The 122581-nt window shown below is 49.4% G+C and overlaps 1 protein-coding gene across 1 annotated transcript; it reads right to left on the bottom strand.

Annotated features, from left to right (window-relative positions):
• Positions 1 to 3892: 3892 nt before the first annotated feature.
• On the bottom strand, positions 3893 to 74326 carry ric8b (RIC8 guanine nucleotide exchange factor B). The gene is made up of 10 exons (XM_070900171.1): positions 74137 to 74326; positions 68328 to 68375; positions 52529 to 53140; positions 36194 to 36288; positions 22386 to 22536; positions 21179 to 21274; positions 15598 to 15742; positions 13736 to 13880; positions 13066 to 13185; positions 3893 to 5024 (listed from the first exon to the last, which is right to left on the bottom strand). The coding sequence occupies exons 1-10, from the start codon at positions 74224 to 74226 to the stop codon at positions 4904 to 4906; spliced, it is 1623 nt and encodes a 540-aa protein (XP_070756272.1). The 5' UTR covers positions 74227 to 74326; the 3' UTR covers positions 3893 to 4903.
• Between the last annotated feature and the right edge of the window lie 48255 nt (positions 74327 to 122581).

The following is a 122581-nucleotide window of genomic DNA, read 5'->3' as shown; positions in this document are numbered from 1 at the left end:
CCCCTGAAGAGCATTAGTTTTTATGACAACCTAGCTTGTTTCATGGTCACCATTACGGATAGATGCTGTTTTCTTCAAGATTTTTATTTAATTAACTTAGTTTAAATTCCCCAGCTGCTGTGGTGGGATTTGAACTCTCATTAGTCCAGGCCTCTGGATTACTAGCCCAGCAACATAACCACTTTGTTACCGTTCCTGACCTCAGGAGGGATATACTGGCCTTGGAGAGGTTGCAGCACAGATTCACCAGAATGATACCAGGGCTAAAAAAAAAAGGTTAAATTATGAGGACAGGTTGTATTGATGAGGCTTGTATTCCCCAGGGTATAGAAGATTAAGGGGTGATCTAATTGAGGTAATTAAAGGATTTGATGGGGAGGGGGGGAAATCTGGGACTCTTTTCCCCCCCCCCCCCCCTAGAAAGCTGTTGAGGGTGGGGGAGTGAATTGAAAATGTTAAAATTGGGATTGATAAAAGAGTTTTGTTAGCCAAGGGTATCAAGGGATATGGAACCAAGGCGGGTAAATGGGAGTTAACATTCAGATCAGCCAAGATCTATTTGAATGGCAGCGCAGGCTCGAGGGGCTGAATGGCCTCCTGCTGTTGCCATGTTAAAGAATTCTTCATGTGAGAAGAACCGAGGTGGATCCATTTAATCTTCCAACACGTGTAGCGAGCATAAGGGAAGCAAATCAGAATGTGATTGGTCGCTGAAGCACTTTTATTCCACAAGATTATTACATTTGACAAACTTAGCAGAAGGAATTTGAATTTATTATGCTTCATCCGACTGAATTACAGTATCACTTTCTCCCTCTGAGCTATCTTTCAGATGTGTTGGTATAAACCTCTGTAAATGCACTGCTAAACACCAGTTAGTTGAAAAGAAACAATTCTGGTCTTTTTTGCAACTCCAGCAGTTAATTTTGCTTCTTTAGTCTCTTTCTCCCCTCTTCCCCACCCCCCCCCCCCCCAAAAATACTCCTATTACACCTTTCTTCTTCCTCCCCTCCCCTGAGCAGTGCTCTCCTGCTTATCCTTTCCCAGAAATGTTACCTTTCCATTACCCACACATTTGTGGTGCCCTTAAGGTAAGGAAACTTAATTAACTGTCATTTTGTCCAATTGTAGTGTTTCCTACATCACAAGTGACCACAGTTCAAAAGTACTTTCATGGTCATAATGTGCTTTGAGACATCCTGAGATCGTGGAAGGCGCTACTGAAACGCAAGTTCTTTCTTTCTGTTACTCCTGAAAGATTCTGGCTTGCCATGATCATTTTCTACATGGCACTGGTGACCTTGCTGAAGTTGCGGCCCTCATTATGTATTTCTGGAATGGTGGGTTTTGGTGAATCTTCTGACAGTGCCGTGGGCCTTTTCAAAGGTTTGGCAGCATACACTCCTAAACAAGCTCCCTCCCACCCATGCTCTGTTCATCGTCTGGGAAGAAACTGCACAGTTCAAGTTTTGCTGTAATTGATGGCTTTTCCCTGAGTTTTTCCATTAACTCGGGTTTCCCCAGGGATCTCCTGCTGGGTTAGTCCATTTAATGCTGTCCACTCATGTTGCTAATTCAACTACCTTCAGATCTGAAGCTCCAGCTCCCCCTCGACTAAATCAGTGCAATTATTGAAGGACATGTCAGGGGGGCGGAGGTTCAATTGAAAATGTCAAAACAGAGATGGATATTTTTGTTAGGCAAGGCTAAGGCATTAAGGAAATGGCAGAACAGGCTCAAGGGGCAGAATGGCCTCCTGTTCCTATAACTCTAAGCAACCAATACCAGCTATTTTAGCTGATAGATGCATGCTCTGAAGAATAGAATGGGTTGTAACTTTACACCCGCCCACCAAGCGCACATCACAAATCCAGTCGACAACTTGCATTGGGACCAGTCTCCACTCCTGACAAGACACGGGGTGCAGGAAAAGGGTCCTTTTGTCTTTAACCGCATGCAGGATTGCTACATGCTATTGAAAGCAGGCTCGCTTTTAAAGGGCTCAACTATGAAAATTAAAATAGCTACTGGGATGTTTTTTTTAATTACATAGGATATATGGCGCAGAAACAGGCCATTCGGCCCAACTAGTCCATGCCGGCGTTTATGCTCCACTGGAGCCTCCTCCTATCTTTTCCCCATCTAAATCTTTTAGCATAACCCTCTCTTCCCTTCTCCCTCATATGCTTGTCTAGCCTCCCTTTATATGCATCGATACTATTCGCTTCAACCACTCCCTGTGGTAGCGAGTTCCACATTCTCACCACTCTCTGGGTAAAGAAGTTTCTTCTGAATTCCCCATTTGATTGCTTGGTGACTATCTTACGTTGATGGCCTCTAGTTTTGTTCTTCCCCACAAGTGGAAACATTCTCCCAGTGTCTCCTCTAAGAAACACAGCAGGGAATTCTTTGAATAAACCTGGATAGATCCGACTAGAAATTATTTTAAAGTAAGGCCTGTGTGGATGCAACAGTAGCAAATGAAACGAACATCCTTCCTCTTCCCCAATTAAACTCACTCTTCCCAAAGGGAGCAAAAGGCACAATGGGCAGAATGGCCTCTTTCTGTGCTATATCATTCTAGGATTTTATGAAAAGGCTACAGTAGCCACATCCAGTGCATTTTGGTCCTCTTTACTGTTTAGCTTAGCAATTCAGTTGTAAGTAGAACAATTTCAATTAATTATATTTTTAAAATATACATTCTTGAGAAATTTGAGAATCTCTATATTTAAAACAACAGCACATTTTGCTTCGAGATTCGATGCAGATATGTTCACTGCCCAAAGCTGCAGATATAAATCATTATAGAAATTACAGCCTGTGCCACTCTTCAGTTGAAGCTAGCGACTGCATTGGACTAATCTATATTTTAATAATAACGTTATTATTTTAGATAATACAACAGGCTGTAAATATGTAAAGTACTGAAGGCTGCCAGATTCCCAAATCTCATTTCCAATCAGATGATGAAAAGTATGGAAAGTTTCACAGATGCAAGTTTTCTATCTGTGCCAGGGCAGTTTCCACTACAATCAAAGCTTGCCTTTCGATACTGAAGATTACAACAGCCAGTGATTAAAGTGGAGCGTGTGGTGCTTATTTGGCAGTAAATTTCTGGTAATAGAAAAGCCTCCCTGAAAGAGAATCACCCAAAGCTAATGAGATCCAATCAGAAATGGCTAGTTGCTATTGTAGAATCATCATTGGGACACTCCAAAGGGAACCCGTTAAATCCACGAGGTGACCAACATTTAGAGGTAATATTTTTCATTGTACAACTGCACTATAACAACGCTGTCTTTCAATTTCAGCTTGTTCTCCTTTTTGCAGAATACAAGTTCAAGAAATCTAATTATTAAAACGTTAAGAACTAGTTTTTTTTTTAAAGCCTTAATTTCAGGAGTTATAAATGCCCTAACTCAAACAATGGGACAAAAGCTTCCCATTTCCAATTCAAGCTCTTCTGAAGTTGATGAGCTTTGTTTAAACGATTGCCAAATGTAATGTTTTGCACTAATCATGAACAACTGCAGTAAATGCTGCTCGATGCATGCACACAATGATGCACACTTCTCATACTATTTAATTCACTCGTATATTGAATTTAAGCCAATATCCTTTTTGTTGGCCACTATACACATTTGATATATTCTCAAACCCCTGAATTCTGAAACATACACTATTTTATCTGTTATTTTTAATTACATTTAAATTCTTTCCTAACTGAAAGGGGGCATCGAGCCCAGATTTCGGCTTTCCCCACAATGGTACAATCCGTTTCACAAGCTCGGAGATCAGCAGGTATGGAATCACTGTTCAGATGCTGCTGAATTGTTGTGTTACTCCTACACATGTTTAGAATTATTAAGTCAGATCATTCCTCCTGCCATCAGTTTTAAACTCATGGTCCCATTTATTTTTAAGAAAGCAGCTATCTATCTGTGTTTCGAAGAGCAGACCATTCTCCCGATGTCCTGACCAACATTAGTTCCTTAGTAACAGCACCTAAAACAGATTAACTGGTCATTCATCTCATTTGTGGGATTTTGCTGTGTGCAAAATGGCTGTTCTGTTTCCCTACATAACAGCAGTGACTGCACTTCGGAAGCAGTGAATTAGTTGTCACCAATTTTCCCTCTTTTGTTTTCGGTGTGTGGCCCCTTTAACTGGCTCCACGGACCAGTCAAAAGTTTTAGCGCATGCGTAAAATTTCACATTGGAAAGCTGGTCCCCAGCTGTGCGGGCATGCAGCTTCGAGGGAATGTTGGTTGTGACATGCTTGGAGATGTCCCAAAAGGCACTATATAAATGCAAGCTCATTCTTAAAATTTAGATGGGATAGAGTTTGGGGAATAATTTCAGTGTGTTGGATAACTTAAATGTATAAAGTGAAACATGTTTTATAGGTCTCATGTACAGCAGTAATTCTGGAACAGTCGCCTCGCTTGCACTCACTCTCTCACCCCATCCGATCTAACACACTGACATGTCACTCTATCCTGCTCACTCTGGCTCCCTGTGCAGATCGATCCAGAATGCATTCCTTACATTCCAACTCCAATACAGGTGTGGGGAATGCATTTCCTGGGCAGTGTGCACTGTTGATGCTGTCAGTTATGGAATGAGACGATATTGAAAACTTAACGTGCTCTGGTTTTACAAACAACAGAATAAACTTGGTGCAAAGGAAACGAAGACAAAGGTCCCCTGCAGATAAGGTCTGCCTTTGCTGGATTGTTCTCAGTAAGGCTGTAAGACAGCAGTAAAGAGATGATCCAAGGACTATCTGCGCTCCATGCTGGAAACCTTTTTTTTTCTGGCACAAACATCCTGTGAAAATAATTATTTGTGCACCATTTAAAGAAAGGCAGAGTTTCGTAAAGGGATTTCAGTTACACGGCTAGACGTTCTGATCAGAATCTGAAGTGGAATCATGATCACTGGTGGACTCATTAGCTACTTCCTCCAATGGGCCCATCGTGCCGTCTGGCTTAACCCTCATTGGCTTAATTATCTGCTCCCTGAAAAAGAAAAGAGTTACGTTCCATTAGTGGGTGGGCAGCTTATACTTTAATGCTCGGCAAAACCTTCATACAGAAATAAAAGGCAAAATATCCCCAAAACAAACCTCCATTCCAAGAGTCTCATTAGACCCACTAAACCAATTAAAAGACTAAAAGCGAAGTCAAATCGTAATGAACCCAGAACAGGATGCAGAGCCATTGTCTCAGATAATGCACCCCTTATGCTGTTGGCTTTACACAATCTGCTGCCACAGCAGCCCCCCGCACTCCCCCAGTGTCTGCAGGCAACCTCATTAAATGCCTTCTAGCAAGAAAATATATTTAATTTCAGTAAATAGAGCGATCATCCTCCAAAATGCACCGTGTGTCAACTCTAGTGGTTTTCAAGTAGCGGCTAGTTGATTCTGACTGGCAAGCTTACCCCTCTCTCTCATTGTTTGGGAGAGTTTAATTATAAAATTGTCAGTCAGTTTAATCGCTTCAAAGGAACTTTTTGTGCCCCTTCACAGCTAATCCAATTACATCTATCCTGTGTTCTGCTGCCTGATCTAAAGATGATTTTCCAATCAAAAGCATTAGCTGCACCGCACACATAAAAAACATCCAGTCAAACTCGTATTGCACAATATAATTTTATGGATTAAAATATTAAAAGTTGAGATTTCACAGCCATCCAGTAATTTTCTGACAAATCTGAAGTGTACATGATGCACAGTCTACTGCTTTTATTTATATATATATATATCTCTTCTTCTTAGGCGGTCCCTTGAATCGAGGATGACTTGCTTCCACGCCAAAAAGGGATGTGTTCAATGAGTTCACAGATGTTTCAATGAAGGAACTAATATTCCAAATCCCGAAATACATGCCTGTGCATGGTTTTTTTTAACATGGGGTGGCCGTTGCACACCAGCCACCACACGGGCTTGACAGAGCTAGGTCTTGGTCCAGTGGCAAGGGTTAATCAAGACGACTGGAGACCAGCTCTGCTGCATGGACCCAGTGCGCACACATATCGCAGTGTGGGCTGGCCCTTGCTACCCCTGGGCCCTTGCCTCTCCTGGGACCCGATCACACCGCTCTACAATCTCTCACTGCTCCACAATCTCTCACTGCTCCTGCGGAACCTGCCCACGCTACAATCACCGATCTGGGTTATGGTGACGTCCAATCCAGTTGCCCTTTTCACTGCCATCGCTCTCCTGCACCAGCTCGCGCTGTATGTTTGCCTTTTATGGCCCCGACCTGCCGCTGATGGTCTCACCCAGGTCGGGGCCGCCATGCTGTCCAGGGGCTGCTCGCCTTTTATATATACACACACACACACACACACACACACACACAACACACTCCATGCACTCACTCTGCACTGACTAGCAAAGATGCACCTCACCCATCCCTCCTTCCGTCCTCACAACACAACGATCACCAAACTGAAAGACAGGCGATGGGGATCATTCTGCTCCTCCCTCCTGTATCACAGCACCGAACAGCAACTACATATTTAGGATTTACGTGCAATCATTGTAGGGTAACTCTACAGCAGGCACTCACTTCCTAAACCAGTCTAAAAACTACAACCCAATCATACGGTAATAATGACGGTGAGCACAAAAAGAGAGCGAGCGAGACACCGAGAGCGAGCGAGACACCGAGAGAGCGAGCGAGACACAGAGAGCGAGCGAGACACCCAGAGCGAGCGAGACACCCAGAGCGAGCGAGACACCCAGAGCGAGCGAGACACACAGAGCGAGCGAGACACACAGAGCGAGCGAGACACACAGAGCGAGCGAGACACACAGAGCGAGCGAGACACACAGAGCGAGCGAGACACACAGAGCGAGCGAGACACACAGAGCGAGCGAGACACACAGAGCGAGCGAGACACACAGAGCGAGCGAGACACACAGAGCGAGCGAGACACACAGAGCGAGCGAGACACACAGAGCGAGCGAGACACACAGAGCGAGCGAGACACACAGAGCGAGCGAGACACACAGAGCGAGCGAGACACACAGAGCGAGCGAGACACACAGAGCGAGCGAGACACACAGAGCGAGCGAGACACACAGAGCGAGCGAGACACACAGAGCGAGCGAGACACACAGAGCGAGCGAGACACACAGAGCGAGCGAGACACACAGAGCGAGCGAGACACACAGAGCGAGCGAGACACACAGAGCGAGCGAGACACACAGAGCGAGCGAGACACACAGAGCGAGCGAGACACACAGAGCGAGCGAGACACACAGAGCGAGCGAGACACACAGAGCGAGCGAGACACACAGAGCGAGCGAGACACACAGAGCGAGCGAGACACACAGAGCGAGCGAGACACACAGAGCGAGCGAGACACACAGAGCGAGCGAGACACACAGAGCGAGCGAGACACACAGAGCGAGCGAGACACACAGAGCGAGCGAGACACACAGAGCGAGCGAGACACACAGAGCGAGCGAGACACACAGAGCGAGCGAGACACACAGAGCGAGCGAGACACACAGAGCGAGCGAGACACACAGAGCGAGCGAGACACACAGAGCGAGCGAGACACACAGAGCGAGCGAGACACACAGAGCGAGCGAGACACACAGAGCGAGCGAGACACACAGAGCGAGCGAGACACACAGAGCGAGCGAGACACACAGAGCGAGCGAGACACACAGAGCGAGCGAGACACACAGAGCGAGCGAGACACACAGAGCGAGCGAGACACACAGAGCGAGCGAGACACACAGAGCGAGCGAGACACACAGAGCGAGCGAGACACACAGAGCGAGCGAGACACACAGAGCGAGCGAGACACACAGAGCGAGCGAGACACACAGAGCGAGCGAGACACACAGAGCGAGCGAGACACACAGAGCGAGCGAGACACACAGAGCGAGCGAGACACACAGAGCGAGCGAGACACACAGAGCGAGCGAGACACACAGAGCGAGCGAGACACACAGAGCGAGCGAGACACACAGAGCGAGCGAGACACACAGAGCGAGCGAGACACACAGAGCGAGCGAGACACACAGAGCGAGCGAGACACACAGAGCGAGCGAGACACACAGAGCGAGCGAGACACACAGAGCGAGCGAGACACACAGAGCGAGCGAGACACACAGAGCGAGCGAGACACACAGAGCGAGCGAGACACACAGAGCGAGCGAGACACACAGAGCGAGCGAGACACACAGAGCGAGCGAGACACACAGAGCGAGCGAGACACACAGAGCGAGCGAGACACACAGAGCGAGCGAGACACACAGAGCGAGCGAGACACACAGAGCGAGCGAGACACACAGAGCGAGCGAGACACACAGAGCGAGCGAGACACACAGAGCGAGCGAGACACACAGAGCGAGCGAGACACACAGAGCGAGCGAGACACACAGAGCGAGCGAGACACACAGAGCGAGCGAGACACACAGAGCGAGCGAGACACACAGAGCGAGCGAGACACCGAGAGAATGGCTGTTGAGGCAGAGATTGGAACATCAGTTAAAGTGAGAAGTAGATTGAAAGTGAAGATTATAAAAGGACACTGGGAAATGGGATTACGGACAGTTGCTTCAGCTGACGAGCCAGCACCAGTGCAGCTACGATGGGACGAATGGCCTCCTGTGCTGTAATTTCTAGATTACATCTACAATGAAAAATGTAACGTTGAGAAATACAGGCAAGTCCCAAGACAGTGACAGATGAGGAAGGCCATTCAGTCCATCGTACTGTATCCCTGAGAGAGATCCCCCCCTCTCTGGGCAATCCAAGTGTTTCTACAATGCTTCCTGGGATGGTTGGACCTGTTTAGTGTAGAATCTACAGAAACTCCCAGGGTTCTTTCAGATTCATCCTCAGGGACCCCCAACACCATTCAAGAAACTTGCACGTCGGAACATTTCCTTCCTACATTTAACACTTTGCACATTCCTGCATTGAATTCCATCTGCCATTGTTCTGTCCACTTATTTCATCCAATGCATTTTATATTTTCTGAGCTACCTTCTCTGATTTCACTGACTCTATAGTTTGGCACCATCTGCAAATTTGACTATTTTGCATCAAGTCATTTGTGCAAATTAGAAACAAATCCAAGCACTGAGCCCCGAGGTACTGTACCCGCCCCCGGGGTACTGTACCTCACTGCGCACCCCACCCCCCCACCCCCCGGGGTACTGGTAGCCCCGGTATTATTGTGGTGAATCTGCACTGCTCCCCCTCCGAGGCCAATATATCCCTCCTGAGGGGCGGGGCCCAGAAATGGACACAGTTACTCCAGACGGGGTCTGACCGAGGCTCTGTACAACTGAAGCATCACTTCGTCCCCCCATTGTAGTCCAGCCCTGAGATAAAAGACAACATTCCACTGGCCTTTACGATTAGTTTTTGTACCTGTGCACCTCTCAGTCGGCTACCTTTGCCCATCACGGGGGTGGAAATGGCGCAGCCTGCAAACTTGTTGATAGTGGCGCAGCCCGCAGACTTGTTGCTGGTCATGGAAACGTTTGAAAATGATAAATCACCTGTCACGGCCCGCCAGATTAGGACTTGGACCAGCCAAGATCCTCTGCTGTCCCTAGTAACTGATGTGTGTACCTGGACTCCCAACTGAGGCTCCTGCACCACGCCAGCTCCGATTGCTCTCTCGGGCTCCCGAGCCAGGGGGCGTTAAGGGGATTACTGGAGGCCGCAGAAGAAACCTGCAGCTCAGTAGTTTTTTAAAACTTTGCCCTCCTCCTGATTGCCTCGCCCCACCCCCAGGCCTCGGCCGTCCAATATTGGGCAGGCCCCGAGCAGCCAGCTGAGTCAGGTCTGGGAGCCCGATAGTTGTCTGCAGCTCACCGCCCGAGGGCCAATTTAGGGCTGTCCTTCCTTTCTGTTCTGGCCACCTCACTGGTCGAACCTGGCTTCGGGAGTTCGTGACTGTAAGCCTCATAGTCTCGGCTCTGAATCACAGCTGCTACTTCTGAACTGTTTGCAAGGCCACTGCCTGGTGAGACTTTGAACATGTATAATTTTAAAATTAAATATGAAACGGGATATTTAATAACAAATATGTAAGGAGATGGCTTGCCTTGGGGATATGTGTAACCTGGGCCAGTACGAGGACATTCGGCCTTCAGGAAGTGATGTGCAATTCTGAGTCTTAATGCATCCGTTTCAAGAATAAACTGCAACTGTAGGAAGGGTGGGTTACTCGGAAGGGCACTAATATCCTGAGACATAGGAGCGTGCACCCTACAACCTGCCTCCGACATAGCCGCTCGCATCACTTTCCAACTCACTCTGCTTGCAGTTATTCACTATAAACAAAACATCATCTTTTGAGTGCCTTTGTGGAAAGGAGGTCTCAATTAAGGAGCTGGTTGCTTGCATTCCTGTCTGCGGTTACAGGTCTCCCGAGAGCCCCTTTCACCGATGCAGGTTACATCCTCGCTTTGCCATTTAGCCTGATTATGACTGTGAGTCAGACCTTTTGTACGACAATCTTTCTGGGCTGTTGCATGTCTGTCAGAACCGATACCTGGAATTAATTACAACATTCATACCGTAGCCAATTTAACAAAGCAGCATCCCGCTCTCTCTGGATAAAATGCTTTGGTTAGTGTTGGGAGGGACTCGTTCATCTTTCTCTAATTGAGTGCCACATAATAGTTCTGAGCTTTTCATGAGGCATCAACTGTGAGATGGGTTTTGAAGAAAGAGAAACTCAAAGCTGTACCGCCCGGCCTCAATGATCTGTTAATTAAACCAAGGCTTTTAATGAGAGTGATCGCAGGCAGTCGCACAGGTTCTGCCGCATCCGCTCAGCGCTAACCTTTGTGCGACTTTCTGCCTGTGCCTGGCTCATTTAATGGGTCCGCACCAATTTACAGATTCCAGCCTTCTGGAATAGGTTGGCAAGGAATCATTTGTTACATCGATGCACCAAGAGATAATATTCAACACATGGAAAAGAAATGAAAAATTGCTGCAACATACTGCTCTGTCTTCTGACAAAGGGAACTCACCCGAAATGTTAACCTGTCTCTTTGCAGATGCAGACTGATGTTCTGTATATTTGCGGGTAACGTCCGATTGTTTTAAACACTAAGCGGGCTATTTTGTGAAAAAGGCTCTCATTAAAAATAGCACAACAAACAAAAAGCATCCTTCTCCAAATATTTAATGTGCAGAAAAGCACTCCGGTTATATTCAGTACGCTTTCACTTATTTAACAGGATTATTTTTTTACATTTAAAACAGGTTCTCCCCAGCGCCTCTACCTAACCTGGGCTGCACTAGCAGGACCACAGCCAGGGAGTCGGATCAAGGCTTGATCGTGGAACTCTTCATAAACAGAGGGGGGAAATGAAAGGGGCCAGATTATAAATGTACTTGGAAATCAAGTTTGGTCAAATTAAATTTTAGTTTGTCCAGTTTTATATGCACTGTTTTTGTAAGTTTGAAAATTGTGGGATTGGAAGGTACTCCCAGTAGTGAAAATTTAACTACTGAATAAAAAGTTACATGAATGAACTGTAGACATTTACAGCCCAGGAGGAGGCCATTTAGCCCACTGTATCTGTGCTGGCACTAAACTAGACCCACTGCCCTGCGCACTCCCCATAGTCTAACTCTACTTCAAACATTTATCCAGCAGTATGGATTTCTGCTACAATTATTTGCAGCATGTCCAAATAATGTTATCCTGTTAAACTAGCGATTTGATATAATTTATCAATTTAGATGCTTAAGTTGAGCTCTGGTAACCATTTAATAGAATTGATGCACAAAAGTAGATCTGAGTACAGTTCAGGGGATACAAAACCCGTTGTACACCAAGCGATTAAAACTGCTGCAGCACACATGCGGGACTGTCTGTAAGGACTTGGGCCCTTTGCAGTTCCCCATAGCCAGGTTGTGGTGTCAGGCACTGAGCTGGCAAACGTATTCCAGGGAGTTCTGGGGCATGGAGCCCTTTGCCAGATTCAAAAAACTGAATGTAAATGATGCAATTTGGACCTTTCCTCTTCTTTATATATTCATTTGATTATTCGCGTTTCAAATACATGAGTACAAGATTCACTTAAATTAGTCATGGATCTTACTGAGGTCCAGACTGTAATCTACCTCAATGCTGCCTTTGTAAAATGAGGTTCGTAGAAGCAACTGCCTCTGTCACTCTCTCCATCCATCTGTTGGTCTTGCTCCTCTCTCATGTCTGTCGTTCTCTTCTTCCCTGTCACACTCTCCTTCCCTCCACTCTCATGTCTGCTGTTCTCTCCCTCTCTCGGTCACTCTCTCCTTCCCTCTCTCGGTCACTCTCATTCCCTCCCTACCTCTCCATGTATCTGTTATTATTTTCCTCTACCCATAAAGATAGTATCTGCTTTTCAGAAAGTAATACTGGATATGAAGCACGTGCCAGGGGAAGTGAGAAGTGCTATATAAATGTAATTCCTTGCTGCATCTCTGTTGCTGCCCCCTGTTTCGGTTAGTCTGACTGCTCCTTCAGCTTCCTCTATTACGCCAGCAATCTCAGAGTCTCCCGCCTTCTTTCCTTTCCGCCACTGATTGCAGGGGTCCCTGCGACTGCAGGATTCACAGGCACCTTCTACTGTCCCTGCACACAGAGAAAGGCAACTTTACGACCATCACACCTTCACGCGTGCGCTCAGAAAGCCACATATGAAGCCAAATAGAAGGCAGAACTTTCCGTGCAGTAGGGCTCAATCTCCCCTCCCCACTCCCAGTCAAACTGCACCAACTTTCAGTGAAGCAAAATGCTAAAAGCCTTTGCACGGATTTAAAGAAGAAGCTTTCCTGCTGCCTTTACTAATAGAATGTAGACCGTCCTTTGCTGTGGGCAAAGGGAAAACGCCAAATACAATATAGCATACACGAGAAGTGAAAAGTAGACGGGAGGACAAGAACATAAAACAGAACAAAGGTGCTTTCAGGACTGGACAGTGAGGCACAATTTGCTGACCATAGCACTTCTCTATCAATGAAATCTGTCGCTGTTTCCAACACAAGGCTGTAATGACAGCAATGACCACATTACCTGGACAGTTTGTCAAACATATTGACGAGTTTCATGGCTTCATACTCTTTCTGCTCCTCCGTCATTCCATCCATTGGATTCGGCATCGGATCTTCGACATGACCAGTGATGGGGTTAATACTGCAAATCACATGATGTGCAAAATCAGGGTCAGCAAAATGACATTACACACACTTGGTTCCAAGTAGGAATAAAGTAAATTTTTTTTAAATGACAGCCAGAATAATCCCAGTTACCTTTCCCTCCCCCCTCATAGGTTGGGTGGAGATTTAATTTTAAAAGTCTCTCTTTATGTAGAAGATCTCTCGAGCACTCACCGTTAAGGAAAGTTTCAAGCCTCCCTCTGGTTTTGCAACTAGCAGAGACTCGGTTTGAAGAGTGCAGATCGAGTTTTCAAATAATTCACCCCTCAATCCCTGCCATAAAAATTTCAATATTTTCACAAATAGCATTGGAGACTTTTGAAAGCTAATTCACCAAAGTATTGGGAATATAGAAGACAAGATCGCGGGACATACAGGGCCGAACATGGCTTGTCCCAATGTGTAGGGGCTGTCACATCCCACGGTACCATCAGATCTTTCTCCAGGTACTCTTTATAGACGAAGGTTTCAAATACCCTTTGCAGTTACATTCTCAAGCCACTAAAATAGTTAGAAAAGGTACTTACAAAGATTTTACACTTTTGTACTCTTCAGTATCTGTGTCTTCATCCTCAGAGTACTGACCATCTCCCCTCCCTCCGGCCAGCAGACCATGGGCAGCCAGCAGGCCTGCCGCATTACCGTAGCCAGTGTATTTTAACAAGCAATCGACTGGAAGAAAGAAGCATCCATAAGCAAGTTATATACCTCCCCTGGAGAAGTACTTTAGATAGAAGCTGAAAACCAGTTACCATGAGACTCGCTGTTTAGAATTAAGAGGGAAAAAGTAACTTATGTTTCAGTGCTGCCACTAACTTACACTCATCGACTTCAGCAAATGAAAGGGAGAGTTAATGTGTTTTGGATACCGTTAGCAACAAATAATTTATTTGCAATCTCTCACTCGGTGTCAGCTTGGCTCAGTTGGCAGCACTTTCACCCGAGTCAGAGAGCTGTGGGTTCATGCCCCACGATGGACTCGAGCTCACAATCGAGGCTGGGGGAGATCGGCACCGTCAGAGGTGCGATCTCTTCAGTGATTCATTAAACCAAGGCTCCACCTTCCCATCCTTGGGTGGATGTAAAAGATCCCATGGCACAACTTGAAGTGCAGCAGAGGAGCTGCGAGACACCAAGAACAGATGATCTGGTCATGGTCACATTGCTGCGTGTGGGATCTTGCTGTGCACAAATTGGCTGTCACATTTCTTACATTCCAACAGTGACTACAAAAGTACTTCATTGGCTGTAAAGTGCTTTGGGACGTACGGAGGTCGCAAAAGATGCTATATAAATGCAAGTTCTTTACACTTTAATTTCAAGAACTCGCCTAGCCATTTTTTAATAATACACTGTAGTCTATTCAAACTGTTTAACTTTCTGCTCAATGTTTCTTGCAATACTGCCATCAATCTAGTGCAGCTGGTGGATTTTGCTTTGGTAACTCTACAGCACAAATCACCAGATTTATTGAATTAAAAGCTAACGAGGCTCTGGTTGCTAGTCCAGTACTATAACCAATACACTACTGTACCCATGACTATCTCACCAACATAATCATTAACAAGTTTCACCTGCTTCCAGCTTTTCAAAAAATCAGGCCCCTTCTATTGTGGTGAGCCCCCTGCTTCACACAGTCCCAATACAGGGGCTCAAATCTCGCTCCCAGTTCTGAAAAAGGGTGCTACACCCTCAACGTTAACCTACTTTTATTCGCTTTCCAGATGCCGACATACCTGCTTGCGACGTCAGCTCAAGGGTATTTAAGACAACGTATAGTCTTCAGGTGAATTGGGGTTAAAGGGTAGTGGATAAGCAGTCCAGGGCACACAGATGAGATTGAGTACGCATCTTAAAAAGTCCTGTATTTATTATAATAGTTATCTTTGTATTATCATTTATAGTTAAATAGAAGAAAAGAACAGCAATTTGGGAAGCTGATAGGCAGAAACAGATAGGTTAGAGAATTGGAGTTTCTCTGTAGGAAAGGTTGAGGAGCTGGGAGATGCAGGGCTATGGGAAAAGAGAATAATTGGATAGCTCTTTTAAAGAGACGGCACAGGCACGATGGACCGAATGGGCTCCTTCTGCACTGTATCAATCTATGATTCGATGTAAAACCAAGGCACTACAGCACCACCATTAGTAGGAGGATGTAATTACAGCGTGACAAGTTTACATAGGAGATTTTCATCGGAAGCAGTTGACAGGAAGTACACACAGATTGTTAAAACATTAAAAGACAGTGACTAGATATTGCTCTCCCATCGCACAATTTAATACAATTAGCAACCAATATGTCCCTCAAAGTGTGGGCCTCCTCCATTGCCCAGGTTAACACCAGGATTAAGGAGTGGAAATATGTGGGTGGGGTTCCACTGATGCTCACCGCTCTCTTTGCACAGCACAAACAGGAACTCTGCAGCAGTGTGTTTCACTCCAGTGTCGATGTGGGTCATGAGGCGCACCAACTTATTCCGGAGAGTGGTGCCCACTTCAGGTCGGTTCTTTACATCTTTTAAAGGAGGCAGGACCTGGCAATGCAAACATGGCATCAGTTCAGAAAAAAGATTTGGTACATCACAACACTAGACTAATTACCATACGTACGGCCTTAACTCACTGGGTAATATTATTTAACTGCAGGTCAGTTGGTAGCGCTCTCTCGCCTCTGAGTCAGGGGGTTTTGAGTTCAAGTCTCACTCCAGAAACTCGAGCACAAAAATCTAGGCTGACATTCCCAGTGCAGTACTGAGGGAGCGCTGCACTGTCGGAGGGGCAGTACTGAGCGACGCTACACTGTCAGAGGGGCAGTACTAAGGGAGCGCTGCAATGTCGAAGCGCCGCACTGTCGGAGGGACAGTACTGAGGGACCGCTACACTGTCGGAGGGGCAGTACGAAGGGAGCGCCGTACTGTTGGAGGGGCAGTACGGAGGGAGCGCCGCACTGTCGGAGGGGCAGTACGGAGGGAACGCTGCTCTGTCGGAGGGGCAGTACGGAGGGAGTGCCGCACTGTCGGAGGGGCAGTACGGAGGCAACAGTGCTCTGTCGGAGGGGCAGTACGGAGGGAGTGCCGCACTGTCGGAGGTGACGTCTTTCGGATGAAATGTTAAATTGAGGCCACGTCTGCTCTTTCAGGTGTCTGTAAAAGATCCAGTTGCACTATTTCGAAGAAGAAGAGGGGAAATATCCCCGGGGCTGGATTTTCGAGGGGCTTGCAACCGGGTTTTCGCCATGTTTTGACCCTCTGCGGCGAAAACCCGGTTGCAAAGCCCGGGCGGCATCCTCGGCTCCTTGTTTGTGGCGGCAATGGGAAGTACCGCCAGGGAGAGCTGCGCCGACGCGTAACGAAGCTGAGTGCATTATCGTCCAAGTTTCAGCACTCTCCCGACCCGTATGCCGGGCCCGGAACAGCGACAGGTAAAACCAGTCGGTGCAGTCCTGCCAGCAGCGGTAGGTTAGAAAACCTGCAAAAAAGGTAAGTTTAAGTTTTTATTTTTAATTTTTTTTGCAGTGTTTGGTTAGTTAAGGGTCTTGGGAATGTTTTTTAATGATTTTTTTTCCCCCTCCAAGGCCCCTCTCGCAGTGCAAATGACCCTGCACTAAAGTTGCCGAAACTCGTGTTTTACACTGCGAATAATTGTGCAATGCCTCCCTTTGCGATATGTCCGACGCTAACCCCAAAGGCCGAAAGTTCGGCCTAAAATCGGCAGCGTGGCAAAAACGGTAATTATCACGTATCGTTACCGTTTTCGCCCAAAAACCCCAAAATCCAGCCCCTAATGTCCTGGTCAATATTTATCCCTAAACCAACATCACTAAAATAGATTATCTGGTCATTATCACATTACTGTTTGTGGGAGCTTGCTGTGTGCTAATTGGCTGCCGTGTTTCCTACATTACAACAGCGACTACACTTCAAAAGTACTTCATTGGCTGTAAAGCGCTTTGGGACTTCCGGTGATCATGAAAGGCGCATATAAATGCAAGTCTTTCTTTCAGGTCTCTGGGCAATATCTATTTAAATGCAGGTCAAACAGTTTAAATTAAATCAGATGTTAAATACAATCGAGATATAAATTTTAAAAATGGTCTTGCATTTATACTGACACCTCATTACATCGCAAATTGCTTCCCATACAAGTGGTGGGATTCCCGATTGTGCTTCGAATACTGCAAGCTTCAAAACACTAGCAAACGCCTGCATTTCATTTTTCTCTTTTCTGCTAGGTTCCAATTTATTCGCGTCTCTGCATCGTTATTGTCGTCTGCCGTTGCGTGGCTGGCCATCAGGAGATGCTCAGCAGCTGGTAGATAGGGATCCCTATTCTCTGCCTGGCCACCAGTCTCCGCTCTTACATGATTAATGGGCTCTTTCGTTTCATAGTTGGCAGATTTGTTAACCATTTAACTGCCACATTTTGTTATTTATAATCTGGCTTTACATTCATGAGGGCTGCATTTCAAAGTTAGATCAGGAACACCATATGCAGTTTGGTTACCTTTACAGCTATACTCCAGACCTGGCTTAGCGGCTGTCTGCTTAACTATAAAGCCAGATTCTGAAAATTCTATTGCACGATCAGAATGCAATCACAATCTAATTTGTACCCTGCTGATAATATGAAAAAAGCTATTTGAATACAAAAACAATCCAAAACATGCTTTCAGTATCAGCTGTCACCTGTGCTGTGGCTCAGTGGGTAGCACTCACTCGTCTCTGAGTCACAAGGTTGTGGGTTCAAGTCCCACTCCAGAAACTTGAGTGCAAAATCCAGTGTAGTACTGAGGGAGTGCTGCACTGTCAGAGGGGCAGTACTGAGGGAGTGCTGCACTGTCAGAGGGGCAGTACTGAGGGAGCGCTGCACTGTCAGAGGGGCAGTACTGAGGGAGCGCTGCACTGTCGGAGGAGCAGTACTGAGGGAGTGCTGCACTGTTGGAGGAGCAGTACTGAGGGAGCGCTGCACTGTCAGAGGGGCAGTACTGAGGGAGTGCGGCACTGTCGGAGGTGCCTTTTGCATGAGACGTTAAACCGAGGCCCCATCTGTCCTCTTAGGTGGACGAAAAAGATGCTATGGCAGTATTTCGAAGAATAGCAGGAGTTATCCCTGGTGTCCTGGCCAATATTTATCCTGAGTTCACCATCACTAAAAAACAGATTTGCTTTGTGTGGGCGCTTGCTGTGTGCATATTGGCTGCCGTTTTTCCCACATTACAACAGTGAATACACTTCAAAAAATATCTTATTGGCTGTGAAGCGCTTTGGAACATCTGGTGGTCGTGAATGGCGCCATATAAATGCAAGTCTTTCTTTTAACAGGTCGGCCAAATCTCAACGTACTAATACATTTACCCATGCTGACATTTCTCATCTATTTCAACTGAGACGACATTATGGACAGCGGCTACATGCAGATGATTGTCAGACCCCATACATTTACAAATAACACTGCGCATTGAAAAGGGTTAGGGAGATTCTGGTCAGACACTTTTCTGTTAAAAGCAGAGTCAAAACCAGACAAGGTGACACTGATGTTGTGGAAATGTTTTAGAGTCGTAACTTACAACCTGAACAACTCTTAGCCCTGCAAACCCATTCCAAGAGCGGCAAATGAGATTAGGAACTGTTAGAGCCAAAAACAACCACAAATTATTGAAACACAATCATGTAGCATCAACTTGGTTGACAGAAGGTAAATGTTATCATAGAATCTTACAGCACAGGAGGAGACCATTTCGCCCGTCGTGCCTGTGCCGTCCTGTTGAAAGAGCAATCCAATTAGTCCCACTTCCCCTGCTCTTTCCCCAGAGCCTTGAAAATCTTACTTTTTCAAATATTTATCCAATTCCCTTTTGAAAGTTACTATTGAATCTGCTTCCACCACTCTTTTAGGTAGTGCATTCCAGATCCTAACTACTCGCTACATAACATTTTTTTTTCCTCATGTCGCCTTTGGTTCTTTTTCCAATTACAGGTTGAACATCCCTTATCCAGAACTCCCTTATCCGGCACCACCCCTCGTCCAGAACCATTCCCGGCCACTGGGTGGCGCATGTGTAGTGTTCCGACATGAACAAATTGAAGTCCTTCCTCGCTGCCGACTCCTGCAATCGCTGGCCTGACCCCGCAATCCACCGACCCCCTCCCCCATGATCTCTCTGCCGCACTCCCAGCCCCTATATCCCCTTGCTCAGTATCTTTACCATCCAATTTAACGTGACCACCCCTCGTCCAGAAAAATCCCTTATCCAGAACAGGCCAGGTCCTGAGGGTTCCAGATAAGGGAGGTTCAAACTGTACCTTCAATCTGTGTTCTCTGGTCACTGACCCTCCTGTCACTGGAAACAGTCTCTCCTTGTTTACTCTATCAAAACCACTCAGAATTTTGAACACCTCCATTAAATCTCCCCTTAACCTTCTCGGCTCTAAGGAGAACCCCAGCTTCGCCAGTCTCTCCACGTAACTGAAGTCCTTCACCCCCTGGTACCATTCTAGTAAATCTCCTCTGCATCCTCTCCAAGGCCTTGACATCCTTATCTTATCCGCTATCTTGGCTTATATGGGAATCTAGTATGAACCTGGCATGAACTCCCCTGCTCTTTGGAAAAAGTGCCGTGGGATCTTTCACATCCATTTGGGGGGGGGGGGGGTGGTTAAAACGGTTTAACGTCTCATACAAAAAACAACACATCTGACAGTGCAGCACTCCCTCAGTACTGCACTCCCTCAGTACTGCATTGAAGTATCAGTCTAGATTACGTGTTCAAGTTCTAGAGTGGGGCTTGGGTGCTCAACCTTCTGACTCGGAGGTGAGAGTTCTACAGATTTAGCCAAGTTGACACTGCAATTGCAGGACTAGGTGAGGCGAGGCCCCAGAGTGATCTGCAAACGTGAATGAGGATTTTGAAGTTAATGTGCTAGGACACAAGGGGGTCAAGGGTGACAGGTATGTGGGATTTGGTACGGGACAGGGTGCAGGTGTTGGAGTTCTGGATGAGCTGGAGATTGTGCAGGGTGGAACTCAGGAAGCCAGTGAGGAGAGTGTTGGAGAACTCAAGTCTGGACGTTACCAAGATATGGACAACGGTTTCAGTGCAGTGGGAGTGAGGTAGAGATGGAATTTTTGTTGGTTACATAATGCTAAAGCGTGACAGGAGATTTTTATACATTTAAAATTATCACATTTATATTTGCAAGAGATATTCTAAAAACATTAGATTTTAAAAAAAAACGGTGTCAAGTAATTTTGCTTGCAGTTAATCGGAACTCATCCAGTTAATGCTTCATAGCCTTGGCACACACAGAATAAACTCATTGACCTAATCAGACTAAACATAAAATTAATTATGTTATTCTTCCAGTGACTGCCTATGAAAGACAGAGTTGGAGAGAAAACTGTAGTTGAGGGGTCAAGGACGAGGGGCCATAGATACAAGAGTAAATGCAAGATATTCAGAACTGAGGTGCTAAACTATTGCAAGGGGTAGGCTGGAGGAGTGCCCGCATATACAACAGCTTTTAATAAGCAACATTCGGCATGGATTGAAGACGAGGAAGGTCCTATTTGATCCACATCCTTGACTTCTTTTAGGGTGTCACAAATAAAATAGAGGGTGAAAGTTTCTAAGATGTAGTTTATTTAGACTTCCAGAAATCCTTTGACAAAGCCCCACAATGAAAATCACTAATTAAGCTGAAATCCGTGGAGATCGAGAGTAGGATACGATACTGCACAAGAATTAGATAAAAGAAACAGAAAAGAGAGAACTTGGGAGTGTTTTTAATATGAATTTTCACTTCCTAGTTTTCCAAAACAATCACCAGAAACTAGTTACATTTAGCCAGCGTGCAATGAGATGGTTTTACTTAATTCAAATTCTGGCATTTTATACTACAGAAATATTAATCAACGCTTTATCGAAAGAATCAAATCATTTATTTTCCTTATGAACTCTTGGCAGTCCTCACCTGTGACCGGATATATTTCCTCATATCTCTGTGAATTCGGGAACATTCTGTCAGAACGCTTAAAACTGGAGTCAATCCTTCCTTTAAATTGGACCCCTATCAAATATAAAGATGTAAATAATCAAATTAAAAATCACAATGCTGTGCGAAAATAAAGCTATTGGACGAGAAGACCATTTCACTTGTCCTATTGTTCAGGGCAATGTTCAGGACCTGCTCAGAATGTTCCCTATCTCCCTCGGCCTTTGCGCCAGACTTACCTTTCGGTATGTCACTGGAACATAAACAACCTATATCAAAGTTGAAGCCGAAGGAACAGAATAAAACGGCATCAATCATTTTAGCGTCTCGGTGCTGGGGGTGAAATTAGTCGCGGCCAGTAGCACGAAACAGGCACCAGTGAATTGGTGGCAAAATGTTGGGGTTTCTTCTTCTGTTATACCCAGAGCATGTTATAAAGGTGGACAGTCTGGGACACAGTTCTTCACAACTGCAAATCGGCATTAATGGAAAAGAAAATCTGGTGGGAGGAGCTAAAATGGGGGGGGGGGGGGGGAAAAGGGAGGTGTACAATGGGAGAGGTGTACAACGGGGTAGGGAGGGGGGAAATGGGGGTGAGGGGGATTGGATTAAAACAGGGAGGGTAGGGGTAAAATGGAGGGGTGGTAAAACGGGGGGGGGGGGAAACGGGGGTTAAATGGAGGGTAGTAAAACAGAGGGTAAAACGGGGGGGGAGGGTAAAACAGGGGGGGGGTAAAATAGGGGGCAAAACGGGGTGGTGGTAAACTGGGGGTGGGGGGGGTAAAATGGAGGGGGAGGGAGTTGGGGGTGATTACAGCATGGAAAGGTTATATGTAATCTACTATAAATCCGGATTGCAGGCATTTATAATGGAAAACATTGATAGGAAGTGTGCACAGACACAAGATTTATATATATATATATATATATGTACCTATAAGCAGACTGCCAACTAAATTCCTACTGAACCCAAATAAATGACTGCTGCAATTTGTGATACCACCAAAGGAAAACATTTGCAAGCTGAAAGCAACCAGGAATGCCCCCCAGTGATGTGAAGACTGTTGATGCATTGTGACTTAGCCCAACCTGTGGGATCCCGTTCCCAGCACCAGAGTAACAACTTGCTCAACCTCACTGAACGTAACTTGCTTTTAAAAAAGAATAAAACCAGTCAGTGTCTCACCCTGTCTATTCTCTTCTCCATGAAACCCAGCAAAACCTCAACTGCATCCATCTTCTTCCCATTGTAATCGACCGTTCCACATTTGATGCTGGGGCTGAAGAGGAGATCCAGGTTGGCCACTGGAATGTTGTTCAACAGATTGATTGTGTGGCTAAGGAAGAAAATTAAAAGTGAGAGTGTCCCTTTGGCTTCACTTCATGAAACAAAAATCAAAAACACAGCAAGAGGAAACGAGCTCAATGCAGTTCACTTATCCACAGATCTAGGATACAATGTGAGAACTGTTCCACAATTTACCACACTCCCAATTTAATCAGAACTGGGAATTATGAGAGCAGTTCTTTTCTGCAGTACGACTCGCTACCCATGGTAGCAGGGCCCTCCCAGAACACTGAGCTGCACCAGTATCAAACCCGTATATTCACTGGGTGTACAGTGCTCGAGATCTTTGAGAGATGTGGTAAGTTGCGATATAAACACAAGTCTTTCTTGTACCTTGCCCATTAAATGAGGCTCTTGGAGATAAAGGCAAGGCTGACAAGCGCGGACGTGGAACAGCTCGACCAAAATCTCACCACTATAAAGCACAGGCAGGTAAAGCTGCACGAATCAGCACTTGAACTGGATATAACCCTTTAAGCTGCTGATAATGTGCCGATACAAAGAATTCCGCTGTCTTTCACCGCTAACTGACTGAAACCGTAATCCCCGTACACAGCCGGATGGAGCCTTCTGCATTTAGGGAGAAGCTACTCTGACTGAATTCCAGCCACCCAAAGTCTTTCCCTTCCTTCCACCACCACTTGCCTTTCCTTCCAGCGAGTTTCTACTACAGGAACGGCATGCACTGCAATAGTCAGCATCCTTGCTATTACTCCCTAGTCACACTGGAAGAGATTGTCTTGGTCTGTTCCTGCATGTTGTGTGTTGTGAACAGATTGATTTGTAAGTTCCGATTGTTCTTCCCTCATCCAACAGCTTCAGGTAAGATTTCCCCCTCACCAATACCGTTGCTATTTTTTCCAGTGGCTCCCAAACTCACATTTCTTAGAACGGGTTACAACCCCTCTCATTGATCGGATCGCCCCTCCCCCCCGGTTCCTGTTAATCAGACACTGGTTCTATTTGCTCACATCCCTACTTCTCTTACTTCCCATTAATCACATTCCCACTCTCCTGACTCCAAATGCCCTGCTCTCTCCTCTCCTCTCCTCTCCCAATCTTCTCACTTTGGTCTCTGCTCCTGCCATTTCCCCCTCACACAAAATTCAATAGATTGCGTCACTGCTCTCTGGATCCATATCCAACTCCGCACCCGTCTGCTCCACTCCCTCGCTCTGAACTCCATTCCCCATCAACGTGCTTTGCGCCCAAACCATGCCCTGGATTGTCCATGAGGAACACTAGTAGCACTAGTTCTGCTAGTATCAGACAAGCACACAAGATTATTGCAAAAGAAACTGCAGGCAAAATTAAGATCAAGTTACAAGAGTGTTACATGCATAAATATTGCCTGGTTTCAGTCCAGTTTTATGTGCCAGACGCAACAAGCTGATGAACACATCTGTGATTGAAGATATTACACTGCCGATAGCCTATTGTACGATTCTGTTAGAAAGCTAGGGTTACAGGTGCAGACGCACAGTCAGAGAGAGTTATTCTCGTTCTTAGCTTAGACACAGCTCTCACCGACAGCTGTACAACGCAGTCCAAGTTCTTCCGTGACTCTTTTTCAATCCAGTAACTCCTGTGGGAGGAATTCATCTGATCTTCTAAACGTTTTGTTCATTTTCTGATCTTTTAAACGAGCAGAGGTGGAGGTGTCTGATCCAGAATCTGCCTCCTTGCCGTCCCTGAGTGTGCATATTTCACTCTTTGGCACTGAGGTCCCCTTTCATGCAGCAATATGCAAAGGAGATCCTCCAACACCTTTAAACTTAATTTTATGGATCACTGTGTTTCAGTTATTCTTTTCAGTAAAAGATGCCTGACTTTCTGATCTCTGTCACTCCACTGACAGTTTTATTTGCAGAAGAGGGTATGAAATTCCTTAGCTTCCACCGAGTCTGCCACCATACACAGGTCTACACAAAGCCATTAGCATTCTCCCCCCTAGGAGGTAGAAATACACACTGCTATTGAGCATATATTAGTCCTTATTGCGCCCTACAGAGCCCATTAATCATCCTTGCATGACACTCACCCCCTCAGCTCTCAGCCCCCTCCTGACCAACACACTGAATGAAGTTCTCGACACTTCGTCACTTCTCATAACCCGTCCACAATGTGCGCACACTGACACAGATCAGTCAGCTCGCTGTATTCAACTCAGAAACAACTTGCAGCTTTCAAGCATTACAAGCCGTTCTCCCCAGCCTGCTGCAGGTTAAACCAAGTCAAATATAGATTGGGAACCATTTTGTCTGTCTTGTGCATGTTAAATTAAAAGAGTTCCCAATTTGCGATTTTTTTTTTTTAAATGTCATGGGTTCATGTTTTGTTATTCCCAGAGCGTTTTATGAAGGTGGGACAGTCTGGGACACACAATTCTTCACAACTGTAATCAAAATCAAACAACTAGTGAGCTGTGCTCAGAAGAGAAAAGTGAGAACACACGTTTAAAAATAGTTCCAATTTAAATTGCTGATCCTGTGTAAACTGACTATCAATTATTCCCCTGCCTGAACAGGACCTGGATTATAACAGGACGGGTTATACTCTGCCTAAAACATTTAATCAATCTTATAATACGATTAAAATAAAAATCAAACTGCTAAACATACTGAAAATGTTTTAATGTTATTCGATTCTGCATCTACTTTAAAATTTAAAAAACACAAGGTTAAAGGGCAAAGGCCCATTGTGTAGAATACAGAGCGGGTGAAAAGATTTAAAGGTACATCAGGAAGTAGTGATAATATGACACAGGGTTTGGCTTTCCACAGACTGCAGGTCCTGGCAGAGAATGAATTAAAATCAGAGCTTGCACGATGATTCCCAATTTCAACACGGTGGGCATGCAAGGGTGCGCAGGACAGTGTTGCTGCAGACTGAAAGAAATGAGACGGGTAGGTTCAAAGGAGAAAGGGCCACAGTTTTAAAAAGAGAGAAAGGTTACACTGGAGAGAGGTCATTCATTCGCTGGCCAGCTATTTGCTGTATCAATTTCAGGAGAAAGAGAGAAATGCTATGGGAATCTCCCCAGACACGGGAGCAGTATTCAACTCTTGCACAGACTAGGGCTTCCAGGGAAAGAAAATAGTGAGATCAACAATGTTTATAAATTGAGCACGAAAAGATGTTTTACTCTGGATGCAGAGGGAAAAAAAAAACAGATGCATAAATGGCAGAACTCTGTTTTACAATCATGCCAATTATTGTATTCACATCAGCAACCTAAGGAAAATATATGGAGAAGGGAGAAGCGGAGGTGTCGATTGGTTAGAGGCACAGGAGGACAAGAGCAACATCCTGTTTCTCTCAATCCATGAAGACACATTTTCCCCTCCTCGTTCTTCAGTGGGACAACGATGCAAGTTAATCAGTGCGAGAACTAAAGGTTGCGAGTACTGAGATCGTGCAAGGTGCTTATAGAAACATAGAAAATAGGTGCAGGAGTAGGCCATTCGGCCCTTCTAGCCTGCACCGCCATTCAATGAGTTCATGGCTGAACATTCAACTTCAGTACCCCATTCCTGCTTTCTCGCCATACCCCTTAAAAGACTGGACGAGGAGTGGAATTTGTGAAGGAACGATTGGCGGGAAAGAGGCCCGAGCCCCAAGAAACAAGTCAGAGGATGAACAGCAACTACAACAAAGGTAGAACAATGAGAAGAAATGAGAAATAGGAGCAAGAGTAGGCCATACGGCCCCTCGAGTCTGCTCCATGAGATAGTCACAAACACAGCGTTGAAGGGAGACCACACAGGGCTAACTTGTTTAGAAGTGTGAGGTGCCAGAATCTGTCCAAGGCTTTGGAGATTGCCAAGGCAATAACAGATGATTCACCAGAGGTGTGAATTAAAGGTGAAAAGACCACCAGTGCAAGGCTTGTGTCAAAGGCCAGACTGGCAATCATGGATCAGGCCAACATTCGATGAATAATTGGAGGCAAACAGCAACTTCCCGAAGGTTAGAAAGCTGGGAGAGAGCTCCTACACTAACATTTCCGTGTTTCCGGAGGACCATGGTTGGGAGGGTGGGAGCGGGTCAAGGGAAGGGAGACAGAATGAGTTCATCATCATCATAGGCAGTCCCTCGAAATCGAGGAAGACTCGCTTCCACTCTAAAAATGAGTTCTCAGGTGTCTGTACAGTCCAATGCGGGACCCACAGTCTCTGTCACAGGTGGGATAGACAGTGGTTGAAGGAAAGGGGTGGGTGGGGAGTCTGGTTTGCCGCATGCTCCTTCTGCTGCCTGCGTTTGTTTTCTGCATGCTCTCAGTGACGAGACTCGAGGTGCTCAGCGCGCCCTCCTGGATGCTCTTCCTCCATTTTGGGCGGTCCTTGGCCAGGGACTCCCAGGTGTCGGTGGGATGTTGCACTTTATCAAAGAGGATTTGAGGGTGTCCTTGAAACGTTTCCTCTGCCCATCTGGGGCTTCCGAGTAGAGCACTTGCTTAGGGAGTCTCGTGTCTGGCATGCGGATGATGTGGCCCATCCAGCGGAGCTGGTCGAGCGTAGTCAGTGCTTCAATGCTGGGGATGTTGGCCTGAGCAAGAACTCTGACTTTGGTGCGTCTATCCTTCCAGTGGATTTGCAGGATCTTCTCCAGCGCTTTGAGATGCCTGCTATATATGGTCCACGTCTCTGAGCCATATAGGAGGGCGGGTATCACTACTGCCCTATAGACCATGAGCTTGGTGCCAGATTTGAGGTCCTGGTCTTCAAACACTCTTCCTCAGGCGACCGAAGTCTGCACTGGCACACTGGAGGTGGTGTTGGACCTCGTCATCGATGTCTTCCCTTGCTGATAAGTAGGCTCCTGAGATATGAAAATGGTCCACGTTGTCCAAGGCCGTGACATGGATTTTGATGACCGGGCGGGAGGGCAGTGCTGTGTGGTGGTGTCAGGTTGGTGGAGGACCATGTCTTACGGATGTTTAGCGCAAGGCCCATGCTTTCGTATGCCTCGGTGAAAGTGTTGACGATGGCTTGGAGCTCGGCCTCTGAGTATGCGCAGATGCAAGCGTTGTCCGCGTACTGTAGTTTGATGACAGAGGATGGGATGACCTTGGATCTAGGCGAAGGTTGAACAAGTTCCCATTGGTTCTATAGTTTAGTTCTACTCCAGCGGAAACTTGTTGAGAGTGAGATGGAGCATTGCAGTAAGTAAGATAGAGAAAAGCATTGGTGCGATGACGTAGCCCTGCTTGACCCCAATCCGGATATGGATTGGGTCTGTGGTGGATCCATTGGTCAGGATCACAGCTTGCATGTCACCGTGGAGCAGGCGGAGGATGGTGACAAACTTTTGGGGGCAGCCGAAACGGAGGGGGACACTCCATAGTCCCTCACGGTTGACAGTGTCAAAGACCTTTGTGAGGTCAAAGGCGGCCATATACAAGGGTTGGTGCTGTTCCCTGCATTTCTCTTGTAGTTGTTGCACGGTGAAGATCATGTCCGTTGTACAGGTTGAACTTCCCTTATCCGGTACCCTCGGGACCTGGTCTCTGCCAGATGAGGGATTTTGCCGAGTGAGGGGAGGTCATCAACCCGAGGGGGAAAGAGAGGAGGTCTGTGGCACGAGCGGGCCTCGAAGTGTCGGCGCGGCCCGAGCTGCAGGAGTTCCAGCAGGGTGATGAGGCGGAGGCAGCCGATAATCCCGACATCGAGGAGAAAGATTATATTGGTGAATACCTTGTACTAATTTGTTTTTAATGTATGTTCTGAAACCAGAGAAGGAAGGATTTTGACTGGCCGTGTTCTACGCATGCGCCACCCGGTGGCCAGGAATGGTGCCGGATAAGGGAGTCCCGAATAAGAGAGGTTCAACCTGTACCCCTTAGTGGACGGACTCCGCATTCTGACTCTGGGAGGAGCTCTTCAGCCACGGGGAGAAGACGATTGAGGAGGATTCTTGCAATGACTTTCCCCGTGGCTGACAGCAGGGAGATTTCTCTGTAGTTGGCGCAGTCGAATTTGTCACCTTTTATTTTAAGATGGTCACGATTACGGCATCTCTGAGATCTCCAGGCATGCTCTCCTCCTTCCAGATAAAAGAGATGAGGTCATGCTTTCATGCCAATAGTGCTTTTCTGCCATACTTTAGTGCCTCAGTGGGGATTCCATCTGCTCGTGATGCCTTGTTGTTCTTGAGCTGATGAATAGACTTTTCTACCTCGTGCCGGGCTGGGGTTTTGCTGAGATGGAGTCGACGACACTCACGTCGAAGACAGAGTCTCGATTAAGGAGATCTTCGAAGTGTTCCTTCCAGCGGGCCCTGACTGTCTCTCTGTCCTTGATGAGTATCTGTCCATTCTTGGCCAGCAGTGGGGTGGGGCCTTGGGTGCTTGGGCCGTAGTTGGACTGCGCTGAAGAAACCTCGCACATCGTGATCGTCGGCCAACTGCTGGATCTCCTGTGCTTTCTCTACCCACCAACTATTCTTTAGATCACGGATTTTTTGTTGGACCTCGGCCTGCAGCCGCCTGTAGAACTGCTTTGCTGCTCCCGAATTGGGCTGCTGCTTTAGGTTCAGAAATGCGCTGCGGCTATTAGCTCCTGGACATTCTCGTCAAACCAGTCTTGGTGTTTCCTGGTTGAGTGACCGAGCATCTCTTCGCAGACACTGATTATGGAGGCTGAGGGCAGACGAGGCGCTGTGGGCTCTCTGTGTCTCAGGGTCATCGAGGGTCGCTAGGTTGGCAATGAGGCGTTGGCTGTATCTGGGTCTTTGAGTGCCGCATTGTTTCTGTTGCCGATGCTGTTTTGGGGCTATATTGATGTTAATGATGGAGCGGATTAGGTGGTGGTCCGTCCAGCAGTCGTCGACTCCTGATGCGCACATCCTGCGGTCCCTCGCTCGGACGATGCCGTAGTCGTCCCAGGTAAGATGGCGCCCGGGATGGCAGCTACCTAGGGAGCTCTGCTGCTCAACGACGGCCCCGGAGTCCCTTCGACCAACTCGGAGCCAGCCTCAGCGGCGACCCCAGAGACCCTTTGGCCAGCGGCCCAATCTGCGGAGGCGAAAGCAGCTGGAGGAGCAGCGGCAGAGCCACTGTCGGGCATGTGGCGCGGGTAACGGCGGCGGCCACTCTGACTTCTCCCATGATCCTTCGAGAAGCTAAAGTGGAGCAGGGCCCCAGCGTCCCTCATCCCCACCCCTCATCACACCTCACATCTCCCACCACCTCCTGAAGGCGCTGCTCAATGCCGAGCATACGGCTCTCATCCCACCATAGGCAACTAGGTCCATGCAGTAGAGCCTGGTCTCCAGTCATCTCGGACCCCCTTGTCACTGGACCAAGACCTTGCTCTGCTAAGCCCATTTGGTAGCCGGTGTGTGACAGCCACCTCACGTTAAAAGAACTCACGCACAGGCATCTTCCACCCTTCAAAATGAAGTTCGGGATTTGGAATGTGGCCAACCCCAACAGCGACAGACCGGAACACTGCTATCGTTGCCCGGAAGCTCAAACGCTTCGACGTTGTCATCGCCACCCTAAGTGAGACCCGGTGGGCAGGATAAGGCCAGCTCAAAGAACAAGGTGGTGACTACACCTTCTTCTGGAAAGGCAAACCAGAAGAAAGCCGTCTTCATGGAGTTGGCTTCGCCATCAAGAATGAGCTGGTGGGCCGTCTCAAAGATTCCCCCTGCGGGATAAGCGAACGTCTCATGACTCGCCGACTCACCCTAGCCCGGAACCAGTGCGCCACAGTCATCAGCGCGTACGCCCCAATACTTGACGCAACGGATGAGACCAAAGAGGAATTCCAATCCAGCCTCGAATATTCCCTGTCCCGAGTTCCTACGGACGACAAGTTGATCGTCCTTGGCGATTTCAACGCCAGAGTCGGTAAGGACACATAGAAAATAGGAGCAGTAGTAGGCCATTTGGCCCTTTGAGCCTGCACCGCCAATTCAATATGATCATGGCTGATCCTCTATCTCAACACAGACCACTGGGGAGATAGCGGGGGTAGAGAAAAGCAACTACAGCGGTACTCTGCTCCTGACAAAATGCCTAGAACATGACCTTGTCATCACCAACACCTTGTTCCGTCAGCGGGACAAGTACAAGGCATCATGGCAACACCCTCGCTCCAAGCACTGGCACAATGAGTTATTGAAGAGATGGCAGAGGGATAGGTTTGAAGGCACACGCCTTGAGGGTTATGAGCAGGATAACACTAGGACCAAAGGTTTTATTGGACTCCAAAGAGCAGAGGATTCGAGAGAATGGAGTGAGGGTTGGCAAGGATCCAGAAGCAGAGTGGTGCACATGTTTAATGTGCTTTGCTGCGAAGTTTGCCTCTTGTATTTTGTGAATGCGCATGTGCTCTAGTACCGAGTACTTGCCAGATTGAAGGAGCAATGCTAGTGGGCAATTGCCCAGCCAACTGGTGAGCTGATGTTGTCTGATGCAAGTGCCAGTTTGCGCTCTAGTGAGCCGTACCAAATCATAGAAACATAGAAAATAGTGCAGGAGTAGGCCATTCGGCCCTTCGAGCCTGCACCACCATTCAATAAGATCATGGCTGATCATTCACCTCAGTACACCTTTCCTGCTTTCTCTCCATACTCCTTGATCCCTTTAGCCATAAGGGTCATATCTAACTCCCTCTTGAATATATCTAACGAACTGGCATCAATAACTCTCTGCGGTAGAGAAGTCCACAGGTTCACAACTCTCTGAGTGAAGAAGTTTCTCCTCATCTCGGTCCTAAATGGCTTACCCCTTATCCTTAGACTGTGACCCCTGGTTCTAGATTTCCCCAACATCGGGAACATTCTTCCTGCATCTAACCTGTCTAGTCCCGTCAGAATTTTACATGTTTCTATGAGATCCCCTCTCATTTTTCTACAGGCCCAGTCGATCCAGTCTCTCCCCATATGTCAGTCCAGCCATCCCGGGAATCAGTCTGGTGAACCTTTGCTGCACTTCCTCAATAGCAAGAACGTCCTTCCTCAGATTAGGAGACCAAAACTGAACACAATATTCCAGGTGAGGCCTCACCAAGGCCCTGTACAACTGCAGTAAGACCTCCTTGCTCCTGTACTCAAATCCCCTAGCTATGAAGGCCAACATGCCATTTGCCTTCTTCACCGCCTGCTGTACCTGTATGCCAACTTTCAAAGACTGATTATGACTGGATTCGCCTGGCTCGGTGAAGAAAGCAGATAGCTCATTACAGGAAATAGCTCTTGTAGAATTTGGACTAGTACGGTAAATACCCCACGCTCTGCAATTTACTCCAAACTCCAGAGACCCCAGGGCTGATAATGATAATGCGCGGCCCTGTTTTATTGCGTGCAAAGACTGAAAGCCTGGTAATTTTTCTGCCCCACAAGTTACCAGATTTATTGAGTTCAATCTCACAACTTAGCTTGGTGGGATGTCACTTCACGACCTCTGGTCCAGTCTTGTTGGAGATAGTCATCGCCAGGCACTTGTGTAGCGCGAATGTTACTTGCTGCTTATCAGCCCAAGTCTGAATGTCGTCCAAGTCTTGCTGCACACAGGCATGGACTGCTCCATTATCTGAGGAGTTGCGAATGGCATTGAACACTGTGTCATCAGCGAACATCCCCACTTCTGACCATATGATGGAGGGAAGGTCATTGATGAAGCAGCTGAAGATGGTTGGGCCTAGGACACTGGGCCCAACCATCCTGCAGCGATGTCCTGGGGCTGAGATGATTGACCTCCAACAACCACAGCCATCTTTCTTTTTGCTAGGTATGAGTCCCATCTTTGGAGAGTTCCCTTCCCCCTCCCCCCCCCCCCCCAATTCCCATTGACTTCAATTTTACTAGGGCTCCTTGATGCCACACTCGGTCAAATGCTGCCTTGATGTCAAGAGCAGTCACTCTCCACTCAACTCTGGAATTCAGCTCTTTTGTCCATGTTTGGACCAATCCTGTAATGAGGTCTGGAGCCGAGTGGTCTTGGCGGAACCCAAACTGAGCATTGGTGAGCAGATTATTGGTGAGTGAGTGCCACTTGATAGCACTGTTGATGACACCTTTCATCACTCTGCTGATGATTGAAAGTAGACTGATGGGGCGGTAATTGACCGGATTGGATTGGTCTTGCTTTTTGTGGACAGGACATACCTGGGTAGCTTTCCACATTGTCGGATAGATGCCAGTGCTGTAGCTGTACTGGAACAGCTTGCCTAGAGGCACGGCTAGTTCTGGAGCACAATTCTTCAGCACAACAGCCGGGATGTTGTCGGGGCCCATAGCCTTTGCTGTATCCAGTGCGCTCAGCCGTTTCTTGATATCACGTGGAGTGAATCGAATTGGATGAAGACTGATTTCTGTGATGGTGGGGACCTCAGGAGGAGGCCAATATGGATCATCCACTCGGCACTTCTGGCTGAAGATGGTTGTAAACGATTCAGCTTTGTCTTTTTCACTCACATGCTGGGCTCCGCCATCATTGAGGACGAGGATATTCATGGAGCTTCCTCCCGCCGTTAGTTGTTTTATGGTCCACCACTATTCACGACTGGATGTGGCAGGACTGCAGAGCTTTGATCTGATCCGTTGATTGAGAGATTCTTTAGCCCTGTCTATGGCATGCTGCTTCCGCTGTTTAGCATGCATGTAGACATGCCACAGGACTTCCGTAACGCTATGATAGTTTCCCTCTACAAGAACAAGGGCAACAAAGCAGACTGTGGCAACTACAGGGGAATATCGCTTCTGTCCATTGATACGAAGATCATCGCCCGCAAAGTATTGAACCGACTCATAGCTAGTGTCTCCGAAGTAAATCTTCCAGAAACACAATGTGGTTTCCGACCTGGTCGGAGCACAGCGGACATGATCTTTGCACTCAGACAAGTGCAGGAGAAATGAATTGAGCAGAACATGGACCTGTACGCTGTATTTATTGACCTCACCATGGCCTTTGATACGGTCAACAGAGCAGCGCTGTGGTCAATCTTGACGAAACTTGGGTGCCCAAGGAAGTTTGTCCACATCATCGAGCTGTTTCATGACAACATGACAGGTGAAGTGCTCTCAGACGGCACAACCACGGCCCCATTTGCCATCTTAAATGGAGTGAAACAAGGTTGTGTACCCGCTCCAGTTCTGTTCAACCTATTCTTTACTTGCGTCTTGAACTATGCCACAAAAGACTTGGAGTTTGGGGTCTACCTGAAATATCGATTAGATGGTTCACTGTTCGATCTCCGCCGCCTTGCTGCAAAGACCAAAGTACGGAAACGACTCATCCTAGAGGCACTCTTTGCTGACGACTGCGCCCTTATGGCACACAAGGAGAGTGACCTACAATTCATACTCAGCAAATTTGCTGAGGCAACAGAATTGTTTTGCCTAACCATCAGCCTTAGTAAAACCGAGGTTCTCTATCAGCCTGCCCCTGGCACCACAGCACCTGCTCCCACAGTCTTCATCGGCAGTATACAACTAAAGTCAGTGGACAGCTTCAAGTACCTTGGCAGCACCATATCAAGTGATGGGTCCTTGGACAAGGAGATTGATGCAAGGATCTGTAAAGCCAGCCAGGCACTTGGTCGCTTGCGCACTAAGGTGATGAGTCACCACCACATCCGACTGTCAACTAAACTGTTGGTGTATAGAGCAGTCGTTCTCTCATCTCTCCTTTATGGATGTGAGACCTGGACACCCTACAGGCGTCACATCAAAAAGTTGGAAGCTTTCCATATGCGCAGTCTCAGATCTATACTCCACATACGCTGGCAAGACCGGGTGTCAAACTTTAAGATTTTGGAGAGAGCACAATCAACTAGCATCGAGATGATGATCATGCGAGCCCAGTTCCGGTGGGCTGGACATGTCATCCGCATGGATGAGTCAAGGATCCCTCGTCAGCTTCTTCACGGCGAGCTCTGTGAAGGTCAAAGACACCAGGGGCGCCCCCACAAGCGCTACAAAGATTGCATCAAGGTTAACCCTCCAGTACTGTGGCATCCGACCAAAGGACCTCGAGAATACAGCAGCTAATAAAATCCAGTGGCGAACCCTCACGAGGACTGCCAGCCAGACCTTCGAAGAAAGCCGATGTCAACACCTGCGGGACACTAGAGATAGACGACATCAGGTGGCAGTACTGTCAGCATCAAGCACATCGAACTTCCCTTGTCCGACGTGCAAGAGACTATGTGCATTCAGAATTGGCCTATACAGCCACTTGAAGACACATGCCATTGATGATTAGCACATCAACGTCTTTGTTGGATACGACAGACTACCAAGAGCCTATGTTACAGCTTCCCCAGGTTGGCACCTCATTTTTAGATACGCCTGATGCTGTTCCTGCCATGTTCTTCTACACTCCTTACTGAACCAGGGTTGGTCCCTGGCTTGATGGTAATGGTGGAGTGAGGGAAATGCCAGGCCATGAGGTTACAGATTGCGGAGGAATACAATGCTGCTGTTGCTGATGGCCCACAGTGCCTCATGGATGCCCAGTTTTGAGCTGCTAGATCTGTTCTGAATCTATCCAATTTAGTATGGTGGTAGTGCCAAACAACACGATGGATGGTCTCCTCAGTGTGAAGACGGGACTTTACCTCCACAATGACTGTGCGGTGGTCGCTGCTACCAATGCTGACTCTTCTAACTGGCAATTGCCTATTATAAAGACTGTAAATTAAAAAACTTAAAAGGAAACTTAACAAATTAAATTAGAATTCGATACCCGGGGGTGATGATGCACTCCAGTCCACCAATGTGGTCATGGACAGATGCATCTGCGTCAGGTAGATTGGTGAGGACAAGGTCAAGTAGGTTTTTCCCTCGTCTTGGTTCTCTCACCACCTGCTGCAGGCCCAGTCTGGCAGCTACGCCCTTCAGGATTCAGCCAGCTCGGTCAGTAGTGGTGCTACCGAACCACTCTTGGTGATGGAGATTGAAGTCCCCCACCCAGAGTACATTCTGGGCCCTTGCTACCCTCTGTGCTTCTTCCAAGTGGTGTTCAACCTGGAGGATACTGATTCATCAGCTGAGGGAGGGCGGTAAGTGGTAATCAGTAGGAGGTTTCCTTGCCCATGCTTGACCTGAAGCCATGAGACTTCATGGTGATGGAGGAGTTTAGGACATTGGCTGAAAGGTATGATTCTGTGGGACAGCGCTCCCAATTTTGGCACAAGTCCCCAGATGTTGGTGAGGAGGACGTTGTGGGGTCGACTGGGCTGGGTGTGTCGTTGTCACGTTCATAGCCGGTGCTAAGGTCGTTGCCAAGTGTTCCGTCAGGTTTTATTCTTCTTATTGTTTTTCATAGCGCTTTGTTATAACGGAGTGTCTCGCTAGGTCATTTCAGGGGGCAGTTAAATGTCAACTACATTGCTGTGGGTCTGGAGACACATGTAGGCCAGACCGGGTAAGGGCGGCAGATTTCCTTCCCTAAAGGACATTAGTGAACCAGATGGGTTTTTACGATCTGATAATTTCATACTAGCTTTTTATTCCAGATTTATTTAATTAATTGAATTTAATTCCCCCAGCTGCTGGGCATGGAGAATGGTAGAGAGGCGGGTGGGGTGGGGGGGGGGGGGGGTTAGAGAGGTGGGTGGGGGAGGAGAGAGGGGCAGGTGGGGGGAGAGGTGGGTGGAGAGAGAGGTTGCTGTTGTTAGAGACAGCAATCCCACCTGTGAAATTCTTCAGTTTTGTCCTCGGCCTGGGTCTTCAGTAGCAAACAGTGGCAGAGAATAGCGGCGAGATGTCTGTGCCGATGGACATGATCCTGCCGGAGAGAAAATGTGTGTTAATAAAGTAAGCTTTTTAACCAGAGAATGAAGCTCTGATATACTGCATTAAGGTTAGGGCTACTTATGGCCAACTCCTTAAGAGAATAAATATTAACTCTTTGACCATTCTCCTTTCCTGGTGTGGAGTCCTCTATGTTCTCTGGTTCCTGTGGCTAGACAAAGGCAGTGAGGGGCAAACGCTGAGTTTAGCCCAGGAAGCCATGCCCTGCTGCAGTCCAGGGCTGCATCACTTGCTAATCTTCCTGCAGCAAGACACTAGGCCTCCCCTTGGTCTCCTCCCCACAACACTAGCAAGATTGAAGCACAGTGCTGGGAAGGATAGAATTGAAGCTTCCTGCTGACGATCCAGCAAGAAGCAGTGTACCAGCTGGCTTAGAAAACTTGGAAGTATCCTAGGCCCCAGTGACCTGTACATCCCGTTGTCTGCTTTCCCAGTGACCTGTATACCCATTGATCCCATTCCCCAGTGACCTGTATACCCACTGCTCCCATTCCCCAGTGACCTGTATACCCACTGCTCCCATTCCCCAGTGACCTGTATACCCACTGGTCCTATTCTCCAGTGACCTGTATACACACTGCTCCCATTCCCCAGTGACCTGTATACCCACTGGTCCCATTCCTCTGTGACCTGTATACCCACTGGTCCCATTCCCCAATGACCTGTATACCCACTGGTCCCATTCCTCTGTGACCTGTATACTCAGCTGGTCACATTCCTCTATGAACTGTATACTCACTGGACCCAGTCCCCAGTGGCCTGTATACCCACTGGTCCCATTCCTCTGTGACCTGTATACTCAGCTGGTCCCATTCTTCAGTGACCTGTATGCCCACTGGTCACATTCCCCAGGGACTTGTATACCCACTGGTACCATTCCCCAGTGACCTGTATACCCACTGCTCCCATTCCCCAGTGACCTGTATACCCACTGGTCCCATTCCCCAGTGACCTGTATACCCAGCTGGACCCATTCCCCAGTACCTGTATACCCACTGGTCCCAGTCCCCAGTGACCTGTATACCCACTGGTCCCAATCCCCAGTGACCTGCATACCCACTGGTCCCATTCCTCTGTGACCTGTATACCCACTGGTCCCATTCCCCAGTGACCTGTCTACCCACTGGTCCCATTCCTCTGTGACCTGTATACCCACTGGTCCCAGTCCCCAGTGGCCTGTATACCCACTGGTCCCATTCCCCTGTGACCTGTATACCCACTGGTCCCATTCCTCTGTGACCTGTATACCCACTGGTCCCATTCCCCAGTGACCTGTATACCCAGCTGGACCCATTCCCCAGTGACGTGTATAGTCACTGGTCCCATTCCCCAGTGACCTGTATACCCAGCTGGTTCCATTCCCCAGTGACCTGCATACCCAGCTGGTTCCATTCCCCAGTGACTTGTATACCCACTGGTCCCATTCCCCAGTGACCTGTATACCCACTGGTCCCATTCCTCTGTGACCTGTATACTCAGCTGGTCCCATTCCCCAGTGACCTGTATACCCATTAGTCACATTCCCCAGTGATCTGTATACCCACTGGTCCCATTCCTCTGTGACCTGTATACCCACTGGTCCCATTCCCCAGTGACCTGTATACCCACTGGTCCCAGTCCCCAGTGGCCTGTATACCCACTGCTCCCATTCCCCAGTGACCTGTATACCCAGCTGGACCCATTCCCCAGTGACCTGTATACCCAGCTGGACCCATTCCCCAGTACCTGTATACCCACTGGTCCCATTCCTCTGTGACCTGTATACCCACTGGTCCCATTCCCCAGGGACTTGTATACCCACTGGTACCATTCCCCAGTGACCTGTATACCCACTGCTCCCATTCCCCAGTGACCTGTATACCCACTGGTCCCATTCCCCAGTGACCTGTATACCCAGCTGGACCCATTCCCCAGTACCTGTATACCCAGCTGGTCCCATTCCCCAGTGACCTGTATACCCACTGGTCCCATTCCTCTGTGACCTGTATACTCAGCTGGTCCCATTCCTCTATGACCTGTATACCCACTGGTCCCAGTCCCCAGTGACCTGTATACCCACTGGTCCCAATCCCCAGTGACCTGCATACCCACTGGTCCCATTCCTCTGTGACCTGTATACCCAGCTGGTCCCATTCCCCAGTGACCTGTATACCCACTGGTCCCATTCCTCTGTGACCTGTATACTCAGCTGGTCCCATTCCCCAGTGACCTGTATACCCACTGGTCCCATTTCCCAGTGACCTGTATACCCAGCTGGACCCATTCCCCAGTGACCTGTATACCCACTGGTCCCATTCCTCTGTGACCTGTATACTCAGCTGGTCCCATTCCTCTATGACCTGTATACCCACTGGTCCCAGTCCCCAGTGACCTGTATACCCACTGGTCCCAATCCCCAGTGGCCTGCATACCCACTGGTCCCATTCCTCTGTGACCTATATACCCACTGGTCCCATTCCCCAGTGACCTGTATACCCATTGGTCACATTCCCTAGTGATCTGTATACCCACTGGTCCCATTCCCCAGTGATCTGTATACCCACTGGTCCCATTCCTCTGTGACTTGTATACCCACTGCTCCCATTCCCCAGTGACCTGTATACCCACTGGTCTCATTCCCCAGTGACCTGTATACCCACTGGTCCCATTCCCCAGTGACCTGTATACCCACTGGTCACATTCCCCAGTGACCTGTATACCCACTGGTCCCATTCCCCAATGACCTGCATACCCAGCTGGTTCCATTCCCCAGTGACCTGTATACCCAGCTGATCCCATTCCCCAATTACCTGTATACCCACTGGTCACATTCCCCAGTGATCTGTATACCCCCTGGTCCCATTCCCCAGTGACCTGTATACACAGCTTGTTCCATTCCCCAGTGACCTGTATACCCACTGGTCCCATTCCCCAGTGACCTGTATACCCACTGGTCCCATTCCCCAGTGACCTGTATATCCACTGGTCCCATTCCCCAGTGACCTGTATACCCAGCTGGACCCATTCCCCAGTGACGTGTATACCCACTGGTCCTATTCCCCAGTGACCTGTATACCCAGCTGGACCCATTCCCCAGTGACGTGTATACCCACTGGTCCCATTCCCCAGTGACCTGTATACCCACTGCTCCCATTCCCCAGTGACCTGTATACCCACTGCTCCCATTCCCCAGTGACCTGTATACCCACTGGTCCTATTCTCCAGTGACCTGTATACACACTGCTCCCATTCCCCAGTGACCTGTATACCCATTGATCCCATTCCCCAGTGACCTGTATACCCAGCTGGTCCCATTCCCCAATGACCTGTATACCCACTGGTCCCATTCCTCTGTGACCTGTATACTCAGCTGGTCACATTCCTCTATGACCTGTATACTCACTGGACCCAGTCCCCAGTGGCCTGTATACCCACTGGTCCCATTCCTCTGTGACCTGTATACTCAGCTGGTCCCATTCTTCAGTGACCTGTATGCCCACTGGTCACATTCCCCAGGGACTTGTATACCCACTGGTACCATTCCCCAGTGACCTGTATACCCACTGCTCCCATTCCCCAGTGACCTGTATACCCACTGGTCCCATTCCCCAGTGACCTGTATACCCAGCTGGACCCATTCCCCAGTACCTGTATACCCACTGGTCCCAGTCCCCAGTGACCTGTATACCCACTGGTCCCAATCCCCAGTGACCTGCATACCCACTGGTCCCATTCCTCTGTGACCTGTATACCCACTGGTCCCATTCCCCAGTGACCTGTATACCCACTGGTCCCATTCCTCTGTGACCTGTATACTCAGCTGGTCACATTCCTCTATGACCTGTATACTCACTGGACCCAGTCCCCAGTGGCCTGTATACCCACTGGTCCCATTCCTCTGTGACCTGTATACTCAGCTGGTCCCATTCTTCAGTGACCTGTATGCCCACTGGTCACATTCCCCAGGGACTTGTATACCCACTGGTACCATTCCCCAGTGACCTGTATACCCACTGCTCCCATTCCCCAGTGACCTGTATACCCACTGGTCCCATTCCCCAGTGACCTGTATACCCAACTGGACCCATTCCCCAGTACCTGTATACCCACTGGTCCCAGTCCCCAGTGACCTGTATACCCACTTGTCCCAATCCCCAGTGACCTGCATACCCACTGGTCCCATTCCTCTGTGACCTGTATACCCACTGGTCCCATTCCCCAGTGACCTGTCTACCCACTGGTCCCATTCCTCTGTGACCTGTATACCCACTGGTCCCAGTCCCCAGTGGCCTGTATACCCACTGGTCCCATCCCCCTGTGACCTGTATACCCACTGGTCCCATTCCTCTGTGACCTGTATACCCACTGGTCCCATTCCCCAGTGACCTGTATACCCAGCTGGACCCATTCCCCAGTGACGTGTATAGTCACTGGTCCCATTCCCCAGTGACCTGTATACCCACTGGTCCCATTCCCCAGTGACCTGTATACCCACTGGTCCCATTCCTCTGTGACCTGTATACTCAGCTGGTCCCATTCCCCAGTGACCTGTATACCCATTAGTCACATTCCCCAGTGATCTGTATACCCACTGGTCCCATTCCTCTGTGACCTGTATACCCACTGGTCCCATTCCCCTGTGACCTGTATACCCACTGGTCCCATTCCTCTGTGACCTGTATACCCACTGGTCCCATTCCTCAGTGACCTGTATACCCAGCTGGACCCATTCCCCAGTGACGTGTATAGTCACTGGTCCCATTCCCCAGTGACCTGTATACCCAGCTGGTTCCATTCCCCAGTGACCTGCATACCCAGCTGGTTCCATTCCCCAGTGACTTGTATACCCACTGGTCCCATTCCCCAGTGACCTGTATACCCACTGGTCCCATTCCTCTGTGACCTGTATACTCAGCTGGTCCCATTCCCCAGTGACCTGTAGACTCAGCTGGTCCCATTCCTCTATGACCTGTATACCCAGCTGGTCCCATTCCCTAGTGACCTGTATACCCACTGGTCCCATTCCTCTGTGACCTGTTTACTCAGCTGGTCCCATTCCTCTGTGACCTGTATACCCACTGGCCCCATTCCCCAGTGACCTGTATACCCACTGGTCCCAGTCTCCAGTGGCCTGTATACCCACTGGTCCCATTCCCCTGTGACCTGTATACCCACTGGTCCCATTCCTCTGTGACCTGTATACTCAGCTGGTCCCATTCCCCAGTGACCTGTATACCCACTGGTCCCATTTCCCAGTGACCTGTATACCCAGCTGGACCCATTCCCCAGTACCTGTATACCCAGCTGGTCCCATTCCCCAGTGACCTGTATACCCACTGGTCCCATTCCTCTGTGACCTGTATACTCAGCTGGTCCCATTCCTCTATGACCTGTATACCCACTGGTCCCAGTCCCCAGTGACCTGTATACCCACTGGTCCCAATCCCCAGTGGCCTGCATACCCACTGGTCCCATTCCTCTGTGACCTGTATACCCACTGGTCCCATTCCCCAGTGACCTGTATACCCACTGGTCCCATTCCCTAGTGATCTGTATACCCACTGGTCCCATTCCTCTGTGACCTGTATACCCACTGCTCCCATTCCCCAGTGACCTGTATACCCACTGGTCCCATTCCCCAGTGACCTGTATACCCACTGGTCCCATTCCCCAGTGACCTGTATACCCACTGGTCACATTCCCCAGTGACCTGTATACCCACTGGTCCCATTCCCCAATGACCTGCATACCCAGCTGGTTCCATTCCCCAGTGACCTGTATACCCAGCTGATCCCATTCCCCAATTACCTGTATACCCACTGGTCACATTCCCCAGTGATCTGTATACCCACTGGTCCCATTCCTCTGTGACCTGTATACCCCCTGGTCCCATTCCCCAGTGACCTGTATACCCAGCTTGTTCCATTCCCCAGTGACCTGTATACCCACTGGTCCCATTCCCCAGTGACCTGTATACCCACTGGTCCCATTCCCCAGTGACCTGTATATCCACTGGTCCCATTCCCCAGTGACCTGTATACCCAGCTGGACCCATTCCCCAGTGACGTGTATACCCACTGGTCCTATTCCCCAGTGACCTGTATACCCAGCTGGACCCATTCCCCAGTGACGTGTATAGTCACTGGTCCCATTCCCCAGTGACCTGTATACCCAGCTGGTTCCATTCCCCAGTGACCTGCACACCCAGCTGGTTCCATTCCCCAGTGACCTGCATACCCAGCTGGTTCCATTCCCCAGTGACCTGTATACCCAGCTGATCCCATTCCCCAGTGACCTGTATACCCACTGGTCACATTCCCCAGTGATCTGTATACCCACTGGTCCCATTCCTCTGTGACCTGTATACCCACTGGTCCCATTCCCCAGTGATCTGTATACCCAGCTTGTTCCATTCCCCAGTGACCTGTATACCCACTGGTCCCATTCCCCAGTGACCTGTATATCCACTGGTCCCATTCCCCAGTGACCTGTATACCCACTGGTCCCATTCCCCAGTGACCTGTATACCCACTGGTCCCATTCCCCAGTGACCTGTATACCCATCTGGACCCATTCCCCAGTGATGTGTATACCCACTGGTCCCATTCCCCAGTGACCTGTATACTCAGCTGGACCCATTCCCCAGTGACGTGTATACCCACTGGTCACATCCCCCAGTGACCTGTATACCCAGCTGGACCCATTCCCCAGTGACCTGTATACCCAGTTAGTCCCATTCCCCAATAGACCCAGCTGGTCCCATTCTCCAGTGACCTGTATACACATTGGACCCATTCCCCAGTGACCTGTACACCTGCTGGTTCCTTCAGTGAACCAGGTTAACTGGTCATTCATCAGCGTCCTTGAATATTACAGACCTGCCTGGCTCAGGTATCACTTCACGGAGTCTGCACAGAGCGCTGTCTGAAATCCGACCCATCATGTGTGTCATCTTAAAGCCAACTTAACCCCAAAATGATCCCACTTACCTGCTCCCTCACTGCCCTGAAAGAGTGATTTGGGTCTGAGCCCTCACTAGCTGAACAACTGGGAGCAGCTCAGACTGATGCGATGGAATTCTCTCACTACTGTTTACAGAATATGAAACAGTCAGTCACAGAGTTGTTCTGCCTGGATATCGGATAACAGGACTAAACTGGCACGAATTGGCAGTATCAGCTGGTAAGGTGAGAAATATGTCTGTGTGGACGGTGTAATTGTCCCGCTGGAGCAAATGTGTGTGCTCGGAGACTGGAATAAAGTAGGAGCTTTACTCTGCACGTGGCTCTGTAATGCTGGATCAGAGAATGCCCGAGGCGGGCAGTGTCTGAGACAGGCTATCATTAGACCCTTTCGAGTGAGAGCGAGAGCAGGCGAGAGAGAAAGATACAGTGGTTATGTTACTGGACCAGTAATCCAGCAGCCTGGAATAATAATCCAGAGAACACAAGTTCAAATCCCACCGCAGCAGTTTGAGAATTTAAATTCAGTTAAAATAAATTCTGGAAATAAAAAGCTGGCCGTCAATAAAAGTGACCATGAAGCTGTCAGTAGGGCTCCTCGTGTTCTGCAGTTTCATTACAAGGGGAACAATTTTCAGTCGAACCTTTTTGGTCTCGTATAACAACTGGTCTCATTAGAGGGATCTCTGAAAGTCAATTGCGCTGCGTTCTCTTAGCCCTTCAGTGCCATTTTATCCGTCTTTAGCGCTTATTAGCATAGTGTTTGTTTTACTTTTGCTCACCGATTACAGTGACGAGTAGATGCCCTTGCGATGCATTTGTAGCTTTGCACCCGAGTTTAGTCTGTCGCTAAAATGAGGAATTGGAGAATAATACACCCCTGTACATTACACATTGATGTGTGGCAGGGAGTGCATAGAATCCTGACTTAATCCAGGATTCAAATAACATCCATAACCCACTAGAGGTTTAGTTTGTGATCGATGAGGTCACTTGAAGCCAGAGATTAAACTGCAGGTTTATCGCGCTCAATCACGCAGGATTCTGTGCAATCATGGAGCAATTATCCATAAAACTGGGTCTGCCTCAGAAATAAGAGTCGTTTTTCCAGAGAAGTTCCACAAACTGTTTCACCACAGAGCACAGTACGCAGGCTGTGAGGGGCGGAGCGCAGTACACGCAGGCTGTGAGGGCCGGAGCGCAGCAGGCAGGCTGAGGGGCGGAGCGCAGCAGGCAGGCTGTGAGGGACGGAGCGCAGTACGCAGGCTGTGAGGGCCGGAGCGCAGTACGCAGGCTGAGGGGCGGAGCACAGCAGGCAGGCTGTGAGGGACGGAGCAGATTCAGCAGGCTGTGAGGGGCGGAGCAGATTCAGCAGGCTGTGAGGGGCGGAGCACAGCAGGCAGGCTGTGAGGGGCGGAGCACAGCAGGCAGGCTGTGAGGGGCGGAGCGCAGTACGCAGGCTGAGGGGCGGAGCACAGCAGGCAGGCTGTGAGGGGCGGAGCACAGCAGGCAGGCTGTGAGGGGCGGAGCGCAGTACGCAGGCTGTGGGGTGGAGCACAGCAGGCAGGCTGAGGGGCGGAGCACAGCACGCAGGCTGAGGGGCGGAGCACAGCACGCAGGCTGAGGGGCGGAGCACAGCACGCAGGCTGAGGGGCGGAGCACAGCACGCAGGCTGAGGGGCGGAGCACAGCACGCAGGCTGAGGGGCGGAGCACAGCAGGCAGGCTGTGAGGGGCGGAGCACAGCAGGCAGGCTGTGAGGGACGGAGCACAGCAGGCAGGCTGTGAGGGACGGAGCAGATTCAGCAGGCTGAGGGGCGGAGCACAGCAGGCAGGCTGTGAGGGATGGAGCGCAGTACGCAGGCTGTGAGGGGCGGAGCACAGCAGGCAGGATGTGAGGGGCGGAGCGCAGTACGCAGGCTGTGAGGGGCGGAGCACAGTACGCAGGCTGTGAGGGGCGGAGCACAGTACGCAGGCTGAGGGGCGGAGGACAGCACGCAGGCTGTGAGGGGCGGAGCACAGCAGGCAGGCTGCGAGGGGCGGAGCAGATTCAGCAGGCTGTGAGGGGCGGAGCGCAGTACGCAGGCTGTGAGGGGCGGAGCGCAGTACGCAGGCTGTGAGGGGCGGAGCGCAGTACGCAGGCTGAGGGGCGGAGGACAGCACGCAGGCTATGAGGGGCGGAACGCAGTACGCAGGCTGAGGGGCGGAGCACAGCAGGCAGGCTGTGAGTGACGGAGCGCAGTACGCAGGCTGTGAGGGACGGAGCGCAGTACGCAGGCTGTGAGGGGCGGAGCGCAGTACGCAGGCTGAGGGGCGGAGCACAGCAGGCAGGCTGTGAGGGACGGAGCACAGTACGCAGGCTGTGAGGGACGGAGCGCAGTACGCAGGCTGTGAGGGACGGAGCACAGCAGGCAGGCTGTGAGGGGCGGAGCACAGTACGCAGGCTGTGAGGGACGGAGCGCAGTACGCAGGCTGTGAGGGACGGAGCGCAGTACGCAGGCTGTGAGGGACGGAGCACAGTACGCAGGCTGTGAGGGACGGAGCGCAGTACGCAGGCTGTGAGGGACGGAGCACAGCAGGCAGGCTGTGAGGGGCGGAGCGCAGTATGCAGGCTGAGGGGCGGAGCACAGCAGGCAGGCTGTGAGGGTCGGAGCGCAGTACGCAGGCTGTGAGGGGCGGAGTGCAGTACATAGGCTGTGAGGGACGGAGCACAGCAGGCAGGCTGTGAGGGACGGAGCAGATTCAGCAGGCTGTGAGGGGCGGAGCACAGCACGCATGCTGAGGGGCGGAGCAGATTCAGCAGGCTGTGAGGGGCGGAGCGCAGTACGCAGGCTGTGAGGGGTGGAGCACAGCACGCAGGCTGTGAGGGGCGGAGCACAGCACGCAGGCTGAGGGGCGGAGCACAGCACGCAGGCTGAGGGGCGGAGCACAGCAGGCAGGCTGTGAGGGGCGGAGCGCAGTACGCAGGCTGTGAGGGGCGGAGCGCAGTACGCAGGCTGTGAGGGGCGGAGCGCAGTACGCAGGCTGTGAGGGGCGGAGCACAGCACGCAGGCTGAGGGGCGGAGCACAGCACGCAGGCTGTGAGGGGCGGAGCGCAGTACGCAGGCTGTGAGGGGCGGAGCGCAGTACGCAGGCTGTGAGGGGCGGAGCGCAGTACGCAGGCTGTGAGGGGCGGAGCGCAGTACGCAGGCTGTGAGGGGCGGACTGCGAGGGACAGAGCAGGGTCGACAGGCATTGCTCCCTATAATTTATTTGGGCTGCGCAGCCCATTCAGAATCCCACGCATACATGGTTTGTCCATTTAAAGGTCGGTGAGCCGTCTGCACGGGAACATTGTAGGCATGTGAACTATAGGTTTCGCAAAATATCACGGGTGTGGTGTCCAGCGATGTTGAGGCAAGGAGGAACTGACGTGCAGTTTCATTGGATGTACCCAACGATTGAGCCAAGTGCTTTAAGTTATATAGCCAGTAGAAATGCCATCAGGAGAATACAGCAGGATTTTAAGCTCAATCTATATTTCGCCCGCACTCGCTCACTCTCTCTCACAAGACAGCACACACTCGCTCCCTTTTTTAAAAATTCGTTCTCGGTATGTGGTCGTCGCTGGCAAGGCTGGCATTAATTGCCCATCCCTAGTTGCCCTGATTGTAGTCTTTCCCACATTACAACAGTGACTACACTCCAAAAGTATTTCATTGGCTGTAAAGCACTTTGAGACATCTGGTAGTTGTGAAAGGTGCTATATAAATTTAAATCTTATTTTCTTTCTTTAATACAGCTAAGTGAATTGCTGGGCCACTTCAGAGGGCAGTTAAGGGTCGACGACACTGGTGTGGGACTGGAGTCAGACTGGAGTCAGAGAGAGGCCAGACCAGGTAAGGACGTAGGCTTCTTATATGGTAAAGTATAAAGTACAAGTTAGGACTGCCTAGATCTGCTGCTTCACCGATTCAGGACCTTAACCGAATGCACTGTGTCAGTGTTAGACTGCGGCTGTAAGTCACTGTGACACACTTGAGGTCGAAGATTTTATTGATCTTTAAAATCTTAATAAAGATGAGATCAGTGCATTATTGAGAAATGATATTGGCTCAGAAGATCAAGATGTTGAATCAGTTTGGGTGGCGATAAGGAATAATCAGGGAAAAAGTCGCTGGTGGGCGTAGTCTATATGCCCTCTAACAGTAGCTACACTGTCGGACAGAGTATAAATCAAGAAATAATGGAGGTTTGTAATAAAGGAACGGCAATAACATGGGTGATTTTAACTTTCATACTGATTGGACAAAGCAAATTGGCCAGGGTAGCCTTGAGGAAGAATTCATAGAGTGTACCTGGGATAGTTTCCTTGAAAAGTTCATTGTGGAACGAACCAGGGAGCAGGCTACCTTAGATCTGGTACTGTGTAATGAGACAGGATTAATAAATGATCTCGTAGTAAAGGATACTCCAGGAATGAGTGACCATAACATGGTTGAATTTCAAATTCAGTTGCAGAGTGAGAAAGTTGGTTCTCAAACCAGTGTCCTAAGCGTAAATAAAGGAGACTACAAAGGTATGAGGGCAGAGTTGGCTAAAGTGGACTGGGAAAATAGATTAAAGTATGGGACGGTTGATGAGCAGTGGCAGACATTTAAGGAGATATTTAATAACTCGCAACAACAATATATCCCAATGAGGAGGAAAGACTGCAAGAGACAGGATCCATGGCTAACTAAGGAAATAAGGGATGGTATCAAATTGAAAATAGGGGCATACAATGTGGCCAAGACTAGTGGGAGGCCAGAGGATTGGGAAACTTTTAAAAGCCAGCAAAGAACGACTCAAAAAAATGCTAGAGAGGGAAGCTAGCTTATGAAAGTAAACTAGCACGAAATATAAAAACAGATAAGAGTTTCTACAGGTACACAAAAAGGAAAAGAGTGGCTAAAGTAAATGTTTGTCCCCTAGAAGATGAGACTGGGGAATTAATAATGGAGAACAGGGAAATGGCAGAGACGTTGAACAAATATTTTGTATCGGTCTTCACGGTTGAAGACACTAAAAACATCCCAATAGTGGATAATCAAGGGGCTATAGGAAGGGAGGAACTTAATACAATCACTATCACTAATGAAGTAGTACTCGTTAAAATAAGGCAGACAAGTCCCTTGGACCTGATGGCATCCTAGAGTCTTAAAAGAAGTGGCTGCAGAGATAGTGGTTGTAATCTACCAAAATTCCCTGGACTCTGGGGGCGGTCCCAGCGGATTGGAAAACCGCAAATGTAATGCCCCTATTTAAAAAAGGAGGCAGACAGAAAGCAGCAAACTATAGACCAGTTAACCTAACATCGGTCGTTGGGAAAATGCTGGAATCCATTATGAAGGAAGCAGTAGCGGGACATTTGGAAAAGTATAATTCAATCAAGCAGAGAAGCATGGTTTTATGAAAGGGAAATCATGTTTGACAAATTTGCTGGAGTTCTTTGAGGATGTAACGAGCAGGGTGGATAAAGGGGAACCAGTGGATGTGGTGTAATTGGATTTCCAGAAGGCATTCGATAAGGTGACACATAAAAGGTTATTGCACAAGATAAAAGTTCACGGAGTTGGGGGTAATATATTAGCATGGATAGAGGATTGGCTAACTAACAGAAAACAGAGAGTCGGGATAAATGGGTCAATTAGCTGGCAAACAGTAACTAGTGGGGTGCCGCAGGGATCGGTGCTGGGGCCTCAACTATTTACAATTTATATTAATGACTTGGATGAAGGGACCGAATGCAATGTAGTCAAGTTTGCTGATGATACAAAGATGGGTGGGAAAGCAAATTGTGAGGAGGACACAAAAATCTGCAAAGGGATATAGACAGGCTAAGTGAGTGGGCAAAAATTTGACAGATGGCATATAATGTGGGAAAATATGAGGTTATCCACTTTGGCAGAAAAAATAGAAAAGCAATAAGGGAATAAAGGGTTATGGAGAGTGGGCGAGAAAGTGGAGCCGAGTCCGTGATCAGATCAACCATGATTTTATTGAATGGCAGAGCAGGCTCGAGGGGCCAGGTGGCCTATTCCTGCTCCTATTTCTTATGGTCTTATGTTACTTTGCCCGGTGACCACGATGGTTAATTTACTTGTGCTCAGAACCTATTAATCAAACTGAGGGTGGACAATTGGTGAGACACTTTTTATTCAAAATATTCTCCCTTTGTAGACAAGGAAATATCAATTTCATCATAAACTTGTTTGTAAAAGTTCAATTTTCTCGTGGATCTCGCGGCCCTTCTGTAGGCAGTCCCCCTCGGCTGGGCCATGAGCAACAGGCATCAATGACAGGGAACTGTGGCACAGTGGTAATGTTACTGGACTCATAATCCACAGGCCTGGACTAATGATCCGTGAGTTCAAATCCCACCACGGCCGTTGGGGAATTTAAATTCAGTTAATTAACTAAATCTGGAATAAAAAGCTAGTATCAGAAATAGTATTAGGCAGTCCCTCGTATCGAGGATGACCCACTTCCACACCAAAAAGGGATGAGTTCACCGGTGTTTCAATGAGGGACCTGACAATTCTAGGTCCTAAACTCCATGCTGAAGGGTGGAAGATACCTGTGCGTGGATTTTTTTTAACGTGTGGTGGCCATTGCACACCAGCCACTACATGGGCTTGACAGAGCTAGGTCTTGGTCCAGTGCCAAGGGTTACCCAAGACGACTGGAGACCAAGCTCTGCTGCACGGATCTAGTGCGCACGCATGCGTCTACTATTCACAGATCACAGTGTGGGCTGGGCCCTCGCCTCTTCTGGGCCCCAGATATCAGTAATGGTGACCATGAAACTACCGGATTGTCGGAAAAACGGTAAGAAAGAAAATCTGCCGTCCTTACCCGGTCTGGCCTATATGTGATTCCAAACCCACAGCAATGTGGTTGACTCCTAACTGCCCCCTGAAATGGTCTAGCAAGCCACTCAAAGGCAATTAGCTACGGGCAATAAATGCTGGCCTAGCCAGCGATGCCCACATCCCGTTAATTAATTTTAAAGAAAGATTTGTCTTTCGTTACAAACAGTTTCCGCCTGTTTGAAGCTGCTCAGAAGCTATCCAAACCCAGGAAACCAGCATCACCAGAGAGGAGGTGACACGGCATAGTGTCCATTGTATTTATATATTGAAATAGCTTAAAGCACTCCACACAATGAATTGAGAATACAAGAGAAAGGACTTACTTTTCTACAGCACCTAACGCACCTTCATGATGTCCCAATGCGCTTCGCAGCCAATTAATCTGAAGTGCTGTCACTGTTGTTACTAGATAAACATGGCCGCCCACAAACAGCAATGCAGTGACTGAGCTGTTAATGCGGTTTTGATGGCACTGGTCGAGGAGCGAAATGCAGACTAGGAGAACTCCCTAATAATCTTCGAATAGCATCATGGGACTTTTTACATCCACCTCAACAGGCAAAATGAGCCTCAGTTTAAGGTCTCAGCTGAAAGATGGCACCTCCAACCTTGCAGCACTCCCTTGGTACTGCCCTGGAGAGGCAGTCTAGTGCTCAATTCCTGGAGTGGGGCTTGATCCCACCACCTACTGACTCAGAGGCGAGAACGTTATCACTGAGCCAAGTTGACACTCGAGTCATGACTATTCTGTAGGCAAAGTTAATCAATATCAGTACATTCCTACGTCGGTATCAAAATAGATACCAACTGTATCTATGTTGCAGTGTCAGTTCTGGTTCAGTGGGTAGCACTCTCACCTGAGTCAGAAGGTTGTGGGTTCAAGTCCACTCCAGGGACTCGAGTCCAAAAATCTAGGCTGACACTCCCAGTGCAGTGCTGCACTGTCGTAGGTGCCGTCTTTCGGATGAGATGTTAAACCGAGGCCCCGTTTGCTCTCTCAAGTGGACGTAAAAGATCCCATAATGCTATTTTGAAGAAGAGCAGGGGAGTTTACCCTGGTGTCCTGGCCAATATTTATCCCTCAATCAACATAACCAAAAAACAGATTATCTGGTCATTATCACAGTGCTGTTTGTGGGAGCTTGCTGTGTGCAAATTGGCTGCTGCGCTTCCTACATTACAACAGTGACTACACTCCAAAAGCACTTCATTGTCTGTAAAGCGCTTTGAGACATCCGGTGGTCGTGAAAGGTGCTATATAAATCCAAGTCTTTATTTCTTAGGGCAAGATTAATAGTATAAAACTAGGGGGTCGCAGGAAGAGAGGAAGAGAAACACTGACCACAAGAGTTCACGGAGTTAGGCTCCCCCCATATCATTTCAATTCTGTTTGTACTGAATCTAACTCAGTCTCAATAAAATAGTATGTTTTAAGAAGCTTATCAGGTTTTCCAGCAGGTTTAATGCTGGAACAGCAGCCAGCGAGAGGGAGCCAGTCAAAGTACGAGGTCCAGTCGAGTGTTTTAATAACTCAAGGGCCCATATTCCAAAACGGACCACGTTCATTTATACTACAGTACTAGCATTGTTTCTGTATATCCACCTATTTAGCTGTGGCAGTCTGACCTGTTCTAGGAATGCAGGCCTTTGACTGTGCATCTCGACCAGGCCAACATCCCCAGCATTGAAGCACTGACCACACTTGATCAGCTCCGCTGGGCAGGCCACATTGTCTGCATGCCAGACACGAGACTCCCAAAGCAAGCGCTCTACTCAGAACTCCTTCACGGCAAATGAGCCAAAGGTGGGCAGAGGAAACGTTACAAGGACACCCTCAAAGCCTCCCTGATAAAGTGCAACATCCCCACTGATACCTGCGCGTCCTTGGCCAAAGACCGCCCTAAGTGGAGGAAGTGCATCTGGGAGGGCGCTGAGCACCTCGAGTCTCATCGCCGAGAGCATGCAGAAATCAAGCGCAGGCAGCGGAAAGAGTGTGCGGCAAACCAGTTCCACCCTCCCTTTCCCTCAACGACTGTCTGTCTTACATGTGACAGGGACTGTGGTTCTCGTATTGGACTGTTCAGCCACCTAAGGACTCATTTAAAGCGTGGAAGCAAGTCGTCCTTGATCCTGAGGGACTGTCTATGATGATGATGAATTCTCACTCTCCTGACCTCCAGAACCATTGTAACATTACATAATAAAGCACAGTAACCCCCCCCACCCCAGCTCCAATGCTGGGACCACTATTGTTTTTTGTACCTCAGCGCAGCAAGATATGTCACAAAGAACAACACGGTATAATCTCTTAAACATCCATTCTCTTATCTGAACCATCTGTGCACAAAGCCATGCAGCATTAGAAAAATATGGGCAACTTACTTCATCGATTTCCTGTTGGTTGCTGTCAAAGGTGACATTAAAGAGAGCTTTCAGTGCCTCCATGGCAAAATCCACCTGCTCTTTAGACAGGGGAGGACCCCTGCCACCTGTGGCCACCACATACTTATCTGACCACTTGATATCCAGGGTGCTCTCCAGGATATCAGTCAGCAACGGCAGCCCCTGCAATTCTTCCTTCAGCTGAGCCCTGATGTCGATCCGCAAGGCTGACAGCAGGAAAAGGAGACGCAAGTCAAAGAACTTAATCTCATGAGCCAGGTTTTTGTCTCTGTGCAACTTTAAGCGCTCACAGACTCCAACGGCAAGCTTGAAGTCCACACAAAGTTGCTGCGCCGCCTCACTGTTGAACACGATGTTGCACAGGCATTTTAAGGCCTCAACGATAACGCCAAAGTCAGACAGCTCCTGCATCGAGCTTTGCGTGTACTCCAAGCCAGCCAACCTTACCAGGACCAGCATTCCCGGCCTGCTCGTCACAGGAGCCAAAACCTTCTTGTCCCGGGAGAGAATCCGGATCGTTTCTAAACAGGTGGCTTGGCAGGATGGCCCCAGGTCTTTCTGCAGCACTTTCAGCACTTCATCACATAGTTTCTGTAAAACATAAAATGACAGGCAGCTAGAGATTGGCGACAAAGGTTAAATATTACATTTCAGAACTGACATCTCAAAAAATCCCAACTGTAAAACAGTGAGGAGAATTACTGATGTTTTGACAAGACTTTTAAAGTGGCTCGTGTGGAGCGTAAACACGGGCACGGACCTATTGGGCCGAATGGCCTGTTTCTGGGCTGTAAATATTTTGTAAAAATATATAAATAACATTAAGTTATATAACTTTCAGCAACAATGTCAATTTAAAATAACTTGATTGCTTTATGACTTACGCCTTCTATACTAAAAATATGAGTTTACTTTCATAACTACAATAAGCCCACTGACTCCACAGCTACCTCGAATACCCTTCCTCCCACCTCACCTCCTGCAAGGACTCTATCCCATTCTTTCTGTCTCCGTCTCATCTGTTCGGATGATGTCACCTTCCACATTGGTGCTTCTGATTTATCCTCCCTTTTTCCTCAACCGAGGATTCTCCTCTGCTGTGGTTGGCAGGGGCCTTGCCCATTTCTGTCCCATTACCCGCACTTCAGCTCTCGCCCCTTCCCAGAACCATGATCGGTTTCACCCCACCAGCCTCCACATTCAACAAATCATCCTCCGCCACCTCCTCATGATTCCACCACCAAACGCATCTTCTCTTCCCTTTCCCTCCTGTCAGCATTCTGAAGGGACCGTCCTCTCTGTGACACCCTGGTCTCCGCGATACCCTGGTCCACTCTCCAATCACCCCTAACACGCCCCTCCCCGTCCCATGGCGTCTTCCCGTGCAAGTGCAGGAGATGTAACACCTGCCCTTTTACCTCCTCCCTTCCCACTGTCCAGGACTCCAAACAGGTGAAACATCGATTCACTTGTACTTCTTTCAGTGTTGTATACTGTATTCATTTCTCACGATGCAGATACATTAGGGAGACCAAACGCAGATTGGACGGCTGCTTTGTAGAACACCTCCATTCAGTCCACCGCGCAATCCTGAGCTTCCGGTTGCTTGACATCTTAATTCTCTGCCACACTCCCAATCTGACCTCGGCCTCGTACACTGTTCTAATGAAGCTCAGCGGAAGCTCGAGGAACAGCAACTCATCTTTCTATTAGGCACTTTATGGCCTTCTGGACTCAACAACGAATTTAACAATTTCAGATCATAACCACTGCTCCCAGTTTTTTGGACACCAGCTGCTGGTATTGATTCTGCTATTCCCATTTACACCTCCTCTAGACCCATCTTTTGTTTCTAGACTTGTCCCATTTGCCTTGCACCATCATCCCGTTTGTCATTTAATCTCTCCTGCCTTCCACCCTATCACAGACCTTCCCTTTTGTTCTTTCCTCTCCTCCTCCCTTTCGTGCCCCTACACTTGCTTAAAACCTGTTACATCTCTAACTTTTTCCAGTTCTGACGAAGGGTCATCGACCCGAAACGTTAACTCTGTTTCTCTCTCCACAGATGCCGCCTGACCCGCTGAGTATTTCCAGCATTTCCTGTTTTTATTTATTTAATACTGGTATAAACTGTGGAGAACAGCAACAAACTGATGTCTCTATTGCCGATCCTACTTACGCCACTAGTTAACAATTCAGACTGAAAATAAATGGAAAGATATTTGTCCATTAAAATATACTGCTTCCTGGAAACAACAGTGCCCAGAGTGGACTTTTTTGAAGTGCTCAGAGCATTAAATAATTAGTGATTTAATTTGGAGAACAATCTATACAACAGAAATGATTAAATTGGACACCTATACTTGCATCAGGTTTAAACTCTCTGAAGTTGATTAAGTTTCCCCTTCATAAAAGCCACTCAAGTAGGTGTCAAATCGCTGCTATTAAGGTGCCAAAGTATTCATATTATCACAGCACCATGTTGAAATTAAAATATCCATACACATGGATTGTTCACAAGCACTTACTAGTTCATGCAACGACAGGAGCCAAATGTCTAAATGTACTGTGTCCTCGGGCAGGGGGAGTGGGACTGAGTCGGGCTGAGGTGCTCTTGCAGAGAGCCGGCACAGGCTTAACAGACCAAATAGCCTCCTTCTGTGCTATAACCATTCTATGATTCTATGATACTCTTAGTCGCTCATCTGTTCTATTCACAGAGCAAGAAGGACACCACACAAGAGGAACAGTCACCACACACTTGGAGCAAGCACCAGATACAGGCACCTTGTGACACGTGTATGGTGATGAGGAGGTACAATGTGACGCACCAGTGATGCCCAACTGGCAGAATGGAGGAGTAATGAGGAGTGGTCACGTACACCCAGCATGTTGCTGCCCCTTTCTGTGCTTTCTCGGGATGCTTTGCTAAGGAGGGTGTTCCACCACATGGACTATGTTGAGCAGGTACATGTGATGGAACACCCTCCTTAGCGAAGTAATAGAAGGTGGCATGGTTAGGTTAAATCAAACAGATATGGCTGGCTTCCCTTGGTGAATACTTACAGACAAGTGTGAAGGAGGAATCGAGAGAACTCTCAGCTGTGCACTACTATGCACTAGGATCAGTAAGCCTCACAGCACGGCACAGCTGACTGCAGGTTTTGCTTCTGAGACGAGCCTCGAGAACCCAGGTATAGGAGATGAATGGCACGGAAGTCAGAGAGACAGATAGCAGGCCTGATTCATCCCCGGCAACTTGCTAGTTGGTTCAGCAGCCACCGAGTACTTCTCCGCCCCTATGGTATAAGGACTGAGGGCAGTGGTATCCTTCACTCCGCGTATGGATTGCTGGTTGTCCCTTGAGGTATTACTGCCTGACCGTGCCAGGCAACTGACTCTGGTGGAACTGGTCCAATGCTTGGGATAGCTTGTTCTGCCAGGTACATTGCCCTCTGCCCTCCGAGCTGCCCTCTCCACCTGCTACATGAAGACATAGCTGGAAATGGCCACTGCACCCTTGTTGCAAGGCTGAAAGCCCCTCTGTACTATTCACTGCTGTCTGTGCTGTGGTGATGTATTACAACCGTGCCCATCACTCAGCTAACTAATCCCAGGTCAGTGTTCAGGACTCACTCTACAACTAGACCCCAGCCTCTCTCGGACCCATTCTGCTCAAGTTACTAACAATGGAACCTAAGGCCTTAAGCAAGGAAATTATTAATTAATTTCCAGGAACAGATTTTAGAACGATAAGAATCAGTACTGGTACAAAAGGACGAAATGTCGATTAGGACTTTGATTGAGTTTAGTCACGTCTACTTCTTTAGGACCATCTCTGTGGAACTGCTATGGGGACAGGGCCTTGAATGGTCCTGGGCAGCGGTGTCAGGGGGCGAGGGCAGCGAAGTCAGCGGGGTCGGGGGGCAGCGGGGTTGGGGCGGGGGCAGCGGGGTCGGGGCGGGTGCAGCGGGGTCGGGGCAGGGGGGGGGGCAGCGGGGTCGGGGCAGGGGGGGGGGCAGCGGGGTCGGGGCAGGGGGGGGGAGCGGGGTCGGGGCAGCGGGGTCGGGGCAGGGGGGGGGCAGCGGGGTCGGGGCAGGGGGGGGCAGCGGGGTGCGTTGGGGGTGGGGGCGAGGGTCAGGGCAGGGGTCAGGGTGAGGGCTGCAATCTGGCCAGGCCAAAGCAAAAAACCCAACAGGACGAGATTGATCGCCACATGGTTCCCACAGGCCAATCAAATCGCAGCAAGTGGACTACAACTAATGGACCAATCAGATCCCAAATAAATGAGCTTCAGCAACACATAGGTGGATTCCATTTGTTGTTCCACCATCGGATACCGTGCCTTCAGTCCCCTGGGCCCTAAGCTTCAGAATTCCCTCCCTAAGCGCCTCTGCCTCTCACTTGCCTCCTTTAAGACGCTCTTCAGAACCTCTTTCACCTGTCCTAATACCTCCTTATGTCACTCGGTGTCAAATTTTGTTTGATAACACTCCTGTGAAGCACCCTGGGATCTTTTACGACGTTAAAGGAGCTAGATAAATGCAAGTTGTTGTTGTTGATTTGGATTAACATATAAGGCAAATTATGGGATTAGAAAGTTTAGTTACTGTGACATAGGTATTGCAAATTATAAGGTGATGAAAATCTATGGTTGCTTTCCAGGAACTGACATTGTTCATTTTATATATTTTTTTTAAAGCTTACACATTTGCAGACCTTGATTCGTTGCCACCTATTCGCACAGTACTTGTACAGTTGAGAATTTTTCCCATCTAACTCCAAGTAACCTGACCCCATTTCTCGTTCAGACCTGTGTGCTGAAACCCTTGCTTTAGAGACATTGAAGGGCAGGAGGAAGCTGGGGTGAAAAACAGACAGCTGTTCTGGTTAAATGTCGAGCAGGCTCCATGGCCCGTAACTGGGATCTGAATTCCTATTGTCGTCGACACCCCTAATCTTTGAAAGCAGCAGCTAAGCCCAGTGTCCGAGACCGCAGTGGGAATCAGAAACGGTGTGGTCAGTGATCTGACTTATAAAGCAGCACAAGCCAGACCCAAATCACAGGGTACCCGGAGGTCACCGCGAATCTAGAGCAGGGGACAAAGGGTTGGGTTGTGCCCCGGCAGCCAGCTCAGAGGCCCCGAGGAGATCCACTACACTGTTAGCTTGTTTTTTTGGCTGCAGCACAACTTTGCCTAGCTAAACATCCCCTGAGCCACTGGTGTGTAACAAGGCAACAAAAGAAAGTACAAAGAGTCGAAATAAGATAAAAGGGACTTTAGAATCGCATTGAATGAAGTTTGCATTTGTACAAGACTTGCGTGTTCACAACCACTGGCAGACAATTTTTTTTTAAATCTATAAATAACACAAATGGCTAGAAGTATCAAGTCAAGTATCCTAGCAACAAGTTCGGGGGCCTTCCTCCAGGCTGCTGCTGATACTTCTCTTGCTAACCCACAGCAGTCAGAGCCACCTGGAGTGCTTGAGCGCAGCCAGATTAATCCTCATTGTCAGTGCTTCATTGAGAAGATAGAGCTCTTAAATGCAAGGAGGAAAGCTTACCCACAACACTCGGCCATTTCAAGTACCATATATTCGTACGGGACTAGAAATCGGTGTTTTTGTTTGGCGCTAAATGTAGAAAGCATCTTGTACACAAGTCATGTCCTCTGTAAATGTCCCTCGTAGTGCAGCAATGAATTCCTGCTGCCTTTTGTCCCACAGACACTGCGATATTTAAGTAGTAGCTTGCCCTCCCAACCTCAGTCGACTTAAAGAAAATCAAAGACAGCTCGGAATAAATACAAAGAGAGAAGATCTCAAATCAGTAGTAGGAATCGGGATCAAAGGCAGCAGAGAAAACTGACATTTAAATAACACTGCCACTCAAAGAGCGGAAAAAACAGAAAGAACAGGAGAGGAAATGTATTTCATCTCACAAGCTCATAAGATAAATATGGGAGAGGCAGGCCAATTGGCCTATCTTAGCTCATCTTTCATGAAAGGCCCTACCGAGCCCTCATCATGGCATCCGGCTGTTCTTAAATGATGTCAGGATTTTCTATTATCCTACCCAGAGCCCAACCCGTGGGTTAGTCACTCTCTGGGGAAAGATCTTCCTGGCATCAGTCCTAGAGTTTCCTTTTACTAGTTTGAACTTGTGTCTCCTTGGTCCTGCTGTTAGTTAAGCTGGAAGTAATGTTTTGAATGTACATTTCCCAAACTGTTAACTACCTTATTATACCTCTCAACTGAAAGGTGATCTTGTGACTTTCACAGCATTCAACAACACCCTCATCGTGACTGTCAGTGCCACACAAACCTCCTTCCTCATCTTCCTTATCATATCATTGTACTCGGTACTTCTGAATCCTAGACTGGGTGATGTGTAATGAGAAAGGACTAATTAGCAATCTTGTTGTGCGAGGCCCCTTGGGGAAGAGTGACCATAATATGATAGAATTATTTTATTAAGATGGAGAGTGACACAGTTAATTCAGAGACTAGGGTCCTGAACTTAAGGAAAGGTAACTTCGATGGTATGAGACGTGAATTGGTTAGAATAGACTGACGAGTGATACTTAAAGGGTTGACGGCGGATAGGCAATGGCAAACATTTAAAGATCACATGGATGAACTTCAACAATTGTACAGCCCTGTCTGGAGTAAAAATAAAACAGGGAAGGTGGCTCAACCGTGGCTAACAAGGGAAATTAGGGATAGTGTTAAATCCAAGGATGAGCCATATAAATTGGCCAGAAAAAGCAGCAAACCCGAGGATTGGGAGAAATTTAGAATTCAGCAGAGGTCAAAGGGTTTAATTTAGGAGGGGGAAAATCGAGTATGAGAGTGAGCTTGCTGGGAACATAAAAACTGACTGCAAAAGCTTCGATAGATATGTGAAGAGATAAAGATTAGTGAAGACAAACGTAAGTCTCTTGCAGTCAGAATCAGGTGAATTTAAAATGGGGAACAAAGAAATGGCAGACCAATTGAACAAATACTTTGGTTCTGTCTTCACGAAAGAAGACACATATAACCTTCCGGAAATACTAGGGGTCCAAGGGTCTAGCGAGAAGGAGGAACTGAAGGAAATCCTTATTAGTCAGGAAATTGTGTTAGAGAAATTGATGGGATTGAAGGCCGATAAATCCCTGGGGCCTGATAGTCTGCACCCCAGAGTACTTAAGGAAGTGGCCTTAGAAGTAGTGGATGCATTGGTGATCATTTACCAACAGTTTATCGACTTTGGATCAGTTCCTATGGACTGGAGGGTAGCTAATGTAACACCACTTTTTAAAAAAGGAGGGAGAGAAAACGGGTAATTATAGACCGGTTAGCCTGACAACAGTAGTGGGGAAAATGTTGGAATCAATTATTAAAGATGAAATAGCAGCGCATTTGGAAAGCAGTGACAGGATCGGTCCAAGTCAGCATGGATTTATGAAAGGGAAATCATGCATGGATTTATGAAAGGGAAATCAATCTTCGAGAATTTTTTGAGGATGTAACTAGTAGAGTGGACAAGGGAGAACCAGTGGATGTGGTGTATTTGGACTTTCAAAAGGCTTTTGACAAGGTCCCACACAAGAGATTAGTGAGCAAAATTAAAGCACATGGTATTGGGGGTAATGTATTGACATGGATAGAGAACTGGTTGGCAGACAGGGAGCAGAGAGTAGGGATAAATGGATCCTTCTCAGAATGGCAGGCAGTGACTAGTGGGGTGCCGCAGGGCTCAGTGCTGGGATCCCAGCTATTTACAATATACATCAATGATTTAGATGAAGGAATTGAGTGTAATATCTCCAAGTTTGCAGATGACACTGTGTGAGCTGTGAGGAGGATGCTAAGAGGCTGCAGGGTGACTTGGATAGGTTAGGTGAGTGGGCAAATGCATGGCAGAATGCAGTATAATGTGGATAAATGGGAGGTTATCCACTTTGCAGGCAAAGACATGAAGGTAGAATATTATCTGAATGGCGGCAGGTTAGGAAAAGGGGAGGTGCAACGAGACCTGGTTGTCATGATACATCAGTCATTGAAAGTTGGCATACAGGTACAGCAGGCGGTGAAGGCGGCAAATGGCATGTTGACCTTCATAGCTAGGGAATTTGAGTATAGGAGCAGGGAGGTCTTAATGCAGTTGTACAGGGCCTTGCTGAGGCCTCACCTGAAATATTGTGTCCAGTTTTGGTCTCCTAATCTGAGGAAGGACGTTCTTGCTATTGAGGGAGTGCAGCAAAGGTTCACCAGAGTGATTCCCAGGATGGCGGGATTGACACATGAGGAGAGACTGACTCGACTGGGCCTGTATTCACTGGAGTTTAGAAGAATGAGAGGGGATCTCTTAGAAACATATAAAATTCTGACAGGACTGGGCAGGTTAGATGCAGGAAGAATGTTCTCGAAGTTGGGGGAAGTCCAGAACCTGGGGTCACAGTCTAAGGATAAGGGGTAAGCCATTTAGGACCGAGATGAGGAGAAACTTCTTCACTCACGAGAGTTGTTAACCTGTGGAATTCTCTACCGCAGAGAGTTGTTGATGCCAGTTCATTAGATTATATTCAAGAGGGAGTTAGATATGGCCCTGACGACTAAAGGGATCAAGGGGTATGGAGAGAAAGCAGGAAAGGGGTACTGAGGTGAATGATCAGCCATGATCTTATTGAATGGTGGTGCAGGCGCCAATGGCCTACTCCTGCACCTATTTTCTATGTTTCTATGTTTCTATGTCAAACTTGGTCATTCTCGAACATTGGAATGGCTAAATGAAGACCAAGGTCCATCTAGTTCACCTTCTCCCATCCCGGTAGTCGTGGGATAATGGAGTTGTTGACCAATCACAGCAATCAATCTGTATCAGTGAGTCTACAATAGAGGGAAACCCCCCCAGTGGGGGAGAGCTTTGGGAACCACAGGTCCAAAGTCACCCGTTCCTCCCCCCAAGCTCGCTGCACTCACCACACGGCACGTCCCCAATTACTGAATTGCAAAATATTATTTTCCGAAAGAAATCTATCTAATTTGCATTGGAATGAATCGACACGAACTGCTCCCACCGTCTCCCTAGGGAGCCTGTCCCATAGATTGACCACTCGCTCAATGAAATATGATTCTCACAGATTCGTTTTACACTTTTCCTCCTTCAAGCACAGACCGTGTCCTCTGGTTCGACTGCCCTGGACACAGCGAGGCAGCTGGTCATGGTCTGCATTATTTAGTTCCTTTAGAATCCTAAAAGCAGCAAGCATAATCACCTCTCAACCTTCTCTTTTCCAGTAAGAGCATGGCCATTCTGTGATTACTATTGCCCATTACAGGATGTTAAGAATGTTGGAGGTTAAAAATGATGCATTGTTGACAGGAGGATTATGGGCGTTTTTTTGATGGGGGAAGGGGAGATTTTGAGTAGAGCTGTCAATCAAACACACCTCACACTGCATTTGGATTGGATAGCTTGGCCACGTCTTCAGATAAATCAACTAAATGTTGTAAGAAATGATCACGTTAAGCTGGGATATGATTTCAATGCGTGGAGCTGGATTTTAACTCCTTATCTACTCTGGCAATTAAGAAGCCATTACCAAACTAAATCACAGACATGAATGTTTTATTTTTGTCACAATCCAAATCAAATATTTTTTTTAATCATAAACTGAGACACTTTACCAGAGTATTGGTGTGCAATTACTGTCATAAGGAATAAAAACTGAGCAGTTTACAGAAACCCAGACAGGATGTCTAGAGGTGCAATCCCAATTATTATTTATACACATCATATTGTTTTTCTGTAAATCGTTGGGTTAATCAATAACAGGAATTTACGGGACGGTGAGATCAGACCAGGATATCATGGGATTCATTTACCGGAAGAGAAGGCGTTCCTGAAAACTCTCTGGTTTGCATAAAGCCTTCCTTTAAATACTTGTACTGTAATTATCGGCAGCTCAAAGGAACACACACGTTGGAATATCCCTGAGCTAGAGAGGCTGCAGTAAACTGGGGATTAGGGGCAGTATAACTGGGCCAATAACCAGTCAATCCAGGAAATGCATCTTTAGGCCGAATGCAAATGCTACCACGCCAGCAGAACAAGGAGTTGTTTTATGACCTAAAAAGCTTAATTTGCAAAGTCAAAATTAAGTAACACTGGACTCAAATGCAACTCACGAGCTCATTTGAACTTCGTGGACTTTGTAACTACCCTGTACTATAAAAAGAGAATCTCAACATCAATAAAAGAGACCTGCTGCCACTGAGGATTTTTAAATACCGCGTTCCCAACTCCATGGCCTGGCAGCAACTTCTTAACTTTCCACACAATCTAAAATCTGCATCCTTTGCTTTCTGCTTGGCAGAGTAAGGCAGCCCGGGTCTGACAATTAACCCCAACTCAAATACTTTATTTATTGGAACTTATGTAGAATTCCCACGACATCTCCAGTCTACCAAATAGCAGGAACTATCACAGGTCAAAATACAAAATGTTAATTTGCAGAAGGATGTTACATGAATATACAACCCAGCACAAGCAACATTTTACAACATACAGAATGGCCATTTAAAGAACCATTTGCTATCTCAGTTCCTTCTGTAATCCTCTTGGGTGTCAGCCATGGCTCAGTGGGTAGCACTCTCACCAGAGTCAAGAGATAATGAATTCAAGCCCCATTCCAGAGACTGGAACACATAAATAATCTAGGTTGATGGTCCCAGTGCAGTGCTGAGGGAGTGCTGCACCGTCTTTCGGATGAGACATTAAACCGAGACCCTGTTTGTCCTCTCAGGTGGATGTAAAAGATTCCACGGCCACTATTTCGAAGAAGAGCGGGGGAGTTCTCTGGGTGTTTTGGCCCAACACTTATCCCTCAACCAACACCATCAGAAACAGATTATCTGGTCATCATCACATTGTTGGTTTGTGGTATCTTGCTGTGTGGAAATTGGCTGCTGCGTTTCCTACATTACGTTAGGGTTTTCTTTGGAACAGAGGAGGCTGAGGGGAGACCTGATTGAGGTGTATAAAATTATGAGGGGTCTAGATAGAGTGGGTAGGAAGGACCTGTTTCCCTTGGCAGAGGGGTCAACAAATAGGGGGCATAGATTTAAAGTAATTGGGGGGAGGTTTAGAGGAGAAATGAGGGGAAATTTTTTCACCCAGAGGGCAGTGGGGGTCTGGAACTCACTGCCTGAAAAGGTGGTAGAGGCAGAAAGTCTCACCACATTTAAAAAGTACTTGGATGTGCACTTGAAGTGCCGTAACCTACAGGGCTACGAACCAAGAGCTGGAAAGTGGGATTAGGCTGGATAGCTCTTGGTCGGCCAACGCGGACACGATGGGCCGAAATGGCCTCCTTTCTATAATTTTAAGATTACGACAGTGACTACGCTTCAAAAAATACTTCTTTGGCTGTGAAGGGCTTTGTGACGTCCCAAGGTTGGGAAAGGTGCAAGTGCAGGTTCGTTTGTTCTTTCCATTGTGATTACAGTTTATGGCCTTGGGTAGAAGGTTCCACTTGAAGCCCGTGGGCCAAAGACTGCGAGCCCTTCAGTTTGTCGAACCCTCGGGAATCAAAAAGGAACTTCACACAGGAGGATCCGCTGCTTTTTCCCTTTGAAGATAGGGCCATCAATCATGATGAAGGCAATTATACTATTTTGAAATGTGACAATAGCAGAGACACTCGAGATATTGCCGAGACTATAATCTCATGGAGAAACCTTGCTCGCATCCCGTGGAGTTAACACACATTGTCTGGAAATCTGGCTGGCTCAACGCTTCAGTGTCTGCAGCCAACGGATTGCAGGACTGGCTCACAAACACGTTTCACAAAGTGCACAGCCCAAATCACCCCGATATCAAAGGGCAAGGCAAGCAAAGCTTCTATTTACTGTTATTTTGCCATTAAGATCATCGAGGCATAAATTCAGATCAGATTGCTAGTACCTGAAAACTTAATTAACTTTTGAAAGACCAATTTTGTTTTGCTTTTATACTGAGAACAGCACAATCTGCAGTTTGGGAACATTAAAGGCGCTATATAAATACAAGTTGTTGCTGTTGAGCCATAGCCCATTTATGAATGTAACCAGTGTCTTACAAGAAGTCAATTAATAGATCGTAACCAAATGTAATAAAATTTATGTAGCAAGATATCCACAGGAGCACTGAGTAGTCAGCTTTGCTTCCTTTCGATATTGTGGACACACACTTACAACACACACTTACAACAGTAAATCTACTGTTCACAATGGACACTATTATTCCAATTAAACAATGATGATATATTGTAAAAATTTTTTATTTATTTGGGAGAAGTGGTTTATGATTCGTAATTAGCTGAATGGGAGCAGCAGGATTCCCGATGCCTTCACTGCTGTGCTACAGATCCCACAAATCAAAAAACACAAGGACAACCGATCCCAAACCCACTCAATCCCGCTACCTGATCCCAAACCCACTCGATCTCACTACACCGGATCCCAAACCCACTCAATCCCGCTACCTGATCCAAAACCCACTCGATCTCACTACACCGGATCCCAAACCCACTCAATCCCGATGCACCTGATCCCAACCCACTTGATCCTGCTACCCGATCACAGATCCACTCGATCCCACTACATCCAATCCCAACTCCACTCGATCCCGCTACGCCTGATCCCAACCCCACTTGATCCTGCTGCCTGATCCCAAACACGCTCGGTCCTGCTACACCTGATCCCAAACCCTCCACTATAGCCGATCCCAAACCCACTCGATCCCACTCCATCTGATCCCAGACCCACTTGATCCTGCTGCCTGATCCCAAACACGCTCGGTCCTGCTACACCTGATCCCAAACCCTCCACTATAGCCGATCCCAAACCCACTCGATCCCACTCCATCTGATCCCAGACCCACTTGATCCCACTACCTGATCCCAAACCCACTTGATCCTGCTACACCTGATCCCAAACCCACTCAATCCCACTACAGCCAATCCCAAACCCACTCGATACCGCTAGAATCTTAAAGTTGAACAGACTGACAGCCCAAATGGCCTTTATTCACTCTGGATTTAATCCTTCATTCTTCGGTTTTTGAATTCTACCTCCCTCCCTATTGCCAGTCTTAACACTTTCTATTGATCAGTGCTGGAATAGACTGCTGTGTCAGCTTGGCTCAGTGGATGGCACTCTCAGCTCTGAGTCAGGAGGTTGTGGGTCCCACTCCAGGACTTAAGCACACAATCCAGGCCGAAAGCACACAATCCAGGCCGACGGTCCCTTCGCAGTATTGAGGAAGTGCTGCACTGTCAAAGGTGTCATCTTTTGAATAAGGCGGGCAATATAGAAGGGCAGGAAGTTCTCCCAGTGCCTTCAACCCATACCAAAAGTAAACAGGTCTGGTCATTTATTTAATTTGTCGGTTATAGGACATTGCGTTTCCCTACATTATTGCAGTGATTACACATCAAAAACTAACTAATTGGCTTTGAAGCGCTTTGGGACATTCTGAGGATGTCCCAAAACATTCATGATCAGCTTCCTACGTTCTAACCTCCGGAAACTTGAGATGCCTGTGTCCTAACTCGCGCCAAGTCCCGCTCACCAATCACCCCCTGTGCTCGCTGACCTACACTGGCTCCCAGTTGAGCAATACCTTGATTTTAAAATTCTCATCCTTGTTTTCAAATCCTTCCATATCTCTGTAATCTCCTTTAGCCCTACAGTTTTATGCGCGACTCCAATTCTGGCCTCTTGCGCATCCCATTGGCGGCCATGCCTTCAGCTGCCGAGGCCCTACGGTATGGAATTCCCTCCCTAAACCTCTCTGCCTCTCTGCCTCTCTCTCCTCCTTGAAGATGCTCCTTAAAGCCTACCTCTGACCAAGCCTTTGGTCACCTGCCTTAATATCTCATGTGGCATGGTGTCAAATTTTGTTTGATCATCCTCCTGCGAAGCGCCTTGGGACATTTTACTACATTAAAAGCGCTATATAAATACAAGTTGTTATTATTGAGGACGTGAAAGGTGTTATGTCAATATAAATCTTTCTCTATTAGTATCGGTGATACTGCAAATTAAAAGCTAAGTAGCTTCAAAATGGCTTGTGATATTTTAGAGCATTAAAGATATTTGCAAGTTGGTTCTGTTGTTGTAAAAGACGGCACAGTAAAAACTACCAGCCTCCCCCTCTCCACCCTGTAGGGGACGCCTTGACGCTTAAGCTGAAGACCAAGTATACTGTACTTTGTAAAGGTGGCTTTATATTGCACTGTGCTCTTGGGCTCATGCAGCTGGCTCCAAGCTAAATGCAGAGCTTCAGTCCATATTTTGCTCCTTTTTCTCTTTTTTTTACAACCTCCCCCGATCTTATGTATTTTTCTTTACTCTCTCTGTGTCTCCAATGGCAGCTGATAATTATTCTGCCATTCACACCCTAGCTAGACTCATCTTTTTCTAACTTCTACCATCTCAAGTTGGCCCATCATCCCTTTTGTCTCTCAAATCTCTCCTGTCTTCCATCCTATCACAGACCTTCCCTTTTGTTCTTTCCTCCCCTCCCTTTCAGTGCTCCTTAAAAATCTGTTAATTTTAAACTTTTTCCAGTTCTGATGAAGAGTCATCCACCTGAAACGTTAACTCTGTTTCTCTCCACAGATGCTGCCTGACCCACTGAGATTTCCAGCATTTTCTGTTTTTATATCAAATGCAGAGCTGCTTGGACTCTTAAAGCAGCAGTCTGGTCGATCGGGGTCTCGGCAGGTCCCCGCAGATTTCCCTTCCGCTCTCAGGCGGCTGCAAGAAGCCCGACATCACCAGGTTAGTATCAAAAGGTTAGTACGCAGGTACAGCAAGTGATCAGGAAGGCCAATGGAATCTTGGCATTTATTGCAAAGGGGATGGAGTATAAAAGCAGGGACGTCTTGCTACAGTTATACAGGGTATTGGTGAGGCCACACCTGGAATACTGCGTGCAGTTTTGGTTTCCATATTTACGAAAGGATGTACTTGCTTTGGAGGCAGTTCAGAGAAGGTTCACTAGGTTGATTCCGGAGATGAGGGGGTTGACTTATGAGGAAAGGTTGAGGAAAATGGGCCTCTACTCATTGGATTTCAGAAGAATGAGAGGTGATCTTATCGAAACGTATAAGATTATGAGGGGGCTTAACAAGGTGGATGCAGAGAGGATGTTTCCACTGATGGGGATGACTAGAACTAAAGGGCATAATCTTAGAATAAGGGGCCGCCCATTTAGAACTGAGATGAGGAGAAATTTCTTCTCTCAGGAGGATTGTAAATCTGTGGAATTCGCTGCCTCAGAGAGCTGTGGAAGCTGGAACATTGAATAAATTTAAGACAGAAATAGACAGTTTCTTAACCGATAAGGGAATAAAGGGTTATGGGGAGCGGGCAGGAAAGTGGACCCGAGTTCATCATCGGATCAGCCATGATCTTATTAAATGGCAGAGCAGGCTCGAAGGGCCGTATTGGCCTACTCCTGCTCCTATTTCTTATGTTCTTATGTTTATAAGTCTCACGCAATATAAACCCACCTATTTTCTCAGCTAAAATTGTCTGCCACTGAAATTACATTGAACAAAATATATAAAGGTTATAAGGACAGAGACTATCATGTTTTAGCTATCTCCAAATACCCAGATCGTACTACACGATTGCGATCTCCAAGGCAACACAGTCCAGTAGTTTATTTACTGTGACGTGGCTTTGCATTTAAAGCAAATTCTTCTGGGCGTCATGGAGTGCTTATTCAGTTTCTTACCTTTCTCTCTTCTTCCTCATTTAGATCAAATGTGAAAGTTCGACTGTTCTGTTAAATGAGACACACAGTAAATGATTGCAATATCAGGAATATAGCAAAGTTCACTACTACAAAAAGCTCCATAAAATCCATCTGGCCAGTTCTAAAAATGGAGTAACTCAATTTGAGTACCTCCCTCAAATATCTCTCCAATTCTGCTGTAAATATTCCCACACTATCTGCCCTCCCCCACCTCCCTGGGCAGTCCACAGCAAGCTTTCCTCTCCCTTGGTGGAAAGCAGTTCCATCAAAATTGTCTGTGCACCTTCCTTCACCTCAGACTGAGCCCGCGCCCCAGGAATAGATTAGAGACAGGATTCTCGAAAGTCTCCACATTAGAACAGTGTGACCTTGCTGCTTTGCTTTACTTGCTGTTTGTAGGAGCAACTGAGGAAAATAGCAAGACCCGGTGTAGTAGAAAAGATTGTTTTTGTATAATTAGCTGTAGATTTGTGCCACAATTTCTGCTGAAATATAACCTTTCTTGGAAGTGAGTGGACAGAATGATGTACCAAAGTTATAAACTTACTCCACAGTTATCAAATTGGAGCGAGGAGTGGATGTATGATTGGGTTGTAATCAACACTTTCACTGCAAATCTGCTCACTCGGGTTTAACCCTGAGCAGCTTCAAGCTCCATATCCTTTCCATCACCAAAACTGCCTAACTTAAACTTCACAACATCACATTCCACCAGCACCCTACTGCTGAAAGCCTCATCCAAACCTGCAACACCTTCACATTCAACTTCTCAAAATAGTCTACTCTAAAATCCACCCTATACAAGAGACCCACTCCCTATCCTAGACAAAACTCCACTCTCCCATCATCGCCATCTCCCATTGCATCAAATTCAAATCCTCGCCCTTTTTCACAAAACTCTCCCCAACTTCATTCCGCCGCCTGACACCTCCACCGCTCGATGTGCCACCCCCCAACCTTCCACCCTTGCAAGTCCATTCCACCCCACGATCTTCATAGAAACATAGAAAATAGCAGTAGTAGGCCATTCGGCCCTTCGCGTCTGCACCGCCATTCAATATGATCATGGCTGATCCTCTATCTCAACACCATATTCCTGCTTTTTCCCCATACCCCTTTATGCCTTTTGTTTCTAGAAATTTATCTATCTCCCTCTTAAATATATTCAGTGACTTGGCCTTCCACAGCCTTCTATGGTGGAGAATTCCACAGGTTCACCACCCTCTGAGTGAAAAAATGTCTCCTCATCTCGGTCCTAAATTTCCTACCCCGTATCCTGAGACTGTGATCCCGTGTTCTAGACCTCCCAGCCAGGGGAAACATCCTCCCCACATCCAGTCTATCCAACCCAGTCAGAATGTTATACGTTTCAATGAGATCCCCTCTCATTCTTCTAAACTCTAGTGAATACAGGCCTAATCCACCCAATCTCTCCTCATACGACAGTCCTGCCATCCCAGGAATCAGACTGGTGAATCTTCGCTGCACTCACTCCATGGCAAGTATATCCTTTCTTAGGTAAGGAGACCAAAACTGCACACAATACTCCAGTTCCGGTCTCACCAAGGCCCTGTATTACTGTAGTAAGACATCTTTGCTCCTGTACTGAAATCCTCTTGCAATGAAGGATAACATACCATTTGCCTTCCTAACTGCTTGCTGCACCTGCATGTTTGCTTGACTGGTGTACAAGGACATCTAGGTCCCTCTGTACATCGACGCTTCCCAAGCCATCATCATTTAAATAATACTTTGTCCTTCTGTTTTTCTTACTAAAGTGGATAACTTCACACATTTATCCACGTTATACTGCATCTGCCATGTGTTTGCCCACTCACTCAACCTATCTAAATCGCTCACTCAACCTATCTAACTCGCCCTATTCCACCCTTGTATGTCCACTCCACCCTTCTGCCCTCGCCTCCTCTGCATGCTCACTCCACCGCTCCTTCTACCCTTGGTAGCAGAGCCTTCGGACTATTTGGCCCTGCACTCTGGATCGCTCACTAAATCTCACTACCTCCCAACCATCCTGACTTGGAAATATATCGGCCGTTCCTTCATCGTCGCTGGGTCAAAATCCTGGAACACCCTCCCTAACAGCACTGTGGAAACAGCTTCACCACATGGACTGCAGCGGTTCAAGAAGGCGGCTCACCACCTCCTTCTCAAGGGGCAATTAGGGATGGGCAATAAATGCCGGCCTTGCCAGCGACACACACTTCCCGTGACTGATTGTAAAAAAACAACTCCAAGCCATTTCCCTGCTATGGAGGAGATCAGAGACTGTGAAGCAGCTCCCGGTGTCTGTGCAGTGTGAACCCAGGCTTCAGTGGGCCCACAGACACTCTCCACAATTCTGCATTAACTACTCATTGTACTCAGAGAAACAAGAAGAATTGTTGTGGACCTGGAAAGATTCATGCTGGCACAGAAGACATTTGCTGGGGCAGTGAAAGGGAGCTTCTAGTAATTTGCTAAGTTTGCTGATGATACAAAGATGGGTGGGAAAGCAAATTGTGAGGAGGACACAAAAAAATCTGTAAAGGGATATAGATAGGCTAAGTGAGTGGGAAAAAATTTGGCAGATGGAGTATAATGTGGGAAAATGTGAGGTCATCCACTTTGGCAGAAATAATAGAAAAGCAAATTATGATTTAAATGAGAAAAATTGCATAGTGCTGCAGTAGAGAGAGACCTGGGGGTCCTTGTGCATGAAACACAAAAAGTTAGTATGCAGGTACAGCAAGTAATCAGGAAGGTAAATGGAATGTTGGCCTTTATTTTAAGGGGGATTGAGTATAAAAGCAGAGAAGTCCTGCTACAACTGTACAGGATATTGGTGAGGCCACACCTGGAGTACTGCGTACAGTTTTGGTCTCTGTATTTAAGGAAGGATATACTTGCATTGGAGGCTGTTCAGAGAAGGCTCACTGGGTTGATTCTGGAGATGAGGGGGTTGACATGAGGATAGGTTGAGCCTATACACATTGGAGTTCAGAAGAATGAGAGGTGATCTTATTGAAACTTATAAGATAATGAGGGGGCTCGACAAGCGGATGCAGAGAGGATATTTCCACACATAGGGGAAACTAAAACTAGGGGACATAGACTTAGAATAAAGGGCCGCCCATTTAAAACTGAGATGAGGAGAAATTTCTTCTCTCAGAGGGTTGTAAATCTATGGAATTCTCTGCGCCAGAGAGCTGTGGCAGCTGGGTCATTGAATACGTTTAAGGCGGAGATAGACAGATTTTTGAGCGATAAGGGAATAAAGGGTTATGGAGAGCGGGCAGGGAAGTGGAGCTGAGTCCATGATCAGATCAGCCATGATCTTATTGAATGGCGGAGCAGACTCGAGGGGCCAAATGACCTGCTCCTGCTCGTATTTCTTCTGTTGTGTGTTCTTATATTTACCAGTAACTGGTACAGATTAAGAAAGATTTCAGTTTAACTATTGACAAAAACTCCAGTATCTCTACAAAGCGTTTACCAATATATATATGGATCGCAATCAATAAATAATAATACCTCGTAATAGCGAAAGAGGAGGTAGTGGAGGTACTGGATTGGCTAAATATTTATAAAGAGGAGGTACTGGAAAGGCTGGCTGTACAAAAGTAAATAAGTTACCAGGAACGGATAGATGCATCCTAGGATGCTGAGGGAGGTTAAGGAGGAAATTGAGGAGATGCTGGCCAAAATCTTCCAATCCTCCATATATATGGGGGTGGTGCCAGAGGACTGGAGAATTGCAAATGTTACATCCTTGTTCAAAAAAGGGTGTAAAGATAAACCCAGCAGCTACAGACCCAGTCAGTTTAACCTCGGTCGTGGGGAAGCTTTTAGAAAAATAATCGGGGACAAAATTAACAGTCACTTGGACAAGTGTGGATTAATTAAGGGAAGCCAGCACGGATTTGTTAAAGGCAATTCGATTTTAACTAACTGGCACTGAGTTTTTTGATGAGGTTATAGAGAGGGTTGATGAGGGCAATGCGGTTGACGTGGTGTACATGGACTACCAAAAGGCGATGATAAAGTGCCACATAATAGGCTTGCCAGCAAAGTTGAAGCCCATGGAATAAAAGGGACAGTGGCAGCATGGATACCAAATTGGCTCAGTGTAGTGGTGAACTGTTGTCTTTCGGACTAGAGGAAGGTATATAATGGGATTCCCCAGAGGTCGGTACTAGATACAGGGATGATGTGAGAAAGAACTTTTTTACACAGCAAGTGTTAATGACCTGGAACTCGCTGCCGACGAGGATGGTGGAAGCAGAGACGATCAATGATTTCAAAAGGAAACTGGATCGGCACTTGAGGGAAATAAACTTGCAGGGCTACGGGGATAGAGTGGGGGAAATGGGACTGACTGGATTGCTCTGCAAAGAGCCGGCATGAACTCCATTGACCAAATGGCCACCTTCTGTGCCGTAATGACTCTGTGACCACTGCTTTTCTTGATATATATTAATGACTTGGATTTGGGAGTACAGGGTACAATTTCAAAACTTGCAGATGGCACAAAACTTGGATTAGTGAACAGTGAGGAGGATAGTGATAGACTTCAAGAGGACATAGACAGGCTGGTGAAATGGGTGGACATGTGGCAGATGAAATTTAACGCATAAAACTGCGAAGTGATATATTTTGGTAGGAAGGACGAGATAACATAAACTAAAGGGTTCAATTCTAAAGGAGGTGAATGAACAGAGAGACCTGGGGTATATTGTGCACAAATCGTTGAAGGTGGCAGGAAAGGTTGAGAAAGCGGTCAAAAAAGCATATTGTGTCCAATTCTGGGCATGGCACTTTTGAAAAGATGCGACGGCCTTAGAGAGGGTGCAGAAGATTTATAAGAATGGTTCCAGGAATGATGGATTTCAGTTACATTGATAGAGCAGAGAAGCTGGGGTCGTTCTCCTTCGAGCAGATTTGATAGAGGTGTTCAAAATCATGATGGGTCCAGACAGAGTAGATAGAGAGAAACTGTTCCCATTGGCGGAAGGGTCGAGAACCAGAGGACACGGACTTAAGGTGACTGGCAGAAGAAGCAAAGGCGACATCAGGGGGAAACTTTTTACGCAGCGAGTGGTTAGGATCTGGAATGCACGGCCTGAAAGGGTGGTGGAGGCAGATTCAATCCCGGCTTTCAAAAGGGAATTGGATAAGTACCTGAAGGGAAAAAATGTGCAGTGGTACGGGGAAAGGGTGGGAGAGTGGGAGTGGGACCAGGACCGGCGCGGGCTTGACTGGCCTCCTTCTGTGCCGCAGCCACTCTATGATTCTAATATACAAGGCTCTGAATCACTAAATATTGACAATATATTTGGGTGTAAATCACTAAATGCAAACCTATCGGAAGCACCGTTGAGTGGAAGCGCAGCGATTGGTAACGGGTTTGGGGCTGGGGACAGAATCGCACGAGGAGGCCATTCGGCCCATTGTGCCTGTGCTGGCTCTCGGTCCCAATGTGGCCTCATCAACCCTGTGTGTGCAAACATTTCTGCTCCGCTCCCCTCTGGGCTTGGCCGGTTATGCTGAGATCCTGTCCCCTGTCCCAGGGGGGTGGCGGAATGTTTGGCCTGGGGGGGGGTGGCCCAGGGAGGTGGGGGGATGTTGGGGTCCGGGTGGGAGGGAGGTATTGGGGGGGCCCGGGGGGGGGGGAGTGTTAGGGAGGATGGGAGTGTTGGGCCCGCGGCTCTGGCCCTGCCCTGCCCGGCCTCCCTGAGCCGGCTCCCCGCGCTCCCCCAGCCCGAGGCCCGGGCTGAGGCCTGCCGCTCACCTGCCGGTTGAATCCCTGCAGCTCCCGCTCGAACCGCGCCTTGCTGCCGCTCGCCAGCGCCGCGAGGGCCAACGCCGGGCCCGGGTCCATGGCCCAGGGGGTGGGGGAGAGCGGGAGGCCAGAGCGCAGCCTGAGCCTCGAGTGGATCCGCTCCGCACCGCACCGCCCAACCCAACTCCAGCCCCGCCCCGCTCCGCCTGCCCGTCACCCTGGCAACCGCCCGGCTGAGGAGGGAAAGAGAGAGAGACTTTGGGGGGGGGGGCAGCAATGGGGTTTGGAGGAAGGGAGTAATGGGGTTCTGGGGGAGAGGGAGGTATTGCGGGTGGGTGTAATGTGGTCTGGTGAGAGGAGTAATGGGATCTGGGGGGAGGTTTGTAATGGGGTCTGAGGAAGTGGGTAATGGGGTCTGGGGAGAGGGTTAATGGGGTCTGGGGAGAGGGTTAATGTGGTCGGTGGGGGTGATAATGGGGTTTGGGGAGGCGATAAAGGGGTCTGGGGGAGGGGGTAAAGAGGGCCGGGGGAGGGTGCTGATGGGATCCCAGGGAGGGTGGTATTGCAGGTGGGGGTAATGGGGTCTGGCGGGAGGAGTAATGGGTTCTGGCGGGAGGATATAATGGGGTCTGGGGGGAGGGTGGTAATGGGGTCTGCGGGGTGGATGTTAATGGGGTCGGGGGGAGGGTGGTTATGGGGTCGGGGGGAGGGTGGTTATGGGGTCGGGGGGAGGGTGGTTATGGGGTCGGGGGCAGGGTAGTTATGGGATCTGGGGGGAGGATGTAATGGGGTCTGGGGGGGAGGGGGCTTATGGGATCTCGGGGAGGGAGGTAATGGGTTCTGGGGAGGGGTGTAATAGGGTCTGGGGGCGGGGTAATGGGATCTGGTGCGGCAAGGTGGGTAATGGGGCCTAGGGGAGGGGAGTAATGGGGTCTGGGAGGGTAATGGGGTCTGGGAGAGGGGGTAATGGGGTCTGGGTGAGGGGAGTAATGGAGTCTGGGAGAGGGGGGTAATGGGATCTGGGAGAAGGGGGGTAATGGGGTCTTGGGGAGGGGTAATGGGATCTGGGGCGGCAAGGTCGGTAATGGGGCCTAGGGGAGGGGAGTAATGGAGTCTGGGGGTGTAATGGGGTCTGGAAGAGGGGGGTAATGAGGTCTGGGAGGGGTGGGTAATGGGGTCTGGGAGAGGGAGGTATTGTGGGCGGCGGTAATGGAGTCTGGTGGAAGGGGTAATGGGGTCTGGAGGGGGGTTAATGGAGTCTGGGGGGGGTAATGGGGTCTGGGAGGGGCTGGCAATGGGGTCTGAGGGAGGATGGTAATGGGGTTTGGGGGAGTGAGGTAATGGATTCGGGGGGACATATTGGGGGAGGGGGTAATGGGGACAGTGGCGGGGGCGGTAATGGGGTCTTTGGGAGGGCTATATTGAATACTGGGGGTAATGGGGTCTGGGGAGGGGGTTAATGTGGTCTGGCAGGGGTGTAATGGGGTCGGGCGAGGGGTCATGGGGTCCGGGGCGAGAGGTGATGGGGTCTGGGGGAGGGGGTAATGGGATCTGGGGAAGTGCGGGGTCTGAGAGAGTGGGGGTAATGGAGTCTGGCGGAGTGGGGGAAATGGGATCTGGGGGAGGTGTAATGGGGTCTGGCAGAGTGAGGATAATGTGGACTGTGGAGGGGGTAATGGGGTCTGGAGGAGTGGGTAATGGGGTCGGGGAGGGGGTCAAATGGGGTCTGGGGTTAATGGGGTCTGGTGGGAGGGGTAATGGGGAGGGGGGTAATGGGGTCTGGGGGGAGGGTGGTAATTGGTTCTGGGGGAGTAGGGTTAGGGGTTGAGGGGTGAATGGGATCTGGTGGGGTAATGGGGACTGGGGGAGATGAGGTCTGGGGTGGGGTAATGGGGACTGGGGGAGATGAGGTCTGGGGAGGGGGTAATGAGGTCTGGGGGAGTGAGGCGTCAGAGGGAGTGGGGTAATGGAGTCTGGCGGAGTGGGGGAAATGGGGTGTGGGGGCAATGGGGTCTGTGGGTAATAGGGTCTGGGGGTAATGGGGTCTGGGAGAGGGGATAATGGAGAGGGGGTGTTGGGTCTGGGGGAAGGGGAAATGGGGTTGGGGGAGTGAGGTAATGGGGTCTGGGGGTTAATGGGGTCTGGGCGGAGGGAGGTATTGAGTACTAGGGCTGCGGGTAATGGAGTCTGGGGGAGATGAGGTCTGGGGAGGGGGTAATGGGGTCTGGGGGAGTGAGGCGTCAGAGGAAGTGGGGGTAATGGAGTCTGGCGGAGTGGGGGAAATGGGGTGTGGAGGGGGTAATAGGGATGGGTGAGTGGGTAATTGGGTCTGGCAGAGTGGGGGTAATGGGTTCTGTAGAGGGGGTAATGGGTCTGTGGAGGGGTAATGGGTCTGGGGGGGGTTAATGGGGTCTGGGGGGGGTGGTAATGGGGGGTGGGGGGGGCTAATGATGTTTGGGGGAGAGGGTGAAGGGTTCGGGGGAGAGGATTAATGGGTTCTGGCACAAGGGGTGTCTGGGGGGAAGGGATAATGGGGTCTGGGGAGGGGGTAATAGGTTCTGGGGGTAAGGGGGTAATGAGGTTGGGATAATGGGGTCTGGGGGTAAGATGGTAATGGGGTTGGGATAGTGGGGTCTGGGGGAGGGGATCATGGTGTCAGGGATAGGTGGTAATGGGGTCTGGAGGAGGGGGTAATGGGGTTTGGGGGAGGCGGTAATGGGGACTGGGGAGAGGTGTAATGGGGACTGGGGAAGGGGGTAATGTGGTAGGGGGAGGGGTGTAATGGCTGTGGGGAGGAGCTAATGGGATCTGGGGGGAGGGGGTAATGGGGAGGGGCTAATGGAGTCTGGGGGGAGGTGTGTAATGGGCTCTGGGACGTGGCAATGGTTCTGGGGGAGGGGTTAATGGGTTCTGGGGAGTAGGGGATAATTGGGTCTGAGGGAGGTGTAATGGGGTCCAGGGTGAGGGGATAATTGAGTCTGAGAGATGGGGTCTGGGGGTGTGAGGGGATTGGGGGAGTGGGGACAATGGAGTCTGGAGGAGTGGGGGAAATGGAGTCTGAGGGGAAGGGATAATGGGGACGGTAAGGGATAATGGGGACGGGGAGGGGATAATGGGAATGGGGGAGTGGGTAATGGAGTCTGGCAGAGTGGAGGTAATGGGGGAGGGGGTAATGGAGACTTGGTGAGTGGGGGTAATGGGGTCTGAGGGGAGGGGGTAATGGGGTGTAAGTGGAGGGGGTAATGGGGTCTAGGGGAGGGAGGTATTGGGGGTAAGGTTGTCTGGGGGAGGGGTAATGAGGTCTGCGGAGGAGGTAATGGGGTCTGGGGGAATGGATTCTGAGGGGAGGGGTTAATGGGAATTACGGGGAGATGGGGACTGGGGTCTGGTAATGGGGTCTGGGGGGAGCGGGTACTGGGGTCTGAAGGAAGGAGCGGGAATAATGGGTTTTGGGTGGCGATAAATGGTGTCTGAGGGGATAGATGGGGTCTGGGGGAGGTGGTAAAGGGGGAATGGGGGTAGTGGGGTCTGGGGAGGGGGTAATGGAGTCGGGGTAGGGAGTAATGGGGTCTGGGGGAGTGGGGATAATGGAATCTGGAGGAGTGGGGGTGATGGGGACTGGGTAAGTGTGGGTAATGGGGTCTAAGGGGAGGGGGCAATGTGGTCTCGGGGAGTGGTAAATAAAGTCTTGGGGAAGGGGTATTGGGGGTAAAGGGGCCTGGGGAGGGAGCTAATGGGTTCTGGGGAATGGGGAAGGGATAATGAGATCTGGGAAAGAGATAATAGGGCCTGGGAGATGGATTCTGAGGAGGGGGGACAGGGACGGGGGGTAATGTGGTCTGGGGGGAACGGGAATTGGGGTCTGAGGGGTTGGGGTTTGGGGGGGTGGAAAATGGGGTCTGGGGGAGGGAGTAATGGGGACTGCGGGAGGGGGTTAATGGGGTAGGAGGGAATGGGTCTGGGGGGGATGTAATGGGGACTGGGGTGTGGGTAATGGGGTCTGGGGAGGGTGTAATGAGAACTGGTGGAGTGGAGGGTCTGGGGGAGTGGAGATAATGGAATCTGGGGGAGTGGGGGAAATGGAGTATGGAGGGAGGGGATAATGGGGACGGGGGAGTGGGTAATGGGATCTGGCAGAGGGGGGGATGGGGAGGGGGTAATGGGCGAGGGGGTAATGGGGTCTGAGGGGAGGGGGTAATAGGGTCTCGGGGAGTGGTAAATGATGTCTTGGGAGGGAGGTATTGGGGGTAAAGGGGTCTGGTGGGGGTAATGGGGTCTGTGGAGGGGCTAATGGGGTCTGGGGGAGGGAGGTAATGGGGAAGGGGGGTAATGAGGTCTGTGGGGAGGGGGTAATGAAGTCTGAGGGGAGGGAGTAATGCGGTCTGGGGGGGATAGATTTTGAGGGGATGGGGTAATGGGAATTGCGGGGAGATGGGGATTGGGGGGAGGTTAATGAGGTCTGAGGGAAAGTTTAATGGGGTATAGGGATGGGATAATGGGGTCTGGGTGGGGATAAATGGTTCTGGGGAGGAGGGTAATGTGGTGTGGGGAGGGGGTAATGTGGTGTGGGGAAGGGGTAATGAGATATGGGGAGGAGATAATAGGGTCTGGGGGGATGGATTCTGAGGAGGGGGTAATGGGGACTGGGGAGAGGTGGGTAATGGGGACTGGGGAGGCGGTAATGTGGTCTGGGGGGGGTAAATGTGGTCTGGGGGGGGTAAATGTGGTCTGGGTGAGGGGGTAATGGGGACAGGGAAGGGGGTAATAGGGTCTGGGGAGGGCGTAATGGGGTCTGGGGGAGGGGTAATGAGATTTGGGGGAGGGGGTAATAGGGTCTGGGGGGAGTTGGTAATGCGGTCTTGGGGCCTGGGAGCGTGAATGGGTTCTGGGTGGGAATAAGTGGTGTCTGTGGGAGGGGGCAATGGGGTCTGGGGGAGTAGGGGGTAATGGGGTCTGGGGGAGTGGGGGTAATAAAGAGTGGGGGAAATGGGGCCTGGAGGTGGGGGTAATGGCGATAGGGAAGGGGGTAATGGGGTCTGGGTGTGTGGGTAATGGGGACTGGGGGTAATGGGGTCTGGGACAGGGGTTAATGGGGCCTGGTGGGAGGGGATAATGGAGTCTGGTGGGAGGGGTAATTGGGAGGGGGTGTTGGGGTCTGGGGGAAGGGGAAATGGGGTCTGGGGGAGTGAGGTAACGAGGTCTGGGGGTTAATGGGGTCTGGGGGGAGGGAGGTATTGGGGTCTGGAGGAGGGTGTAATGCGGTCTGGGGAGGGAGTAATGGGGACTGGGGAGGGGGTTAATGGGGTTTGGGGGAGTGGGGTAATGGGGTCTGGGGGTAATGGGGACTGGGTGGGGTAATGGGGTCCGGAGAGGGGGTAATGCTGTCTGGGGGAGTGGGCTAATGAGATTTGGAGATGGGGGGGGGGGGTAATGTGGTCCAGGGCATGGGGGGTAATGGTGTCTGGGGGGGGTAATGGAATCGGGGTAGGGAGTGATGGGGTCTGGGGGAAGGGGTAATGGGGTCTGGGGGAAGGGGTAATGGGGCCTGGGGGAGTGGGGGTTCTGGGGGAATGGGGATAATGGAATTTGGGGGAGTGGGGGAAATTGAGTATGGAGGGAGGGGATAATGGGGATGGGGGAGTGGGTAATGGGGTCTAGCAGAGTGGGAATAGTGCGGATGGGGAGGGGATAATTGGCTCTGGGAGAGTGGGGGTAATGGGGACTGGGTGAGTGTGGGTAATGGGGTCTAAGAGGAAGGGATAATGGGGTCTCGGAGTGGTAAATGAAGTCATGGGGAGTGGGGTATTGGGAGCAAAGGGGTCTGGGGGGTGGGAGTAATGGCGTCTGGGGAGAGGGTAATGGGGTCTGGGGGAGGGCCTAATGGGGTCTGGGGGAGGGGCTAATGGGGTCTGGGGAAGGGGGAAGGGATAATGAGATCTGGGGGGGATAACAGGGTCTGGGGGGAGTGGGTAATGCGGTCTGGGAGGATGGATTCTGAGGAGGGGATAATGGGGACTGGGGAGTGGTGGTTAATGGGGACTGAGGGGAGGGGTAATGTGGTCTGGGGGGGAATGGAAACTGGGGTCTGGGGAGGGGGTAATGGGGTCTGGTGGGAGGGCTAATGAGGTCTGGAGAGTGGTAATGGGTCTGGGCAGAGGGGCAAATGGGGTCTGGGGGCAATGGGGTCTAGGGGTAATAGGGTCTGGGGGTAATGGGGTCTGGGAGAGTGGATAATGGAGAGGGGGTGTTGGGTCTGGGGGAAGGGGAAATGGGGTCGGGGGAGTGAGGTAATGGGGTCTGGGGGTTAATGGGGTCTGGGCGGAGGGAGGTATTGAGTACTAGGGCTGCGGGTAATGGGGTCTAGGGAGAGGGAGGTTATGGGATCTGGGGAGTGAGTTAATGGGGTCTGGGGGAGAGGCGTAATGGGGACGGGGGGTAATGGGGTCTGGGGGAGAGGTGTAATGGGGACGGGGTGGGGTAATGGGGACTGGGGGAGTGGGGTAATGTGGTCCGGAGAGGGGGTAATGCAGTCTGGAGGGAGTGGGCTAATGAGGTTTGGTGGAGGGGGGTAATGGGCTTTGGGGGGAGGGTAGTAATGGGGTCTGGGGGGAGGGGGTCAGGGAGTTCTGGGAGAGGGGGTAATGGGTTCTGGGGGGAGGGGATAATTGGGACTGGGGTAGGGGAAATGTGGTCCTGGGCATGGGGGGTAATGGTGTCTGGGGGGTGGGGGTAATGGAATCGGGATAGGGAGTGATGGGGTCTGGGAGAAGGGGTAATGGGGTCTGGGGGAGTGGGGATAATGGAATCTGGGAGAGTGGGGGAAATTGAGTATGGATGGACGTGATAATGGGGACGGGGGAGTGGGTAATGGGGTCTAGCAGAGTGGGGATAGTGCGGATGGGGGAGGGGGTAATGGGCTCTGGGAGAGTGTGGGTAATGGGGACTGGGAGAGTGTGGGTAATGGGGACTGGGTGAGTGTGGGTAATGGGGTCTAAGGGGAGGGGGTAATGGGGTCTCGTGGAGTGGTAAATGAAATCATGGGGAGTGGGATATTGGGGGTAAAGGGGTCTGACGGGTGGGGGTAATGGCATCTGGGGAGGGGGTAATAGGGTCTGGGTAGGGGGTAATGGGGTCTGGGGGAGGGGGAAGGGATAATGAGATCTGAGGGGGGATAATAGGGTCTGGGGGGAGTTGGGTAATGCGGTCTGGGTGGAGGGTGGTAATGTGTCTGGGCGGAGGGGGAAATGGGGTCTGGGGGAGGAAGGTATGGAGGGGGTAATGGGGTCAGGAGGAGGGAGTATTGGGGACTGGGGGAGGGGGTTAATGGGGTCTGGGGGAGGGGGTAATAGGGTAGGAGGGAATGGGGTCTGGGGAGGGATGTAATGGGGACTGGGGAGAGGGTAATGAGGTCTGGGGGAATGGATTGTGAGGAGGAGGTAATGGGGACTGGGAACTGGAGTCTGGGAGGGTAAATGCAGAGGTAAATGTGGTCTGGGGGAATGGGGTAAAGGGGACTGGGGGAGTGGGTAATGGGGTCTGTGGAATGGGGGAAGGGGTAATGCGATCTGGGGGAGGAGATAATAGGGTCTGGGGGGGAGTGGGTAATGCGGTCTGGGGGGATGAATTCTGAGGAGGGGGTAATGGGGACTGGGGAGAGGTGGGTAATGGGGACTGGGGCAGCGGGAACTGGGGTCTGGGGGAAGGGCATAATGGGGTCTGGGGAAGGGCATAATGGGGTCTGGGGAGGGGGTTAATTGGGTCTGGGGGAGGGTATAATGTGGTCTGTGGAGGGGATAATGGGGTCTGGCGGAAGGGGTAATGGGGTCTGGTGGAGGGGTAATGGGGTCTGGGGGGAGAGATTCTGAGGGGAAGGGGTAATGGGAACTGTGGGAGATGGGGAGGGGGCAATGGGGTATCGGGAAGTGGTAAATTAAGTCTAGGGGAGGGAGGTATTGGGGGTAAAGGGGTCTGGGTGGGGGTAATGGGGTCTGGGGAGGGGGGTAATGAGGTCTGGGGAGGAGGGAATGGGGTCTGGGGGAATGGGGTAGGGGGTAATGGGGTCTGGGAGAGTGGGGATAATGAAATCTGCGGGAGTGGGGGAAATGAGGTATGGAGGGAGGAGATAATGGGGGCGGGGAGGGGATAATGGGTATGGGGAAGTGGGTAATGGGGTCTGGCAGAGTGGGGGTAATGCGGATGGGGAGGGGGTAATGGGCTCTGGTGGAGTGGGGGTAATGGGCTCTAGGGAGTGGGTAATGGGGACTGGACGAGTGTGGATAATGGGGTCTAAGGGGAGGGGGCAATGGGGTCTCGGGAAGTGGTAAATGAAGTCTAGGAGAGGGAGGTATTGGGGGTAAAGGGGTCTGGGGTGGGGGTAATTGGGTCTGAGGAGGGGGTAATGAGGTCTGGGGAGGAGGGAATGGGGTCTGTGGGAATGAGGTAGGGGGTAATGGAGTCTGGGGGGAGAGGGTAATGCGGTCTGGGGGATAGAATCTGAGGGGAGGAGGTAATGGGAATGATGGGAGATGGGGACTGGGGGAAGGGATAATGGGGTCTGGGGAGGGGGTAATGAGGTCTAGGGGAGTGGGTATGAGTTCTGGGGAATAGGGGAAGGGGTAATGAGATCTGGGGGAGGGGATAATAGGGTCTGGGGGAGTGGGTAATGCGGTCTGGGGGGATGGATTCTGAGGAGGGGGTAATGGAGACTGGGAAGAGGTGGGTAATGGGGACTGGGGGGGCGGTAATGTGGTCTGGGGGAGGGTATAATGGGGTCTGGGGGTGGGAGTAATGGGGACTGGGAGATGAGGTCTGTGGGGAGGGGGTAATGCGGTCTCGGGGATAGATTCTGAGGGGAGGAGGTAATGGGAATGCCGGGAGATGGGGACTGGGGGGAGGGGTAATGAGGTCTGGGGAATAGGGAAAGGGGTAATGTGATCTGGGGGAGGGGATAATAGAGTCTGGGGGAGTAGGTAATGCGGTCTGGGGGGCTGGATTCTGAGGAGGGGGTAATGGGGACTGGGAAGAGGTGGGTAATGGGGTCTGGTGGAGGGTGTAATGGGGTCTGGGGTGGGAGTAATTGAGACTAGGAGATGGGGTCTGGGGGAGGGTGCAACGGGGAATCAGGGGTTGGGGTAATGGGGTCTGGGGGGAGGGGGTAATGGGCTCTGGGGGGAGGGGATCAGGGGGAGTGGGAATAATGGAATCTGGGTGAGTGGGGGAAATGGAGAATGGAGAGAGAGGATAATGGGGACAGGGGAGTGGGTAATGGGGTCTAGCAGAGTGAGGGTAATGGGGATGGGGAGGGCTTAATGGGCTCTGTGGGAGTGGGGGTAATGAGCTCTGGATGAGGGGTTAATGGGGACTGGGTGAGTGTGGGTAATGGGGTCTAAGGGGGGGAGGGTAATGGGGTCTAAGGGGAGAGGTATATGAAGTCTAGGGAAGGGAGGTATCGGGGGCAAAGGGGTCGGGTGGGGGTAATGGAGTCTGGGGGAGGGGGTAATGGTGTCTGGGGAGGGGGTAATGGGGTCTGGGGAGGGGGTAATGGAGTCTGGGGAGAGAGTAAAGAGGTCTGTGGGGAGGGGATAATGCGGTCTGGGAGATAGATTCTGAGGGGAGGGGGTAATGGGAACTGCGGGGAGACAGGGGAGTTGGGGTAATGGGTGGAGGGGTAATGGGGTCTGAGGGAAAGGGTAATAGGGTCTGGGGAGGGGATAATGGGGTCTGGGGGAGGGGGTAATGGGGTCTGCGGAAGGGGGAAGGGGTAATGAGATCTGGTGGAGGGGATAATACGGTCTGGGGGATTGGTTCTGAGGAGGGAGTAATGGGGACTGGGGAGAGGTGGGTAATGGGGACTGCAGGGGGGGTAATGTGGTCTGGGGAGCGAGGGAACTGGGGTCTGAGGGCATGGGGTCGGGGGGGGTAAATATGGTCTGCGGGAATGGGGGGGTCTGGGGATGTGGGGGTTCTGGGGGAGTAGTGATAATGGAATCAGGGAGAGTGGGGGAAATGGAGCATGGAGGGCGGGGATAATGGGAACGGGGATGGGATAATGGGACAGGGGAGTGGGTAATGGGGTCTGTTGGGATGGGGTAATGGGTCTGGGGCGAGGGGGAAATGTGGTCTGGGGGTGTGAGGTAATGGGGTCTGGGTTTAATGGGATCTGGGGGTCTGGGGGAGAGGGGTAATGAGGTCTGTGGGGGTAGATTCTGTGGGGAGGGGGTAATGGGGAATGTTGGGAGATGAGGACTAGGGGATGGGATAATGGAGGGAGGAGTAATGGGGTCTGAGGGAGGGGATAATGGGGTCTGGGGAGGTGGGTAATGGGCTCTGGGGAATAGGGGACGGGGTAATGAAATATAGGGGATGAATAATAGGGTCTGGGGGGAGTGGGTAATGCGACTTGGGGGGATGGATTCTGAGGAGGGGGTAATGGCAACTGGTGAGAGGTGGGTCATGGGGACTGGGGAGGGATAATGTGGTCTTGGGGGAGTGGGAACTGGGGTCTGAGGAATTGTGATGGGGGGGGGGGGGGTAAATGGGTTCTGAGGGAAGAGGGTAATGGGTTCTGGGGAAGAGGGTAATGGGGTCTGGGGGAAGCGGTTAATGGGGTCTGGGAGGAAGGGGTAATGGGGTCTGTGGGGAGTGGGTAATGGGGTCAGTGGGAGTAGTAATGGGGTCTGGGGATAATGGGAACTGGGAGAGTTGGGTAATGGGGACTGAGGGGAGGGGTAATGGGGTCTGGGGAGAGGGGGTAATGAGGTTTGGGGGAGGGTGGTAATGGGATCTGGGGGGGGAGAGTAATGGAATCTGGTAGGAGGGGTAATGGAATCTGGTAGGAGGGGTAATGGGATCTGGGGGGGGGGGAGTTTTGGGGCAGGGTGGGTAATGGGGTTTGGAGTTCTGCCGAGAAGGAGTAATGGGGTCTGGGCGAGTGGTAATGGGGTCTGGGGGAATGGGTCAGGGGGTAATGGGGACTGGGGGAGGCAATAATGGTGTCTTGGGAGAGGGGGTAATAGGGTCTGGCGGGGGGTGTAAAGGGTCTGGAGGGAGAGGAGGTGATGGGGAGGGGGTAATGGGTTCTGGGGGAATGGGGGAAATCGGGGCTGGGGGGAGGGAGGTCAGGGGAAGAGGGGAATGGGGTCTGGGGGAGGGGTGATGGTGTCTGGGGAGGGGGTAATGGAGTCTGGGAGATAGGTAATGGGGTCTGGGGAAGGGGTAATGGGGGCTGAGAGAGGTTGTAATGGGGTCTGGGGGAGAGGGTGTAATGGGGTCTGGGGATGTTATGGTGTCTGGGGGGGAGGTAATGGGGTCTGGGGAAGGGGGTAATGGGGGGAGTGGGGGTAATGGAGTCTGGGGGATTGGGTTAATGGGGTTTGGGGAATTGGGATAATGGAGTGTGGGGGTAATGGGGACTGGGTGAGTGTGGGTAATAGATGCTTGGGGGAGGGGGTGGGGGGAATGAGGTCAGGGGGGGTAATGCAGTCTGGGGGAGGGGGGTAATGCGGTCTGGGGAAGGGGTAATGAAGTCTGGGGGAGGGGTAATAGGGTCTGGGGAGGGGGTAATAGTGTCTGGGGGGAGTGGGTTATGCAGTCTGGGGGATGGATTCTGAGGGGGGTGAGGTAATGTGGTTTGGGGGACAGCGGTAATGTGGTCTGGGGGAGCAGTTACTAGGGTCTGAGGGTAGGGAGTAATTGGGTCTGGAGGGAGAGAGGGTAATGGGGTCTGGGGAAGGGGTAATGGCTTCTGGGGGGAGGGGCTGATGGGGTCTGGGGAGAGGGGGTAATGGGGTCTGGGGGAGGGGGTAATGGGGTCTTGGGGGAGGGGGTCTGGGGGAGGGTGGTAATGAGGTTTGGGGGAATGGTAATGGGGTCTGGAGGAGTGGGTCAGGGGGAAGCGGTAATGGTGCCTGGAAGGAAGGTGATAATGGGGTCTGTGGTAGGTGTAATGGGATCTGTGGAGACGGGGTAATGGGGTCTTAGGGGAAGGGTTACTGGGGAGGGGTTAATGGGGTCTGGAGGGAGAGGGGCTAATGGGGTCTGGAGAGGGAGTGATGAGTTCTGGGGAGAGGGGGTAATGGGGTCTGGGGGAATGGGGGTAATCGGGTTTGGTGGGAGGGGGATCTGGGGGGAGGGCGGTATTGAGTACTGAGGGGAATGGGTAATGGGGTCTGAGGGGAGGGTGTTCTGGGGGAAGGGGTAATGGGGTCTGGGGGAGGGACTAATGGGGTCTTGGGCGAGGAGGGTAATGGGGTCTGAGAGAATGGGATCTTGGGAGAGTGGGTAATGGGTTCCGGGGAGGATCTGGAGGTAATGGGGTCTGGAGTGGGTGTAATGGGGTCTGAGGGGAGGATGTAATGGATTCTGGGTTGAGGGCGTAATGTGGTCTGGAGGAGGGGGTAATGTGGTCTGGAGGAGGGAGTAATGAGGTCTAGTGAGAAAGGGGCTCATGGGGGGGGGCTAATGGTGTCGGGGGAGGGGGTAATGGAGTCTGGCGGGAGGGGGTAATAGGGTCTGGGGAAGGAAATAATGAGGTCTGGGGGAGTGGGAGAAATGGGTTCTGGGGGGAGGGTGTAATGGGGATGGGGAGGGGTAATGGGGTCTGGCAGAGTGGAGCTAATGGGGTCTGGCGAAGTGGGGGTAATGGGGTCTGGCGGAGTGGGGGGTAATGGGGTCTGGTGGGAGGGGGTAATGAAGTCTGGGGGGAGGGGTTAATGTGATCTAGGGGAGGGAGGTATTGGGGTGGTAATGGGGACTTGGAGAGGGGGTTAATGGGGACTGGCGGAGGGACTAATGGGGTCTGGGTGTTGGGTTAATGGGATCTTGGGAGAGGGGGTAGTAGGTTCTGGGAGGGAAGGGGGTCTGGGGTTAATGTGGTCTGGCGGAGGGGGTAATGGGGTCTGGGGAGAGGGTTTAAATGGAGGGGTGAGGGTAATGGGGCCTGGAGGGAGGAGGTAATGGGGAGGGGTAATGGGGTCCGTGGCGAGGTTAATGGGGTCTGAGGGAGGAGGTAATGGGGTCTGGGTGTGTGGGGTGTCTAGGGGAGTGGGAGTAATGGAGTGTGGGGGGGTAATAGGGGAGGGGGTAATGTGGTCTCGGGGAAGGGGCTAATGCGGTCTGAGGGAGGGGATAATGGAAACTGGGGGAGGGTCTTTCAGGGGGAGGTAATATATGGGGGGAGGGTGTAATCGATTCTGGGGAAGGGGTAATGGGGTCCGGGGGTGTGGGGGAATTGTGTTCTGGAGGAGGGGATAAAGGGGTCTGGCAGAGTGGGGGGTAATGAGGACTGGGGTTGGGGTCTGGGGGCATCAGGGTAATAGGGTCTGGGAGAGTGGGGGTAATGGGGACTGGGTGAGTGGGATAACGGGGTCTGGTTGGTGGGGGAAGAGGTAATGAGTTCTGTGGAAGGGGTAATGGGTTCTGTGGGGAGGAGGTAATGGATTCTGTGGGGAGGAGTTAATGGGGTCTGGGGGAGGGGATAATGGTGCTTGGGGGAGGGGGTAATGGGGTCTGGGGGAGGGTTAATGGGTCTGGGGAGAGCGGCTCATGGGGAAATGGGGTCTGGGGAGCAGTTAATGGAGTCTGGCGGGAGGGTGTAATGGGGTCTGGGGAAGGAAATAATGGAGTCTGGGGGAGTGGGCGTAATGGGGATGGGGATGGGGAGCGGTAATGGGGTCCGGCAGAGTGGGGTTAATAGGGTCTGGCAGAGTAGGGGTAATGGGGTCTGGATGAGTGCGGTATTTGGGTCTGGGGGGAGGGGTAATGGGGTCTGGCGGGAGGGGGTAATGTGATCATGTGGAGGGAGGTATTGGGTGGTAATTGTGTCTGGGGGAGTGATAATGGGGCCTTGGAGGAGGGGGTAATGGGAACTGGGAGAGGGGGTTAATGGGATCTGGGGGAGGGACTAATGGGATCTGGGGGAGGGACTAATGCAGTCTGGGGTTGGGGTTAATGAGATCTTGGGAGAGGGGGTAGTAGGTTCTGGGGGAGGTGGGGTCTGGGGGTAATGTGGTCTGGCGGAAGGGGTAATGGGGTCTGGGAGGAGAGGGTGTAAATGGGGGGTGGGGTAATGGGGCCTGGGGGAAGGAGTTAATGGGGAGGGATCATGGGGTCTGGGTGTGTGGGGGTCTAGAAGAATGGGAGTAATGGAGTGTGGGGGGGATCTAGGGGAGTGGGAGTAATGGATTGTGGGTGAGTGTGGGGGGGGTAATAGGGGAGGGGGTAATGTGGTCTCGGGGGGAGGGGCTAATGGGGTCTGGGGTGAGGGGCTAAAGCGGTCTGGGGGAGGGGGGTAATGGGAACTGGGGGAGGGACTAATTGGGTCTGGGAGGGGTCTCGGGTTAATGGGGTTTTGCGGGGGGGGAGGTAATATCTGGGTGGAGGGGGTAATCGATTCTGGGGAAGGGGTAATGGGGTCTGACAGAGTGGGGGTAACGGGGACTCGGGGATGGGGTCTGGGGGTGTCAGGGTAATGGGGTCTGGGAGAGTGGGGCTAATGGGGACTGGGTGAGTGGGGGAGGGGTAACGGGGTCTGGTTGGTGGGGGAGGTGTAATGTGGTCTGGGGGGAGGGGGTGATGGGGTCTGGGGAGGGGCTAATGGGGGCAGGGGTTAATGGAGTCTACGGGAGGGGCTAATGGGGACTAGGGGGATGGCGTAATGGGGTCTGGCGGGGGGGGTAATGGTGATGAGGGAGGGGGTAATGGGGTCTGGGGAAGATGGTGATGGGGCCTGGAAGGAGGGGGTGATGGGGTCCTTGGGGAGGGGGTAATAGTGTCTGGGGGAGGGGTTAATGGGGTCTGGGGTGAGGGGGTAATGGGGATGGGGGGAAGGGATAATGGGATCTGGGGGAGTGGGAGTATTGGTGGTAATGGAGTCTGGGGAGGGGGTAATGGGGTCTGAGGGTGTGAGTTAATGGGGTCTTAGGGAGTGGGTCAGGGGGTCTGGGTGGTGGGGATTAATGAGGTCGGGGTTAGGAGTATGGGGAGAGGGGTAATGGGATCTGGGGGTTAATAGTGTCAGCAGAGCAGGTCTCCAGTCGTCCTGGTTAACCCTTGCCACTGGATAAAGACCTAGCTCTGTCAAGCCCGTGTGGTGGCCACACGTTAAAAAAATCCACGCACAGACATCTTCCACCCCCTCAATTGGGGTTTAGGACTGGAACATCGGGTCCGTCATTGAAACGCCTGTGAAAACAAGTCATCCTTGTTCGAGGGACCGCCTATGATGATGATGAATAGGGTCTGCGGGGTAATGGGGTCAGCGGGGTAATGGGTCTGTGGGGGAGGGGAGGGTTTGGCTGAGGAGTCCATTGGGGTGGTAGATGGGTAAAACATTTGGGGGCGGCATTGAGGGGTAGAAGTGGTTGCGGGGTGAGATGGGGTAGGGTATATTTGTGGGCTCTTGGGTGAGGGAGCTAATGGGGACTGGGGGGAGGGTGTAATGGGGACTGGGGGGAGGGGATAATGGGATCTGGGGGTGTGGGAGTAGTGGTGGCAATGGAGTCTGGGGAGGGGGTAATGGGGTCTGAGGGGTGTAGAGGAGTGTAAGTGGGTGTAAGGGGATGTGGGGGGGTTGACGGATGTAAGGGGATGAGGGTGGGGGTACAAAACCTCTTGGTGGGTGGGGGGGGGGGGGAGAACAAGCTGCAAATCTGGAATAAGGTCACTAAGGATGAGGAGGCCATTCGGCCCAACTGGTCTATCCCAGTGTTTATGATCCACACGAGCCTCCTCCCACCCTATTTACCTCTTCCCATCCTGCCCCCATATTCCTCTATTCCTTTCTCCCCCCGTGTGTTTGCTGTCTGTGAATGTCCGTGGCAGGTTTCCAGAGGTGGATAAGATGCTGTGTATTTCTTTCTCTGAGTGATCCCAGCATTTTCAATTTTTGAAACATCAAATCGCATTCATTCAAAATAACTCTGAGGCACAATTCTTATGGCCGCACATTTCAGAGGCTGGTTTAAATCACAATATATTTCAATAGTTGCTGTCGAACTTTACGCTATGCAAAAGCGGAACTTTATTTGGGAGTGGTTGTTGCTGTGACCTTGCATAAAGTGAACGCATGCAATCAATGCCTTTCACCTGCATGCATTCAACAGTCACCCAAAGGTTAATCTCATTCAGGGGCAACACTTATCTCCCCATCGAGAGATTACAACAGGACCTACAGGCTTGACCCACTTGACCCCAATAGGACTGGAACCCTTGTGGTTCTATCCTGAATTACCAAGTCAAAGACAAGATCCTCTGGGCAGCTAGCGTGAAAGGCTCATGACAAACATATCATGTGCAGACTTAGCACCCAACCTCCTTGGAAATAGCCCACACACTCACCTCCGAGTCAGAAGGTCATGGGCTGAAGATCCACTCCAGGACGTGAGCACATAGGCTAACACTTCAGTACTGAGAGAGTGCTGCATTGTTGGAGGTACTGCCTTTCAGATGAGATGTTAAACTGAGGCCCCATCTGCCTGTTCAGGTGAACACTAAAGACCCCATGGCAGTGTTCAAAGGAGCGATGGGAGTCCTTACAATTTTTTGACCAACATTGCTCCCTGAACTATCAGCGGCAAAAATAGATTAACTGGTCGTTTATTTCTGGGATCTTGCTACATTCAAAATAACTACATTGCTTGCCCACATAACAGTCACAGCACTTCAAAGTAATTCATTGTCGATGGCACGCTTTGGTTTGTTTCAGACACGTGATAAGTCACCAGGTATAAGCAAGTCTTTTTCTATCACTGCTTGGTGATTTTGTGGCATTAACTAAAACGATGTATTTTCCAGTCAGATTCCGGTTACAAAGTGAAAAGGCCCCAAAACAATTCCTCTCCCTGGTTTGAATAAAGTGTGCCACAAAGCAAAGTGTTTGTTCTAGCTGATTCCAGCCCGAAATCCGATCCCGTGAGTGTCTTTAGTTTACGTCCTGCTCGCTGAGGAATAATTAAATTCTGATCTCACCTGGAGTTTACTTAACAGCAATTGGACTTGATGGAGCCAAATGGACACAGCTTCACCTCAATAGTAGAATAATGCACTGTATAATGCTCTGTCCTTATAAAATAATGTATCATCCAATTTAGTGTGAGGAACACCACGGTAAAATGCCACCACTGGCAGGAGGGTGTAATTACAACATGACAGATTTACATAGGCAGGTTGCATTGTAAATGTTGACATAGGAAATTATAATGCAAATCTAAAAACTAGAACAGAGTATGTGACTTGAAAATAGGGAATGAATTACATTTGCACATGCTGGTCCAGTTATCTTCCTGCCCTCGCCCCCACCACTTCATGCAACTCTGCTTCCCCTACTGTCTACACTTGGCCTTAACTCCCCATGAGCAATGCCATGAGAGATTGAGATATATGTGTTTATGAAGCTAAATAAACATGAAAGAGAAAGGAATAGCAAAGCTGACAGGGTAAAATAAACAGAAAATGCTGGAAATACTCAGCGGGTCAGGCAGCATTTGTGGAGAGAGAAACAGAGTTAATGTTTCAGGTTGATGACCTTTCGTCAGAACCGATTATTTAATTGATTATTCAATTCCTTGCGGTACACAGATTGATGGCTGTCTTTACCTACATTAAAACAGCGACTGCACTTCAAAATAAGCAATTCATTGACTGAAGCAGCTTGGAACGTCCAGAGGAAGAAATAGGCACTGCAAAAATGCAAATTCCTCTTTCTCTGTTAAAGCAGTGAAATGATGCGAATCCACTTAACTGTAATTAAAGGTGAATTGTCCAATGATTTACATATTGTGGAAAAAATGTAAATGACCCACCATAGCAGTCGTACAGATCAGCATTTTTAAGAATTTAAACATTATAGAACATGTAACTTTAAAACAAAAATCTGCTTGTGAAATAGAAACGCTCACTTCTCAGGGATTCAATTAATCCAAACTAATTGTACAGTTGGTGTTTTATTGAGTGGTGATTGAGCAATCATTCTATTCCTTTCTGTGCACAAACAAAGCACCCAGTCACACTGAGAAATCAGCACGGTACATCCATTACTCAGCTGAACGTCCCTGTAACATCTTCGAAAGTCATGACGTAGTGTGGAGCCCACGAATGCTGTGAGCAAGTTATTTCTTTGTACCATCTAATGCGTAAAGAAATGAGTCGTTAATTATTTTAAAACAAGATTAATTCCAGACAGATGAACTACATCATATATCTAACCCCAAGCCCTTTTCTATGTCTTTTAGATTATAAGAACATAAGAAATAGGAACAGGAGTAGGCCATACGGCCCCTCGAGCCTGCTCCGCCATTTAATAAGATCATGGCTGATCTGATCATGGACTCAGCTCCACTTTTCCGCCCGCTCCCCATAACCCCTTATCGTTTAAGAACTGTCTATTTCTGTCTTAAATTTATTCAATGTCCCAACTTCCACAGCTCTCTGAGGCAGCGAATTCAACAGATTTACAACCCTCAGAGAAGAAATTTCTCCTCATCCCAGTTTTAAATTATACTATCGTGCCTTCATTATTTATCCCAGATTTTGCTTTTCAGTTTCGAATTCTAAAATGTCAAAATGTACAACCCAAAAATACCGGGGCCAAAATCCCGAATCTCAGGCATACATGCCAAAGGGGGCTGGAACATGGGGTGATATTGGGTTACGCCAAGATTCCACCCTGATCAGAGAAGGCTGGAAAATTACACTGTAGGGTGGGGGGATGGATGGCTGTGGGTAGATCTGCCGTCTGTTACATCTGCCCCCCCCCCCCCAATATTGAGGTGAGATCAAGGGCTTCCCCAGGAAATTCCATCCACTCCGCCTTCTGATATATTCAGTGGAGCAGCAGGGGTACGTTCCATAATTGGTCCTCCAAAGGCCCCTACAGGCGGGAGGCAGCAGATACTCAATCCCAAGGTTGTGAGCGCTATATAAATGCAAGTTCTTTCTGTTTGGAATGGGATACATGGGCCAACTGGGAGTTCTGTTCCTCTGCACCTGCTCCAACTCCATAGGTGGCCCAGAACCTCAGGCCCGATGGTTCCAACTATGTTGATCTATTGCTAAATCTACAGTCATAGGATTATAGATATCATGTTCCACAGCAGGACGCCATTTGGCCCATTGTTCTTCACCAAAGCTCCAGTCTCATTTCCCTGTCCTTTCCACAAATCCTTTAATATTCTTCCTTTTTCAAATACTCATCCAATTCCCTGCTGCCTCGTGTTGAATCATTCCCTGTTTTAATGGATTTTACATTCCATTTGTTTCCTATTAACATATAGAATAACTGATTGCAAAGACTTTCACCCCATCCAAAGTGGGTAGAACTCTCGCTTCTGAGGGAGTGCCGCACTGTCGGAGGGGCAATACTGAGGGAGTGCCGCACTGTCGGAGGGGCAGTACTGAGGGAGTGCCGCACTGTCGGAGGGGCAGTACTGAGGGAGTGCTGCACTGTCGGAGGGGCAGTACTGAAGGAGTGCTGCACTGTCGGAGGGGCAGTACTGAGGGAGTGCCGCACTGTCGAAGGGGCAGTACTGAGGGAATGCTGCACTGTCGGAGGGGCAGTACTGAGGGAGCACCACACTGTTGGAGGGGCAATACTGAGGGAATGCTGCACTGTCAGAGGGGCCGTACTGAGGGGCTGCTGCAGTGTCGGAGGGGCAGTACTGAGGGAGTGCCGCACTGTCAGAGGGGCAATACTGAGGAAGCACTGTACTGTCGGAGGGGCAGTACTGAGGGAGCGCTGCACTGTCGGAGGTGCTGTCTTTCGGATGAGACGTACTGAGGCCCCGTCTGCTCTCAGGTGGATATAAAATATACCATGGCACTATTTCGAAGAAGAGCAGGGGCGATATCCCCGGTGTCCTGGTCAATATTTATCCCTAAACCATTTGTGTGCAAATTGGCTGCCTCGTTTCCTATATTACAACAGTGACTACACTTCAAAAGTACTTAATTGGCTGTAAAGCACTTTGGGACATCCGGTGGCCATGAAAGGCGCTATAGAAATGCAAGTCTTTCTTTGTATTCCATTTGTCTGCTGTGTTTGAATCCAGTGAGGCGGGACTTCAGTTATGTGGAGAGACGAGAGATGCTGGGACTGTTCTCCTTAGAGCTGAGAAGGTTAAGGGGAGATTTAATAGAGGCATTCAAAATCATGAAGGATTTTGATGGAGTAAATAAGGGGAACGTGGTTCCACTGGCAGAAGGCTCGGTAATCAGAGGAGGCAGATTTCAGGTAATTGTCAAAAGAACCAGAGGGGAAACGAGGCGAATGTTTAACGCAGCGAGTTGTTGTGATCTGAAACGCGTTGCCTGAAATGGTGGTGGAAATAGATTCTATAGTAACTTTCAAAAGGGAATCGGATCAACTGGAAAAAAAATCCCAGGCTATAGGGTAAGAGCAGGAGAGTGGGTCTAATTAGATAGCTCTCTCAAAGAGGCATCACAGGCACGATGGGCCAAATGGTTTCCTTCTGTGATTCTAGATCCCAGAGGTGAAAAGCTAGTGTACAACCCATTGCACCATTCATTATCCCAAAAATACTTCAAATAATCCATGAGAACTTCATTTTGTTTTGAAGCTTCCATTGTGGAATATAGGAATTGCTAGATGAAAAGAGGATCCAGTCCATCCATGTCGCCTTCTTCCATCCTGGTTATCACATGATGCGAGAATGGAGTTTTTGACCAATCACAGCGATCGAGCTCCATCAATGAGTCTATAACAGACCCAGACAGGAGGTGAGGAAAACCCCCAGTGGGGGAGAGCTTTGGGAACCACAGGTCCAAAGTCCCCTGTTCCCCCCGAGCTCGCTGCACTCGCACACAGCGTGTCTCAGATACTGGATCCTGAAATATATGTATTTCTGAAGAAATTCTTTCAAAGTAATGGGAAATGTAGCTTAATGCTTGTTTATGTGTCATTTCTGTTATGTATGTAAACTTTACTAAGGTGTAAGACTTGCCACTAGGAGGTGCACCTGTCGGAGACGCAAGGGTCATCTGCACACCCAGCTATAAAAGGCAGTCTACCATGCTGCTTCCTCACTCTGGAGTTACATTAAAGAGACCAAAGTCACAACAGTTTGAGCTTACAGTGTACAGTCTTGTGGAGTTATTCTGAATATAACAATTTCAATTGCAATATTTAACCCCAAATCTACGCTGGATCTTAAAGCCTTTTGACAGACTTATATTTTACAGGTTTTTCAAAACCTAGTTGCATGAAGCAGATGTCATCGTGAGGTCATGTTGAAAATTGATGGCAAAATGCAATAAACAAGATTTGATCTAAATATTCTAAAAGTAGTAACAAGTTAGCTGTTTATAAATACTAACCAGGAAGCCCGGCAGAAATGTAGTGCTGTTGATGAATAGCCACTGTGAGGCAGGATAGCTTTCAGAGAAAGTATTTGCATCTAGTCACACGGTGTGTAGGAGGCCATTTCTGAGAACGTGGTAAATGCTTTCGGGACATTTTGTAGAAATATTGGGACGAGGGCTTCCTCCCGTGGAGACAGTCCTCTGCTGCCTGTTTCTGGGTGACTGTAAGAAGAGATCCGGTGATGTGGGTCAGGAACCCTTCTTCCCAGTCCCGCTGGAACCTTCCTGCTGTTAACTGCACAGTGGAGAGAATTTCTGCCCTGGCAGTGGATGCAGCTGGAGTCTGTGCAGTGATGCCAGCGACAGATTATTCATCCTGGCACGCAAAGTATTTGCGTCATTGCACCAAAGGGAGAATGGAAGACACGTTGCAGTGGGCTGAAATGGTGAAGTCTACTTAACTGAAGAGCTGGCACCAGGCGCCAAATAGATCTCACTGTTGCTGCTAATTGATGGAAGCGGATTCAATACAAGCACTGAAACAAATTGAAGTCGTTTATTCAACCGGAAACACCACTTTCAGTTTTAGAGAAGAAAATAAAAACGTACAACTTCTATAGCCGGTGTGTTTGCATGTTGCTTAAAACAGTTGCGTGGGCGATGGCACAGTAGCCTTACCTGGAACCACTGAACTTTGCACCACACACAGGGCCATTCGGCCCATCATCCCTGTGCCCTCTCTCGGAAAGAGCTCTCCCCTGAGCCCCGCTCCCCTGCTCTTCCCCCATGGCAGTGCCGGAGGCTGGCATTGGGCAGGTAAAAACTGAAACCTTTTCCACAACTCAGCATTAACATTCCTCTCCTTAATCACAAACAAACAGAATGCAGGGGAAATACTAAATGTAATTCTACAGAAAATTGTACAAAATGAATGCAAAAGAACTTGCATTTTTTATAGCTCCTGATCGCAACTCTCAGGACACCCACAAACACCCTGCAGATAAGGAACTATTTTGAAGCACAGTCACTGTCGAAAGACTTGTACTTATATAACACCTTTCACGACCTCAGGAAATCCCAAAGTACCTTATAGCCAATTAAGTACTTTTGAAGTGTAGTCATTGTTGTAATCCGGAATAGTTTCCAGGATAATAGAGCGTATTCAGGATAGTTTCCCTCAACAGCACGTTGTGGAACCAATCAGGGAGCAGGCTATCTTAGATCTGGTACGGTGTAATGAGACAGGATTAATAAATGATCTCATAGTAAAGGATCCTCTAGGAATGAGTGACCATAACATGGTTGAATTTCAAATTCAGTTGGAGGGTGAGAAGGTTGGTTCTCAAACCAGGGTACTAAGCTTAAATAAAGGAATGAAGGCAGAGTTGGCTAAAGAGGACTGGGAAAATAGATTAAAGTATGGGATGGTTGATGAGCAGTGGCAGACATTTAATGAGATATTTCATAACTCGCAACAAAAATATATCCCAATGAGAAGGAAAGACAGTAAGAAAAGGGATCACCATCCGTGGCTAACTAAGGAAATAAGGGATGGTATCAAATTGAAAACAAGGGCATACAATGTGGCCAAGACTAGTAGGAGGACAGAGGATTGGGAAACTTTTGAAAGCCAGCAAAGAACAACTAAAAAAATGATTAAGAGAGGGAAGATAGATTATGAGAGTAAACCAGCACGAAATATAAAAACAGATAGTAAGAGTTTCTACAGGTACATAAAAAGGAAAAGAGTGGCTAAAGTAAATGTTGGTCCCCTGGAGGATGAGACTGGAGAATTAATAATGGAGAACAAGGAAATGGCAGAGACGTTGAACAAATATTTTGTATCGGTCTTCATGGTAGAAGACACTAAAAACATCCCAATAATAGATAATCAAGGGGCTATAGGGAGGGAGGAATTTAATACAATCACTATCACTACTGAAGTAGTACTTGATAAAATAATGGGACTAAAGGCGGACAAGACCCCTAAACATGATGGCTTACATCCTAGGGTCCTAAAAGAGGTGGCTGCAGAGGTAGTGGATGCATTGGTTGCAATCTACCAAAATTCTCTGGATTCTGGGGCGGTCCCAGCAGAATGGAAAACCGCAAATGTAATGCCCCTATTTAAAAAAAGGAGGCGGACAAAAATCAGGAAACTATAGACCAGCTAGCCTAACATTTGTCGTTGGGAAAATGCTAGAGTCCATTATTAAGGAAGCAGTAGCAGGACATTTGGAAAAGCATAATTCAATCAAGCAGAGTCAGCATGGTTTTATGGTTTGACAAATTTGCTGGAGTTCCTTGAGGATGTAATGAGCAGGGTGGATAAGGGGGGGACCAGTGGATGTGGTGTATTTGGATTTCCAGAAGGCATTCGATAAGGTGCCACATAAAAGGTTACTTACTGTACAAGATAAAAGTTCACGTGGTTGGGGATAATATATTAGCATGGATAGAGGATTGGCTAACTAACAGAAAGCAGAGAGTTGGGATAAATGGGTAATTTTCCAGTTGGCAAACAGTGACTAATGGGGTGCCACAGAGATCGGTGCTGGGTCCTCAACTATTTACAATCTATATTAATGACTTGGATGAAGGGACCGAGTGTAATGTAGCCAAATTTGCTGATGATACAAAGATGAATGGAAAAGCAAATTATGTGGAAGACACAAAAAAAATGTAAAAGGATATAGACAGGCTAAGTGAGTAGGCAATAATTTGGCAGATGGAGTATAATGTGGGAAAATGTGAGGTTATCCACTTTGGCAGAAGAAATAGAAAAGTAAATTACAATTTGAATGGAGAAAAATTGCAAAGTGTTGCAGAATAGAGGGACCTGGGGGTCCTTATGCATGAAACACAAAAGGTTAGTGTTATGTATACATGTTAATGTTGTACTGTAACACTAGACCTGAACGTACCTTCACCCTGTATATACCATACCTGTACATCAGAGGGTACTGCTGCTGGAGACCTAAGGGTTAACTGTACATTGCAGGTAACCAAGTATAAAAGGGAGCTCACCTCTTGGTGTCCTCACTCTAGGAGCTGCAATAAAGGACTACAGTCAATACAGTTCAAGTGCCATACCCCTGCCTCGTGGAGTCATTAAGAGAGAGCTTGCATACACAATAACTGGCGACGAGGTTACGAATTTTCACGCACAACATGTCTAATCTAAGCAACTTCCAACAATTCGCTGATGGGGAAGATTGGGATGCCTTTGTGGAAAGGCAAGAACACTTTTTCATTACGAGCGGCCTGGCTGGGGACTCACCGATCTCGCTGGTGAACAAGTCCAGGGCCATCCTGCTCAGCAATTGTCGGCCACTATCCATGGCCTTGTCAGGGACCTGCTAGCCCCAGCAAAGACGACAACTAAGACCTACACAGAGCTCGTAACTTTAATACAAGAATAACTTAAACCCAAAGTGAGCATCCTCACAGCCAGGTACCGGTTTTACACTCACCTGCAGTCTGAAGGCCAAGAAATTGCTAAATATGCTGCAGACCTGAGAACATTGGCTGCACCGTGTGATTTTGGTGACCACCTCACCGAAGCACTAAGGGACATCTTCGTTATTGGAATCGGCCACGAGGGCCTCCTCCATAAACTGCTCTCTGCAGACACTTCGGTCACCCTGCAGAAGGCAACCAAAGTTCGGTCTGCGATTCCAAATGGATGATGACCCACACCCAAGACTCTAACCCGACGAGCACAGTGAACAGAATAGCGGCTTTCAGAGGCAAGAATGCTGCCCCGAGTCCCGCAACCCTGAGTCTGCCACAAAGGGCCAACCAGCTAGCCCCGTGCTGGCGCTGTGGAGGAAACCACAGGGCCCACCGGTGCCGATACAAAGGCTCTAGCTGCAAAGGCTGCAACATGAAAGGTCACCTTCAGCGAATGTGTAGAAAAAGTTTTACCGACTGAGTCGCTGAAGAGTTGGCCGATCGCCTGGGCTCCGACACTGATGAAGACGAAGCTGCTCAGCCCTTGGAAGCAGAGTACGGAATATATACCTGCTCCACCAAGAGTTCCTCGTGGAAAATGGTAGTGGAAATCAACGGGGTTCCAGTCTCGATGGAGATCGACACAGGGGCGAGCCAGTCACTGATGAATCAGACGGCCTTTGAGAGTCTCTGGGACAATCCTGCCGAATGACCAAAAATGTCCCCAATCCAGGCAAATTGCTCAGCTACAAAAAAGGCACCATCCCAGTCGTTGGCAGCGTGGACATCCAGGTGTCCCATGGCCGCACGATGCATAAGCTTCCCCTGTGGATCGTTGCCGGTGATGGTCCAACGCTGCTGGGCAGAAGATGGATGAAGCAAGTCCAAATCGGTCGGAGTGACGAAGGCCCTCGGGCCCCAGCAATTGACATCCTACATGGATCCATCGCAGCACTTGGAAATCCCACCGTCCAGCTCGACTGCGTGACGACTGCACAACACTGCGGCGAGATGATCCTACCTGAACTACCAGACCTCACCTTCCGGGCCCTGGCAGGACTCCGAGGGAAGAAGATCGGCGCAGAAGGTAGATTCCCGGCGTCCGTGGCAGAACCTGGGGAGAAAAGGATCACCGCAGCCTCTCTCGCGGAGAGAGAGAGAAGATGGCGCCCGCACCACGAAACGAAGCACCTGGAATCAAGATGGCCGCGACCAGCCCACAAGGGGCAGCATTGAGGGAGCAACATGTGTTACCGAACGGCGAACCGGATTGGGGTAAAGATTGCAAGGCCTTCTTAAAGGAGACCGGCAACCCAAAATAATTAAATGGACAGTTCCACTCGAGGCACCGCGATGCCAGTGATATTAAAGATAAAAGTGCAGTAAATGAATGCAGCTTTACAAATGTAATGTTAAATGGTGATGCTGGCAAGGCTAATGGGAGAAATGTAACGAATGCTTCAAAAAGTGATGTAAGTAACAAGTTTGCACCGTTGAACAGTGATGCCAGAAATGCTAACGTGATAAATGTAACCTTGTACAGAGATACCGATACACAAGAAAGCATTGCAAGTGTAAGTTGTGAAAGTGTAAAGAGAGATAACAATGTCAAGTCGACTAGTTGCGATCGGAGCCAATGTGTCATGTATGCTAAAGGTAGAATGATAAATATACCGGATTCTACAGGTATAATGTCAATGCCAGAGGAAACCCTCCGTGGGAGACACCCAGGTCCAGCAGGCTACCTGACCATGTAGCCTGTGCTTTCGGGACCAATGTGATGCCCCAGTAAGGGTTCACACACACCCAGTGGGAGCAGACCCACTGCAGGGACAGCAGTCAATGGGCAGCACAGCCACCACCACTGGCAACATGCCCTAGATTGGCCCTACCCCCCCTGGCCACCAGGGCCAGCACCGGGAGCGAGAGGCCAGTAACCTCCAGCTTTCCCGGCGGAACCTGGGATGACCAGACTTCCAGCACCAACGGAGGACAAGGAGCCCACACCGCCCTGTGGCCCTGCCCATCACCAAACGCTACCACCTACCCATTCTACAGTGTATGTACCTTACCCATAGCACTGGCTCCACCACTGCAGAATCCTGCAACAGTGACACCCACATGGTCTTTGTATGAGGGGGGGAAATGGATGAGTGCAGCCACGAGCACAGGGATCACACCTGGCACCCACACAACCCTCACCACAACCTCCCACAGCCCACTACTGATCACCTCCCCATGTCATGGCAATAAGGACTTGGGAAAGGCTTAGGGGGGAGTGTTGTTATGTATGCATGTTAAAGTTGTACTGTAACACTAGACCTGAATGTACCTTCACCCTGTATATACCATACCTGTACACCAGAGGGTGCTGCTGCTGGAGACCTAAGGGTCACCTGTACACTGCAGGTAACCCAGTATAAAAAGATCACCCCTTGGTGTCCTCACTCTAGGAGCTGCAATAAAGGACTATAGTCAATACAGTTCAAGTGCCATACCCCTGCCTCGTCGAGTCATTAAGAGAGTGCTTGCATACACAATCGTTAGCATACAGGTACAGCAATTAATCAGGAAGGCTTTTATACTCTATCCCCCTTTATTGCAAGGGGGATAGAGTATAAAAGCAGAGAAGTCCTGCTACAACTGCACAGGATATTGGTGAGGCCACACCTAGAGTACTGTGTACAGTTTTGGTCTCCGTATTTAAGGAAGGATATACTTATTGAATATATTTAAGGCGGAGATAGACAGATTTTTGAGCAATAAGGGAATAAAGAGTTATGGGGAGTGGGCGGGGAAGTGGAGCCGAGTCCTTGATCAGATCAGCCATGATCTTATTAAATGGTGGAGCAGGCTCGATGGACCAAATGGCCTACTCCTACTACTATTTTTTATGTTCTTATGTTCTTATGTAATGTAGGAAACGAGGCAGCCAATATGGTTCCACAAGGTCCCACAATGGGATAATGACCAGATAATCTCTTTTTAGTGATGCTGATTTGAGGAATAAATATTGGCCCCAGGACACCGAGGAGAACTCCCCTGCTCCTACAGAGGATATACGGCTCAGAAACAGGTCATTCGGCCCAACCAGTCCATGCCGGCATTTAGGCTCAACTTGAGCCTCCTCCCGTCTTTCCACATCTCACGCTATCAACATAACCCTTTATTCCTTTCTCCCTCATCTTCTGGGAAAGTTGTCGCTGGAGTCCTCCTCAACCGCCTTCAACCTGTGGCTGAGGAGCTCCTCCTGGAGTCACAGTGCGGATTTCGTCCCCTATGGGGCACAACGGACATGATGTTTACAGCGCGACAGCAGCAGGAGAAAGGCAGGGAACAGCACCAGCCCTTATACATGGCCTTCTTCGACCTTACAAAGGCCTTTGACACCGTCAACCGCGAGGGTCTACGGATCGTCCTCCTCCGTTTCGGATGCCCCCAAAAGTTCGGCACCATCCTCCGCCTGCTCCACGACGACATGCAGGCCGTGATCCTTACCAACGGATCGATTACAGACCCAATCCACGTCCGGACCAGGGTCAAACAGGGCTGCGCCATCGCCCCAACCCTCTTCTCAATCTTCCTCGCTGCCATGCTCCGCCTCACACTCCCCGCTGGAGTGGAACTAAACTACAGGACCAGTGGGAACCTGTGCAACCTTCGTCATCTCCAGGCCAGGTCCAAGATCACCCCAACCTCTATCGTCAAGCTACAGTATGCGGACGATGCCTACATCTGCGCACATACAGAGGCTGTACTCCAGGACAAAGTCGACGTATTTACTGAGGCGTACGAAAACATGGGCCTTACACTAAACATCCGTAAGACAAAAGTCCTCCACCAGCCTGTCCTCGCCGTACAGCACTCCCCCCCCAGTCATCAAGATCCACGGCACGACCCTGGATAATGTGGTTCATTTCCCATACTTCGGGAGCCTCTTTTCAACAAGAACAGACATTGACAACAAGATTCAACACCGCCTCCAGTGCAGCCTTCGGCCACCTGAGGAAAAGTATGTTTAAAGACCAGGCCCACAAATCTGCCACCAAGTTCATGGTCTACAGGGCTGTAGTAATACCCGTCCTTCTGTATGGTTCAGAGACATGGACCATGTACAGTAGACATCTCAAGTCGCTGGAGAAATACCATCAACGATGCCTCTGCAAGATCCTACAAATCCTCTGGGAGGACAGACTCAGCAACGTTAGTGTCCTCGACTAGGCCAATATCCCCAGCATTGAAGCACTGACCACACTTGATCAGCTCCGCTGGGCAGGCCACGTTGTCCGCATGCCAGACACGAGACTCCCCAAAGCAAGCGCTCTACTCGGAACTCCTTCACGGCAAACGAGCCAAAGGTGGGTAGCGGAAACGTTACAGGGACACCCTCAAAGCCTTCCTGATAAAGTGCAACATCCCTACTGACACCTGGGAGTCCCTGGCCAAAGACCACCCTAAGTGGAGGAAGTGCATCCGAGAGGGCGCTGAGCACCTCGAGTCTCATCGCCGAGGGCATGCAGAAATCAAGCGCAGGCAGCGGAAAGAGCGTGTGGCAAATCTTTCCCTCAACGACTAACTGTCCCACCTGTGACAGGGACTGTGGTTCTCGTATTGGACTGTTCAGCCACCTAAGGACTCATTTTTAGAGCGGAAGCAAGTCGTTCTTAATTCCGAGGGACTGCCTATGATCTCCCTCATATACTTGTCTAGCCTCCCCTTAAATGCATCGATACTATTCGCCTCAACCACTCCCTGTGGCAGCAAGTTCCACATTCTCACCACTCTCTGGGTAAAGAAGTTTCTTCTGAATTCGATATTGGATTTCTTGGTGGCTATCTTATATTGATGGCCTCTAGTTTTGCTCATCCCCACAAGTAGAAACACTCTATGTATCTACTCTATCAAAACCTTATTGTTAACCATCTTTTTACACTGCTGTTCTTAACTCTATTTATTCTCTGGCCATCAATGGCCTCCCTTACTTTATTCTTTCCTTCGGAATAGGTCCATGGAACTTTTACATCCACCTGAGAGAGCAGACGGGGCCTCGGTTTAACGTCTCATTCAAAAGACGACACTTCTGACAGTGCGGTGCTCCCTCAGTACTGCCCCTCCGACAGTGTGACGCTCCCTCAGTACTGCCCCTCCGACAGTGTGACGCTCCATCAGTACTGCCCCTCCGACAGTGTGACGCTCCCTCAGTACTGCCCCTTCGACAGTGCGGTGCTCCCTCAGTACTGCCCCTCCGACAGTGTGACGCTCCCTCAGTACTGCCCCTCCGACAGTGTGACGCTCCCTCAGTACTGCCCTTCCGACAGTGTGACGCTCCCTCAGTACTGCCCCTCCGACAGTGTGACGCTCCCTCAGTACTGCCCCTCCGACAGTGCGGTGCTCCCTCAGTACTGCCCCTTCGACAGTGCGGCGCTCCCTCAGTACTGCCCCTCCAACAGTGCAGCACTCCCTCAGTACTGCCCCTCCAACAGTGCGACGCTCCCTCAGTACTGCCCCTCCGACAGTGCGGCGCTCCCTCAGTACTGCCCCTTCGACAGTGCGGCGCTCCATCAATACTGCCCCTCCGACAGTGCAGCACTCCCTCAGTACTGCCCCTCCGACAGTCCGGCGCTCCCTCAGTACTGCCCCTTCGACAGTGTGACGCTCCCTCAGTACTGCCCTTCCGACAGTGTGACGCTCCCTCAGTACTGCCCCTCCGACAGTGTGACGCTCCCTCAGTACTGCCCCTCCGACAGTGTGACGCTCCCTCAGTACTGCCCCTCCGACAGTGTGACGCTCTCTCAGTACTGCCCCTCCGACAGTGTGACGCTCCCTCAGTACTGCCCCTTCGACAGTGCGGCACTCCCTCAGTACTGCCCCTCCAACAGTGCGGTGCTCCATCAGTACTGCCCCTCCGACAGTGTGACGCTCCCTCAGTACTGCCCCTTCGACAGTGTGACGCTCCCTCAGTACTGCCCCTTCGACAGTGCGGTGCTCCCTCAGTACTGCCCCTCCGACAGTGCGGTGCTCCCTCAGTACTGCCCCTCCGACAGTGCAGCACTCCCTCAGTACTGCCCCTCCAACAGTGTGACGCTCCATCAGTACTGCCCCTCCGACAGTGTGACGCTCCATCAATACTGCCCCTCCAACAGTGCGGCGCTCCCTCAGTACTGCCCCTTCGACAGTGCGACGCTCCCTCAGTACTGCCCCTCCGACAGTGTGACGCTCCATCAATACTGCCCCTCCAACAGTGCGGTGCTCCCTCAGTACTGCCCCTTCGACAGTCCGGCGCTCCCTCAGTACTGCCCCTTCGACAGTCCGGCGCTCCCTCAGTACTGCCCCTTCGACAGTCCGGCGCTCCCTCAGTACTGCCCCTTCGACAGTGCGACGCTCCCTCAGTACTGCCCTTCCGACAGTGTGACGCTCCCTCAGTACTGCCCCTCCGACAGTGTGACGCTCCCTCAGTACTGCCCCTCCGACAGTGTGACGCTCCATCAATACTGCCCCTTCGACAGTGCGACGCTCCCTCAGTACTGCCCCTCCGACAGTGTGACGCTCCCTCAGTACTGCCCCTCCGACAGTGTGACGCTCCATCAATACTGCCCCTCCGACAGTGTGACGCTCCCTCAGTACTGCCCCTCCGACAGTGTGACGCTCCATCAATACTGCCCCTCCGACAGTGTGACGCTCCCTCAGTACTGCCCCTCCGACAGTGCGGCGCTCCCTCAGTACTGCCCTTCCGACAGTGTGACGCTCCCTCAGTACTGCCCCTCCGACAGTGTGACGCTCCCTCAGTACTGCCCCTTCGACAGTGCGGTGCTCCCTCAGTACTGCCCCTCCGACAGTGTGACGCTCCCTCAGTACTGCCCCTCCGACAGTGTGACGCTCCCTCAGTACTGCCCCTCCGACAGTGTGACGCTCCCTCAGTACTGCCCCTTCGACAGTGTGACGCTCCCTCAGTACTGCCCCTTCGACAGTGCGGTGCTCCCTCAGTACTGCCCCTCCGACAGTGTGACGCTCCCTCAGTACTGCCCCTCCGACAGTGTGACGCTCCCTCAGTACTGCCCCTCCGACAGTGTGACGCTCCATCAATACTGCCCCTCCGACAGTGTGACGCTCCCTCAGTACTGCCCCTTCGACAGTGCGGCACTCCCTCAGTACTGCCCCTCCAACAGTGCGGTGCTCCATCAGTACTGCCCCTCCGACAGTGCAGCGTTCCCTCAGTACTGCCCCTTCGACAGTGCGGCACTCCCTCAGTACTGCCCCTCCAACAGTGCGGTGCTCCATCAGTACTGCCCCTCCGACAGTGCGGTGCTCCCTCAGTACTGCCCCTTCGACAGTGCAGCGAAGGCTCCCTCAGTACTGCACTGGAATGTCATCCTAGGTTTTATTTATGCTCAAGTCCCTGGAGTGAGGCTGGAACTCACAACCTTCTGACTCCGAGGCGTGAGAGTGCGACCCACTGAGCCACGGTTGACACCAGCTGCAGGTGAACGTGTCAGCCATTTTGTGGCAAGGTCCCATACAGTGAGAGGAATGACAAGTTAATCAGCTTTTTGTGATGTTGTTTGAGAGATAACTGATGGCCAGGACACTGGGGAGAACTCCCCTGATCTTCTTCGAATAATGCTGTGGGATCATTTACACCCACAGTAGCAACAACCAGGAACTGCCACAGAGCTGCTCCCTTTCCAACTTTGCTGGAAATTCGCCAGTGTCATTCACGTGTAAAGGGATGATATTAAAGGGGCAAAATTGCCCAGCACCCGGATAGGGGGCGGTAACCAGCTGGAGTCGGGAATTCCTGTGTCCGGCGCAGAAGTCCCGCCCCTGCTGCTAAATTGGGCTTACCTCTCATTAAAGGAAGTGAACCGTAATCTCGCGCACTCCACTTCCTTTAGGGTGGTTCCCGAGTTGTTACTGGGGCGGTGAGTGAAGTGCATCTGCGTAACACTGACGCGTTTCAATGCCCCTCCCCTTCACTTAAAGGGGAAGGCCGCTACGCACTCTGCACTGGGCCCACCAGGGCAGCGTGGGGCTCTGGCGCCTTCCCCTTTAAGTAGCCCAGTTTCGCAGCCCGTGGGGCAGTTTCCTCTGTGGGGGCGGGAAGGGTCATCACGCATGGCGATGACATCATCACCGCTAACCGCAGGGCACGGCCCTGCCATGGCAGAGCCGCCACAATCTCCCGGCAATTTCCCGGGGGCCAGTAGCGCCCTCCTCCTCCACCCTCGCCCCACCCATACCCCCCTCCCCGCCCTTGCCCTCTATCCCCCCCACCCCTTTCGCCCCGTGCTATTCCCCCCCCACCCGCCCTCGACGACCTCCCCCCACGAAAAGTATCTTCCGCCCCCGCTAGCACCCTCCAGAGGCGAATACTGGCCTCTAAAAAAGGGGCAATTTCACCCCGAGTCTTGTGACTGGGGGGGCGGGGGGGGTAGGTGAAGGGCAATGGGGGGAGTGCCGATTGCGGGCTCGTGAGTACCATGGAGCCAAGACACCGGGAGAACTCCTGCTCTCCCCGGCTCCACGTCAAACTTCAAAATAAATGTTATTGCACTTTTGGTGGTGGCCTCTTGCTGTGCCCCATTCACGAAGGAAGACACAAATAACTTGCCGAAAGTACGAGGGGACCGAGGGTCTAGTGAGAAGGAGGAACTGAAGGATATCCTGATTAGGCGGGAAATTGTGTTAGGCAAATTGATGGGATTGAAGGCCGATAAATCCCCGGGGCCTGATAGTCTGCATCCCAGAGTACTTAAGGAAGTGGCCCTAGAAATAGTGGATGCATTGGTGATCATTTTCCAAAAGTCTATCGACTCTGGATCAGTTCCTATGGACTGGAGGGTAGCTAATGTAACACCACTTTTTAAAAAGGGAGGGAGAGAGAAAGCGGGTAATTATAGACCGGTTAGTCTGACATCAGTAGAGGGGAAAATGTTGGAATCAATTAATAAGAATGAAATAGCAGCGCATTTGGAAAGCAGTGACAGGATCGGTCCAACTAGCATGGATTTTTGAAGGGGAAATCATGCTTGACAAATCTTCTGGAATTTTTTGAGGATGTAACTAGCAGAGTGGACAAGGGAGAACCAGTGGATGTGGTGTATTTGGACTTTCAAAAGGCTTTTGACAAGGTTCCACACAAGAGATTGGTGTGCAAAATCAAAGCACATGGTATTGGGGGTAATATACTGATGTGGACAGAGAACTGGTTGGCAGACAGGAAGCAGAGAGTCGGGATAAACGGGTCCTTTTCAGAATGGCAGACAGTGACTAGTGGAGTGCCGCAGGGCTCAGTGCTGGGACCCCAGCTCTTTACAATATACATCAATGATTTGGATGAAGGAATTGAGTGTAATATCTCTACGTTTGCAGATGACACTAAACTGGGTGGTGGTGTGAGCTGTGAGGGGGATGCTAAGAGGCTGCAGGGTGACTTGGACAGGTTAGATGAGTGGGCAAATGGATGGCAGATGCAGTATAATGTGGATAAATGTGAGGTTATTCACTTTGGGGGCAAAAACGCGAAGACAGAATATTATCTGAATGGTAGCAGATTAGGAAAAGGGGAGGCGCAACGAGACCTGGGTGTCATGGTTCATCAGTCATTGAAAATTGGCATGCAGGTACAGCAGGCGGTGAAGGCGGCAAATGGTATGTTGGCCTTCATAGCTAGGGGATTTGAGTATAGGAGCAGGGAGGTCTTACTGCAGTTGTACAGGGCCTTGGTGAGGCCTCACCTGGAATATTGTGTTCCGTTTTGGTCTCCTAATCTGAGGAAGGACGTTCTTGGTATTGAAGGAGTGCAGCGAAGGTTCACCAGACTGATTCCCGGGATGGCTGGACTGACATGAGGAGAGACTGGATCAACTGGGCCTTTCTACATTGGAGTTTAGAAGGATGAGAGGGGATCTCATAGAAACATATAAGATTCTGACGGGATGGGACAGATTAGATGCGGGTAGAATGTTCCCGATGTTGGGGAAGTCCAGAACCAGGGGTCACAGTCTTAGGATAAGGGGTAGGCCTTTTAGGACTGAGATGAGGAGAAACTTCTTCACTCAGAGACTTGTTAACCTGTGGAATTCCCTGCCGCAGATAGTTGTTGATGCCAGTTCATTGGATATATTCAAGAGGGAGTTAGATATGGCCCTTACGGCTAAGGGAATCAAGGGGTATGGAGAGAAAGCAGGAAAGGGGTACTGAGGGAATGATCAGCCATGATCTTATTGAATGGTGGTGCAGGCTCGAAGGGCCGAATGGTCGACTCCTGCACCTATTTTCTATGTTTCTACGCCAGGACAATGAATTTCTCCATTGCCCAATAGGGTCTTAGAACAAGCATTATTATACGCAAGGGGCTTAAACTCTGTTTCAGTGTCCCGACCCAATATCATTGAATTCACAGTTCTCTGTTTATTAATGCTCAATGAAAAAAATTCTTAACTTTGGAATGTCATCATCATCATAGGTAGTCCTTTGAAGCGAGGATGACTTGCTCCCACGTCAAAAAAAGGATGAGTTCACAGGTGTTTCAATGGAGGACCTAATATTCCAGGTCCTGAACTACATCCCGAAGGATGGAAGATGCCTGTGCGTGGATTTTTTGTCAGGGTGATGTTAGAACACACCTCTGGTGCTAGAATGGAACTAGGAATGATGGACTTCAACAACAACAACAACTTGGATTTATATAGTGCCCTTAACATCCCAAGGCACTTCACAAAATATGACACCGTGCCATATAAAGGAGATATTTGGACAGGTGACCAAAAGCTTGGTCAAAGAGGCAGGTTTTAAGGAGCGTCTTAAAGGAGGAGAGAGAGGCGGAGAGGTTTATGGAGGGAATTCCAGAGCTTAGCGACTCGGCAGCTGAAGGTATGGCCACCAATGGTGGTGTGATTAAAATTAGATGTTCAAGAGGCCAGAATTATAGGAGTGTGGAGATCTCGTGGGCGGGGGGGTGGGGGGGGGTTGTTGGGCTGGAAGAGGTTACAGAGATAGGAAGGGGCGAGGAGGCCATGGAAGGGTTTGAAAACAAGGATGAGAATTTTATAATTGAGGGATTGCCGGACCGGGAAACATAGAAACATAGAAAATAGGTGCAGGAGTAGGCCATTCAGCCCTTCGAGCCTGCACCACCATTCAATATGATCATGGCTGATTATGCAACTTTAATACCCCATTCCTGCTTTCTCTCCATACCCCTTGATCCCTTTAGCCATAAGGGTCACATCTAACTCCCTTTTGATTATATCTAACGAACTGGCCTCAACAACTTTCTGTGGTAGAGAATTCCACAGGTTCACAATTCTCTGAGTGAAGAAGTTTCTCCTCATCTCGGTCCTAAATGGCTTACACCTTATCCTTGGACCCCTGGTTCTGGACTTCCCCAACATCAGGAACATTCTTCCTGCATCTAACCTGTCCAATCCCGTCAGAATTTTATATGGTACTATGAGATCCCCTCTCATTCTTCTAAATTTCAATTAATATAAGCTTAGTCGATCCAGCCTTTCTTCATATGTCAGTCCTGCCATCCCAGGAATCAGTTTGGTGAACCTTCGCTGCACTCCCTCAATAGCAAGAATGTCCTTCCTCAGGTTAGGAGACCAAAACTGTACACAATATTCAAGATGTGGCCTCACCAAGGCCCTGTACAACTGTAGTAAGACCTCCCTGCTCCTATACTCAAATCCTCTCGCTATGAAGGCCAACATGCCATTTGCCTTCTTCACCGCCTGCTGTACCTGCATGCCAACTTTCAATGACTGATGTACCATGACACCCAGGTCTCGTTGCACCTCTCCTTTTCCTAATCTGTCACCATTCAGATAATATTCTGTCTTCCTGTTTTTGCCACCAATGTGGATAACCTCACATTTATCCACATTATACTGTATCTGCCATGCATTTGCCCACACAGGGGTGGTTGATGAACAGGACTTGGTGCAAATTAGGAATTGGGCAGCACTTTTGGATGGGCTCAAGTTTATGGAGCGTGGAAGATGGGAGGACGGCAGGGAGAGCCTTGGAATAGTTATGTGGAGAGGCTACAAAAGCAGGGATTGTTCTCCTTGGAGTAGAGAAGGTTAAGTGAGGATTTAATAGAGGTGTTCAAAACCATGAAGGGTTTTGAGAGAGTAAATAAGAAGAAACTGTTTCCAGTGGCAGGAAGGTCGGTAACTAGAGGTAATTGACAAAAGGACCAGAGAGGAGATGAGAAGAAGTATCTTTACGCAGCGAGTTGCTGTGATCTGGATTGTGCTGCCTGAAAGGGCGGTGGGAACAGATTCAATAGTAACTTTTAAAAGGGAATTGGATAAATAGTTGAAAAGGAAAAGATTGGTAGGCTATGGGGAAAGAGCAGGGAGTGGGACTAATTGGATCGCTCTCGCAAAGAGCCGGCACAGGCATGATGGGCCGAATGTCCCCCTTGTGTGCAGTATCAGTCTATGATCAGTGCATTCTGTCTAATGAGGACAGAGGTCAGCGTATGATCAGATGTTCAGACCTTTGCTCAATACCCTTATGATATCTAACGTTAAGGGAACATAGACGTGAGTATGGACTATCAGCTAACACTAAAATAATTCCAAATAAGTTTACAAAAGTGTTTATCAAGTCGAATAGACAACCCGAGTACTAAACCTGAATAGAGTTACACTCCCGGGGGCCAGGAGCCAATGTTGGGTCAGTGAGCACAGGGGTGATGGGTGAACGGGGAGGTGAAGTGGTGTTAGACTAACTATTGGAGAGGCTCTCTGCTGTTTCTCACTGGAGTGCGCTGGCTTCACATCAGGATTTGATTTCGGAGTTACACTGCTGTTGTCACACCGATAAATACAGTCACCACACGTTAAAAAAATCCACGCACAGGCATCTTCCACCCCCTCAACTGAAGTTCAGGGCTGGAACATCGGGTCCATCAATGAAACATCTGTGAACTCTCGTGTAAGCAAGTCATCCTCGTTCGAGGGACCGCCTATGATGATGAAACATTTCGTAAAAGTAGCAATGTAACGTTACCGTGAGGCCCCACCCAGCACAGGGCTCTTGCAGCATTAATGGGCTGTACGTATTTCAAGAACATTCACTGTCCGCTAGGTAAGAGTTTAAGATTGTGAATTTGTCACCTGTCTCTGAATGGAGTGAACGTACTTTATTCATCGTAGAGCTTTGCTGTTGCACAAATCTGGTTTATTGGCCATTTTATTGGATTAAGTCTTTTCACAATTCAGCAGCTGCATCATTTTAAGAGTTAACTTGAAAAGAAAATGTTAGATTAGTGCTGGATTGAGGGGTGGGGGCGGAGCTATAATGAGTTGCACCTCTGCTTAGTGATTTGACACTGCTTATTTTATGCAGCGCACACTATGTGCTTTTCCCATGTGCAGTCATTTTATGCAAACCCTTCGAGCGGTGTCTGGCTGTGAGTTTCATGGATTTGTGGGTCAGTTATAACAGACATACTAGGTCCTGTGTCAAAGGTCATAGTGTTGGAGGGCATTGACCCCACCAGCAAGAGACAGCCTGCCAAGAGATTGAATACATTCCGTCTCATGCACCTTTCATTGCACAAGCCCCCTTGCTGGGTCCCTTTCACACTTTGCTAATAAACTCTCGCATTTGAATGATGTTTGAAAATAATGATGTTCACACCACATTAAGAGTATCCCATCTGCAACGCGCCAGTGTAAAATTCGACACCGCAGATTTGAAATATGAACACTCCTTACGCAGAACATCCTTTCTCACAAGCACAACAGGTCTTCTGCCTGCTTTTATGAAGAGCGTCCTTGTGATTAAGACCCCAGGGGACAGGCTCATGTGAAATTGAAATCTAAGAACATGCGACTCAGTGTCAGCTCATTGGAGCCCGGGCGCTATCGAGTGAACTTAATACAACAACTGCACTTTCTATTAGCTGTGGCACTTAGCCCCATTAAAAGGCAAGGCCACACCACCCAAAATTACCAACCCCGCTTTCAGCAGAAAAGTCACATTTATTTAATTTTTTTAAAATAATACATCCTTGGGCTGGAAATTCGGCTGGAGGTTTTAAAGCGCTAATGTTGGGCGGGTGGTAAACTTAGCGCCGGGAAATGGTTAGCGACGGCAGCCATAAAAATTCAGTAGTTGCGTCCTGACAGTAGGAGCGTTAAGGGAGGCGTTCCACACCTCTCTCTCTCTCTCTCTCGAGCTAACGATCCATCTTCGTAGTGCCCCAAGAGAGGCCGCCCTGCATTAAAAAAAAATCGGAACAAAAAACACAGAAAACATTCTGGATACTCACCCCAAATAACGTTAAATGGCAAAAAGAAAAATCAATCGCACCTACCTCATTCCTTCCCTCAGCGTCCCGGGACAGCTCTGAACTAAGCTTTCTCTGGCGGGGTCACCGCTGGGCACTATGGGTGTAACGCAACCCAAATGTTACAGCCATGCCGATACCGTGGACACTGCGCACTGGCACTACGCTTGTGGCTGCAAACTCTTTAGCGCCCTTGTAGCGCCCACTATTTAAGCATTTTGGGGACGCTATATTCAACCGAATTTCACCTCCATCAATCTGCTCCTGGTTCAAATTCTCATTCAATTTTAGCATTCAATGTGCTATTTATAATGATTAATTCAAATCGTTGGATAATTCCAATATTTTGTGCACAAAACAGATTGAATTTATCAACTTTCACTACACTGCAGAGATATGAGATTAATTTGTATAGGTTTGTGGTAAATTATTTCATATCAATGAGGTTGTTTGATTATAGCAGTTATCTTAATAATCGATTTGAGTGTGTCCAGAATGTACAGTCCATTCATTTTTTTAATCACCAGGATTTCCAAATCTAGGGAAAGTAGTCGTGAATTTTGATGCTGCAACAAAATAGGTTTCAACTTTTACATAATGTTGACAAATCATGAAATCTATCTGTTAAATAAACAGACTTTGTTTCTGGCTAACACTGGCTAACGAATTTGAGCTTCAGATATTGAGTAGAAATTCGCAGAAGTTACAACACGGAAGTAGGCCATTCGGCCCGACCAGTCTGAGTTGGCCTGTACCCTCCACGGGAGCAAATAATTCTCATCACATTTAACTGCCCTGACCCCATATCCCTTCAGCCCCTCTTCCTTCATCCACCTGTCCAAATTAAACCAGCGGCGTTGCACCATCAAATGTACACCTGCTGCACCATTTCCCTCCAGCACACCTTTCTATCACACTGCAAGGGACACACTCAACTCGCCGTGTCACACTCACAGTATAAGGAAACAAAGGAACACTCCGGGAACAATGTACCAGAGTCAGCATGTATCTTAATTGACATCTGTACAAACTCACACAGGGCTTACTTAACAGCAACAGTCTCTTAATTGACCTACTTGCAATAGCAATCATTATTCAAAAACTAGGTGATGAGTTTGGATTTTTTTTATGTGTTAGCAGCAGGACTGTAGCCAGAAAAAACTATAAATGTCTGACAAAATTGATGTTTATTGCCGGGATTGCAGAAATACGCTGTAACAGCAACTTGTATTTATATAGTGCCTTTAATGTAGTAAATCGTCCCAAGGCGCTGAGTTACCAATGGCCAACTGTGTTACCAATGGGCAACTTCTCTTGTTCTTAGGCAGTCCCTCGGATCAAAGATAACTTGCTTCCACGCCAAAAAGGGATGTGTTCAATGAGTTTACAGGTGTAGAAATACAGAAACATAGAAAATAGATGCAGGAGCAGGCCATTCGGCCCTTCAAACCTGCACCACCATTCAATATGATCATGGCTGATTATTCCCTCAGTACCCCATTCCTGCTTTCTCTCCATACCCCTTGATCCCTTTAGCCGTAAGGGCCACATCAATGAAGGACCTAATATTCCCAGTCCCGAACTACATGTTGAAGGGTGGAAGATGTCTGCGCGTGGGTTTTTTGTCACATGTGGTGGCCGTTGCACACCAGCCACCACACGGGCTTGACAGAACTAGGTCTTGGTCCAGTTTCAAGGTTGAACCAAGACAACTGGAGACCTGCTCTGCTGCACGGACCTAGTGTGCACACATATCGCAGTGTGGGCTGGCCCGTGCTGCCCCTGGGCCCTCGCCTCTTCTGGTCCCCGAACGCACGCCTCTCCTGGTCCCTGATCACGTCGCCCTGCAATCTCTCGCAGTTCCTTCGCCGCGACCTCGCTGCTCCTGCTGTACCTGCCCACACTCCAATCACCGACCTGGGTTATGGTGACATCCAATCCAGTCACCCTCTTCACTGCTGTCGCCCTCCTGCACCTGCTCGCGCTGCTCCCTGGAGTGGTATGCCTCCACGCTGTTTGCTGCTCCTTTTAAGGCTCCGACCTGCTGCAGATGTTCCCTTGCAGGTTGGGTAACTGTGTTCGCAATGGCCAACTGTGCTCCCAATGGCCAACTGTACTACCAACGGCCAACTGTGCTCCCAACAGCCAACTGTGCTACCAACGGCCAACTGTACGACCAACGGCCAACTGTACGACCAACGGCCAACTGTGCTACCAACGGCCAACTGTGCTACCAACGGCCAACTGTACTACCAAAGGCCAACTGTGCTACCAATGGCCAACTGTGCTACCAATGGCCAACTGTACTACCAATGGCCAACTGTACTACCAACGGCCAACTGTGCTACCAAAGGCCAACTGTGCTACCAATGGCTAACTGTGTTCCCAATGGCCAACTGTGCTACCAATGGCCAACTGTGCTCCCAACGGCCAACTGTGTTCCCAATGGCCAACTGTGTTCCCAATGGCCAACTGTGCTACCAATGACCAACTGTGTTCCTAAGCCTTAAACATGGCTCAACAGCACTGCAACCAACAACAAATCTTACATTTCAATTAGATTCAAACTAGTTGGCTTCAAGTGTACATATAATGGACAAAATGTGTGCATCTTACTTTTAATATCCAAAACTATAAAGGTAAACCAGAAAATGTTGGAAACACACAGACGCCATCAGCACCTGCACAGAGAGAAGACAAGGGGCTAGAAATTGCGTAGCGCCCCATTTGGGACGATAACTTGTGCAGGAGCACAAAAGTATCGGCAGGCGGTAACGATTTGATTCTGCCGGGAACTTCCGCTTTAGCGCTCCAAGAGGGAAGTGGAGCTAAATCAAGCGCGACCACTTCCCTTAGAGCGCTAAAGGGAGTGAGAGGGGCAGTGTCGGCAGAGCGCGGAGCACTGTTCCGTGCAGCACTGCCGGTTTTACAGGCTCTTTCCCTCCCTTAAAGGGAAGGGCCAATGCTGCGCTGAATGAATCTTCAAGCTGTGTTTGCTGGGGGACGGCACCTGTGCTATGCGCATAGCAACCCCGAGCACTGGAAGAGAGCGTAGGGTTGAGCAATCGCGGGGGCAAAGGAAACCAGGAGGCACCAGAATGGGGATATAAATACATTTTGGCCTACCTGACCATCACTGCCTTTAATTAGCACTCCCAAGCGGTTGGCCGAGATGACAACGCCTTCGGCAGCTGCTGTTCTTGACGCCCAGCGATGCTGCAGCGGGCAGGAGCGAATATTGCATCCGGGGCGGTAACAGTGCGCTGCGCACCGGATAACGTCACGTTTGTGGGGGGGGGGGAAAAGATTGGGGCGGTAAGTTTTATTACCAGCGCAAACCCGTGATTTTGCCGCGCCCAGTCATCAAGCTCTTAGCACCCCATTACCGCCACCCCCCCCCCGGAGGCACTAATGGGAGGCGCAAACCAGCCCAATTTCTCTCCAAAGGTTATTGTTTTGGGTGTAACCCTTTAGAAATGGAGGAAGGGTCTTACTCTGTAATTCTTTTCTCTGTACAGGCATTTTCAGGGTCTGTCCCACATTTCCAACATTTAATGTTTCAGTGTGGTTCGGAGACGGATAGTGATATGAAATGTTTGGCTGTTGTGTGCAGTGATGCATTGACACAAATTAAAAGCTTTCATTTATAAGCTTTGCTGGCATCCAACATCCAACATTTGCATCTGTCGGCATTATGCTGCTAATCATTGGCGAACTGCACACTCGCCTTTCAATTGATTGCAAAGATTGGCGTGTTGCTGCTCCCAAACTCTCCGTCAGATACAACCTGAACAGGCTCCCTTAATTAGAAGATCCAACAAATTTTTTAAAAATCCTGCCTTTTGTATTTTTTCATTAATTAGACTTAAAGAAGCGGATTTGTTTCAAAGGCCTGTGAATGAGCTGGTGTCCATTAGCGGTGTCTTGAGAAGAATCACGGCTCTTTGATCCTGATAATATAAAAAGATTTTCAGATTCATTAGTTACAGCCCTGCTGTATTTTAGTCGCTTATTCCCATTTCTTCCGATGTATTGTGTCATGTCAGACAGTGTGAATAGCTCATTCTGTGACAGGTTCCTCACGGTCACTCATTGCATCTTCAGAAACCCAAGATTCCATCCCTTACAGCTGCCCTGAAATCTGAACACAACCTACATTTGTCGTTATCAAAAATGTCTTTAACAAATAATTCTGTGCTTCTCCGGGTTCTGTTCTCTGATGACCTTTTGTTCGCACACTCAGAGTTAAGCGGTACGTGTCCAAGCGGAAATTAAAAGCAGCAGAATATTTTGTTGACAATTTCCAATCACGGAGATGAAGCAAACTGAATCACAATCGCCCCAGGGGCTTTTAAATGGAGCCAGTGGGCCATGGGGCCAAACAGTGCAGCAGTGTTAGCAACGTGTACGACCCATAGGGGCCCCGCAAGTCCCGGGTTTCGGTACGCGGAGCGCATGCGCCTGAACCCAGAACTTGCGATCGGTCAACAATACTCTCAACAGATCCACCACATCCGAAGGAAAAGGGCCTTTGCGGACGGAGACTCGGGCGGTTTGCCCAACTCCTGCCCAGCGAATGCCTGTGAAATTCCTACACCTGGTAAGGCCTGCTTTTACCCGCATTTAAGAGTTTAAAAAAAAATAGAAAAATAAAATGTTATCACTCATTGCTATGTTAAAAACCCTGTCCATTAAGATCAGTTGATTTTTAGCCCTGTTAAAACATTTTTTTTAAATTAAGAAAAAATATTTATATAAAAGATTTAATTAAATTGCGTTTTAATTCATTTAAATATGTAATGTGTTTTTAAAATGTATTTAATGTGCTTGTGTGTTTTTGGGTATTGCCAATGGGAGCTCTGGAGAAACAGAACTCACCAAAAGTATGAATGGGAATACACCAAATTTGATAGGTTGGGCTGGCCCATGTGATCCCAGAGATCCATGCGAACCGTTTAAGTCCCTGGGATACATGGGGTGCGACATAGGCCTACGCATAGTGGCCCAGGATCGCAGTCTCCCTGTTGTGTATCGAAGAACTCCACGAGGCTGAGTACTGCGAGCTAAACTTAGTGTGACCTTAGTCTTCTTTATTACAACTCCAGAGTGCCTAAACAACATGGCAGCCAACCTTTTATACTGGCCCTGCACGTGTGTGCAGGTGACCATTAGGACTCCAACAGTCGCGCCCTCTGGTGGCAAGTATTACATGGTTACATACATAACACTCCCAACCTCTGGGACCACTGGGTACTTTCGGAGAGATTTTTGCTGCCGGAGGAATCTGCCTCCGATCGCAAATTCTGTTTGTTTGTTTGTTTGTTTGTGGCTGCCATGACTATTACCCTTTGGATATAAAGTTCTATCTGACTTCCCGTTGCGCTCCTCATTTTAACTTCTGTCCCCTTGGCTATAGTGAACAACTTACCTGAATAAACGTCATCAGCACCCTTCATAACCGTGCAACAAGAATCGGCACAAAAACCATTCTCTATAGATTGCTCACCCCAAATAAAGATAAAACGCAAAAAGAAAAACAAAAAAAAAATCCCAATCACACTTACCTCATGCAATCATTCCTTCCCTCACTGCCTGCTTCCTCCGGGTTGTCTATGGGTCGCTGCGGGGTCAGCGCGAAACACATGTTGAAATCAGGACGATACCAGGGGCGATGCACTAGGGCACCTCGCTCCCGGGCAGTACTGCTCAGCGCCGCAAAACCGCCACCAAATGTCCCAGCAGGGCACTGGAAGCTGGCCCCCCGGGCGGGAATCATTTCCAGGGCCATTACCGCCTCTCCTACTAACTGAGGTGTAATCCCAACGGAAATCCGGCCCCTGGCGTGACACCGCACTGCAGCTCCATTCCTTGTAGTGTCAAAGTGAAGCTGTGTGAGACCTCTGTATCCAGGGAGTCCTACACTGCTCCTCTCCCAAAGCAGCACAGGTCACACTCTGCTTCACTCCCAGAGCAGGACAAATCCCACACTCCTTCACTCCCAGAGCAGGACAAATCCCACACTCCTTCACTCCCAGAGCAGGACAGGTCTCGCTCTCCTTCACTCCCAGAGCAGGACAGGTCTCGCTCTCCTTCACTCCCAGAGCAGGACAGGTCTCGCTCTCCTTCACTCCCAGAGCAGGACAGGTCTCGCTCTCCTTCACTCCCAGAGCAGGACAGGTCTCGCTCTCCTTCACTCCCAGAGCAGGACAGGTCTCGCTCTCCTTCACTCCCAGAGCAGGACAGGTCTCGCTCTCCTTCACTCCCAGAGCAGGACAGGTCTCGCTCTCCTTCACTCCCAGAGCAGGACAGGTCTCGCTCTCCTTCACTTCCAGAGCAGGACAGATCCCACACTCCTTCACTCCCAGAGCAGGACAGATCCCACATTCCTTCACTCCCAGAGCAGGACAGGTCCCGCTCTCCTTCACTCCCAGAGCAGGACAGATCTCGCTCTCCTTCACTCCCAGAGCAGGACAGATCCCACACTCCTTCACTCCCAGAGCAGCACAGGTCACACTCTCCTTCACTCCCAGAGCAGGACAGGTCCCGCTCTCCTTCACTCCCAGAGCAGGACAGATCCCGCTCTCCTTCACTCCCAGAGCAGGACAGATCCCATTCTCCTTCAAAGTGGGACAGAATCCAGACTCCAGATTTAGGCTGCAAGTTTAACTTTGGTGTAAAGAGGAAAACGCTTCACTTTGCGGCAGTGTAAATAAACCCTCAAAGTCTCATTTTTTTTCTTGATATCTAAAATCATCTTTGTTGCTGGACTCTACAGTGCGAAGGGCTGGGGATCCTGCGAATAAAAGTGGTTCCATGGATTCATCAACTCAAACCCCTCGACCTGCCTCGACCAGCGGCTACCCCACTGTTTGATTTAACACGGACTCCCTGTTTTTATTAATTATTTTCCACTTTGCCACATTGAGTTGCCTCCGCTGCATATTATAGCTCAGTTACCGAAAAGATTTAAACCCTTGAGAATCTGGTTGCATTGATCCCCATTATTTACAAAGTACAGTAGTGCAGTGATCGTTACTGGGTTAGTACCCACAGAACACGAGTGCAAATCCCACCAGGACAGTTTGAGATATTTTTTAAAATCTGGAAATAAAAATCTGGAATCAGTAAAAGTGACCATTTAGCTGTGGGATTGTCGTAAAAACCCAACTGGTTCACTGGTGTCCCTTTAGGGAAGGAAACTTGCCGCCCTTACCCGGTCTGGGCCTATATGTGACTCCAGTACCACACCAACATGGTTGACTCTTACCTGCCCTCTGAAGGGGCCCCTCAGTTGTATCAAACTCACGACCAGCGATTCAAGGCGGCCCACCATCACTGGGCAATTAGGGATGGGCAATAAATGCCGGCCTTGCCAGCGACGCCCACATTAAGTGTTACTTAACAAGTCATTGAAACACACTGAAAATAGCATAGATCCCTGAATACTTTGCTTGTCAATTCAAGGACAATGCTGGTTTGTACATGAGGGGAACAAATGTACACAGCAATTTGTTACGATCTGGAATGCACTGCCTGAAAGGAAACATGTACAGGGCTGTGGGGAAAGAGCAGGGGGGAGTGGGACTAATTGGATCGCTCTTTCACAGAGCCGGCACAGGCACGATGGGCCGAATGGCCTCCTCCTGTGCTGTACGATTCTATGATTAATCTTCCCTTCTATTCAAAGATAAATATGATTCTCAGTGAAATCGTGTTTGGAATTACATCAAATGCTTCTCTGTTTGCAAACCATGTCGACAGTTTTGAAAGACGCTGTACCCTCACACAGGGTTACGTTACATAGGATATACGGCACAGAAACAGGCCATTTGGCTCAACCAGTCCATGCCGTCCACTCGCGCCTCCTCTTGTCTTTCCTCATCACCTTCTATTCCCTCCTCCCTCATATGCTTGTCTAGCCTCATAAGAAATAGGAGCAGGAGTAGGCCATTTGGCCCCTCGAGCCTGCTCCGCCTTTCAATAAGATCATGGCTGATCTGGATCTTGGCCTCAACTCCACTTCCCCGCCCGCTCCCCATAACCCTTCATTCCCTTACCGTTTAAAAATCTGTCTATCTCCACCTAACAACTCACTGTACAGAGAGAACACGCTAAATTCTGCTCTGATCAGGAAGCCCGGTTCACAAACCACAATCACCTGCCACTCCACACAAGGGCACCAAACCCACGATTATACAGGTGCAGGTTTGACAGGGAAAGTTCAGGTGCAGTGTGAGCATGAATATATCGACAGGGAGAAAACTAGGCGGCACGTGAGCCACAAATGTGGAAATTGCATTTGAGAAACCTCTCTCTTTGACAACAGGCTAACTCCTGCAGCTTCAAAACTATTCAGAAAATAGAATGCCTCTTTCGCCATTTTTTCCCCCGGGAATAACAGTCATGTTATTAAGAACAGAAAAGACAGGATAATTTTTAAAAAATGTATTTGTATTTTGAGAAAGTATTGCCTTGATATATCTGCACGTCTGTACAATTAATACTATGTACTTCAGATTTATCCACAGCCAGCATTACCACACACGGTGCTATCAGTGCTTTTATTTACAAACAAAAAGTCTAGAGTTTCTTCTGTTATTCTTTCACTTATTCTCCTTACCCACAGGGTAATATGTCCATATATTCTGCTGAGTGCATTTTGTAATTGCAAAACAATACAGGAAAAATCTATGTTAATTAACCGTACGGAAACAGTATACACACACACTAGTGACAGGCTAGTGGCAAATTATTTCTACAAATAGTCTGTCCAAGATACAATAGAAAATTAGATAAACATTTTCACGCATACACAACGTAGTTTCTAAGGCACAGCTTTGAGTATCTTAAGGGTTTCTGTGGCTGTACAACAAACAGGATGAAGCTATCCAGAAGTCCACAGTACTGTACCTCTTCTTGCTGTGCAGTGTGGAGCAAGACTGAATCCAAGTGTAAGATCTCACGGCAGAATGCTGCTGCTGTCCAGTATAGAAAGACGGGTGCACCAATCTGCGAGGGTCCTTGTACTCGACGAGGTCTGTAGGGCAGCAGGCAAAACGGAGGGGTCCCGACAGTTGCCATCAGCACCTCAGCCCAGGGCATAGGCAGTGCGGGGAGCGATAAATCTCTCGTGATCACTGGAACCGAGACGCTGACATTTACTGGGTCGTTGATGGAGAGGCAGGTAATCAAACACACTCCCCCTGCTTGTGGTAAACAACACTTGCTGCCATTCGGCGGAGCGTTGAGGAGATTATTCCACGCGACCTTCAACCCCAGACAAGCTGTGAATGTTAAAATTCCGAAGAGGAGTCAGAAAGAGCATCAAACATGTTAAAGAGATAGGCAAAGGTTTACAGGTGCAGTTCCATTGCAGGCAGT

Source organism: Pristiophorus japonicus, chromosome 15 (genome assembly GCF_044704955.1).
Source record: "Pristiophorus japonicus isolate sPriJap1 chromosome 15, sPriJap1.hap1, whole genome shotgun sequence".
Taxonomy (NCBI): domain Eukaryota; kingdom Metazoa; phylum Chordata; class Chondrichthyes; family Pristiophoridae; genus Pristiophorus; species Pristiophorus japonicus.
The sequence above is the reverse complement of the archived record's forward strand: the minus strand, read 5'-3'. Positions and strand labels throughout refer to the sequence as shown.

What these genes read in the sequence shown, in the direction of transcription:
- ric8b (XM_070900171.1), bottom strand. Translation starts at nt 74,226, where the DNA reads ATGGACCCGGGCCCGGCGTTGGCCCTCGCGGCGCTGGCGAGCGGCAGC. An exon ending in ATGAGGAAGAAGAGAGAAAG is followed by an intron (nt 53,141 to 68,327) that starts GTAAGAAACTGA and finishes TATGTTTTACAG; the next exon opens with AAACTATGTGATGAAGTGCT. An exon ending in ACCAACAGGAAATCGATGAA is followed by an intron (nt 36,289 to 52,528) that starts GTAAGTTGCCCA and finishes TCTCTCCGGCAG; the next exon opens with GATCATGTCCATCGGCACAG.